Source organism: Stenella coeruleoalba (assembly GCF_951394435.1).
Source record: "Stenella coeruleoalba genome assembly, chromosome: 10".
Lineage (NCBI taxonomy): Eukaryota > Metazoa > Chordata > Mammalia > Artiodactyla > Delphinidae > Stenella > Stenella coeruleoalba.
Genome location: NC_137156.1, coordinates 24463214 through 24599465, shown reverse-complemented (window position 1 = coordinate 24599465; position 136252 = coordinate 24463214).

Below are 136252 nucleotides of genomic sequence, written 5' to 3'. Positions count from 1 at the left end.
GGGGACGGGGAGGGTTTAGGGTCCAGGTGAGGGTACGACAACGCTTTAGGGGGATCGTACGTGTGAGGGGGCGGGTTAGTGTTAGCGTACGGGTTAGGATTAGGGGACGGGTGAGGGTCAGGCTTCGGGGAAGTGTTAGGGTTAGGGTTCGGGCTAGGGTTAGGGTTAGGGGACGGGGACGGTTTAGGGTCCAGGTGACGGTACGACAACGCTTTAGGGGGAGCGTACGTGTGAGGGCGCGGGTTAGTGTTAGCGTACGGGTTAGGATTAGGGGACGGGTGAGGGTCAGGCTTCGGGGAAGGGTTAGGGTTAGGGTTCGGGCTAGGGTTAGGGTTAGGGGACGGGGACGGTTTAGGGTCCAGGTGAGGGTACGACAACGCTTTAGGGGGAGCGTACGTGTGAGGGCGCGGTTTAGTGTTAGCATACGGGTTAGGATTAGGGGACGGGTGAGGGTCAGGCTTCGGGGAAGGGTTAGGGTTAGGGTTCGGGCTAGGGTTAGGGTTAGGGTTCGGGGAGGGTTTAGGGTCCAGGTGAGGGTAAGACAACGCTTTAGGGGGATTGTACGTGTGAGGGCGCGCGTTAGTGTTAGCGTACGGGTTAGGATTAGGAGACGGGTGAGGGTCAGGCTTTGGGGAAGTTTTAGGGTTAGGGTTCGGGCTAGGGTTAGGGTTAGGGGACAGGGAGGGTTTAGGGTCCAGGTGAGGGTACGACAACACTTTAGGGGGAGCGTACGTTTGAGGGCGCAGGTTAGTGTTAGCGTACGGGTTAGGATTAGGGGACGGGTGAGGGTCAGGCTTCTGGGAAGTGTTAGGGTTAGGGTTCGGGCTAAGGTTAGGGTTAGGGGACGGGGACGGTTTAGGGTCCAGGTGAGGGTACGACAACGCTTTAGGGGGAGCGTACGTGTGAGGGCGTGGGTTAGTGTTAGCGTACGGGTTAGGATTAGGGGACGATTGAGGGTCAGGCTTCGGGGAAGGTTTAGGGTTAGGGTTCGGGCTAGGGTTAGGGTTAGGGGACGGGGACGGTTTAGGGTCCAGGTGATGGTATGACAACGCTTTAGGGGGAGCGTACGTGTGAGGGCGTGGGTTAGTGTTAGCGTACGGGTTAGGATTAGGGGACGGGTGAGGGTCAGGCTTCGGGGAAGGGTTAGGGTTAGGGTTCGGGCTAGGGTTAGGGTTAGGGGACGGGGAGGGTTTAGGGTCCAGGTGAGGGTACGACAACGCTTTAGGGGGAGCGTACGTGTGAGGGCGTGGGTTAGTGTTAGCGTACGGGTTAGGATTAGGGGACGGGTGAGGGTCAGGCTTCGGGGAAGGGTTAGGGTTAGGGTTCGGGCTAGGGTTAGGGTTAGGGGACGAGGAGGGTTTAGGGTCCAGGTGAGGGTACGACAACGCTTTAGGGGTAGCGTATGTGTGATGGCGTGGGTTAGTGTTAGCGTACAGGTTAGGATTAGGGGACAGGTGAGGGTCAGGCTTCGGGGAAGGGTTAGGGTTAGGGTTCGGGCTAGGGTTAGGGTTAGGGGACGGGGAGGGTTTAGGGTCCAGGTGAGGGTACGACAACGCTTTAGGGGGAGCTTACGTGTGAGGGCGCGGGTTAGTGTTAGCATACGGGTTAGGATTAGGGGACGGGTGAGGGTCAGGCTTCTGGGAAGTGTTAGGGTTAGGGTTCGGGCTAGGGTTAGGGTTAGGGGACGGGGACGGTTTAGGGTCCAGATGAGGGTACGACAACGCTTTAGGGGGAGCGTACGTGTGAGGGCGTGGGTTAGTGTTAGCGTACGGGTTAGGATTAGGGGACGAGTGAGGGTCAGGCTTCGGGGAAGGGTTAGGGTTAGGGTTCGGGCTAGGGTTAGGGTTAGGGGACGGGGACGGTTTAGGGTCCAGGTGACGGTATGACAACGCTTTAGGGGGAGCGTACGTGTGAGGGCGTGGGTTAGTGTTAGCGCACTGGTTAGGATTAGGGGACGGGTGAGGGTCAGGCTTCGGGGATGGGTTAGGGTTAGGGTTCGGTCTAGGGTTAGGGTTAGGGGACGGGGAGGGTTTAGGGTCCAGGTGAGGGTACGACAACGCTTTAGGTGGAGCGTACGTGTGAGGGCGCAGGTTAGTGTTAGCGTACGGTTCAGGATTAGGGGACGGGTGAGAGTCAGGCTTCGGGGAAGGGTTAGGGTTAGGGTTCGGGCTAGGGTTAGGGTTAGGGGACGGGGACGGTTTAGGGTCCAGGTGAGGGTACGACAACACTTTAGGGGGAGCATACGTGTGACGGCGCAGCTTAGTGTTAGCGTAAGGGTTAGGATTAGGGGACGGGTGAGGGTCAGGCTTCGGGGAAGGGTTAGGGTTACGGTTCGGGCTAGGGTTAGGGTTAGGGGACGGGGAGGGTTTAGGGTCCAGGTGAGGGTACGACAACGCTTTAGGGGGAGCGTACGTGTGAGGGCGTGGGTTAGTGTTAGCGTACGGGTTAGGATTAGGGGACGTGTGAGGGTCAGGCTTCGGGGAAGGGTTAGGGTTAGGGTTCGGGTTAGGGTTAGGGTTAGGGGACGGGGACGGTTTAGGGTCCAGGTGAGGGTACGACAACGCTTTAGGGGGAGCGTACGTGTGAAGGCGCGGGTTAGTGTTAGCGTACGGGTTAGGATTAGGGGACGGGTGAGGGTCAGGCTTCGGGGAAGGGTTAGGGTTAGGGTTCGGGCTAGGGTTAGGGTTAGGGGACGGGGACGGTTTAGGGTCCAGGTGAGGGTACGACAACGCTTTAGGGGGAGCGTACGTGTGAGGGCGCAGGTTAGTGTTAGCGTACGGGTTAGGATTAGGGGACGGGTGAGGGTCAGGCTTCTGGGAAGGGTTAGGGTTAGGGTTCGGGCTAGGGTTAGGGTTAGGGGACGGGGACGGTTTAGGGTCCAGGTGAGGGTACGACAACGCTTTAGGGGGAGCGTACGTGTGAGGGCGCGGGTTAGTGTTAGCGTACGGGTTAGGATTAGGGGACGGGTGAGGGTCAGGCTTCGGGGAAGGGTTAGGGTTAGGGTTCGGGCTAGGGTTAGGGTTAGGGGACGGGGACGGTTTAGGGTCCAGGTGAGGGTACGACAACACTTTAGGGGGAGCGTACGTGTGAGGGCGCAGGTTAGTGTTAGCGTACGGGTTAGGATTAGGGGACGGGTGAGGGTCAGGCTTCTGGGAAGTGTTAGGGTTAGGGTTCGGGCTAAGGTTAGGGTTAGGGGACGGGGACGGTTTAGGGTCCAGGTGAGGGTACGACAACGCTTTAGGGGGAGCGTACGTGTGAGGGCGTGGGTTAGTGTTAGCGTACGGGTTAGGATTAGGGGACGATTGAGGGTCAGGCTTCGGGGAAGGGTTAGGGTTAGGGTTCGGGCTAGGGTTAGGGTTAGGGGATGGGGACGGTTTAGGGTCCAGGTGACGGTATGACAACGCTTTAGGGGGAGCGTACGTGTGAGGGCGTGGGTTAGTGTTAGCGTACTGGTTAGGATTAGGGGACGGGTGAGGGTCAGGCTTCGGGGAAGGGTTAGGGTTAGGGTTCGGGCTAGGGTTAGGGTTAGGGGACGGGGAGGGTTTAGGGTCCAGGTGAGGGTACGACAACGCTTTAGGGGGAGCGTACGTGTGAGGGCGTGGGTTAGTGTTAGCGTACGGGTTAGGATTAGGGGACGGGTGAGGGTCAGGCTTCGGGGAAGGGTTAGGGTTAGGGTTCGGGCTAGGGTTAGGGTTAGGGGATGGGGACGGTTTAGGGTCCAGGTGAGGGTACGACAACGCTTTAGGGGGAGCGTACGTGTGAGGGCGCGGGTGAGTGTTAGCGTACGGTTTAGGATTAGGGGACGGGTGAGGGTCAGGCTTCGGGGAAGGGTTAGGGTTAGGGTTCGGGCTAGGGTTAGGGTTAGGGGACGGGGACGGTTTAGGGTCCAGGTGAGGGTACGACAACGCTTTAGGGGGAGCGTACGTGTGAGGGCGCGGGTTAGTGTTAGCGTACGGGTTAGGATTAGGGGACGGGTGAGGGTCAGGATTCGGGGAAGGGTTAGGGTTAGGGTTCGGGCTATGGTTAGGGTTAGGGATCGGGGAGGGTTTAGGGTCCAGGTGAGGGTAAGACAACGCTTTAGGGGGAGTGTACGTGTGAGGGCGCGGGTTAGTGTTAGCGTACGGGTTAGGATTAGGAGACGGGTGAGGGTCAGGCTTTGGGGAAGTTTTAGGGTTAGGGTTCGGGCTAGGGTTAGGGTTAGGGGAAGGGGACGGTTTAGGGTCCAGGTGAGGGTACGACAACACTTTAGGGGGAGCGTACGTGTGAGGGCGCAGGTTAGTGTTAGCGTACGGGTTAGGATTAGGGGACGGGTGAGGGTCAGGCTTCTGGGAAGTGTTAGGGTTAGGGTTCGGGCTAAGGTTAGGGTTAGGGGACGGGGACGGTTTAGGGTCCAGGTGAGGGTACGACAACGCTTTAGGGGGAGCGTACGTGTGAGGGCGTGGGTTAGTGTTAGCGTACGGGTTAGGATTAGGGGACGATTGAGGGTCAGGCTTCGGGGAAGGGTTAGGGTTAGGGTTCGGGCTAGGGTTAGGGTTAGGGGACGGGGACGGTTTAGGGTCCAGGTGACGGTATGACAACGCTTTAGGGGGAGCGTACGTGTGAGGGCGTGGGTTAGTGTTAGCGTACTGGTTAGGATTAGGGGACGGGTGAGGGTCAGGCTTCGGGGAAGGGTTAGGGTTAGGGTTCGGGCTAGGGTTAGGGTTAGGGGACGGGGAGGGTTTAGGGTCCAGGTGAGGGTACGACAACGCTTTAGGGGGAGCGTACGTGTGAGGGCGTGGGTTAGTGTTAGCGTACGGGTTAGGATTAGGGGACGGGTGAGGGTCAGGCTTCGGGGAAGGGTTAGGGTTAGGGTTCGGGCTAGGGTTAGGGTTAGGGGACAAGGAGGATTTAGGGTCCAGGTGAGGGTACGACAACGCTTTAGGGGTAGCGTATGTGTGAGGGCGTGGGTTAGTGTTAGCGTACGGGTTAGGATTAGGGAACGGGTGAGGGTCAGGCTTCGGGTAAGGGTTAGGGTTAGGGTTCGGGCTAGGGTTAGGGTTAGGGGACGGGGAGGGTTTAGGGTCCAGGTGAGGGTACGATAACGCTTTAGGTGGAGCGTACGTGTGAGGGCGCGGGTTAGTGTTAGCGTACGGTTTAGGATTAGGGGACGGGTGAGGGTCAGGCTTCGGGGAAGGGTTAGGGTTAGGGTTCGGGCTAGGGTTAGGGTTAGGGGACGGGGAGGGTTTAGAGTCCAGGTGAGGGTACGACAATGCTTTAGGTGGAGCGTACGTGTGAGGGCGCGGGTGAGTGTTAGCGTACGGTTTAGGATTAGGGGACGGGTGAGGGTCAGGCTTCGGGGAAGGGTTAGGGTTAGGGTTCGGGCTAGGGTTAGGGTTAGGGGACGGGGACGGTTTAGGGTCCAGGTGAGGGTACGACAACGCTTTAGGGGGAGCATACGTGTGAGGGCGCGGGTTAGTGTTAGCATACGGGTTAGGATTAGGGGACGGTTGAGGGTCAGGCTTCGGGGGAGGGTTAGGGTTAGGGTTCGGGCCAGGGTTAGGGTTAGGGGACGGGAATGGTTTAGGGTCCAGGTGACGGTACAACAACGCTTTAGGGAGAGCGTACGTGTGAGGGCGTGGGATAGTGTTAGCGTACGGGTTAGGATTTGGGGACGGGTGAGGGTCAGGCTTCGGGGAAGGGTTAGGGTTAGGGTTCGGGCTAGGGTTAGGGTTAGGGGACGGGGACGGTTTAGGGTCCAGGTGAGGGTACGACAACGCTTTAGGGGGAGCGTACGTGTGAGGGCGTGGGTTAGTGTTAGCGTACTGGTTAGGATTAGGGGAAGGGTGAGGGTCAGGCTTCGGGGAAGGGTTAGGGTTAGGGTTCGGGCTAGGGTTAGGGTTAGGGGACGGGGAGGGTTTAGGGTCCAGGTGAGGGTACGACAACGCTTTAGGGAGAGCGTACGTGTGAGGGCGTGGGTTAGTGTTAGCGTACGGGTTAGGATTAGGGGACAGGTGAGGGTCAGGCTTCGGGGAAGGGTTAGGGTTAGGGTTCGGGCTAGGGTTAGGGTTAGGGGACAAGGAGGGTTTAGGGTCCAGGTGAGGGTACGACAACGCTTTAGGGGGAGCGTACGTGTGAGGGCGTGGGTTAGTGTTAGCGTACGGGTTAGGATTAGGGGACGGGTGAGGGTCAGGCTTCGGGGAAGGGTTAGGGTTAGGGTTCGGGCTAGGGTTAGGGTTAGGGGACGGGGAGGGTTTAGGGTCCAGGTGAGGGTACGACAACGCTTTAGGGGGAGCGTACGTGTGAGAGCGCGTGTTAGTGTTAGCGTACGGTTTAGGATTAGGGGACGGGTGAGGGTCAGGCTTCGGGGAAGGGTTAGGGTTAGGGTTCGGGCTAGGGTTAGGGTTAGGGGACGGGGAGGGTTTAGGGTCCAGGTGAGGGTACGACAATGCTTTAGGTGGAGCATACGTGTGAGGGCGCAGGTTAGTGTTAGCGTACGGTTTAGGATTAGGGGACGGGTGAGGGTCAGGCTTCGGGGAAGGGTTAGGGTTAGGGTTCGGGCTAGGGTTATGGTTAGGGGATGGGGACGGTTTAGGGTCCAGGTGAGGGTACGACAACGCTTTAGGGGGAGCGTACGTGTGAGGGCGCGGGTGAGTGTTAGCGTACGGTTTAGGATTAGGGGACGGGTGAGGGTCAGGCTTCGGGGAAGGGTTAGGGTTGGGGTTCGGTCTAGGGTTAGGGTTAGGGGACGGTGAGGGTTTAGGGTCCAGGTGAGGGTAAGACAACGCTTTAGGGGGAGCGTCCGTGTGAGGGGGCGGGTTAGTGTTAGCGTACGGGTTAGGATTAGGGGACGGGTGAGGGTCAGGCTTCGGGGAAGGGTTAGGGTTAGGGTTCGGGCTAGGGTTAGGGTTAGGGGACGGGGACGGTTTAGGGTCCAGGTGACGGTATGACAACGCTTTAGGGGGAGCGTACGTGTGAGGGCGTGGGTTAGTGTTAGCGCACTGGTTAGGATTAGGGGACGGGTGAGGGTCAGGCTTCGGGGATGGGTTAGGGTTAGGGTTCGGTCTAGGGTTAGGGTTAGGGGACGGGGAGGGTTTAGGGTCCAGGTGAGGGTACGACAACGCTTTAGGTGGAGCGTACGTGTGAGGGCGCAGGTTAGTGTTAGCGTACGGTTTAGGATTAGGGGACGGGTGAGAGTCAGGCTTCGGGGAAGGGTTAGGGTTAGGGTTCGGGCTAGGGTTAGGGTTAGGGGACGGGGACGGTTTAGGGTCCAGGTGAGGGTACGACAACACTTTAGGGGGAGCGTACGTGTGAGGGCGCAGCTTAGTGTTAGCGTAAGGGTTAGGATTAGGGGACGGGTGAGGGTCAGGCTTCGGGGAAGGGTTAGGGTTACGGTTCGGGCTAGGGTTAGGGTTAGGGGACGGGGAGGGTTTAGGGTCCAGGTGAGGGTACGACAACGCTTTAGGGGGAGCGTACGTGTGAGGGCGTGGGTTAGTGTTAGCGTACGGGTTAGGATTAGGGGACGTGTGAGGGTCAGGCTTCGGGGAAGGGTTAGGGTTAGGGTTCGGGCTAGGGTTAGGGTTAGGGGACGGGGACGGTTTAGGGTCCAGGTGAGGGTACGACAACGCTTTAGGGGGAGCGTACGTGTGAAGGCGCGAGTTAGTGTTAGCGTACGGGTTAGGATTAGGGGACGGGTGAGGGTCAGGCTTCGGGGAAGGGTTAGGGTTAGGGTTCGGGCTAGGGTTAGGGTTAGGGGACGGGGACGGTTTAGGGTCCAGGTGAGGGTACGACAACGCTTTAGGGGGAGCGTACGTGTGAGGGCGCAGGTTAGTGTTAGCGTACGGGTTAGGATTAGGGGACGGGTGAGGGTCAGGCTTCTGGGAAGGGTTAGGGTTAGGGTTCGGGCTAGGGTTAGGGTTAGGGGACGGGGACGGTTTAGGGTCCAGGTGAGGGTACGACAACGCTTTAGGGGGAGCGTACGTGTGAGGGCGCGGGTTACTGTTAGCGTACGGGTTAGGATTAGGGGACGGGTGAGGGTCAGGCTTCGGGGAAGGGTTAGGGTTAGGGTTCGGGCTAGGGTTAGGGTTAGGGGACGGGGACGGTTTAGGGTCCAGGTGAGGGTACGACAACACTTTAGGGGGAGCGTACGTGTGAGGGCGCAGGTTAGTGTTAGCGTACGGGTTAGGATTAGGGGACGGGTGAGGGTCAGGCTTCTGGGAAGTGTTAGGGTTAGGGTTCGGGCTAAGGTTAGGGTTAGGGGACGGGGACGGTTTAGGGTCCAGGTGAGGGTACGACAACGCTTTAGGGGGAGCGTACGTGTGAGGGCGTGGGTTAGTGTTAGCGTACGGGTTAGGATTAGGGGACGATTGAGGGTCAGGCTTCGGGGAAGGGTTAGGGTTAGGGTTCGGGCTAGGGTTAGGGTTAGGGGATGGGGACGGTTTAGGGTCCAGGTGACGGTATGACAACGCTTTAGGGGGAGCGTACGTGTGAGGGCGTGGGTTAGTGTTAGCGTACTGGTTAGGATTAGGGGACGGGTGAGGGTCAGGCTTCGGGGAAGGGTTAGGGTTAGGGTTCGGGCTAGGGTTAGGGTTAGGGGACGGGGAGGGTTTAGGGTCCAGGTGAGGGTACGACAACGCTTTAGGGGGAGCGTACGTGTGAGGGCGTGGGTTAGTGTTAGCGTACGGGTTAGGATTAGGGGACGGGTGAGGGTCAGGCTTCGGGGAAGGGTTAGGGTTAGGGTTCGGGCTAGGGTTAGGGTTAGGGGATGGGGACGGTTTAGGGTCCAGGTGAGGGTACGACAACGCTTTAGGGGGAGCGTACGTGTGAGGGCGCGGGTGAGTGTTAGCGTACGGTTTAGGATTAGGGGACGGGTGAGGGTCAGGCTTCGGGGAAGGGTTAGGGTTAGGGTTCGGGCTAGGGTTAGGGTTAGGGGACGGGGACGGTTTAGGGTCCAGGTGAGGGTACGACAACGCTTTAGGGGGAGCGTACGTGTGAGGGCGCGGGTTAGTGTTAGCGTACGGGTTAGGATTAGGGGACGGGTGAGGGTCAGGATTCGGGGAAGGGTAAGGGTTAGGGTTCGGGCTATGGTTAGGGTTAGGGATCGGGGAGGGTTTAGGGTCCAGGTGAGGGTAAGACAACGCTTTAGGGGGAGTGTACGTGTGAGGGCGCGGGTTAGTGTTAGCGTACGGGTTAGGATTAGGAGACGGGTGAGGGTCAGGCTTTGGGGAAGTTTTAGGGTTAGGGTTCGGGCTAGGGTTAGGGTTAGGGGACGGGGACGGTTTAGGGTCCAGGTGAGGGTACGACAACACTTTAGGGGGAGCGTACGTGTGAGGGCGCAGGTTAGTGTTAGCGTACGGGTTAGGATTAGGGGACGGGTGAGGGTCAGGCTTCTGGGAAGTGTTAGGGTTAGGGTTCGGGCTAAGGTTAGGGTTAGGGGACGGGGACGGTTTAGGGTCCAGGTGAGGGTACGACAACGCTTTAGGGGGAGCGTACGTGTGAGGGCGTGGGTTAGTGTTAGCGTACGGGTTAGGATTAGGGGACGATTGAGGGTCAGGCTTCGGGGAAGGGTTAGGGTTAGGGTTCGGGCTAGGGTTAGGGTTAGGGGACGGGGACGGTTTAGGGTCCAGGTGACGGTATGACAACGCTTTAGGGGGAGCGTACGTGTGAGGGCGTGGGTTAGTGTTAGCGTACTGGTTAGGATTAGGGGACGGGTGAGGGTCAGGCTTCGGGGAAGGGTTAGGGTTAGGGTTCGGGCTAGGGTTAGGGTTAGGGGACGGGGAGGGTTTAGGGTCCAGGTGAGGGTACGACAACGCTTTAGGGGGAGCGTACGTGTGAGGGCGTGGGTTAGTGTTAGCGTACGGGTTAGGATTAGGGGACGGGTGAGGGTCAGGCTTCGGGGAAGGGTTAGGGTTAGGGTTCGGGCTAGGGTTAGGGTTAGGGGACAAGGAGGGTTTAGGGTCCAGGTGAGGGTACGACAACGCTTTAGGGGTAGCGTATGTGTGAGGGCGTGGGTTAGTGTTAGCGTACGGGTTAGGATTAGGGAACGGGTGAGGGTCAGGCTTCGGGTAAGGGTTAGGGTTAGGGTTCGGGCTAGGGTTAGGGTTAGGGGACGGGGAGGGTTTAGGGTCCAGGTGAGGGTACGATAACGCTTTAGGTGGAGCGTACGTGTGAGGGCGCGGGTTAGTGTTAGCGTACGGTTTAGGATTAGGGGACGGGTGAGGGTCAGGCTTCGGGGATGGGTTAGGGTTAGGGTTCGGGCTAGGGTTAGGGTTAGGGGACGGGGAGGGTTTAGAGTCCAGGTGAGGGTACGACAATGCTTTAGGTGGAGCGTACGTGTGAGGGCGCGGGTTAGTGTTAGCGTACGGTTTAGGATTAGGGGACGGGTGAGGGTCAGGCTTCGGGGAAGGGTTAGGGTTAGGGTTCGGGCTAGGGTTAGGGTTAGGGGATGGGGACGGTTTAGGGTCCAGGTGAGGGTACGACAACGCTTTAGGGGGAGCGTACGTGTGAGGGCGCGGGTGAGTGTTAGCGTACGGTTTAGGATTAGGGGACGGGTGAGGGTCAGGCTTCGGGGAAGGGTTAGGGTTAGGGTTCGGGCTAGGGTTAGGGTTAGGGGACGGGGACGGTTTAGGGTCCAGGTGAGGGTACGACAACGCTTTAGGGGGAGCATACGTGTGAGGGCGCGGGTTAGTGTTAGCATACGGGTTAGGATTAGGGGACGGTTGAGGGTCAGGCTTCGGGGGAGGGTTAGGGTTAGGGTTCGGGCCAGGGTTAGGGTTAGGGGACGGGAATGGTTTAGGGTCCAGGTGACGGTACAACAACGCTTTAGGGAGAGCGTATGTGTGAGGGCGTGGGATAGTGTTAGCGTACGGGTTAGGATTTGGGGACGGGTGAGGGTCAGGCTTCGGGGAAGGGTTAGGGTTAGGGTTCGGGCTAGGGTTAGGGTTTGGGGACGGGGACGGTTTAGGGTCCAGGTGAGGGTACGACAACGCTTTAGGGGGAGCGTACGTGTGAGGGCGTGGGTTAGTGTTAGCGTACTGGTTAGGATTAGGGGAAGGGTGAGGGTCAGGCTTCGGGGAAGGGTTAGGGTTAGGGTTCGGGCTAGGGTTAGGGTTAGGGGACGGGGAGGGTTTAGGGTCCAGGTGAGGGTACGACAACGCTTTAGGGAGAGCGTACGTGTGAGGGCGTGGGTTAGTGTTAGCGTACGGGTTAGGATTAGGGGACAGGTGAGGGTCAGGCTTCGGGGAAGGGTTAGGGTTAGGGTTCGGGCTAGGGTTAGGGTTAGGGGACAAGGAGGGTTTAGGGTCCAGGTGAGGGTACGACAACGCTTTAGGGGGAGCGTACGTGTGAGGGCGTGGGTTAGTGTTAGCGTACGGGTTAGGATTAGGGGACGGGTGAGGGTCAGGCTTCGGGGAAGGGTTAGGGTTAGGGTTCGGGCTAGGGTTAGGGTTAGGGGACGGGGAGGGTTTAGGGTCCAGGTGAGGGTACGACAATGCTTTAGGTGGAGCGTACGTGTGAGGGCGCAGGTTAGTGTTAGCGTACGGTTTAGGATTAGGGGACGGGTGAGGGTCAGGCTTCGGGGAAGGGTTAGGGTTAGGGTTCGGGCTAGGGTTATGGTTAGGGGATGGGGACGGTTTAGGGTCCAGGTGAGGGTACGACAACGCTTTAGGGGGAGCGTACGTGTGAGGGCGCGGGTGAGTGTTAGCGTACGGTTTAGGATTAGGGGACGGGTGAGGGTCAGGCTTCGGGGAAGGGTTAGGGTTGGGGTTCGGTCTAGGGTTAGGGTTAGGGGACGGTGAGGGTTTAGGGTCCAGGTGAGGGTAAGACAACGCTTTAGGGGGAGCGTCCGTGTGAGGGCGCGGGTTAGTATTAGCGTACGGGTTAGGATTAGGGGACGGGTGAGGGTCAGGCTTCGGGGAAGGGTTAGGGTTAGGGTTCGGGCTAGGGTTAGGGTTAGGGGATGGGGAGGGTTTCGGGTCCAGGTGAGGGTACGACAACACTTTAGGGGGAGCGTACTTGTGAGGGCGTGGGTTAGTGTTAGCGTACGGGTTAGGATTAGGGGACGGGTGAGGGTCAGGCTTCGGGGAAGGGTTAGGGTTAGGGTTCGGGCTAGGGTTAGGGTTAGGGGACGGGGACGGTTTAGGATCCAGTTAAGGGTACGACAACGCTTTAGGGGGAGCGTACGTGTGAGGGCGCGTGTTAGTGTTAGCGTACGGGTTAGGATTAGGGGACGGGTGAGGGTCAGGCTTCGGGGAAGGGTTAGGGATAGGGTTCGGGCTAGGGTTAGGGTTAGGGGATGGGGACAGTTTAGGGTCCAGGTGAGGGTACGACAACGTTTTAGGGGGAGCGTACGTGTGAGGGCGCGGGTTAGTGTTAGCGTACGGGTTAGGATTAGGGGACGGGTGAGGGTCAGGCTTTGGGGAAGTGCTAGGGTTATGTTTCGGGCTAGGGTTAGGTTTAGGGGACGGGGACGGTTTAGGGTCCAGGTGAGGGTACGACAACACTTTAGGGGGAGCGTACGTGTGAGGGCGCAGGTTAGTGTTAGCGTACGGGTTAGGATTACGGGACGGGTGAGGGTCAGGCTTCGGGGAAGGGTTAGGGTTAGGGTTCGGGCTAGGGTTAGGGTTTGGGGACGGGGAGGGTTTAGGGTCCAGGTGAGGGTACGACAACGCTTTAGCGGGAGCGTACGTGTGAGGGCGCGGGTTAGTGTTAGCGTACGGGTTAGGATTAGGAGACGGGTGAGGGTCAGGCTTTGGGGAAGTTTTAGGGTTAGGGTTCGGGCTAGGGTTAGGGTTAGGGGACGGGGACGGTTTAGGGTCCAGGTGAGGGTACGACAACACTTTAGGGGGAGCGTACGTGTGAGGGCGCAGGTTAGTGGTAGCATAAGGGTTACGATTAGGGGACGGGTGAGGGTCAGGTTTCGGGGAAGGGTTAGGGTTACGGTTCGGGCTAGGGTTAGGGTTAGGGGACGGGGAGGGTTTAGGGTCCAGGTGAGGGTACGACAACGCTTTAGGGGGAGCGTACGTGTGAGGGCGTGGGTTAGTGTTATCGTACGGGTTAGGATTAGGGGACGGGTGAGGGTCAGGCTTCGGGGAAGGGTTAGGGTTAGGGTTCGGGCTAGGGTTAGGGTTAGGGGACGGGGAGGGTTTAGGGTCCAGGTGAGGGTACGACAATGCTTTAGATGGAGCGTACGTGTGAGGGCGCGGGTTAGTGTTAGCGTACGGTTTAGGATTAGGGGACGGGTGAGGGTCAGGCTTCGGGGAAGGGTTAGGGTTAGGGTTCGGGCTAGGGTTAGGGTTAGGGGACGGTGAGGGTTTAGGGTCCAGGTGAGGGTACGACAACGCTTTAGGGGGAGCATACGTGTGAGGGCACGGTTTAGTGTTAGCATACGGGTTAGGATTAGGGGACGGGTGAGGGTCAGGCTTCGGGGAAGGATTAGGGTTAGGGTTCGGGCTAGGGTTAGGGTTAGGGATCGGGGAGGGTTTAGGGTCCAGGTGAGGGTAAGACAACGCTTTAGGGGGAGTGTACGTGTGAGGGCGCGGGTTAGTGTTAGCGTACGGGTTAGGATTAGGAGACGGGTGAGGGTCAGGCTTTGCGGAAGTTTTAGGGTTAGGGTTCGGGCTAGGGTTAGGGTTAGGGGACGGGGACGGTTTAGGGTCCAGGTGAGGGTACGACAACACTTTAGGGGGAGCGTACGTGTGAGGGTGCGGGTTAGTATTAGCGTACGGGTTAGGATTAGGGGACGGGTGAGGGTCAGGCTTCTGGGAAGTGTTAGAGTTAGGGTTCGGGCTAAGGTTAGGGTTAGGGGACGGGGACGGTTTAGGGTCCAGGTGAGGGTACGACAACGCTTTAGGGGGAGCGTACGTGTGAGGGCGTGGGTTAGTGTTAGCGTACGGGTTAGGATTAGGGGACGATTGAGGTTCAAACTTCGGGGAAGGGTTAGGGTTAGGGTTCGGGCTAGGGTTAGGGTTAGGGGATGGGGACGGTGTAGGGTCCAGGTGAGGGTACGACAACGCTTTAGGGGGAGCGTACGTGTGAGGGCGCGGGTGAGTGTTAGCGTACGGTTTAGGATTAGGGGACGGGTGAGGGTCAGGCTTCGGGGAAGGGTTAGGGTTGGGGTTCGGGCTAGGGTTAGGGTTAGGGGACGGTGAGGGTTTAGGGTCCAGGTGAGGGTAAGACAACGCTTTAGGGGGAGCGTACGTGTGAGGGCGCGGGTTAGTGTTAGCGTACGGGTTAGGATTAGGGGACGGGTGAAGGTCAGGCTTCGGGGAAGGGTTAGGGTTAGGGTTCGGGCTAGGGTTAGGGTTAGGGGATGGGGAGGGTTTCGCGTCCAGGTGAGGGTACGACAACACTTTAGGGGGAGCGAACGTGTGAGAGCGTGGGTTAGTGTTAGCGTACGGGTTAGGATTAGGGGACGGGTGAGGGTCAGGCTTCGGGGAAGGGTTAGGGTTAGGGTTCGGGCTAGGGTTAGGGTTAGGGGACGGGGAGGGTTTAGGATCCAGTTAAGGGTACGACAACGCTTTAGGGGGAGCGTACGTGTGAGGGCGCGTGTTAGTGTTAGAGTACGGGTTAGGATTAGGGGACGGGTGAGGGTCAGGCTTCGGGGAAGGGTTAGGGTTAGGGTTCGGGCTAGGGTTAGGGTTAGGGGACGGGGACGGTTTAGGGTCCAGGTGAGGGTACGACAACGCCTTAGGGGGAGCGTACGTGTGAGGGCGTGGGTTAGTGTTAGCGTACGGGTTAGGATTAGGTGACGATTGAGGGTCAGGCTTCGGGGAAGGGTTAGGGTTAGGGTTCGGGCTAGGGTTAGGGTTAGGGGACGGGGACGGTTTAGGGTCCAGGTGACGGTATGACAACGCTTTAGGGGGAACGTACGTGTGAGGGCATGGGTTAGTGTTAGCGTACGGGTTAGGATGAGGGGACGAGTGAGGGTCAGGCTTCGGGGAAGGGTTAGGGTTAGGGTTCGGGCTAGGGTTAGGGTTAGGGGACGAGGAGGGTTTAGGGTCCAGGTGAGGGTACGACAACGCTTTAGGGGGAGCGTATGTGTGAGGGCGTGGGTTAGTGTTAGCGTACGGGTTAGGATTAGGGGACGGGTGAGGGTCAGGCTTCGGGGAAGGGTTAGGGTTAGGGTTCGGGCTAGGGTTAGGGTTAGGGGACGGGGAGGGTTTAGGGTCCAGGTGAGGGTACGATAACGCTTTAGGTGGAGCGTACGTGTGAGGGCGCGGGTTAGTGTTAGCGTACGGTTTAGGATTAGGGGACGGGTGAGGGTCAGGCTTCGGGGAAGGGTTAGGGTTAGGGTTCGGGCTAGGGTTAGGGTTAGGGGACGGGGAGGATTTAGGGTCCAGGTGAGGGTACGACAATGCTTTAGGTGGAGCGTACGTGTGAGGGCACGGGTTAGTGTTAGCGTACGGTTTAGGATTAGGGGACGGGTGAGGGTCAGGCTTCGGGGAAGGGTTAGGGTTAGGGTTCGGGCTAGGGTTAGGGTTAGGGGATGGGGACGGTTTAGGGTCCAGGTGAGGGTACGACAACGCTTTAGGGGGAGCGTACGTGTGAGGGCGCGGGTGAGTGTTAGCGTACGGTTTAGATTTAGGGGACGGGTGAGGGTCAGGCTTCGGGGAAGGGTTAGGGATGGGGTTCGGGCTAGGGTTAGGGTTAGGGGACGGTGAGGGTTTAGGGTCCAGGTGAGGGTAAGACAACGCTTTAGGGGGAGCGTACGTGTGAGGGCGCGGGTTAGTGTTAGCGTACGGGTTAGGATTAGGGGACGGGTGAGGGTCAGGCTTCGGGGAAGTGTTAGGGTTAGGGTTCGGGCTAGGGTTAGGGTTAGGGGATGGGGAGGGTTTCGCGTCCAGGTGAGGGTACGACAACATTTTAGGGGGAGCGTACGTGTGAGGGCGTGGGTTAGTGTCAGCGTACGGGTTAGGATTAGGGGACGGGTGAGGGTCAGGCTTCGGGGAAGGGTTAGGGTTAGGGTTCGGGCTAGGGTTAGGGTTAGGGGACGGGGACGGTTTAGGATCCAGTTAAGGGTACGACAACGCTTTAGGGGGAGCGCACGTGTGAGGGCGCGTGTTAGTGTTAGCCTACGGGTTAGGATTAGGGGACGGGTGAGGGTCAGGCTTCGGGGAAGTGTTAGGGTTAGGGTTCGGGCTAGGGTTAGGGTTAGGGGACGGGGACGGTTTAGGGTCCAGGTGAGGGTACGACAACACTTTAGGGGGAGCGTACGTGTGAGGGCGCGGGTTAGTGTTAGCGTACGGGTTAGGATTAGGGGACGGGTGAGGGTCAGGCTTCGGGGAAGGGTTAGGGTTAGGGTTCGGGCTAGGGTTAGGGTTAGGGGATGGGGACAGGTTACGGTCCAGGTGAGGGTACGACAACGCTTTTGGGGGAGCGTACGTGTGAGGGCGTGGGTTACTGTTAGCGTACGGGTTAGGATTAGGGGACGGGTGAGGGTCAGGCTTTGGGGAAGTGTTAGGGTTATGGTTCGGGCTAGCGTTAGGTTTAGGGGACGGGGACGGTTTAGGGTCCAGGTGAGGGTACGACAACACTTTAGGGGGAGCGTACATGTGAGGGCGCAGGTTAGTGTTAGCGTACGGGTTAGGATTAGGGGACGTGTGAGGGTCAGGCTTCGGGGAAGGGTTAGGGTTAGGGTTCGGGCTATGGTTAGGGTTAGGGGACGGGGAGGGTTTAGGGTCCAGGTGAGGGTACGACAACGCTTAAGGGGGAGCGTATGTGTGAGGGCGCGGGTTAGTGTTAGCGTACGGGTTAGGATTAGGAGACGGGTGAGGGTCAGGCTTTGGGGAAGGGTTAGGGTTAGGGTTCGGGCTAGGGTTAGGGTTAGGGGACGGGGACGGTTTAGGGTCCAGGTGAGGGTACGACAACGCTTTAGGGGGAGCGTACGTGTGAGGGCGCGGGTTAGTGTTAGCGTGCGGGTTAGGATTAGGGGACGGGTGAGGGTCAGGCTTCGGGGAAGGGTTAGGGTTAGGGTTTGGGTTAGGGTTAGGGTTAGGGGATGGGGAGGTTTTCGGGTCCAGGTGACGGTACGACAACGCTTTAGGGAGAGCGTACGTGTGAGGGCGCGGGTTAGTGTTAGCGTACGGGTTTGGATTAGGGTACGGGTGAGGGTCAGGCTTCGGGGAAGGGTTAGGGTTAGGGTTCGGGCTAGGGTTAGGGTTAGGGGACGGGTAGGGTTTAGGGTCCAGGTGAGGGTACGACAACGCTTTAGGGGGAGCGTACATGTGAGGGCGCGGGTTACTGTTAGCGTACGGGTTAGGATTAGGGGACGGGTGAGGGTCAGGCTTCGGGGAAGGGTTAGGGTTAGGGTTCGGGCTAGGGTTAGGGTTAGGGGACGGGGAGGGTTTAGGGTCCAGGTGAGGGTACGACAACGCTTTAGGGGGAGCGTACGTGTGAGGGCGCGGGTTAGTGTTAGCGTACAGGTTAGGATTAGGGGACGGGTGAGGGTCAGGCTTCGGGAAGGGTTAGGGTTAGGGTTCGGGCTAGGGTTAGGGTTAGGGGAAGGGGAGGGTTTAGGGTCCAGTTGAGGGTACGACAACGCTTTAGGGGGAGCGTACGTGTGAGGGTGCGGGTTAGTGTTAGCGTACGGGTTAGGATTAGGGGACGGGTGAGGGTCAGGCTTCGGGGAAGGGTTAGGGTTAGGTTTCGGGCTAGGGTTAGGGTTAGGGGACGGGGAGGGTTGAGGGTCCAGGTGAGGGTACGACAACGCTTTAGGGGGAGCGTACGTGTGAGGGCGCGGGTTAGTGTTAGCATACGGGTTAGGATTAGAGGACGGGTGAGGGTCAGGCTTCGGGGAAGGGTTAGGGTTAGGGTTCGGGCTAGGGTTAGGGGACGGGGAGGGTTTAGGGTCCAGGTGAGGGTATGACAACGCTTTAGGGGGAGCGTACGTGTGAGGGCGCGGGTTAGTGTTAGCGTACGGGTTAGGATTAGAGGACGGGTGAGCGTCAGGATTCGGGTAAGGGTTAGGGTTAGGGTTCGGGCTAGGGTTAGGGTTAGGGGACGGGGAGGTTTTAGGGTCCAGGTGAGGGTACGACAACGCTTTAGGGGGAGCGTACGTGTGAGGGCGCGGGTTAGTGTTAGCGTACGGGTTAGGATTAGGGGACGGGTGAGGGTCAGGCTTCGGAGAAGGGTTAGGTTTAGGGTTCGGGCTAGGGTTAGGGTTAGGGGACGGGGAGGGTTTCGGGTCCAGGTGAGGGTACGACAACGCTTTAGGAGGAGCGTACGTGTGAGGGCATGGGTTAGTGTTAGCGTACGGGTTAGGATTAGGGGACGGGTGAGGGTCAGGCTTCGGGGAAGGGTTAGGGTTAGGGTTCGGTCTAGGGTTAGGGTTAGGCGACTGGGAGGGTTGAGGGTCCAGGTGAGGGTACGACAACGCTTTAGGGGTAGCATAGGTGTGAGGGGGCGGGTTAGTGTTAGCGTACGGGTTAGGATTAGGGGACGGGTGAGGGTCAGGCTTCGGGGAAGGGTTAGGGTTAGGGTTCGGGCTAGGGTTAGGGTTAGGGGACGGGGAGGGTTTAGGGTCTAGGTGAGGGTACGACAATGCTTTAGGGGGAGCGTACGTGTGAGGGCGTGGGTTAGTGTTAGCGTACGGGTTAGGATTAGGGGACGGGTGAGGGTCAGGCTTTGGGGAAGGGTTAGGGTTAGGGTTCAGGCTAGGGTTAGGGGACGGGGACAGTTTAGGGTCCAGGTGAGGGTACGACAACGCTTTAGGAGGAGTGTACGTGTGAGGGCGCCGGTTAGTGTTAGCGTACGGGTTAGGATTAGGGGACGAGTGAGGGTCAGGCTTCGGGGAAGGGTTAGGGTTAGGGTTCGGGCTAGGGTTAGGGTTAGGGGACGGGGATGGTTTAGGGTCCAGGTGAGGGTACGACAACGCTTTAGGTGGAGCGTACGTGTGAGGGCGCGGGTTAGTGTTAGCGTACGGGTTAGGATTAGGGGACGGGTGAGTGTCAGGCTTCGGGGAAGGGTTAGGGTTCAGGCTTTGGTTAGGGTTAGGGGACAGGGACGGTTTAGGGTCCAGGTGAGGGTACGACATAGCTTTAGGTGGAGCGTACGTGTGAGGGCGCGGGTTAGTGTTAGCGTACGAGTTAGGATTAGGGGAAGGGTGAGGGTCAGGCTTCGGGGAAGGGTTAGGGTTAGGGTTCGGGCTAGGGTTAGGGTTAGGGGACGGGGAGGGTTTAGGGTCCAGGTGAGGGTACGACAACGCCTTAGGGGGAGCGTACGTGTGAGGGCGCGGGTGAGTGTTAGCGTACTGGTTAGGATTAGGAAACGGGTGAGGGTCAGGCTTCGGGGAAGGGTTAGGGTTAGGGTTCGGGCTAGGGTTAAGGTTAGGGGATGGGGACGGTTTAGGGTCCAGGTGAGGGTACGACAACGCTTTAGGGGGAGCGTACGTGTGAGGGCGCGGGTTAGTGTTAGCATACTGGTTAGGATTAGGGGACGGGTGAGGGTCAGGCTTCGGGGAAAGGTTAGGGTTAGGGTTCGCGCTAGGGTTAGGGTTAGGCGACGGGAAGGGTTGAGGGTCCAGGTGAGGGTACGACAACGCTTTAGGGGTAGCGTACGTGTGAGGGGGCGGGTTAGTGTTAGCGTACGGGTTAGGATTAGGGGACGGGTGAGGGTCAGGCTTCGGGGAAGGGTTAGGGTTAGGGTTCGGGCTAGGGTTAGGGTTAGGGGATGGGGAGGGTTTAGGGTCTAGGTGAGGGTACGACAACGCTTTAGAGGGAGCGTACGTGTGAGGGCGTGGGTTAGTGTTAGCGTACGGGTTAGGATTAGGGGACGGGTGAGGGTCAGGCTTCGGGGAAGGGTTAGGGTTAGGGTTCGGGCTAGGGTTAGGGTTAGGGGACGGGGAGGGTTTAGGGTCCAGGTGAGGGTACGACAACGCTTTAGGGGGAGCGTACGTGTGAGGGCGCGGGTTAGTGTTAGCGTACGGGTTAGGATTAGGGGCCGTGTGAGGGTCAGGATTCGGGGAAGGGTTAGGGTTAGGGTTCGGGCTAGGGTTAGGTTTAGGGGACGGGGAGGGTTTAGGGTCCAGCTGAGGGTACGACAACGCTTTAGGGGGAGCATACGTGTGAGGGCGCGGTTCAGTGTTAGCGTACGGGTTAGGATTAGGGGACGGGTGAGGGTCAGGCTTCGGGGAAGTGTTCGGGTTAGGGTTCGGGCTAGGGTTAGGGTTAGGGGACGGGGAGGGTTTAGGGTCCAGGTGAGGGTACGACAACGCTTTAGGGGGAGCGTACGTGTGAGGGGGCGGGTTAGTGTTAGCGTACGGGTTAGGATTAGGGGACGGGTGAGGGTCAGGCTTCGGGGAAGGGTTAGGGTTAGGGTTCAGGCTAGGGTTAGGGTTAGGGGACGGGGACGGTTTAGGGTCCAGGTGACGGTACGACAACGCTTTAGGGAGAGCGTACGTGTGAGGGCGTGGGTTAGTGTTAGCGTACGGGTTAGGATTTGGGGACGGGTGAGGGTCAGGCTTCGGGGAAGTGTTAGGGTTAGGGTTCGGGCTAGGGTTAGGGTTAGGGGACGGGGACGGTTTAGGGTCCAGGTGAGGGTACGACAACGCTTTAGGGGAAGCGTAAGTGTGAAGGCGCGGGTTAGTGTTAGCGTACGGGTTAGGATTAGGGGACGGGTGAGGGTCAGGCTTCGGGGAAGGGTTAGGGTTAGGGTTCGGGCTAGGGTTAGGGTTAGGGGACGGGCAGGATTTAGGGTCCAGGTGAGGGTACGACAACGCTTTAGGGGGAGCGTACGTGTGAGGGCGCGGCTTAGTGTTAGCGTACGGATTAGGATTAGTGGACAGGTGAGGGTCAGGCTTCGGGGAAGTGTTAGGGTTAGGGTTCGGGCTAGGATTAGGGATAGGGGATGGGGAGGGTTTCGGGTCCAGGTGAGGGTACGACAACGCTTTAGGGGGAGCGTACGTGTGAGGGCATGGGTTAGTGTTAGCGTACAGGTTAGGATTAGGGGACGGGTGAGGGTCAGGCTTCGGGGAAGGGTTAGGGTTAGGGTTAGGGCTAGGGTTAGGGGACGGGGAGGGTTTAGGGTCCAGGTGAGGGTACGACAACGCTTTAGGGGGAGCGTACGTGTGAGGGTGCGGGTTAGTGTTAGCGTACGGGTTAGGATTAGAGGACGGGTGAGGGTCAGGATTCGGGGAAGGGTTAGGGTTAGGGTTCGGGCTAGGGTTAGGGTTAGGGGACGGGGAGGGTTTAGGGTCCAGGTGATGGTACGACAACGCTTTAGGGGGAGCGTACGTGTGAGGGCGCGGGTTAGTGTTTGCGTACGGGTTAGGATTAGGGGACGGGTGAGGGTCAGGCTTCGGGGAAGGGTTAGGGTTCGGGCTAGGGTTAGGGTTAGGGGACGGGGAGGGTTTCGGGTCCAGGTGAGGGTACGACAACGCTTTAGGGGGAGCGTACGTCTGAGGGCATGGGTTAGTGTTAGCGTACGGGTTAGGATTAGGGGACGGGTGAGGGTCAGGCTTCGGGGAAGGGTTAGGGTTAGGGTTCGGGCTAGGGTTAGGGTTAGGCGACGGGGAGCGTTGAGGATCCAGGTGAGGGTACGACAACGCTTTAGGGGGAGCGTACGTGTGAAGGGACGGGTTAATGTTAGCGTACGGGTTAGGATTAGGGGACGGGTGAGGGTCAGGCTTCGGGGAAGGGTTAGGGTTAGGGTTCGGGCTAGGGTTAGGGTTAGGGGACGGGGAGGGTTTAGGGTCCAGGTGAGGGTACGATAACGCTTTAGGTGGAGCGTACGTGTGAGGGCGCGGGTTAGTGTTAGCGTACGGTTTAGGATTAGGGGACGGGTGAGGGTCAGGCTTCGGGGAAGGGTTAGGGTTAGGGTTCGGGCTAGGGTTAGGGTTAGGGGACGGGGAGGGTTTAGGGTCCAGGTGAGGGTACGACAATGCTTTAGGTGGAGCGTACGTGTGAGGGCACGGGTTAGTGTTAGCGTACGGTTTAGGATTAGGGGACGGGTGAGGGTCAGGCTTCGGGGAAGGGTTAGGGTTAGGGTTCGGGCTAGGGTTAGGGTTAGGGGATGGGGACGGTTTAGGGTCCAGGTGAGGGTACGACAACGCTTTAGGGGGAGCGTACGTGTGAGGGCGCGGGTGAGTGTTAGCGTACGGTTTAGATTTAGGGGACGGGTGAGGGTCAGGCTTCGGGGAAGGGTTAGGGATGGGGTTCGGGCTAGGGTTAGGGTTAGGGGACGGTGAGGGTTTAGGGTCCAGGTGAGGGTAAGACAACGCTTTAGGGGGAGCGTACGTGTGAGGGCGCGGGTTAGTATTAGCGTACGTGTTAGGATTAGGGGACGGGTGAGGGTCAGGCTTCGGGGAAGGGTTAGGGTTAGGGTTCGGGCTAGGGTTAGGGTTAGGGGATGGGGAGGGTTTCGCGTCCAGGTGAGGGTACGACAACATTTTAGGGGGAGCGTACGTGTGAGGGCGTGGGTTAGTGTTAGCGTACGGGTTAGGATTAGGGGACGGGTGAGGGTCAGGCTTCGGGGAAGGGTTAGGTTTAGGGTTCGGGCTAGGGTTAGGGTTAGGGGACGGGGACGGTTTAGGATCCAGTTAAGGGTACGACAACGCTTTAGGGGGAGCGTACGTGTGAGGGCGCGTGTTAGTGTTAGCCTACGGGTTAGGATTAGGGGACGGGTGAGGGTCAGGCTTCGGGGAAGTGTTAGGGTTAGGGTTCGGGCTAGGGTTAGGGTTAGGGGACGGGGACGGTTTAGGGTCCAGGTGAGGGTACGACAACACTTTAGGGGGAGCGTACGTGTGAGGGCGCGGGTTAGTGTTAGCGTACGGGTTAGGATTAGGGGACGGGTGAGGGTCAAGCTTCGGGGAAGGGTTAGGGTTAGGGTTCGGGCTAGGGTTAGGGTTAGGGGACGGGGACAGGTTAGGGTCCAGGTGAGGGTACGACAACGCTTTAGGGGGAGCGTACGTGTGAGGGCGTGGGTTACTGTTAGCGTACGGGTTAGGATTAGGGGACGGGTGAGGGTCAGGCTTTGGGGAAGTGTTAGGGTTATGGTTCGGGCTAGGGTTAGGTTTAGGGGACGGGGACGGTTTAGGGTCCAGGTGAGGGTACGACAACACTTTAGGGGGAGCGTACATGTGAGGGCGCAGGTTAGTGTTAGCGTACGGGTTAGGATTAGGGGACGTGTGAGGGTCAGGCTTCGGGGAAGGGTTAGGGTTAGGGTTCGGGCTATGGTTAGGGTTAGGGGACGGGGAGGGTTTAGGGTCCAGGTGAGGGTACGACAACGCTTTAGGGGGAGCGTATGTGTGAGGGCGCGGGTTAGTGTTAGCGTACGGGTTAGGATTAGGAGACGGGTGAGGGTCAGGCTTTGGGGAAGTTTTAGGGTTAGGGTTCGGGCTAGGGTTAGGGTTAGGGGACGGGGACGGTTTAGGGTCCAGGTGAGGGTACGACAACGCTTTAGGGGGAGCGTACGTGTGAGGGCGCGGGTTAGTGTTAGCGTACGGGTGAGGATTAGGGGACGGGTGAGGGTCAGGCTTCGGGGAAGGTTTAGGGTTAGGGTTAGGGTTAGGGGATGGGGAGGTTTTCGGGTCCAGGTGACGGTACGACAACGCTTTAGGGAGAGCGTACGTGTGAGGGCGTGGGTTAGTGTTAGCGTACGGGTTTGGATTAGGGTACGGGTGAGGGTCAGGCTTCGGGGAAGGGTTAGGGTTAGGGTTCGGGCTAGGGTTAGGGTTAGGGGACGGGTAGGGTTTAGGGTCCAGGTGAGGGTACGACAACGCTTTAGGGGGAGCGTACATGTGAGGGCGCGGGTTACTGTTAGCGTACGGGTTAGGATTAGGGGACGGGTGAGGGTCAGGCTTCGGGGAAGGGTTAGGGTTAGGGTTCGGGCTAGGGTTAGGGTTAGGGGACGGGGAGGGTTTAGGGTCCAGGTGAGGGTACGACAACGCTTTAGGGGGAGCGTACGTGTGAGGGCGCGGGTTAGTGTTAGCGTACAGCTTAGGATTAGGGGACGGGTGAGGGTCAGGCTTCGGGAAGGGTTAGGGTTAGGGTTCGGGCTAGGGTTAGGGTTAGGGGAAGGGGAGGGTTTAGGGTCCAGTTGAGGGTACGACAACGCTTTAGGGGGAGCGTACGTGTGAGGGTGCGGGTTAGTGTTAGCGTACGGGTTAGGATTGGGGACGGGTGAGGGTCAGGCTTCGGGGAAGGGTTAGGGTTAGGTTTCGGGCTAGGGTTAGGGTTAGGGGACGGGGAGGGTTGAGGTTCCAGGTGAGGGTACGACAACGCTTTAGGGGGAGCGTACGTGTGAGGGCGCGGGTTAGTGTTAGCATACGGGTTAGGATTAGAGGACGGGTGAGGGTCAGGCTTCGGGGAAGGGTTAGGGTTAGGGTTCGGGCTAGGGTTAGGGGACGGGGAGGGTTTAGGGTCCAGGTGAGGGTATGACAACGCTTTAGGGGGAGCGTACGTGTGAGGGCGCGGGTTAGTGTTAGCGTACGGGTTAGGATTAGAGGACGGGTGAGCGACAGGATTCGGGGAAGGGTTAGGGTTAGGGTTCGGGCTAGGGTTAGGGTTAGGGGACGGGGAGGTTTTAGGGTCCAGGTGAGGGTACGACAACGCTTTAGGGGGAGCGTACGTGTGAGGGCGCGGGTTAGTGTTAGCGTACGGGTTAGGATTAGGGGACGGGTGAGGGTCAGGCTTCGGGGAATGGTTAGGGTTAGGGTTCGGGCTAGGGTTAGGGTTAGGGGACGGGGAGGGTTTAGGGTCTAGGTGAGGGTACGACAATGCTTTAGGGGGAGCGTACGTGTGAGGGCGTGGGTTAGTGTTAGCGTACGGGTTAGGATTAGGGGACGGGTGAGGGTCAGGCTTTGGGGAAGGGTTAGGGTTAGGGTTCAGGCTATGGTTAGGGGACGGGGACAGTTTAGGGTCCAGGTGAGGGTACGACAACGCTTTAGGGGGAGTGTACGTGTGAGGGCGCGGGTTAGTGTTAGCGTACGGGTTAGGATTAGGGGACGGGTGAGGGTCAGGCTTCGGGGAAGGGTTAGGGTTAGGGTTCGGGCTAGGGTTAGGGTTAGGGGACGGGGAGGGTTTCGGGTCCAGGTGAGGGTACGACAACGCTTTAGGAGGAGCGTACGTGTGAGGGCATGGGTTAGTGTTAGCGTACGGGTTAGGATTAGGGGACGGGTGAGGGTCAGGCTTCGGGGAAGGGTTAGGGTTAGGGTTCGGTCTAGGGTTAGGGTTAGGCGACTGGGAGGGTTGAGGGTCCAGGTGAGGGTACGACAACGCTTTAGGGGTAGCATAGGTGTGAGGGGGCGGGTTAGTGTTAGCGTACGGGTTAGGATTAGGGGACGGGTGAGGGTCAGGCTTCGGGGAAGGGTTAGGGTTAGGGTTCGGGCTAGGGTTAGGGTTAGGGGACGGGGAGGGTTTAGGGTCTAGGTGAGGGTACGACAATGCTTTAGGGGGAGCGTACGTGTGAGGGCGTGGGTTAGTGTTAGCGTACGGGTTAGGATTAGGGGACGGGTGAGGGTCAGGCTTTGGGGAAGGGTTAGGGTTAGGGTTCAGGCTAGGGTTAGGGGACGGGGACAGTTTAGGGTCCAGGTGAGGGTACGACAACGCTTTAGGGGGAGTGTACGTGTGAGGGCGCGGGTTAGTGTTAGCGTACGGGTTAGGATTAGGGGACGGGTGAGGGTCAGGCTTCGGGGAAGGTTTAGGGTTAGGGTTCGAGCTAGGGTTAGGGTTAGGGGACGGGGATAGTTTAGGGTCCAGGTGAGGGTACGACAACGCTTTAGGGGGAGCGTACGTGTGAGGGCGCGGGTTAGTGTTAGCGTACGGGTTAGGATTAGGGGACGGGTGAGGGTCAGGCTTCGGGGAAGGGTTAGGGTTCAGGCTTTGGTTAGGGTTAGGGGACAGGGACGGTTTAGGGTCCAGGTGAGGGTACGACATAGCTTTAGGGGGAGCGTACGTGTGAGGGCGCGGGTTAGTGTTAGCGTACGAGTTAGGATTAGGGGACGGGTGAGGGTCAGGCTTCGGGGAAGGGTTAGTGTTAGGGTTCGGGCTAGGGTTAGGGTTAGGGGACGGGGAGGTTTTAGGGTCCAGGTGAGGGTACGACAACGCTTTAGGGGGAGCGTACGTGTGAGGGCGCGGGTGAGTGTTAGCGTACGGTTTAGGATTAGGAAACGGGTGAGGGTCAGGCTTCGGGGAAGGGTTAGGGTTAGGGTTCGGGCTAGGGTTAAGGTTAGGGGATGGGGACGGTTTAGGGTCCAGGTGAGGGTACGACAACGCTTTAGGGGGAGCGTACGTGTGAGGGCGCGGGTTAGTGTTAGCATACTGGTTAGGATTAGGGGACGGGTGAGGGTCAGGCTTCGGGGAAAGGTTAGGGTTAGGGTTCGCGCTAGGGTTAGGGTTAGGGGACGGGGAGGGTTTAGGGTCCAGGTGAGGGTACGACAACGCTTTAGGGGGAGCGTACGTGTGAGGGCGCGGGTTAGTGTTAGCGTACGGGTTAGGATTAGGGGACGTGTGAGGGTCAGGATTCGGGGAAGGGTTAGGGTTAGGGTTCGGGCTAGGGTTAGGTTTAGGGGACGGGGAGGGTTTAGGGTCCAGCTGAGGGTACGACAACGCTTTAGGGGGAGCATACGTGTGAGGGCGCGGTTCAGTGTTAGCGTACGGGTTAGGATTAGGGGACGGGTGAGGGTCAGGCTTCGGGGAAGGGTTAGGGTTCGGGCTAGGGTTACGGTTAGGGGACGGGGAGGGTTTCGGGTCCAGGTGAGGGTACGACAACGCTTTAGGGGGAGCGTACGTGTGAGGGCATGGGTTAGTGTTAGCGTACGGGTTAGGATTAGGGGACGGGTGAGGGTCAGGCTTCGGGGAAGGGTTAGGGTTAGGGTTCGGGCTAGGGTTAGGGTTAGGGGACGGGGACGGTTTAGGGTCCAGGTGAGGGTACGACAACGCTTTAGGGGGAGCGTACGTGTGAGGGCGCGGGTTAGTGTTAGCGTACGGGTTAGGATTAGGGGACGGGTGAGGGTCAGGCTTCGGGGAAGGGTTAGGGTTAGGGTTCGGGCTAGGGTTAGGGTTAGGGGACGGGGAGGGTTTAGGGTCCAGGTGAGGGTACGACAACGCTTTAGGGGGAGCGTACGTGTGAGGGCGCGGGTGAGTGTTAGCGTACGGGTTAGGATTAGGAAACGGGTGAGGGTCAGGCTTCGGGGAAGGGTTAGGGTTAGGGTTCGGGCTAGGGTTAGGGTTAGGGGATGGGGACGGTTTAGGGTCCAGGTGAGGGTACGACAACGCTTTAGGGGGAGCGTACGTGTGAGGGCGCGGGTTAGTGTTAGCATACTGGTTAGGATTAGGGGACGGGTGAGGGTCAGGCTTCGGGGAAGGGTTAGGGTTAGGGTTCGCGCTAGGGTTAGGGTTAGGCGACGGGGAGGGTTTAGGGTCCAGGTGAGGGTACGACAACGCTTTAGGGAGAGCGTACGTGTGAGGGGGCGGGTTAGTGTTAGCGTACGGGTTAGGATTAGGGGACGGGTGAGGGTCAGGCTTCGGGGAAGGGTTAGGGTTAGGGTTCGGGCTAGGGTTAGGGTTAGGGGACGGGGAGGGTTTAGGGTCTAGGTGAGGGTACGACAACGCTTTAGAGGGAGCGTACGTGTGAGGGCGTTGGTTAGTGTTAGCGTACGGGTTAGGATTAGGGGACCGGTAAGGGTCAGGCTTCGGGGAAGGGTTAGGGTTAGGGTTCGGGCTAGGTTTAGGGTTAGGGGACGGGGACGGTTTTGGGTCCAGGTGAGGGTACGACAACGCTTTACGGGGAGCGTACGTGTGAGGGCGCGGGTTAGTGTTATCGTACGGGTTAGGATTAGGGGACTGGTGAGGGTCAGGCTTTGGGGAAGGGTTAGGGGTAGGGTTCGGGCTAGGGTTAGGGTTCGGGGACGGGGACGGTTTAGGGTCCAGGTGAGGGTACGACAACGCTTTAGGGGGAGTGTACGTGTGAGGGCGTGGGTTAGTGTTAGCATACGGGTTAGGATTAGGGGAAAGGTGAGGGTCAGGCTTCTGGGAAGTGTTAGGGTTAGGGTTCGGGCTAGGGTTAGGGTTAGGGGACGGGGACGGTTTAGGGTCCAGGTGAGGGTACGACAACGCTTTAGGGGGAGCGTACGTGTGAGGGCGTGGGTTAGTGTTAGCGTACGGGTTAGGATTAGGGGACGAGTGAGTGTCAGGCTTCGGGGAAGTGTTAGGGTTAGGGTTCGGGCTAGGGTTAGGGTTAGGGGACGGGGACGGTTTAGGGTCCAGGTGACGGTATGACAACGCTTTAGGGGGAGCGTACGTGTGAGAGCGTGGGTTAGTGTTAGCGTACTGGTTAGGATTAGGGGACGGGTGAGGGTCAGGCTTCGGGGAGGGGTTAGGGTTAGGGTTCGGGCTAGGGTTAGGGTTAGGGGACGGGGAGGGTTTAGGGTCCAGGTGAGGGTACGATAACGCTTTAGGGGGAGCGTACGTGTGAGGGCACGGTTTAGTGTTATCGTTCGAGTTAGGATTAGGGGACAGGTGAGGGTCAGGCTTCGGGGAAGTGTTAGGGTTAGGGTTCGGGCTAGGGTTAGGGTTAGGGGACGAGGAGGGTTTAGGGTCCAGGTGAGGGTACGACAACGCTTTAGGGGGAGCGTACGTGTGAGGGCGTGGGTTAGTGTTAGCGTACGGGTTAGGATTAGGGGACGGGTGAGGGTCAGGCTTCGGGGAAGGGTTAGGGTTAGGGTTCAGGCTAGGGTTAGGGGACGGGGACGGTTTAGGGTCCAGGTGAGGGTACGACAACGCTTTAGGGGGAGTGTACGTGTGAGGGCGCGGGTTAGTGTTAGTGTACGGGTTAGGAATAGGGGACGGGTGAGGGTCAGGCTTCGGGGAAGGGTTAGGGTTAGGGTTCGGACTAGGGTTAGGGTTAGGGGACGGGGAGGGTTTAGGGTCCAGGTGAGGGTACGACAACGCTTTAGGGGGAGCGTACGTGTGAGGGCGCGGGTTAGTGTTAGCATACTGGTTAGGATTAGGGGACGGGTGAGGGTCAGGCTTCGGGGAAGGGTTAGGGTTAGGGTTCGCGCTAGGGTTAGGGTTAGGCGACAGGGAGGGTTTAGGGTCCAGGTGAGGGTACGACAACGCTTTAGGGAGAGCGTACGTGTGAGGGAGCGGGTTAGTGTTAGCGTACGGGTTAGGATTAGGGGACGGGTGAGGGTCAGGCTTCGGGGAAGGGTTAGGGTTAGGGTTCGGGCTAGGGTTAGGGTTAGGGGACGGGGAGGGTTTAGGGTCTAGGTGAGGGTACGACAACGCTTTAGAGGGAGCGTACGTGTGAGGGCGTTGGTTAGTGTTAGCGTACGGGTTAGGATTAGGGGACGGGTGAGGGTCAGGCTTCGGGGAAGGGTTAGGGTTAGGGTTCGGGCTAGGGTTAGGGTTAGGGGACGGGGACGGTTTAGGGTCCAGGTGAGGGTACGACAACGCTTTAGGGGGAGCGTACGTGTGAGGGCGCGGGTTAGTGTTATCGTACGGGTTAGGATTAGGGGACTGGTGAGGGTCAGGCTTTGGGGAAGGGTTAGGGGTAGGGTTCGGGATAGGGTTAGGGTTCGGGGACGGGGACGGTTTAGGGTCCAGGTGAGGGTACGACAACGCTTTAGGGGGAGTGTACGTGTGAGGGCGTGGGTTAGTGTTAGCATACGGGTTAGGATTAGGGGACGGGTGAGGGTCAGGCTTCTGGGAAGTGTTAGGGTTAGGGTTCGGGCTAGGGTTAGGGTTAGGGGACGGGGACGGTTTAGGGTCCAGGTGAGGGTACGACAACGCTTTAGGGGGAGCGTACGTGTGAGGGCGTGGGTTAGTGTTAGCGTACGGGTTAGGATTAGGGGACGAGTGAGTGTCAGGCTTCGGGGAAGTGTTAGGGTTAGGGTTCGGGCTAGGGTTAGGGTTAGGGGACGGGGACGGTTTAGGGTCCAGGTGACGGTATGACAACGCTTTAGGGGGAGCGTACGTGTGAGAGCGTGGGTTAGTGTTAGCGTACTGGTTAGGATTAGGGGACGGGTGAGGGTCAGGCTTCGGGGAAGGGTTAGGGTTAGGGTTCGGGATAGGGTTAGGGTTAGGGGACGGGGAGGGTTTAGGGTCCAGGTGAGGGTACGATAACGCTTTAGGGGGAGCGTACGTGTGAGGGCACGGTTTAGTGTTATCGTTCGAGTTAGGATTAGGGGACAGGTGAGGGTCAGGCTTCGGGGAAGTGTTAGGGTTAGGGTTCGGGCTAGGGTTAGGGTTAGGGGACGAGGAGGGTTTAGGGTCCAGGTGAGGGTACGACAACGCTTTAGGGGGAGCGTACGTGTGAGGGCGTGGGTTAGTGTTAGCGTACGGGTTAGGATTAGGGGACGGGTGAGGGTCAGGCTTCGGGGAAGGGTTAGGGTTAGGGTTCAGGCTAGGGTTAGGGGACGGGGACGGTTTAGGGTCCAGGTGAGGGTACGACAACGCTTTAGGGGGAGTGTACGTGTGAGGGCGCGGGTTAGTGTTAGTGTACGGGTTAGGAATAGGGGACGGGTGAGGGTCAGGCTTCGGGGAAGGGTTAGGGTTAGGGTTCGGACTAGGGTTAGGGTTAGGGGACGGGGAGGGTATAGGGTCCAGGTGAGGGTACGACAACGCTTTAGGGGGAGCGTACGTGTGAGGGCGCGGGTTAGTGTTAGCGTACGGGTTAGGAATAGGGGACGGGTGAGTGTCAGGCTTCGGGGAAGGGTTAGGGTTAGGGTTCGGACTAGGGTTAGGGTTAGGGGACGGGGAGGGTTTAGGGTCCAGGTGAGGGTACGACAACGCTTTAGGGGGAGCGTACGTGTGAGGGCGCGGGTTAGTGTTAGCGTACAGGTTAGGATTAGGGGACGGGTGAGGGTCAGGCTTCGGGGAAGGGTTAGGGTTAGGGTTCGGGCTAGGGTTAGGGTTAGGGGACGGGGACGGTTTAGGGTCCAGGTGAGGGTACGACAACGCTTTAGGGGGAGCGTACGTGTGAGGGCGCGGGTGAGTGTTAGCATACTGGTTAGGATTAGGGGACGGGTGAGGGTCAGGCTTCGGGGAAGGGTTAGGGTTAGGGTTCGCGCTAGGGTTAGGGTTAGGCGACGGGGAGGGTTTAGGGTCCAGGTGAGGGTACGACAACGCTTTAGGGGTAGCGTACGTGTGAGGGGGCGGGTTAGTGTTAGCGTACGGGTTAGGATTAGGGGACGGGTGAGGGTCAGGCTTCGGGGAAGGGTTAGGGATAGGGTTCGGGCTAGGGTTAGGGTTAGGGGACGGGGACGGTTTAGGGTCCAGGTGAGGGTACGACAACGCTTTAGGGGGAGCGTACGTGTGAGGGCGCGGGTTAGTGTTATCGTACGGGTTAGGATTAGGGGACTGGTGAGGGTCAGGCTTTGGGGAAAAGTTAGGGGTAGGGTTCGGGCTAGGGTTAGGGTTAGGGGACGGGGACGGTTTAGGGTCCAGGTGAGGGTACGACAACGCTTTAGGGGGAGTGTACGTGCGAGGGCGTGGGTTAGTGTTAGCGTACGGGTTAGGATTAGGGGACGGGTGAGGGTCAGGCTTCGGGGAAGGGTTAGGGTTAGGGTTCGGGCTAGGGTTAGGGTTAGGGGACGGGGAGGGTTTAGGGTCCAGGTGAGGGTACGACAACGGTTTAGGGGGAGCGTACGTGTGAGGGCGCGGGTTAGTGTTAGCATACGGGTTAGGATTAGGGGACGGGTGAGGGTCAGGCTTCTGGGAAGTGTTAGGGTTAGGGTTCGGGCTAGGGTTAGGGTTAGGGGACGGGGACGGTTTAGGGTCCAGGTGAGGGTACGACAACGCTTTAGGGGGAGCGTACGTGTGAGGGCGTGGGTTAGTGTTAGCGTACGGGTTAGGATTAGGGGACGAGTGAGTGTCAGGCTTCGGGGAAGTGTTAGGGTTAGGGTTCGGGCTAGGGTTAGGGTTAGGGGACGGGGACGGTTTAGGGTCCAGGTGACGGTATGACAACGCTTTAGGGGGAGCGTACGTGTGAGGGCGTGGGTTAGTGTTAGCGTTCTGGTTAGGATTAGGGGACGGGTGAGGGTCAGGCTTCGGGGAAGTGTTAGGGTTAGGGTTCGGGCTAGGGTTAGGGTTAGGGGACGAGGAGGGTTTAGGGTCCAGGTGAGGGTACGACAACGCTTTAGGGGGAGCGTACGTGTGAGGGCGTGGGTTAGTGTTAGCGTACGGGTTAGGATTAGGGGACGGGTGAGGGTCAGGCTTCGGGGAAGGGTTAGGGTTAGGGTTCGGGCTAGGGTTAGGGTTAGGGGACGGGGAGGGTTTAGGGTCCAGGTGAGGGTACGACAACGCTTTAGGTGGAGCGTACGTGTGAGGGCGCAGGTTAGTGTTAGCGTACGGTTTAGGATTAGGGGACGGGTGAGGCTCAGGCTTCGGGGAAGGGTTAGGGTTAGGGTTCGGGCTAGGGTTAGGGTTAGGGGACGGGGACGGTTTAGGGTCCAGGTGAGGGTACGACAACACTTTAGGGGGAGCGTACGTGTGAGGGCGCAGGTTAGTGTTAGCGTACGGGTTAGGATTAGGGGACGGGTGAGGGTCAGGCTTCTGGGAAGTGTTAGGGTTAGGGTTCGGGCTAAGGTTAGGGTTAGGGGACGGGGACGGTTTAGGGTCCAGGTGAGGGTACGACAACGCTTTAGGGGGAGCGTACGTGTGAGGGCGTGGGTTAGTGTTAGCGTACGGGTTAGGATTAGGGGACGAGTGAGGGTCAGGCTTCGGGGAAGGGTTAGGGTTAGGGTTCGGGCTAGGGTTAGGGTTAGGGGACGGGAATGGTTTAGGGTCCAGGTGACGGTACAACAACGCTTTAGGGAGAGCGTACGTGTGAGGGCGTGGGATAGTGTTAGCGTACGGGTTAGGATTTGGGGACGGGTGAGGGTCAGGCTTCGGGGAAGGGTTAGGGTTAGGGTTCGGGCTAGGGTTAGGGTTAGGGGACGGGGACGGTTTAGGGTCCAGGTGAGGGTACGACAACGCTTTAGGGGGAGCGTACGTGTGAGGGCGTGGGTTAGTTTTAGCGTACTGGTTAGGATTAGGGGAAGGGTGAGGGTCAGGCTTCGGGGAAGGGTTAGGGTTAGGGTTCGGGCTAGGGTTAGGGTTAGGGGACGGGGAGGGTTTAGGGTCCAGGTGAGGGTACGACAACGCTTTAGGGAGAGCGTACGTGTGAGGGCGTGGGTTAGTGTTAGCGTACGGGTTAGGATTAGGGGACAGGTGAGGGTCAGGCTTCGGGGAAGGGTTAGGGTTAGGGTTCGGGCTAGGGTTAGGGTTAGGGTACAAGGAGGGTTTTGGGTCCAGGTGAGGGTACGACAACGCTTTAGGGGGAGCGTACGTGTGAGGGCGTGGGTTAGTGTTAGCGTACGGGTTAGGATTAGGGGACGGGTGAGGGTCAGGCTTCGGGGAAGGGTTAGGGTTAGGGTTCGGGCTTGGGTTAGGGTTAGGGTTAGGGGACGGGGAGGGTTTAGGGTCCAGGTGAGGGTACGACAACGCTTTAGGTGGAGCGTACGTGTGAGAGCGCGTGTTAGTGTTAGCGTACGGTTTAGGATTAGGGGACGGGTGAGGGTCAGGCTTCGGGGAAGGGTTAGGGTTAGGGTTCGGGCTAGGGTTAGGGTTAGGGGACGGGGAGGGTTTAGGGTCCAGGTGAGGGTACGACAATGCTTTAGGTGGAGCGTACGTGTGAGGGCGCAGGTTAGTGTTAGCGTACGGTTTAGGATTAGGGGACGGGTGAGGGTCAGGCTTCGGGGAAGGGTTAGGGTTAGGGTTCGGGCTAGGGTTATGGTTAGGGGATGGGGACGGTTTAGGGTCCAGGTGAGGGTACGACAACGCTTTAGGGGGAGCGTACGTGTGAGGGCGCGGGTGAGTGTTAGCGTACGGTTTAGGATTAGGGGACGGGTGAGGGTCAGGCTTCGGGGAAGGGTTAGGGTTGGGGTTCGGTCTAGGGTTAGGGTTAGGGGACGGTGAGGGTTTAGGGTCCAGGTGAGGGTAAGACAACGCTTTAGGGGGAGCGTCCGTGTGAGGGGGCGGGTTAGTGTTAGCGTACGGGTTAGGATTAGGGGACGGGTGAGGGTCAGGCTTCGGGGAAGGGTTAGGGTTAGGGTTCGGGCTAGGGTTAGGGTTAGGGGACGGGGACGGTTTAGGGTCCAGGTGACGGTATGACAACGCTTTAGGGGGAGCGTACGTGTGAGGGCGTGGGTTAGTGTTAGCGCACTGGTTAGGATTAGGGGACGGGTGAGGGTCAGGCTTCGGGGATGGGTTAGGGTTAGGGTTCGGTCTAGGGTTAGGGTTAGGGGACGGGGAGGGTTTAGGGTCCAGGTGAGGGTACGACAACGCTTTAGGTGGAGCGTACGTGTGAGGGCGCAGGTTAGTGTTAGCGTACGGTTTAGGATTAGGGGACGGGTGAGAGTCAGGCTTCGGGGAAGGGTTAGGGTTAGGGTTCGGGCTAGGGTTAGGGTTAGGGGACGGGGACGGTTTAGGGTCCAGGTGAGGGTACGACAACACTTTAGGGGGAGCGTACGTGTGAGGGCGCAGCTTAGTGTTAGCGTAAGGGTTAGGATTAGGGGACGGGTGAGGGTCAGGCTTCGGGGAAGTGTTAGGGTTACGGTTCGGGCTAGGGTTAGGGTTAGGGGACGGGGAGGGTTTAGGGTCCAGGTGAGGGTACGACAACGCTTTAGGGGGAGCGTACGTGTGAGGGCGTGGGTTAGTGTTAGCGTACGGGTTAGGATTAGGGGACGTGTGAGGGTCAGGCTTCGGGGAAGGGTTAGGGTTAGGGTTCGGGCTAGGGTTAGGGTTAGGGGACGGGGACGGTTTAGGGTCCAGGTGAGGGTACGACAACGCTTTAGGGGGAGCGTACGTGTGAAGGCGCGAGTTAGTGTTAGCGTACGGGTTAGGATTAGGGGACGGGTGAGGGTCAGGCTTCGGGGAAGGGTTAGGGTTAGGGTTCGGGCTAGGGTTAGGGTTAGGGGACGGGGACGGTTTAGGGTCCAGGTGAGGGTACGACAACGCTTTAGGGGGAGCGTACGTGTGAGGGCGCAGGTTAGTGTTAGCGTACGGGTTAGGATTAGGGGACGGGTGAGGGTCAGGCTTCTGGGAAGGGTTAGGGTTAGGGTTCGGGCTAGGGTTAGGGTTAGGGGACGGGGACGGTTTAGGGTCCAGGTGAGGGTACGACAACGCTTTAGGGGGAGCGTACGTGTGAGGGCGCGGGTTAGTGTTAACGTACGGGTTAGGATTAGGGGACGGGTGAGGGTCAGGCTTCGGGGAAGGGTTAGGGTTAGGGTTCGGGCTAGGGTTAGGGTTAGGGGACGGGGACGGTTTAGGGTCCAGGTGAGGGTACGACAACACTTTAGGGGGAGCGTACGTGTGAGGGCGCAGGTTAGTGTTAGCGTACGGGTTAGGATTAGGGGACGGGTGAGGGTCAGGCTTCTGGGAAGTGTTAGGGTTAGGGTTCGGGCTAAGGTTAGGGTTAGGGGACGGGGACGGTTTAGGGTCCAGGTGAGGGTACGACAACGCTTTAGGGGGAGCGTACGTGTGAGGGCGTGGGTTAGTGTTAGCGTACGGGTTAGGATTAGGGGACGATTGAGGGTCAGGCTTCGGGGAAGGGTTAGGGTTAGGGTTCGGGCTAGGGTTAGGGTTAGGGGATGGGGACGGTTTAGGGTCCAGGTGACGGTATGACAACGCTTTAGGGGGAGCGTACGTGTGAGGGCGTGGGTTAGTGTTAGCGTACTGGTTAGGATTAGGGGACGGGTGAGGGTCAGGCTTCGGGGAAGGGTTAGGGTTAGGGTTCGGGCTAGGGTTAGGGTTAGGGGACGGGGAGGGTTTAGGGTCCAGGTGAGGGTACGACAACGCTTTAGGGGGAGCGTACGTGTGAGGGCGTGGGTTAGTGTTAGCGTACGGGTTAGGATTAGGGGACGGGTGAGGGTCAGGCTTCGGGGAAGGGTTAGGGTTAGGGTTCGGGCTAGGGTTAGGGTTAGGGGATGGGGACGGTTTAGGGTCCAGGTGAGGGTACGACAACGCTTTAGGGGGAGCGTACGTGTGAGGGCGCGGGTGAGTGTTAGCGTACGGTTTAGGATTAGGGGACGGGTGAGGGTCAGGCTTCGGGGAAGGGTTAGGGTTAGGGTTCGGGCTAGGGTTAGGGTTAGGGGACGGGGACGGTTTAGGGTCCAGGTGAGGGTACGACAACGCTTTAGGGGGAGCGTACGTGTGAGGGCGCGGGTTAGTGTTAGCGTACGGGTTAGGATTAGGGGACGGGTGAGGGTCAGGATTCGGGGAAGGGTTAGGGTTAGGGTTCGGGCTATGGTTAGGGTTAGGGATCGGGGAGGGTTTAGGGTCCAGGTGAGGGTAAGACAACGCTTTAGGGGGAGTGTACGTGTGAGGGCGCGGGTTAGTGTTAGCGTACGGGTTAGGATTAGGAGACGGGTGAGGGTCAGGCTTTGGGGAAGTTTTAGGGTTAGGGTTCGGGCTAGGGTTAGGGTTAGGGGACGGGGACGGTTTAGGGTCCAGGTGAGGGTACGACAACACTTTAGGGGGAGCGTACGTGTGAGGGCGCAGGTTAGTGTTAGCGTACGGGTTAGGATTAGGGGACGGGTGAGGGTCAGGCTTCTGGGAAGTGTTAGGGTTAGGGTTCGGGCTAAGGTTAGGGTTAGGGGACGGGGACGGTTTAGGGTCCAGGTGAGGGTACGACAACGCTTTAGGGGGAGCGTACGTGTGAGGGCGTGGGTTAGTGTTAGCGTACGGGTTAGGATTAGGGGACGATTGAGGGTCAGGCTTCGGGGAAGGGTTAGGGTTAGGGTTCGGGCTAGGGTTAGGGTTAGGGGACGGGGACGGTTTAGGGTCCAGGTGACGGTATGACAACGCTTTAGGGGGAGCGTACGTGTGAGGGCGTGGGTTAGTGTTAGCGTACTGGTTAGGATTAGGGGACGGGTGAGGGTCAGGCTTCGGGGAAGGGTTAGGGTTAGGGTTCGGGCTAGGGTTAGGGTTAGGGGACGGGGAGGGTTTAGGGTCCAGGTGAGGGTACGACAACGCTTTAGGGGGAGCGTACGTGTGAGGGCGTGGGTTAGTGTTAGCGTACGGGTTAGGATTAGGGGACGGGTGAGGGTCAGGCTTCGGGGAAGGGTTAGGGTTAGGGTTCGGGCTAGGGTTAGGGTTAGGGGACAAGGAGGGTTTAGGGTCCAGGTGAGGGTACGACAACGCTTTAGGGGTAGCGTATGTGTGAGGGCGTGGGTTAGTGTTAGCGTACGGGTTAGGATTAGGGAACGGGTGAGGGTCAGGCTTCGGGTAAGGGTTAGGGTTAGGGTTCGGGCTAGGGTTAGGGTTAGGGGACGGGGAGGGTTTAGGGTCCAGGTGAGGGTACGATAACGCTTTAGGTGGAGCGTACGTGTGAGGGCGCGGGTTAGTGTTAGCGTACGGTTTAGGATTAGGGGACGGGTGAGGGTCAGGCTTCGGGGATGGGTTAGGGTTAGGGTTCGGGCTAGGGTTAGGGTTAGGGGACGGGGAGGGTTTAGAGTCCAGGTGAGGGTACGACAATGCTTTAGGTGGAGCGTACGTGTGAGGGCGCGGGTTAGTGTTAGCGTACGGTTTAGGATTAGGGGACGGGTGAGGGTCAGGCTTCGGGGAAGGGTTAGGGTTAGGGTTCGGGCTAGGGTTAGGGTTAGGGGATGGGGACGGTTTAGGGTCCAGGTGAGGGTACGACAACGCTTTAGGGGGAGCGTACGTGTGAGGGCGCGGGTGAGTGTTAGCGTACGGTTTAGGATTAGGGGACGGGTGAGGGTCAGGCTTCGGGGAAGGGTTAGGGTTAGGGTTCGGGCTAGGGTTAGGGTTAGGGGACGGGGACGGTTTAGGGTCCAGGTGAGGGTACGACAACGCTTTAGGGGGAGCATACGTGTGAGGGCGCGGGTTAGTGTTAGCATACGGGTTAGGATTAGGGGACGGTTGAGGGTCAGGCTTCGGGGGAGGGTTAGGGTTAGGGTTCGGGCCAGGGTTAGGGTTAGGGGACGGGAATGGTTTAGGGTCCAGGTGACGGTACAACAACGCTTTAGGGAGAGCGTACGTGTGAGGGCGTGGGATAGTGTTAGCGTACGGGTTAGGATTTGGGGACGGGTGAGGGTCAGGCTTCGGGGAAGGGTTAGGGTTAGGGTTCGGGCTAGGGTTAGGGTTAGGGGACGGGGACGGTTTAGGGTCCAGGTGAGGGTACGACAACGCTTTAGGGGGAGCGTACGTGTGAGGGCGTGGGTTAGTGTTAGCGTACTGGTTAGGATTAGGGGAAGGGTGAGGGTCAGGCTTCGGGGAAGGGTTAGGGTTAGGGTTCGGGCTAGGGTTAGGGTTAGGGGACGGGGAGGGTTTAGGGTCCAGGTGAGGGTACGACAACGCTTTAGGGAGAGCGTACGTGTGAGGGCGTGGGTTAGTGTTAGCGTACGGGTTAGGATTAGGGGACAGGTGAGGGTCAGGCTTCGGGGAAGGGTTAGGGTTAGGGTTCGGGCTAGGGTTAGGGTTAGGGGACAAGGAGGGTTTAGGGTCCAGGTGAGGGTACGACAACGCTTTAGCGGGAGCGTACGTGTGAGGGCGCGGGTTAGTGTTAGCGTACGGGTTAGGATTAGGAGACGGGTGAGGGTCAGGCTTTGGGGAAGTTTTAGGGTTAGGGTTCGGGCTAGGGTTAGGGTTAGGGGACGGGGACGGTTTAGGGTCCAGGTGAGGGTACGACAACACTTTAGGGGGAGCGTACGTGTGAGGGCGCAGGTTAGTGGTAGCATAAGGGTTACGATTAGGGGACGGGTGAGGGTCAGGCTTCGGGGAAGGGTTAGGGTTAGGGTTCGGGCTAGGGTTAGGGTTAGGGGACGGGGAGGGTTTAGGGTCCAGGTGAGGGTACGACAACGCTTTAGGTGGAGCGTACGTGTGAGGGCGCGGGTTAGTGTTAGCGTACGGTTTAGGATTAGGGGACGGGTGAGGGTCAGGCTTCTGGGAAGGGTTAGGGTTAGGGTTCGGGCTAGGGTTAGGGTTAGGGGACGGGGAGGGTTTAGGGTCCAGGTGAGGGTACGACAACGCTTTAGGTGGAGCGTACGTGTGAGGGCGCAGGTTAGTGTTAGCGTACGGTTTAGGATTAGGGGACGGGTGAGGCTCAGGCTTCGGGGAAGGGTTAGGGTTAGGGTTCGGGCTAGGGTTAGGGTTAGGGGACGGGGACGGTTTAGGGTCCAGGTGAGGGTACGACAACACTTTAGGGGGAGCGTACGTGTGAGGGCGCAGGTTAGTGTTAGCGTACGGGTTAGGATTAGGGGACGGGTGAGGGTCAGGCTTCTGGGAAGTGTTAGGGTTAGGGTTCGGGCTAAGGTTAGGGTTAGGGGACGGGGACGGTTTAGGGTCCAGGTGAGGGTACGACAACGCTTTAGGGGGAGCGTACGTGTGAGGGCGTGGGTTAGTGTTAGCGTACGGGTTAGGATTAGGGGACGAGTGAGGGTCAGGCTTCGGGGAAGGGTTAGGGTTAGGGTTCGGGCTAGGGTTAGGGTTAGGGGACGGGAATGGTTTAGGGTCCAGGTGACGGTACAACAACGCTTTAGGGAGAGCGTACGTGTGAGGGCGTGGGATAGTGTTAGCGTACGGGTTAGGATTTGGGGACGGGTGAGGGTCAGGCTTCGGGGAAGGGTTAGGGTTAGGGTTCGGGCTAGGGTTAGGGTTAGGGGACGGGGACGGTTTAGGGTCCAGGTGAGGGTACGACAACGCTTTAGGGGGAGCGTACGTGTGAGGGCGTGGGTTAGTGTTAGCGTACTGGTTAGGATTAGGGGAAGGGTGAGGGTCAGGCTTCGGGGAAGGGTTAGGGTTAGGGTTCGGGCTAGGGTTAGGGTTAGGGGACGGGGAGGGTTTAGGGTCCAGGTGAGGGTACGACAACGCTTTAGGGAGAGCGTACGTGTGAGGGCGTGGGTTAGTGTTAGCGTACGGGTTAGGATTAGGGGACAGGTGAGGGTCAGGCTTCGGGGAAGGGTTAGGGTTAGGGTTCGGGCTAGGGTTAGGGTTAGGGGACAAGGAGGGTTTTGGGTCCAGGTGAGGGTACGACAACGCTTTAGGGGGAGCGTACGTGTGAGGGCGTGGGTTAGTGTTAGCGTACGGGTTAGGATTAGGGGACGGGTGAGGGTCAGGCTTCGGGGAAGGGTTAGGGTTAGGGTTCGGGCTAGGGTTAGGGTTAGGGGACGGGGAGGGTTTAGGGTCCAGGTGAGGGTACGACAACGCTTTAGGTGGAGCGTACGTGTGAGAGCGCGTGTTAGTGTTAGCGTACGGTTTAGGATTAGGGGACGGGTGAGGGTCAGGCTTCGGGGAAGGGTTAGGGTTAGGGTTCGGGCTAGGGTTAGGGTTAGGGGACGGGGAGGGTTTAGGGTCCAGGTGAGGGTACGACAATGCTTTAGGTGGAGCGTACGTGTGAGGGCGCAGGTTAGTGTTAGCGTACGGTTTAGGATTAGGGGACGGGTGAGGGTCAGGCTTCGGGGAAGGGTTAGGGTTAGGGTTCGGGCTAGGGTTATGGTTAGGGGATGGGGACGGTTTAGGGTCCAGGTGAGGGTACGACAACGCTTTAGGGGGAGCGTACGTGTGAGGGCGCGGGTGAGTGTTAGCGTACGGTTTAGGATTAGGGGACGGGTGAGGGTCAGGCTTCGGGGAAGGGTTAGGGTTGGGGTTCGGTCTAGGGTTAGGGTTAGGGGACGGTGAGGGTTTAGGGTCCAGGTGAGGGTAAGACAACGCTTTAGGGGGAGCGTCCGTGTGAGGGGGCGGGTTAGTGTTAGCGTACGGGTTAGGATTAGGGGACGGGTGAGGGTCAGGCTTCGGGGAAGGGTTAGGGTTAGGGTTCGGGCTAGGGTTAGGGTTAGGGGACGGGGACGGTTTAGGGTCCAGGTGACGGTATGACAACGCTTTAGGGGGAGCGTACGTGTGAGGGCGTGGGTTAGTGTTAGCGCACTGGTTAGGATTAGGGGACGGGTGAGGGTCAGGCTTCGGGGATGGGTTAGGGTTAGGGTTCGGTCTAGGGTTAGGGTTAGGGGACGGGGAGGGTTTAGGGTCCAGGTGAGGGTACGACAACGCTTTAGGTGGAGCGTACGTGTGAGGGCGCAGGTTAGTGTTAGCGTACGGTTTAGGATTAGGGGACGGGTGAGAGTCAGGCTTCGGGGAAGGGTTAGGGTTAGGGTTCGGGCTAGGGTTAGGGTTAGGGGACGGGGACGGTTTAGGGTCCAGGTGAGGGTACGACAACACTTTAGGGGGAGCGTACGTGTGAGGGCGCAGCTTAGTGTTAGCGTAAGGGTTAGGATTAGGGGACGGGTGAGGGTCAGGCTTCGGGGAAGGGTTAGGGTTACGGTTCGGGCTAGGGTTAGGGTTAGGGGACGGGGAGGGTTTAGGGTCCAGGTGAGGGTACGACAACGCTTTAGGGGGAGCGTACGTGTGAGGGCGTGGGTTAGTGTTAGCGTACGGGTTAGGATTAGGGGACGTGTGAGGGTCAGGCTTCGGGGAAGGGTTAGGGTTAGGGTTCGGGCTAGGGTTAGGGTTAGGGGACGGGGACGGTTTAGGGTCCAGGTGAGGGTACGACAACGCTTTAGGGGGAGCGTACGTGTGAAGGCGCGAGTTAGTGTTAGCGTACGGGTTAGGATTAGGGGACGGGTGAGGGTCAGGCTTCGGGGAAGGGTTAGGGTTAGGGTTCGGGCTAGGGTTAGGGTTAGGGGACGGGGACGGTTTAGGGTCCAGGTGAGGGTACGACAACGCTTTAGGGGGAGCGTACGTGTGAGGGCGCAGGTTAGTGTTAGCGTACGGGTTAGGATTAGGGGACGGGTGAGGGTCAGGCTTCTGGGAAGGGTTAGGGTTAGGGTTCGGGCTAGGGTTAGGGTTAGGGGACGGGGACGGTTTAGGGTCCAGGTGAGGGTACGACAACGCTTTAGGGGGAGCGTACGTGTGAGGGCGCGGGTTAGTGTTAGCGTACGGGTTAGGATTAGGGGACGGGTGAGGGTCAGGCTTCGGGGAAGGGTTAGGGTTAGGGTTCGGGCTAGGGTTAGGGTTAGGGGACGGGGACGGTTTAGGGTCCAGGTGAGGGTACGACAACACTTTAGGGGGAGCGTACGTGTGAGGGCGCAGGTTAGTGTTAGCGTACGGGTTAGGATTAGGGGACGGGTGAGGGTCAGGCTTCTGGGAAGTGTTAGGGTTAGGGTTCGGGCTAAGGTTAGGGTTAGGGGACGGGGACGGTTTAGGGTCCAGGTGAGGGTACGACAACGCTTTAGGGGGAGCGTACGTGTGAGGGCGTGGGTTAGTGTTAGCGTACGGGTTAGGATTAGGGGACGATTGAGGGTCAGGCTTCGGGGAAGGGTTAGGGTTAGGGTTCGGGCTAGGGTTAGGGTTAGGGGATGGGGACGGTTTAGGGTCCAGGTGACGGTATGACAACGCTTTAGGGGGAGCGTACGTGTGAGGGCGTGGGTTAGTGTTAGCGTACTGGTTAGGATTAGGGGACGGGTGAGGGTCAGGCTTCGGGGAAGGGTTAGGGTTAGGGTTCGGGCTAGGGTTAGGGTTAGGGGACGGGGAGGGTTTAGGGTCCAGGTGAGGGTACGACAACGCTTTAGGGGGAGCGTACGTGTGAGGGCGTGGGTTAGTGTTAGCGTACGGGTTAGGATTAGGGGACGGGTGAGGGTCAGGCTTCGGGGAAGGGTTAGGGTTAGGGTTCGGGCTAGGGTTAGGGTTAGGGGATGGGGACGGTTTAGGGTCCAGGTGAGGGTACGACAACGCTTTAGGGGGAGCGTACGTGTGAGGGCGCGGGTGAGTGTTAGCGTACGGTTTAGGATTAGGGGACGGGTGAGGGTCAGGCTTCGGGGAAGGGTTAGGGTTAGGGTTCGGGCTAGGGTTAGGGTTAGGGGACGGGGACGGTTTAGGGTCCAGGTGAGGGTACGACAACGCTTTAGGGGGAGCGTACGTGTGAGGGCGCGGGTTAGTGTTAGCGTACGGGTTAGGATTAGGGGACGGGTGAGGGTCAGGATTCGGGGAAGGGTTAGGGTTAGGGTTCGGGCTATGGTTAGGGTTAGGGATCGGGGAGGGTTTAGGGTCCAGGTGAGGGTAAGACAACGCTTTAGGGGGAGTGTACGTGTGAGGGCGCGGGTTAGTGTTAGCGTACGGGTTAGGATTAGGAGACGGGTGAGGGTCAGGCTTTGGGGAAGTTTTAGGGTTAGGGTTCGGGCTAGGGTTAGGGTTAGGGGACGGGGACGGTTTAGGGTCCAGGTGAGGGTACGACAACACTTTAGGGGGAGCGTACGTGTGAGGGCGCAGGTTAGTGTTAGCGTACGGGTTAGGATTAGGGGACGGGTGAGGGTCAGGCTTCTGGGAAGTGTTAGGGTTAGGGTTCGGGCTAAGGTTAGGGTTAGGGGACGGGGACGGTTTAGGGTCCAGGTGAGGGTACGACAACGCTTTAGGGGGAGCGTACGTGTGAGGGCGTGGGTTAGTGTTAGCGTACGGGTTAGGATTAGGGGACGATTGAGGGTCAGGCTTCGGGGAAGGGTTAGGGTTAGGGTTCGGGCTAGGGTTAGGGTTAGGGGACGGGGACGGTTTAGGGTCCAGGTGACGGTATGACAACGCTTTAGGGGGAGCGTACGTGTGAGGGCGTGGGTTAGTGTTAGCGTACTGGTTAGGATTAGGGGACGGGTGAGGGTCAGGCTTCGGGGAAGGGTTAGGGTTAGGGTTCGGGCTAGGGTTAGGGTTAGGGGACGGGGAGGGTTTAGGGTCCAGGTGAGGGTACGACAACGCTTTAGGGGGAGCGTACGTGTGAGGGCGTGGGTTAGTGTTAGCGTACGGGTTAGGATTAGGGGACGGGTGAGGGTCAGGCTTCGGGGAAGGGTTAGGGTTAGGGTTCGGGCTAGGGTTAGGGTTAGGGGACAAGGAGGGTTTAGGGTCCAGGTGAGGGTACGACAACGCTTTAGGGGTAGCGTATGTGTGAGGGCGTGGGTTAGTGTTAGCGTACGGGTTAGGATTAGGGAACGGGTGAGGGTCAGGCTTCGGGTAAGGGTTAGGGTTAGGGTTCGGGCTAGGGTTAGGGTTAGGGGACGGGGAGGGTTTAGGGTCCAGGTGAGGGTACGATAACGCTTTAGGTGGAGCGTACGTGTGAGGGCGCGGGTTAGTGTTAGCGTACGGTTTAGGATTAGGGGACGGGTGAGGGTCAGGCTTCGGGGATGGGTTAGGGTTAGGGTTCGGGCTAGGGTTAGGGTTAGGGGACGGGGAGGGTTTAGAGTCCAGGTGAGGGTACGACAATGCTTTAGGTGGAGCGTACGTGTGAGGGCGCGGGTTAGTGTTAGCGTACGGTTTAGGATTAGGGGACGGGTGAGGGTCAGGCTTCGGGGAAGGGTTAGGGTTAGGGTTCGGGCTAGGGTTAGGGTTAGGGGATGGGGACGGTTTAGGGTCCAGGTGAGGGTACGACAACGCTTTAGGGGGAGCGTACGTGTGAGGGCGCGGGTGAGTGTTAGCGTACGGTTTAGGATTAGGGGACGGGTGAGGGTCAGGCTTCGGGGAAGGGTTAGGGTTAGGGTTCGGGCTAGGGTTAGGGTTAGGGGACGGGGACGGTTTAGGGTCCAGGTGAGGGTACGACAACGCTTTAGGGGGAGCATACGTGTGAGGGCGCGGGTTAGTGTTAGCATACGGGTTAGGATTAGGGGACGGTTGAGGGTCAGGCTTCGGGGGAGGGTTAGGGTTAGGGTTCGGGCCAGGGTTAGGGTTAAGGGACGGGAATGGTTTAGGGTCCAGGTGACGGTACAACAACGCTTTAGGGAGAGCGTACGTGTGAGGGCGTGGGATAGTGTTAGCGTACGGGTTAGGATTTGGGGACGGGTGAGGGTCAGGCTTCGGGGAAGGGTTAGGGTTAGGGTTCGGGCTAGGGTTAGGGTTAGGGGACGGGGACGGTTTAGGGTCCAGGTGAGGGTACGACAACGCTTTAGGGAGAGCGTACGTGTGAGGGCGTGGGTTAGTGTTAGCGTACTGGTTAGGATTAGGGGAAGGGTGAGGGTCAGGCTTCGGGGAAGGGTTAGGGTTAGGGTTCGGGCTAGGGTTAGGGTTAGGGGACGGGGAGGGTTTAGGGTCCAGGTGAGGGTACGACAACGCTTTAGGGAGAGCGTACGTGTGAGGGCGTGGGTTAGTGTTAGCGTACGGGTTAGGATTAGGGGACAGGTGAGGGTCAGGCTTCGGGGAAGGGTTAGGGTTAGGGTTCGGGCTAGGGTTAGGGTTAGGGGACAAGGAGGGTTTAGGGTCCAGGTGAGGGTACGACAACGCTTTAGCGGGAGCGTACGTGTGAGGGCGCGGGTTAGTGTTAGCGTACGGGTTAGGATTAGGAGACGGGTGAGGGTCAGGCTTTGGGGAAGTTTTAGGGTTAGGGTTCGGGCTAGGGTTAGGGTTAGGGGACGGGGACGGTTTAGGGTCCAGGTGAGGGTACGACAACACTTTAGGGGGAGCGTACGTGTGAGGGCGCAGGTTAGTGGTAGCATAAGGGTTACGATTAGGGGACGGGTGAGGGTCAGGTTTCGGGGAAGGGTTAGGGTTACGGTTCGGGCTAGGGTTAGGGTTAGGGGACGGGGAGGGTTTAGGGTCCAGGTGAGGGTACGACAACGCATTAGGGGGAGCGTACGTGTGAGGGCGTGGGTTAGTGTTAGCGTACGGGTTAGGATTAGGGGACGGGTGAGGGTCAGGCTTCGGGGAAGGGTTAGGGTTAGGGTTCGGGCTAGGGTTAGGGTTAGGGGACGGGGAGGGTTTAGGGTCCAGGTGAGGGTACGACAATGCTTTAGATGGAGCGTACGTGTGAGGGCGCGGGTTAGTGTTAGCGTACGGTTTAGGATTAGGGGACGGGTGAGGGTCAGGCTTCGGGGAAGGGTTAGGGTTAGGGTTCGGGCTAGGGTTAGGGTTAGGGGACGGTGAGGGTTTAGGGTCCAGGTGAGGGTACGACAACGCTTTAGGGGGAGCGTACGTGTGAGGGCACGGTTTAGTGTTAGCATACGGGTTAGGATTAGGGGACGGGTGAGGGTCAGGCTTCGGGGAAGGGTTAGGGTTAGGGTTCGGGCTAGGGTTAGGGTTAGGGATCGGGGAGGGTTTAGGGTCCAGGTGAGGGTAAGACAACGCTTTAGGGGGAGTGTACGTGTGAGGGCGCGGGTTAGTGTTAGCGTACGGGTTAGGATTAGGAGACGGGTGAGGGTCAGGCTTTGCGGAAGTTTTAGGGTTAGGGTTCGGGCTAGGGTTAGGGTTAGGGGACGGGGACGGTTTAGGGTCCAGGTGAGGGTACGACAACACTTTAGGGGGAGCCTACGTGTGAGGGCGCGGGTTAGTATTAGCGTACGGGTTAGGATTAGGGGACGGGTGAGGGTCAGGCTTCTGGGAAGTGTTAGAGTTAGGGTTCGGGCTAAGGTTAGGGTTAGGGGACGGGGACGGTTTAGGGTCCAGGTGAGGGTACGACAACGCTTTAGGGGGAGCGTACGTGTGAGGGCGTGGGTTAGTGTTAGCGTACGGGTTAGGATTAGGGGACGATTGAGGTTCAGGCTTCGGGGAAGGGTTAGGGTTAGGGTTCGGGCTAGGGTTAGGGTTAGGGGATGGGGACGGTGTAGGGTCCAGGTGAGGGTACGACAACGCTTTAGGGGGAGCGTACGTGTGAGGGCGCGGGTGAGTGTTAGCGTACGGTTTAGGATTAGGGGACGGGTGAGGGTCAGGCTTCGGGGAAGGGTTAGGGTTGGGGTTCGGGCTAGGGTTAGGGTTAGGGGACGGTGAGGGTTTAGGGTCCAGGTGAGGGTAAGACAACGCTTTAGGGGGAGCGTACGTGTGAGGGCGCGGGTTAGTGTTAGCGTACGGGTTAGGATTAGGGGACGGGTGAAGGTCAGGCTTCGGGGAAGGGTTAGGGTTAGGGTTCGGGCTAGGGTTAGGGTTAGGGGATGGGGAGGGTTTCGCGTCCAGGTGAGGGTACGACAACACTTTAGGGGGAGCGAACGTGTCAGGGCGTGGGTTAGTGTTAGCGTACGGGTTAGGATTAGGGGACGGGTGAGGGTCAGGCTTCGGGGAAGGGTTAGGGTTAGGGTTCGGGCTAGGGTTAGGGTTAGGGGACGGGGAGGGTTTAGGATCCAGTTAAGGGTACGACAACGCTTTAGGGGGAGCGTACGTGTGAGGGCGCGTGTTAGTGTTAGAGTACGGGTTAGGATTAGGGGACGGGTGAGGGTCAGGCTTCGGGGAAGGGTTAGGGTTAGGGTTCGGGCTAGGGTTAGGGTTAGGGGACGGGGACGGTTTAGGGTCCAGGTGAGGGTACGACAACGCCTTAGGGGGAGCGTACGTGTGAGGGCGTGGGTTAGTGTTAGCGTACGGGTTAGGATTAGGTGACGATTGAGGGTCAGGCTTCGGGGAAGGGTTAGGGTTAGGGTTCGGGCTAGGGTTAGGGTTAGGGGACGGGGACGGTTTAGGGTCCAGGTGACGGTATGACAACGCTTTAGGGGGAACGTACGTGTGAGGGCATGGGTTAGTGTTAGCGTACGGGTTAGGATGAGGGGACGGGTGAGGGTCAGGCTTCGGGGAAGGGTTAGGGTTAGGGTTCGGGCTAGGGTTAGGGTTAGGGGACGAGGAGGGTTTAGGGTCCAGGTGAGGGTACGACAACGCTTTAGGGGGAGCGTATGTGTGAGGGCGTGGGTTAGTGTTAGCGTACGGGTTAGGATTAGGGGACGGGTGAGGGTCAGGCTTCGGGGAAGGGTTAGGGTTAGGGTTCGGGCTAGGGTTAGGGTTAGAGGACGGGGAGGGTTTAGGGTCCAGGTGAGGGTACGATAACGCTTTAGGTGGAGCGTACGTGTGAGGGCGCGGGTTAGTGTTAGCGTACGGTTTAGGATTAGGGGACGGGTGAGGGTCAGGCTTCGGGGAAGGGTTAGGGTTAGGGTTCGGGCTAGGGTTAGGGTTAGGGGACGGGGAGGATTTAGGGTCCAGGTGAGGGTACGACAATGCTTTAGGTGGAGCGTACGTGTGAGGGCACGGGTTAGTGTTAGCGTACGGTTTAGGATTAGGGGACGGGTGAGGGTCAGGCTTCGGGGAAGGGTTAGGGTTAGGGTTCGGGCTAGGGTTAGGGTTAGGGGATGGGGACGGTTTAGGGTCCAGGTGAGGGTACGACAACGCTTTAGGGGGAGCGTACGTGTGAGGGCGCGGGTGAGTGTTAGCGTACGGTTTAGATTTAGGGGACGGGTGAGGGTCAGGCTTCGGGGAAGGGTTAGGGATGGGGTTCGGGCTAGGGTTAGGGTTAGGGGACGGTGAGGGTTTAGGGTCCAGGTGAGGGTAAGACAACGCTTTAGGGGGAGCGTACGTGTGAGGGCGCGGGTTAGTGTTAGCGTACGGGTTAGGATTAGGGGACGGGTGAGGGTCAGGCTTCGGGGAAGTGTTAGGGTTAGGGTTCGGGCTAGGGTTAGGGTTAGGGGATGGGGAGGGTTTCGCGTCCAGGTGAGGGTACGACAACATTTTAGGGGGAGCGTACGTGTGAGGGCGTGGGTTAGTGTCAGCGTACGGGTTAGGATTAGGGGACGGGTGAGGGTCAGGCTTCGGGGAAGGGTTAGGGTTAGGGTTCGGGCTAGGGTTAGGGTTAGGGGACGGGGACGGTTTAGGATCCAGTTAAGGGTACGACAACGCTTTAGGGGGAGCGCACGTGTGAGGGCGCGTGTTAGTGTTAGCCTACGGGTTAGGATTAGGGGACGGGTGAGGGTCAGGCTTCGGGGAAGTGTTAGGGTTAGGGTTCGGGCTAGGGTTAGGGTTAGGGGACGGGGACGGTTTAGGGTCCAGGTGAGGGTACGACAACACTTTAGGGGGAGCGTACGTGTGAGGGCGCGGGTTAGTGTTAGCGTACGGGTTAGGATTAGGGGACGGGTGAGGGTCAGGCTTCGGGGAAGGGTTAGGGTTAGGGTTCGGGCTAGGGTTAGGGTTAGGGGATGGGGACAGGTTACGGTCCAGGTGAGGGTACGACAACGCTTTTGGGGGAGCGTACGTGTGAGGGCGTGGGTTACTGTTAGCGTACGGGTTAGGATTAGGGGACGGGTGAGGGTCAGGCTTTGGGGAAGTGTTAGGGTTATGGTTCGGGCTAGCGTTAGGTTTAGGGGACGGGGACGGTTTAGGGTCCAGGTGAGGGTACGACAACACTTTAGGGGGAGCGTACATGTGAGGGCGCAGGTTAGTGTTAGCGTACGGGTTAGGCTTAGGGGACGTGTGAGGGTCAGGCTTCGGGGAAGGGTTAGGGTTAGGGTTCGGGCTATGGTTAGGGTTAGGGGACGGGGAGGGTTTAGGGTCCAGGTGAGGGTACGACAACGCTTAAGGGGGAGCGTATGTGTGAGGGCGCGGGTTAGTGTTAGCGTACGGGTTAGGATTAGGAGACGGGTGAGGGTCAGGCTTTGGGGAAGGGTTAGGGTTAGGGTTCGGGCTAGGGTTAGGGTTAGGGGACGGGGACGGTTTAGGGTCCAGGTGAGGGTACGACAACGCTTTAGGGGGAGCGTACGTGTGAGGGCGCGGGTTAGTGTTAGCGTGCGGGTTAGGATTAGGGGATGGGTGAGGGTCAGGCTTCGGGGAAGGGTTAGGGTTAGGGTTTGGGTTAGGGTTAGGGTTAGGGGATGGGGAGGTTTTCGGGTCCAGGTGACAGTACGACAACGCTTTAGGGAGAGCGTACGTGTGAGGGCGCGGGTTAGTGTTAGCGTACGGGTTAGGATTAGGGGACGGGTGAGGGTCAGGCTTCGGAGAAGGGTTAGGTTTAGGGTTCGGGCTAGGGTTAGGGTTAGGGGACGGGGAGGGTTTCGGGTCCAGGTGAGGGTACGACAACGCTTTAGGAGGAGCGTACGTGTGAGGGCATGGGTTAGTGTTAGCGTACGGGTTAGGATTAGGGGACGGGTGAGGGTCAGGCTTCGGGGAAGGGTTAGGGTTAGGGTTCGGTCTAGGGTTAGGGTTAGGCGACTGGGAGGGTTGAGGGTCCAGGTGAGGGTACGACAACGCTTTAGGGGTAGCATAGGTGTGAGGGGGCGGGTTAGTGTTAGCGTACGGGTTAGGATTAGGGGACGGGTGAGGGTCAGGCTTCGGGGAAGGGTTAGGGTTAGGGTTCGGGCTAGGGTTAGGGTTAGGGGACGGGGAGGGTTTAGGGTCTAGGTGAGGGTACGACAATGCTTTAGGGGGAGCGTACGTGTGAGGGCGTTGGTTAGTGTTAGCGTACGGGTTAGGATTAGGGGACGGGTGAGGGTCAGGCTTTGGGGAAGGGTTAGGGTTAGGGTTCAGGCTAGGGTTAGGGGACGGGGACAGTTTAGGGTCCAGGTGAGGGTACGACAACGCTTTAGGAGGAGTGTACGTGTGAGGGCGCCGGTTAGTGTTAGCGTACGGGTTAGGATTAGGGGACGAGTGAGGGTCAGGCTTCGGGGAAGGGTTAGGGTTAGGGTTCGGGCTAGGGTTAGGGTTAGGGGACGGGGATGGTTTAGGGTCCAGGTGAGGGTACGACAACGCTTTAGGTGGAGCGTACGTGTGAGGGCGCGGGTTAGTGTTAGCGTACGGGTTAGGATTAGGGGACGGGTGAGTGTCAGGCTTCGGGGAAGGGTTAGGGTTCAGGCTTTGGTTAGGGTTAGGGGACAGGGACGGTTTAGGGTCCAGGTGAGGGTACGACATAGCTTTAGGTGGAGCGTACGTGTGAGGGCGCGGGTTAGTGTTAGCGTACGAGTTAGGATTAGGGGAAGGGTGAGGGTCAGGCTTCGGGGAAGGGTTAGGGTTAGGGTTCGGGCTAGGGTTAGGGTTAGGGGACGGGGAGGGTTTAGGGTCCAGGTGAGGGTACGACAACGCCTTAGGGGGAGCGTACGTGTGAGGGCGCGGGTGAGTGTTAGCGTACTGGTTAGGATTAGGAAACGGGTGAGGGTCAGGCTTCGGGGAAGGGTTAGGGTTAGGGTTCGGGCTAGGGTTAAGGTTAGGGGATGGGGACGGTTTAGGGTCCAGGTGAGGGTACGACAACGCTTTAGGGGGAGCGTACGTGTGAGGGCGCGGGTTAGTGTTAGCATACTGGTTAGGATTAGGGGACGGGTGAGGGTCAGGCTTCGGGGAAAGGTTAGGGTTAGGGTTCGCGCTAGGGTTAGGGTTAGGCAACGGGAAGGGTTGAGGGTCCAGGTGAGGGTACGACAACGCTTTAGGGGTAGCGTACGTGTGAGGGGGCGGGTTAGTGTTAGCGTACGGGTTAGGATTAGGGGACGGGTGAGGGTCAGGCTTCGGGGAAGGGTTAGGGTTAGGGTTCGGGCTAGGGTTAGGGTTAGGGGATGGGGAGGGTTTAGGGTCTAGGTGAGGGTACGACAACGCTTTAGAGGGAGCGTACGTGTGAGGGCGTGGGTTAGTGTTAGCGTACGGGTTAGGATTAGGGGACGGGTGAGGGTCAGGCTTCGGGGAAGGGTTAGGGTTAGGGTTCGGGCTAGGGTTAGGGTTAGGGGACGGGGAGGGTTTAGGGTCCAGGTGAGGGTACGACAACGCTTTAGGGGGAGCGTACGTGTGAGGGCGCGGGTTAGTGTTAGCGTACGGGTTAGGATTAGGGGACGTGTGAGGGTCAGGATTCGGGGAAGGGTTAGGGTTAGGGTTCGGGCTAGGGTTAGGTTTAGGGGACGGGGAGGGTTTAGGGTCCAGCTGAGGGTACGACAACGCTTTAGGGGGAGCATACGTGTGAGGGCGCGGTTCAGTGTTAGCGTACGGGTTAGGATTAGGGGACGGGTGAGGGTCAGGCTTCGGGGAAGTGTTAGGGTTAGGGTTCGGGCTAGGGTTAGGGTTAGGGGACGGGGAGGGTTTAGGGTCCAGGTGAGGGTACGACAACGCTTTAGGGGGAGCGTACGTGTGAGGGGGCGGGTTAGTGTTAGCGTACGGGTTAGGATTAGGGGACGGGTGAGGGTCAGGCTTCGGGGAAGGGTTAGGGTTAGGGTTCAGGCTAGGGTTAGGGTTAGGGGACGGGGACGGTTTAGGGTCCAGGTGACGGTACGACAACGCTTTAGGGAGAGTGTACGTGTGAGGGCGTGGGTTAGTTTTAGCGTACGGGTTAGGATTTGGGGACGGGTGAGGGTCAGGCTTCGGGGAAGTGTTAGGGTTAGGGTTCGGGCTAGGGTTAGGGTTAGGGGACGGGGACGGTTTAGGGTCCAGGTGAGGGTACGACAACGCTTTAGGGGAAGCGTAAGTGTGAAGGCGCGGGTTAGTGTTAGCGTACGGGTTAGGATTAGGGGACGGGTGAGGGTCAGGCTTCGGGGAAGGGTTAGGGTTAGGGTTCGGGCTAGGGTTAGGGTTAGGGGACGGGCAGGATTTAGGGTCCAGGTGAGGGTACGACAACGCTTTAGGGGGAGCGTACGTGTGAGGGCGCGGCTTAGTGTTAGCGTACGGGTTAGGATTAGTGGACAGGTGAGGGTCAGGCTTCGGGGAAGTGTTAGGGTTAGGGTTCGGGCTAGGATTAGGGATAGGGGATGGGGAGGGTTTCGGGTCCAGGTGAGGGTACGACAACGCTTTAGGGGGAGCGTACGTGTGAGGGCATGGGTTAGTGTTAGCGTACAGGTTAGGATTAGGGGACGGGTGAGGGTCAGGCTTCGGGGAAGGGTTAGGGTTAGGGTTCGGGCTAGGGTTAGGGGACGGGGAGGGTTTAGGGTCCAGGTGAGGGTACGACAACGCTTTAGGGGGAGCGTACGTGTGAGGGTGCGGGTTAGTGTTAGCGTACGGGTTAGGATTAGAGGACGGGTGAGGGTCAGGATTCGGGGAAGGGTTAGGGTTAGGGTTCGGGCTAGGGTTAGGGTTAGGGGACGGGGAGGGTTTAGGGTCCAGGTGATGGTACGACAACGCTTTAGGGGGAGCGTACGTGTGAGGGCGCGGGTTAGTGTTTGCGTACGGGTTAGGATTAGGGGACGGGTGAGGGTCAGGCTTCGGGGAAGGGTTAGGGTTCGGGCTAGGGTTAGGGTTAGGGGACGGGGAGGGTTTCGGGTCCAGGTGAGGGTACGACAACGCTTTAGGGGGAGCGTACGTCTGAGGGCATGGGTTAGTGTTAGCGTACGGGTTAGGATTAGGGGACGGGTGAGGGTCAGGCTTCGGGGAAGGGTTAGGGTTAGGGTTCGGGCTAGGGTTAGGGTTAGGCGACGGGGAGCGTTGAGGATCCAGGTGAGGGTACGACAACGCTTTAGGGGGAGCGTACGTGTGAAGGGACGGGTTAATGTTAGCGTACGGGTTAGGATTAGGGGACGGGTGAGGGTCAGGCTTCGGGGAAGGGTTAGGGTTAGGGTTCGGGCTAGGGTTAGGGTTAGGGGACGGGGAGGGTTTAGGGTCCAGGTGAGGGTACGATAACGCTTTAGGTGGAGCGTACGTGTGAGGGCGCGGGTTAGTGTTAGCGTACGGTTTAGGATTAGGGGACGGGTGAGGGTCAGGCTTCGGGGAAGGGTTAGGGTTAGGGTTCGGGCTAGGGTTAGGGTTAGGGGACGGGGAGGGTTTAGGGTCCAGGTGAGGGTACGACAATGCTTTAGGTGGAGCGTACGTGTGAGGGCACGGGTTAGTGTTAGCGTACGGTTTAGGATTAGGGGACGGGTGAGGGTCAGGCTTCGGGGAAGGGTTAGGGTTAGGGTTCGGGCTAGGGTTAGGGTTAGGGGATGGGGACGGTTTAGGGTCCAGGTGAGGGTACGACAACGCTTTAGGGGGAGCGTACGTGTGAGGGCGCGGGTGAGTGTTAGCGTACGGTTTAGATTTAGGGGACGGGTGAGGGTCAGGCTTCGGGGAAGGGTTAGGGATGGGGTTCGGGCTAGGGTTAGGGTTAGGGGACGGTGAGGGTTTAGGGTCCAGGTGAGGGTAAGACAACGCTTTAGGGGGAGCGTACGTGTGAGGGCGCGGGTTAGTATTAGCGTACGTGTTAGGATTAGGGGACGGGTGAGGGTCAGGCTTCGGGGAAGGGTTAGGGTTAGGGTTCGGGCTAGGGTTAGGGTTAGGGGATGGGGAGGGTTTCGCGTCCAGGTGAGGGTACGACAACATTTTAGGGGGAGCGTACGTGTGAGGGCGTGGGTTAGTGTTAGCGTACGGGTTAGGATTAGGGGACGGGTGAGGGTCAGGCTTCGGGGAAGGGTTAGGGTTAGGGTTCGGGCTAGGGTTAGGGTTAGGGGACGGGGACGGTTTAGGATCCAGTTAAGGGTACGACAACGCTTTAGGGGGAGCGTACGTGTGAGGGCGCGTGTTAGTGTTAGCCTACGGGTTAGGATTAGGGGACGGGTGAGGGTCAGGCTTCGGGGAAGTGTTAGGGTTAGGGTTCGGGCTAGGGTTAGGGTTAGGGGACGGGGACGGTTTAGGGTCCAGGTGAGGGTACGACAACACTTTAGGGGGAGCGTACGTGTGAGGGCGTGGGTTAGTGTTAGCGTACGGGTTAGGATTAGGGGACGGGTGAGGGTCAAGCTTCGGGGAAGGGTTAGGGTTAGGGTTCGGGCTAGGGTTAGGGTTAGGGGACGGGGACAGGTTAGGGTCCAGGTGAGGGTACGACAACGCTTTAGGGGGAGCGTACGTGTGAGGGCGTGGGTTACTGTTAGCGTACGGGTTAGGATTAGGGGACGGGTGAGGGTCAGGCTTTGGGGAAGTGTTAGGGTTATGGTTCGGGCTAGGGTTAGGTTTAGGGGACGGGGACGGTTTAGGGTCCAGGTGAGGGTACGACAACACTTTAGGGGGAGCGTACATGTGAGGGCGCGGGTTAGTGTTAGCGTGCGGGTTAGGATTAGGGGACGGGTGAGGGTCAGGCTTCGGGGAAGGTTTAGGGTTAGGGTTTGGGTTAGGGTTAGGGTTAGGGGATGGGGAGGTTTTCGGGTCCAGGTGACGGTACGACAACGCTTTAGGGAGAGCGTACGTGTGAGGGCGTGGGTTAGTGTTAGCGTACGGGTTAGGATTAGGGGACGGGTGAGGGTCAGGCTTTGGGGAAGGGTTACGGTTAGGGTTCAGGCTAGGGTTAGGGGACGGGGACGGTTTAGGGTCCAGGTGAGGGTACGACAACGCTTTAGGGGGAGCGTACGTGGAGGGCGCGGGTTAGTGTTAGTGTACGGGTTAGGATTAGGGGACGGGTGAGGGTCAGGCTTCGGGGAAGGGTTAGGGTTAGGGTTCGGACTAGGGTTAGGGTTAGGGGACGGGGAGGGTTTAGGGTCCAGGTGAGGGTACGACAATGCTTTAGGGGGAGCGTACGTGTGAGGGCGCGGGTTAGTGTTAGCGTACGGGTTAGGATTAGGGGACGGGTGAGGGTCAGGCTTCGGGGAAGGGTTAGGGTTAGGGTTCGGGCTAGGGTTAGGGTTAGGGGACGGGGACGGTTTAGGGTCCAGGTGAGGGTACGACAACGCTTTAGGGGGAGCGTACGTGTGAGGGCGCGGGTTAGTGTTAGCGTACGGGTTAGGATTAGGGGACGGGTGAGGGTCAGGCTTCGGGGAAGGGTTAGGGTTAGGGTTCGGGCTAGGGTTAGGGTTAGGGGACGGGGAGGGTTTAGGGTCCAGGTGAGGGTACGACAACGCTTTAGGGGGAGCGTACGTGTGAGGGCGCGGGTGAGTGTTAGCGTACGGGTTAGGATTAGGAAACGGGTGAGGGTCAGGCTTCGGGGAAGGGTTAGGGTTAGGGTTCGGGCTAGGGTTAGGGTTAGGGGATGGGGACGGTTTAGGGTCCAGGTGAGGGTACGACAACGCTTTAGGGGGAGCGTACGTGTGAGGGCGCGGGTTAGTGTTAGCATACTGGTTAGGATTAGGGGACGGGTGAGGGTCAGGCTTCGGGGAAGGGTTAGGGTTAGGGTTCGCGCTAGGGTTAGGGTTAGGCGACGGGGAGGGTTTAGGGTCCAGGTGAGGGTACGACAACGCTTTAGGGAGAGCGTACGTGTGAGGGGGCGGGTTAGTGTTAGCGTACGGGTTAGGATTAGGGGACGGGTGAGGGTCAGGCTTCGGGGAAGGGTTAGGGTTAGGGTTCGGGCTAGGGTTAGGGTTAGGGGACGGGGAGGGTTTAGGGTCTAGGTGAGGGTACGACAACGCTTTAGAGGGAGCGTACGTGTGAGGGCGTTGGTTAGTGTTAGCGTACGGGTTAGGATTAGGGGACGGGTAAGGGTCAGGCTTCGGGGAAGGGTTAGGGTTAGGGTTCGGGCTAGGGTTAGGGTTAGGGGACGGGGACGGTTTTGGGTCCAGGTGAGGGTACGACAACGCTTTAGGGGGAGCGTACGTGTGAGGGCGCGGGTTAGTGTTATCGTACGGGTTAGGATTAGGGGACTGGTGAGGGTCAGGCTTTGGGGAAGGGTTAGGGGTAGGGTTCGGGCTAGGGTTAGGGTTCGGGGACGGGGACGGTTTAGGGTCCAGGTGAGGGTACGACAACGCTTTAGGGGGAGTGTACGTGTGAGGGCGTGGGTTAGTGTTAGCATACGGGTTAGGATTAGGGGAAAGGTGAGGGTCAGGCTTCTGGGAAGTGTTAGGGTTAGGGTTCGGGCTAGGGTTAGGGTTAGGGGACGGGGACGGTTTAGGGTCCAGGTGAGGGTACGACAACGCTTTAGGGGGAGCGTACGTGTGAGGGCGTGGGTTAGTGTTAGCGTACGGGTTAGGATTAGGGGACGAGTGAGTGTCAGGCTTCGGGGAAGTGTTAGGGTTAGGGTTCGGGCTAGGGTTAGGGTTAGGGGATGGGGACGGTTTAGGGTCCAGGTGACGGTATGACAACGCTTTAGGGGGAGCGTACGTGTGAGAGCGTGGGTTAGTGTTAGCGTACTGGTTAGGATTAGGGGACAGGTGAGGGTCAGGCTTCGGGGAAGGGTTAGGGTTAGGGTTCGGGCTAGGGTTAGGGTTAGGGGACGGGGAGGGTTTAGGGTCCAGGTGAGGGTACGATAACGCTTTAGGGGGAGCGTACGTGTGAGGGCACGGTTTAGTGTTATCGTTCGAGTTAGGATTAGGGGACAGGTGAGGGTCAGGCTTCGGGGAAGTGTTAGGGTTAGGGTTCGGGCTAGGGTTAGGGTTAGGGCACGAGGAGGGTTTAGGGTCCAGGTGAGGGTACGACAACGCTTTAGGGGGAGCGTACGTGTGAGGGCGTGGGTTAGTGTTAGCGTACGGGTTAGGATTAGGGGACGGGTGAGGGTCAGGCTTCGGGGAAGGGTTAGGGTTAGGGTTCAGGCTAGGGTTAGGGGACGGGGACGGTTTAGGGTCCAGGTGAGGGTACGACAACGCTTTAGGGGGAGTGTACGTGTGAGGGCGCGGGTTAGTGTTAGTGTACGGGTTAGGAATAGGGGACGGGTGAGGGTCAGGCTTCGGGGAAGGGTTAGGGTTAGGGTTCGGACTAGGGTTAGGGTTAGGGGACGGGGAGGGTTTAGGGTCCAGGTGAGGGTACGACAACGCTTTAGGGGGAGCGTACGTGTGAGGGCGCGGGTTAGTGTTAGCGTACGGGTTAGGAATAGGGGACGGGTGAGGGTCAGGCTTCGGGGAAGGGTTAGGGTTAGGGTTCGGGCTAGGGTTAGGGTTAGGGGATGGGGACGGTTTAGGGTCCAGGTGAGGGTACGACAACGCTTTAGGGGGAGCGTACGTGTGAGGGCGCGGGTTAGTGTTAGCATACTGGTTAGGATTAGGGGACGGGTGAGGGTCAGGCTTCGGGGAAGGGTTAGGGTTAGGGTTCGCGCTAGGGTTAGGGTTAGGCGACAGGGAGGGTTTAGGGTCCAGGTGAGGGTACGACAACGCTTTAGGGAGAGCGTACGTGTGAGGGGGCGGGTTAGTGTTAGCGTACGGGTTAGGATTAGGGGACGGGTGAGGGTCAGGCTTCGGGGAAGGGTTAGGGTTAGGGTTCGGGCTAGGGTTAGGGTTAGGGGACGGGGAGGGTTTAGGGTCTAGGTGAGGGTACGACAACGCTTTAGAGGGAGCGTACGTGTGAGGGCGTTGGTTAGTGTTAGCGTACGGGTTAGGATTAGGGGACGGGTGAGGGTCAGGCTTCGGGGAAGGGTTAGGGTTAGGGTTCGGGCTAGGGTTAGGGTTAGGGGACGGGGACGGTTTAGGGTCCAGGTGAGGGTACGACAACGCTTTAGGGGGAGCGTACGTGTGAGGGCGCGGGTTAGTGTTATCGTACGGGTTAGGATTAGGGGACTGGTGAGGGTCAGGCTTTGGGGAAGGGTTAGGGGTAGGGTTCGGGATAGGGTTAGGGTTCGGGAACGGGGACGGTTTAGGGTCCAGGTGAGGGTACGACAACGCTTTAGGGGGAGTGTACGTGTGAGGGCGTGGGTTAGTGTTAGCATACGGGTTAGGATTAGGGGACGGGTGAGGGTCAGGCTTCTGGGAAGTGTTAGGGTTAGGGTTCGGGCTAGGGTTAGGGTTAGGGGACGGGGACGGTTTAGGGTCCAGGTGACGGTATGACAACGCTTTAGGGGGAGCGTACGTGTGAGAGCGTGGGTTAGTGTTAGCGTACTGGTTAGGATTAGGGGACGGGTGAGGGTCAGGCTTCGGGGAAGGGTTAGGGTTAGGGTTCGGGCTAGGGTTAGGGTTAGGGGACGGGGAGGGTTTAGGGTCCAGGTGAGGGTACGATAACGCTTTAGGGGGAGCGTACGTGTGAGGGCACGGTTTAGTGTTATCGTTCGAGTTAGGATTAGGGGACAGGTGAGGGTCAGGCTTCGGGGAAGTGTTAGGGTTAGGGTTCGGGCTAGGGTTAGGGTTAGGGGACGAGGAGGGTTTAGGGTCCAGGTGAGGGTACGACAACGCTTTAGGGGGAGCGTACGTGTGAGGGCGTGGGTTAGTGTTAGCGTACGGGTTAGGATTAGGGGACGGGTGAGGGTCAGGCTTCGGGGAAGGGTTAGGGTTAGGGTTCAGGCTAGGGTTAGGGGACGGGGACGGTTTAGGGTCCAGGTGAGGGTACGACAACGCTTTAGGGGGAGTGTACGTGTGAGGGCGCGGGTTAGTGTTAGTGTACGGGTTAGGAATAGGGGACGGGTGAGGGTCAGGCTTCGGGGAAGGGTTAGGGTTAGGGTTCGGACTAGGGTTAGGGTTAGGGGACGGGGAGGGTTTAGGGTCCAGGTGAGGGTACGACAACGCTTTAGGGTGAGCGTACGTGTGAGGGCGCGGGTTAGTGTTAGCGTACGGGTTAGGAATAGGGGACGGGTGAGTGTCAGGCTTCGGGGAAGGGTTAGGGTTAGGGTTCGGACTAGGGTTAGGGTTAGGGGACGGGGAGGGTTTAGGGTCCAGGTGAGGGTACGACAACGCTTTAGGGGGAGCGTACGTGTGAGGGCGCGGGTTAGTGTTAGCGTACAGGTTAGGATTAGGGGACGGGTGAGGGTCAGGCTTCGGGGAAGGGTTAGGGTTAGGGTTCGGGCTAGGGTTAGGGTTAGGGGACGGGGACGGTTTAGGGTCCAGGTGAGGGTACGACAACGCTTTAGGGGGAGCGTACGTGTGAGGGCGCGGGTGAGTGTTAGCATACTGGTTAGGATTAGGGGACGGGTGAGGGTCAGGCTTCGGGGAAGGGTTAGGGTTAGGGTTCGCGCTAGGGTTAGGGTTAGGCGACGGGGAGGGTTTAGGGTCCAGGTGAGGGTACGACAACGCTTTAGGGGTAGCGTACGTGTGAGGGGGCGGGTTAGTGTTAGCGTACGGGTTAGGATTAGGGGACGAGTGAGGGTCAGGCTTCGGGGAAGGGTTAGGGTTAGGGTTCGGGCTAGGGTTAGGGTTAGGGGACGGGGAGTGTTTAGGGTCTAGGTGAGGGTACGACAACGCTTTAGAGGGAGCGTACGTGTGAGGGCGTTGGTTAGTGTTAGCGTACGGGTTAGGATTAGGGGACGGGTGAGGGTCAGGCTTCGGGGAAGGGTTAGGGTTAGGGTTCGGGCTAGGGTTAGGGTTAGGGGACGGGGACGGTTTAGGGTCCAGGTGAGGGTACGACAACGCTTTAGGGGGAGCGTACGTGTGAGGGCGCGGGTTAGTGTTATCGTACGGGTTAGGATTAGGGGACTGGTGAGGGTCAGGCTTTGGGGAAAAGTTAGGGGTAGGGTTCGGGCTAGGGTTAGGGTTAGGGGACGGGGACGGTTTAGGGTCCAGGTGAGGGTACGACAACGCTTTAGGGGGAGTGTACGTGCGAGGGCGTGGGTTAGTGTTAGCGTACGGGTTAGGATTAGGGGACGGGTGAGGGTCAGGCTTCGGGGAAGGGTTAGGGTTAGGGTTCGGGCTAGGGTTAGGGTTAGGGGACGGGGAGGGTTTAGGGTCCAGGTGAGGGTACGACAACGGTTTAGGGGGAGCGTACGTGTGAGGGCGCGGGTTAGTGTTAGCATACGGGTTAGGATTAGGGGACGGGTGAGGGTCAGGCTTCTGGGAAGTGTTAGGGTTAGGGTTCGGGCTAGGGTTAGGGTTAGGGGACGGGGACGGTTTAGGGTCCAGGTGAGGGTACGACAACGCTTTAGGGGGAGCGTACGTGTGAGGGCGTGGGTTAGTGTTAGCGTACGGGTTAGGATTAGGGGACGAGTGAGTGTCAGGCTTCGGGGAAGTGTTAGGGTTAGGGTTCGGGCTAGGGTTAGGGTTAGGGGACGGGGACGGTTTAGGGTCCAGGTGACGGTATGACAACGCTTTAGGGGGAGCGTACGTGTGAGGGCGTGGGTTAGTGTTAGCGTTCTGGTTAGGATTAGGGGACGGGTGAGGGTCAGGCTTCGGGGAAGTGTTAGGGTTAGGGTTCGGGCTAGGGTTAGGGTTAGGGGACGAGGAGGGTTTAGGGTCCAGGTGAGGGTACGACAACGCTTTAGGGGGAGCGTACGTGTGAGGGCGTGGGTTAGTGTTAGCGTACGGGTTAGGATTAGGGGACGGGTGAGGGTCAGGCTTCGGGGAAGGGTTAGGGTTAGGGTTCGGGCTAGGGTTAGGGTTAGGGGACGGGGAGGGTTTAGGGTCCAGGTGAGGGTACGACAACGCTTTAGGTGGAGCGTACGTGTGAGGGCGTGGGTTAGTGTTAGCGTACGGTTTAGGATTAGGGGACGGGTGAGGGTCAGGCTTCTGGGAAGGGTTAGGGTTAGGGTTCGGGCTAGGGTTAGGGTTAGGGGACGGGGAGGGTTTAGGGTCCAGGTGAGGGTACGACAACGCTTTAGGTGGAGCGTACGTGTGAGGGCGCAGGTTAGTGTTAGCGTACGGTTTAGGATTAGGGGACGGGTGAGGCTCAGGCTTCGGGGAAGGGTTAGGGTTAGGGTTCGGGCTAGGGTTAGGGTTAGGGGACGGGGACGGTTTAGGGTCCAGGTGAGGGTACGACAACACTTTAGGGGGAGCGTACGTGTGAGGGCGCAGGTTAGTGTTAGCGTACGGGTTAGGATTAGGGGACGGGTGAGGGTCAGGCTTCTGGGAAGTGTTAGGGTTAGGGTTCGGGCTAAGGTTAGGGTTAGGGGACGGGGACGGTTTAGGGTCCAGGTGAGGGTACGACAACGCTTTAGGGGGAGCGTACGTGTGAGGGCGTGGGTTAGTGTTAGCGTACGGGTTAGGATTAGGGGACGATTGAGGGTCAGGCTTCGGGGAAGGGTTAGGGTTAGGGTTCGGGCTAGGGTTAGGGTTAGGGGACGGGGAGGTTTTAGGGTCCAGGTGAGGGTACGATAATGCTTTAGGTGGAGCGTACGTGTGAGGGCGCAGGTTAGTGTTAGCGTACGGTTTAGGATTAGGGGACGGGTGAGGGTCAGGCTTCGGGGAAGTGTTAGGGTTAGGGTTCGGGCTAGGGTTAGGGTTAGGGGATGGGGACGGTTTAGGGTCCAGGTGAGGGTACGACAACGCTTTAGGGGGAGCGTACGTGTGAGGGCGCGGGTGAGTGTTAGCGTACGGTTTAGGATTAGGGGACGGGTGAGGGTCAGGCTTCGGGGAAGGGTTAGGGTTGGGGTTCGGGCTAGGGTTAGGGTTAGGGGACGGTGAGGGTTTAGGGTCCAGGTGAGGGTAAGACAACGCTTTAGGGGGAGCGTACGTGTGAGGGCGCGGGTTAGTGTTAGCGTACGGGTTAGGATTAGGGGACGGGTGAGGGTCAGGCTTCGGGGAAGGGTTAGGGTTAGGGTTCGGGCTAGGGTTAGGGTTAGGGGACGGGGACGGTTTAGGGTCCAGGTGAGGGTACGACAACGCTTTAGGGGGAGCATACGTGTGAGGGCGCGGGTTAGTGTTAGCATACGGGTTAGGATTCGGGGACGGTTGAGGGTCAGGCTTCGGGGGAGGGTTAGGGTTAGGGTTCGGGCCAGGGTTAGGGTTAGGGGACGGGGATGGTTTAGGGTCCAGGTGACGGTACGACAACGCTTTAGGGAGAGTGTACGTGTGAGGGCGTGGGATAGTGTTAGCGTACGGGTTAGGATTTGGGGACGGGTGAGGGTCAGGCTTCGGGGAAGGGTTAGGGTTAGGGTTCGGGCTAGGGTTAGGGTTAGGGGACGGGGACGGTTTAGGGCCCAGGTGAGGGTACGACAACGCTTTAGGGGGAGCGTACGTGTGAGGGCGCGGGTGTTAGTGTACGGGTTAGGATTAGGAAACGGGTGAGGGTCAGGCTTCGGGGAAGGGTTAGAGTTAGGGTTCGGGCTAGGGTTAGGGTTAGGGGACGGGGAGGGTTTAGGGTCCAGGTGAGGGTACGACAACGCTTTAGGGGGAGTGTACGTGTGAGGGCGCGGGTTAGTGTTAGCGTACGGGTTAGGATTAGGGGACGGGTGAGGGTCAGGCTTCGGGAAGTGTTAGGGTTCGGGCTAGGGTTAGGGTTAGGGGACGGGGAGGGTTTAGGGTCCAGGTGAGGGTACGACAACGCTTTAGGGGGAGTGTACGTGTGAGGGCGCGGGTTAGTGTTTGCGTACGGGTTAGGATTAGGGGACGGGTGAGGGTCAGGATTCGGGGAAGGGTTAGGGTTAGGGTTCGGGCTAGGGTTAGGGTTAGGGGACGGGGAGAGTTTAGGGTCCAGGTGTGGGTACGACAAAGCTTTAGGGGGAGCGTACGTGTTAGGGCGCGGGTTTGTGTTAGCGTACGGTTTAGGATTATGGGACGGGTGAGGGTCAGGCTTCGGGGAAGGGTTAGGGTTAGGGTTCGGGCTAGGTTTAGTGTTAGGGGATGGGGAGGGTTTAGGGTCCAGGTGAGGGTACGACAACGCTTTAGGGGGAGCGTATGTGTGAGGGGGCGTGTTAGTGTTAGCGTACGGGTTAGGATTAGGGGACGTGTGAGGGTCAGGCTTCGGGGAAGGGTTAGGGTTAGGGTTCGGGCTAGGGTTAGGTTTAGGGGACGGGGAGGGTTTAGTGTCCAGGTGAGGGTACGACAACGCTTTAGGGGGAGCATACGTGTGAGGGCGCGGGTCAGTGTTAGCGTACGGGTTAGGATTAGGGGACGGGTGAGGGTCAGGCTTCGGGGAAGGGTTAGGGTTAGGGTTTGGGTTAGGGTTAGGGTTAGGGGATGGGGAGGGTTTCGGGTCCAGGTGACGGTACGACAACGCTTTAGGGAGAGCGTACGTGTGAGGGCGTGGGTTAGTGTTAGCGTACGGGTTAGGATTAGGGTACGGGTGAGGGTCAGGCTTTGGGGAAGGGTTAGGGTTAGGGTTCCGGCTAGGGTTAGGGTTAGGGGACGGGGAGGGTTTAGGGTCTAGGTGAGGGTACGACAATGCTTTAGGGGGAGCGTACGTGTGAGGGCGTGGGTTAGTGTTAGCGTACGGGTTAGGATTAGGGGACGGGTGAGGGTCAGGCTTTGGGGAAGGGTTAGGGTTAGGGTTCAGGCTAGGGTTAGGGGACGGGGACGGTTTAGGGTCCAGGTGAGGGTACGACAACGCTTTAGGGGGAGTGTACGTGGAGGGCGCGGGTTAGTGTTAGTGTACGGGTTAGGATTAGGGGACGGGTGAGGGTCAGGCTTCGGGGAAGGGTTAGGGTTAGGGTTCGGACTAGGGTTAGGGTTAGGGGACGGGGAGGGTTTAGGGTCCAGTGGGTACGACAATGCTTTAGGGGGAGCGTACGTGTCAGGGCGCGGGTTAGTGTTAGCGTACGGGTTAGGATTAGGGGACGGGTGAGGGTCAGGCTTCGGGGAAGGGTTAGGGTTAGGGTTCGGGCTAGGGTTAGGGTTAGGGGACGGGGACGGTTTAGGGTCCAGGTGAGGGTACGACAACGCTTTAGGGGGAGCGTACGTGTGAGGGCGCGGGTTAGTGTTAGCGTACGGGTTAGGATTAGGGGACGGGTGAGGGTCAGGCTTCGGGGAAGGGTTAGGGTTAGGGTTCGGGCTAGGGTTAGGGTTAGGGGACGGGGAGGGTTTAGGGTCCAGGTGAGGGTACGACAACGCTTTAGGGGGAGCGTACGTGTGAGGGCGCGGGTGAGTGTTAGCGTACGGGTTAGGATTAGGAAACGGGTGAGGGTCAGGCTTCGGGGAAGGGTTAGGGTTAGGGTTCGGGCTAGGGTTAGGGTTAGGGGATGGAGACGGTTTAGGGTCCAGGTGAGGGTACGACAACGCTTTAGGGGGAGCGTACGTGTGAGGGCGCGGGTTAGTGTTAGTATACTGGTTAGGATTAGGGGACGGGTGAGGGTCAGGCTTCGGGGAAGGGTTAGGGTTAGAGTTCGCGCTAGGGTTAGGGTTAGGCGACGGGGAGGGTTTAGGGTCCAGGTGAGGGTACGACAACGCTTTAGGGAGAGCGTACGTGTGAGGGGGCGGGTTAGTGTTAGCGTACGGGTTAGGATTAGGGGACGGGTGAGGGTCAGGCTTCGGGGAAGGGTTAGGGTTAGGGTTCGGGCTAGGGTTAGGGTTAGGGGACGGGGAGGGTTTAGGGTCTAGGTGAGGGTACGACAACGCTTTAGAGGGAGCGTACGTGTGAGGGCGTTGGTTAGTGTTAGCGTACGGGTTAGGATTAGGGGACGGGTGAGGGTCAGCCTTCGGGGAAGGGTTAGGGTTAGGGTTCGGGCTAGGGTTAGGGTTAGGGGACGGGGACGGTTTAGGGTCCAGGTGAGGGTACGACAACGCTTTAGGGGGAGCGTACGTGTGAGGGCGCGGGTTAGTGTTATCGTACGGGTTAGGATTAGGGGACTGGTGAGGGTCAGGCTTTGGGGAAGGGTTAGGGGTAGGGTTCGGGCTAGGGTTAGGGTTAGGGGACGGGGACGGTTTAGGGTCCAGGTGAGGGTACGACAACGCTTTAGGGGGAGTGTACGTGTGAGGGCGTGGGTTAGTGTTAGCGTACGGGTTAGGATTAGGGGACGGGTGAGGGTCAGGCTTCGGGGAAGGGTTAGGGTTAGGGTTCGGGCTAGGGTTAGGATTAGGGGACGGGGAGGGTTTAGGGTCCAGGTGAGGGTACGACAACGCTTTAGGGGGAGCATACGTGTGAGGGCGCGGGTTAGTGTTAGCATACGGGTTAGGATTAGGGGACGGGTGAGGGTCAGGCTTCTGGGAAGTGTTAGGGTTAGGGTTCGGGCTAGGGTTAGGGTTAGGGGACGCGGACGGTTTAGGGTCCAGGTGAGGGTACGACAACGCTTTAGGGGGAGCGTACGTGTGAGGGCGTGGGTTAGTGTTAGCGTACGGGTTAGGATTAGGGGACGAGTGAGTGTCAGGCTTCGGGGAAGTGTTAGGGTTAGGGTTCGGGATAGGGTTAGGGTTAGGGGACGGGGACGGTTTAGGGTCCAGGTGACGGTATGACAACGCTTTAGGGGGAGCGTACGTGTGAGGGCGTGGGTTAGTGTTAGCGTACTGGTTAGGATTAGGGGACGGATGAGGGTCAGGCTTCGGGGAAGGGTTAGGGTTAGGGTTCGGGCTAGGGTTAGGGTTAGGGGACGGGGAGGGTTTAGGGTCCAGGTGAGGGTACGACAACGCTTTAGGGGGAGAGTACGTGTGAGGGCACGGTTTAGTGTTATCGTTCGAGTTAGGATTAGGGGACAGGTGAGGGTCAGGCTTCGGGGAAGTGTTAGGGTTAGGGTTCGGGCTAGGGTTAGGGTTAGGGGACGAGGAGGGTTTAGGGTCCAGGTGAGGGTACGACAACGCTTTAGGGGGAGTGTACGTGTGAGGGCGCGGGTTAGTGTTAGTGTACGGGTTAGGAATAGGGGACGGGTGAGGGTCAGGCTTCGGGGAAGGGTTAGGGTTAGGGTTCGGACTAGGGTTAGGGTTAGGGGACGGGGAGGGTTTAGGGTCCAGGTGAGGGTACGACAACGCTTTAGGGGGAGCGTACGTGTGAGGGCGCGGGTTAGTGTTAGCGTACGGGTTAGGATTAGGGGACGGGTGAAGGTCAGGCTTCGGGGAAGGGTTAGGGTTAGGGTTCGGGCTAGGGTTAGGGTTAGGGGACGGGGACGGTTTAGGGTCCAGGTGAGGGTACGACAACGCTTTAGGGGGAGCGTACGTGTGAGGGCGCGGGTTAGTGTTAGCGTACGGGTTAGGATTAGGGGACGGGTGAGGGTCAGGCTTCGGGGAAGGGTTAGGGTTAGGGTTCGGGCTAGGGTTAGGGTTAGGGGACGGGGAGGGTTTAGGGTCCAGGTGAGGGTACGACAACGCTTTAGGGGGAGCGTATGTGTGAGGGCGCGGGTGAGTGTTAGCGTACGGGTTAGGATTAGGAAACGGGTGAGGGTCAGGCTTCGGGGAAGGGTTAGGGTTAGGGTTCGGGCTAGGGTTAGGGTTAGGGGATGGGGACGGTTTAGGGTCCAGGTGAGGGTACGACAACGCTTTAGGGGGAGCGTACGTGTGAGGGCGCGGGTTAGTGTTAGCATACTGGTTAGGATTAGGGGACGGGTGAGGGTCAGGCTTCGGGGAAGGGTTAGGGTTAGGGTTCGCGCTAGGGTTAGGGTTAGGCGACGGGGAGGGTTTAGGGTCCAGGTGAGGGTACGACAACGCTTTAGGGGTAGCGTACGTGTGAGGGGGCGGGTTAGTGTTAGCGTACGGGTTAGGATTAGGGGACGAGTGAGGGTCAGGCTTCGGGGAAGGGTTAGGGTTAGGGTTCGGGCTAGGGTTAGGGTTAGGGGACGGGGAGTGTTTAGGGTCTAGGTGAGGGTACGACAACGCTTTAGAGGGAGCGTACGTGTGAGGGCGTTGGTTAGTGTTAGCGTACGGGTTAGGATTAGGGGACGGGTGAGGGTCAGGCTTCGGGGAAGGGTTAGGGTTAGGGTTCGGGCTAGGGTTAGGGTTAGGGGACGGGGACGGTTTAGGGTCCAGGTGAGGGTACGACAACGCTTTAGGGGGAGCGTACGTGTGAGGGCGCGGGTTAGTGTTAGCGTACGGGTTAGGATTAGGGGACGGGTGAGGGTCAGGCTTCTGGGAAGTGTTAGGGTTAGGGTTCGGGCTAGGGTTAGGGTTAGGGGACGGGGACGGTTTAGGGTCCAGGTGAGGGTACGACAACGCTTTAGGGGGAGCGTACGTGTGAGGGCGTGGGTTAGTGTTAGCGTACGGGTTAGGATTAGGGGACGAGTGAGTGTCAGGCTTCGGGGAAGTGTTAGGGTTAGGGTTCGGGCTAGGGTTAGGGTTAGGGGACGAGGAGGGTTTAGGGTCCAGGTGAGGGTACGACAACGCTTTAGGGGGAGCGTACGTGTGAGGGCGTGGGTTAGTGTTAGCGTACGGGTTAGGATTAGGGGACGGGTGAGGGTCAGGCTTCGGGGAAGGGTTAGGGTTAGGGTTCGGGCTAGGGTTAGGGTTAGGGGACGGGGAGGGTTTAGGGTCCAGGTGAGGGTACGACAACGCTTTAGGGGGAGCGTACGTGTGAGGGCACGGTTTAGTGTTATAGTTCGAGTTAGGATTAGGGGACAGGTGAGGGTCAGCCTTCGGGGAAGTGTTAGGGTTAGAGTTCGGGCTAGGGTTAGGGTTAGGGGACGAGGAGGGTTTAGGGTCCAGGTGAGGGTACGACAACGCTTTAGGGGGAGCGTACGTGTGAGGGCGTGGGTTAGTGTTAGCGTACGGGTTAGGATTAGGGGACGGGTGAGGGTCAGGCTTCGGGGAAGGGTTAGGGTTAGGGTTCGGGCTAGGGTTAGGGTTAGGGGACGGGGAGGGTTTAGGGTCCAGGTGAGGGTACGACAACGCTTTAGGTGGAGCGTACGTGTGAGGGCGCGGGTTAGTGTTAGCGTACGGTTTAGGATTAGGGGACGGGTGAGGGTCAGGCTTCTGGGAAGGGTTAGGGTTAGGGTTCGGGCTAGGGTTAGGGTTAGGGGACGGGGAGGGTTTAGGGTCCAGGTGAGGGTACGACAACGCTTTAGGTGGAGCGTACGTGTGAGGGCGCAGGTTAGTGTTAGCGTACGGTTTAGGATTAGGGGACGGGTGAGGCTCAGGCTTCGGGGAAGGGTTAGGGTTAGGGTTCGGGCTAGGGTTAGGGTTAGGGGACGGGGAGGGTTTAGGGTCCAGGTGAGGGTACGACAACGCTTTAGGTGGAGCGTACGTGTGAGGGCGCAGGTTAGTGTTAGCGTACGGTTTAGGATTAGGGGACGGGTGAGGCTCAGGCTTCGGGGAAGGGTTAGGGTTAGGGTTCGGGCTAGGGTTAGGGTTAGGGGACGGGGACGGTTTAGGGTCCAGGTGAGGGTACGACAACGCTTTAGGGGGAGCGTACGTGTGAGGGCGTGGGTTAGTGTTAGAGTACGGGTTAGGATTAGGGGACGAGTGAGGGTCAGGCTTCGGGGAAGGGTTAGGGTTAGGGTTCGGGCTAGGGTTAGGGTTAGGGGACGGGGACGGTTTAGGGTCCAGGTGACGGTATGACAACGCTTTAGGGGGAGCGTACGTGTGAGGGCGTGGGTTAGTGTTAGCGTACTGGTTAGGATTAGGGGACGGGTGAGGGTCAGGCTTCGGGGAAGGGTTAGGGTTAGGGTTCGGGCTAGGGTTAGGGTTAGGGGACAGGGAGGTTTTAGGGTCCAGGTGAGTGTACGACAACGCTTTAGGTGGAGCGTACGTGTGAGGGCGCGGGTTAGTGTTAGCGTACGGTTTAGGATTAGGGGACGGGTGAGGGTCAGGCTTCGGGAAAGGGTTAGGGTTAGGGTTCGGGCTAGGGTTAGGGTTAGGGGACGGGGAGGGTTTAGGGTCCAGGTGAGGGTACGACAATGCTTTAGGTGGAGCGTACGTGTGAGGGCGCAGGTTAGTGTTAGCGTACGGTTTAGGATTAGGGGACGGGTGAGGGTCAGGCTTCGGGGAAGGTTTAGGGTTAGGTTTCGGGCTAGGGTTAGGGTTAGGGGACGGGGACGGTTTAGGGTCCAGGTGAGGGTACGACAACACTTTAGGGGGAGCGTACGTGTGAGGGCGCAGGTTAGTGTTAGCGTAAGGGTTAGGATTAGGGGACGGGTGAGGGTCAGGCTTCCGGGAAGGGTTAGGGTTATGGTTCGGGCTAGGGTTAGGGTTAGGGGACGGGGAGGGTTTAGGGTCCAGGTGAGGGTACGACAACGCTTTAGGGGGAGCGTACGTGTGAGGGCGTGGGTTAGTGTTAGCGTACGGGTTAGGATTAGGGGACGGGTGAGGGTCAGGCTTCGGGGAAGGGTTAGGGTTAGGGTTCGGGCTAGGGTTAGTGTTAGGGGACGGGGACGGTTTAGGGTCCAGGTGAGGGTACGACAACGCTTTAGGGGGAGCGTACGTGTGAGGGCGTGGGTTAGTGTTAGCGTACGGGTTAGGATTAGGGGACGATTGAGGGTCAGGCTTCGGGGAAGTGTTAGGGTTAGGGTTCGGGCTAGGGTTAGGGTTAGGGGACGGGGACGGTTTAGGGTCCAGGTGACAGTATGACAACGCTTTAGGGGGAGCGTACGTGTGAGGGCGTGGTTTAGTGTTAGCGTACTGGTTAGGATTAGGGGACGGGTGAGGGTCAGGCTTCGGGGAAGGGTTAGGGTTAGCGTTCGGGCTAGGGTTAGGGTTAGGGGACGGGGAGGGTTTAGGGTCCAGGTGAGGGTATGACAACGCTTTAGGGGGAGCGTACGTGTGAGGGCGTGGGTTAGTGTTAGCGTACGGGTTAGGATTAGGGGACGGGTGAGGGTCAGGCTTCGGGGAAGGGTTAGGGTTAGGGTTCGGGCTAGGGTTAGGGTTAGGGGACGAGGAGGTTTTAGGGTCCAGGTGAGGGTACGACAACGCTTTAGGGGTAGCGTATGTGTGAGGGCGTGGGTTAGTGTTAGCGTACGGGTTAGGATTAGGGGACGGGTGAGGGTCAGGCTTCGGGGAAGGGTTAGGGTTAGGGTTCGGGCTAGGGTTAAGGTTAGGGGACGGGAAGGGTTTAGGGTCCAGGTGAGGGTACGATAACGCTTTAGGTGGAGCGTACGTGTGAGGGCGCGGGTTAGTGTTAGGGTACGGTTTAGGATTAGGGGACGGGTGAGGGTCAGGCTTCGGGGAAGGGTTAGGGTTAGGGTTCGGGCTAGGGTTAGGGTTAGGGGACGGGGAGGGTTTAGGGTCCAGGTGAGAGTACGACAATGCTTTAGGTGGAGCGTACGTGTCAGGGCGCAGGTTAGTGTTAGCGTACGGTTTAGGATTAGGGGACGGGTGAGGGTCAAGCTTCGGGGAAGTGTTAGGGTTAGGGTTCGGGCTAGGGTTAGGGTTAGGGGATGGGGACGGTTTAGGGTCCAGGTGAGGGTACGACAACGCTTTAGGGGGAGCGTACGTGTGAGGGCGCGGGTGAGTGTTAGCGTACGGTTTAGGATTAGGGGACGGGTGAGGGTCAGGCTTCGGGGAAGGGTTAGGGTTGGGGTTCGGGCTAGGGTTAGGGTTAGGGGACGGTGAGGGTTTAGGGTCCAGGTGAGGGTAAGACAACGCTTTAGGGGGAGCGTACGTGTGAGGGCGCGGGTTAGTGTTAGCGTACGGGTTAGGATTAGGGGACGGGTGAGGGTCAGGCTTCGGGGAAGGGTTAGGGTTAGGGTTCGGGCTAGGGTTAGGGTTAGGGGACGGGGATGGTTTAGGGTCCAGGTGAGGGTACGACAACGCTTTAGGGGGAGCATACGTGTGAGGGCGCGGGTTAGTGTTAGCATACGGGTTAGGATTAGGGGACGGTTGAGGGTCAGGCTTCGGGGGAGGGTTAGGGTTAGGGTTCGGGCCAGGGTTAGGGTTAGGGGACGGGGATGGTTTAGGGTCCAGGTGACGGTACGACAACGCTTTAGGGAGAGTGTACGTGTGAGGGCGTGGGATAGTGTTAGCGTACGGGTTAGGATTTGGGTACGGGTGAGGGTCAGGCTTCGGGGAAGGGTTAGGGTTAGGGTTCGGGCTAGGGTTAGGGTTAGGGGACGGGGACGGTTTAGGGTCCAGGTGAGGGTACGACAACGCTTTAGGGGGAGCGTACGTGTGAGGGCGCGGGTGTTAGTGTACGGGTTAGGATTAGGAAACGGGTGAGGGTCAGGCTTCGGGGAAGGGTTAGAGTTAGGGTTCGGGCTAGGGTTAGGGTTAGGGGACGGGGAGGGTTTAGGGTCCAGGTGAGGGTACGACAACGCTTTAGGGGGAGTGTACGTGTGAGGGCGCGGGTTAGTGTTAGCGTACGGGTTAGGATTAGGGGACGGGTGAGGGTCAGGCTTCGGGAAGTGTTAGGGTTAGGGCTCGGGTTAGGGTTAGGGGACGGGGACGGTTTAGGGTCCAGGTGAGGGTACGACAACGCTTTAGGGGGAGCATACGTGTGAGGGCGCGGGTTAGTGTTAGCATACGGGTTAGGATTAGGGGACGGGTGAGGGTCAGGCTTCGGGGGAGGGTTAGGGTTAGGGTTCGGGCCAGGGTTAGGGTTAGGGGACGGGGAGGGTTTAGGGTCCAGGTGAGGGTACCACAACGCTTTAGGGGGAGCGTACGTGTGAGGGCGGGTGTTAGTATTAGCGTATGGGTTAGGATTAGGGGACGGGTGAGGGTCAGGCTTCGGGGAAGGGTTAGGGTTAGGGTTCGGGCTAGGGTTAGGGTTAGGGGACGGGGACGGTTTAGGGTCCAGGTGAGGGTACGACAACGCTTTAGGGGGAGCGTACGTGTGAGGGCGCGGGTTAGTGTTAGCGTACGTGTTAGGATTAGGGTACGGGTGAGGGTCAGGCTTCGGGGAAGTGTTAGGGTTCGGGTTCGGGCTAGGGTTAGGGTTAGGGGACGGGGAGGGTTTAGGGTCCAGGTGAGGGTACGACAACGCTTTAGGGGGAGCGTACGTGTGAGGGCGCGTGTTAGTGTTAGCGTACGGTTTAGGATTAGGGGACGGGTGAGGGTCAGGCTTCGGGGAAGTGTTAGGGTTAGGGTTCGGGCTAGGGTTAGGGTTAGGGGACGGGGAGGGTTTAGGGTCCAGGTGAGGGTACGACAATGCTTTAGGTGGAGCGTACGTGTGAGGGCGCAGGTTAGTGTTAGCGTACGGTTTAGGATTAGGGGACGGGTGAGGGTCAGGCTTCGGGGAAGGGTTAGGGTTAGGGTTCGGGCTAGGGTTAGGGTTAGGGGATGGGGACGGTTTAGGGTCCAGGTGAGGGTACGACAACGCTTTAGGGGGAGCGTACGTGTGAGGGCGCGGGTGAGTGTTAGCGTACGGTTTAGGATTAGGGGACGGGTGAGGGTCAGGCTTTGGGGAAGTGTTAGGGTTATGTTTCGGGCTAGGGTTAGGTTTAGGGGACGGGGACGGTTTAGGGTCCAGGTGTGGGTACGACAACACTTTAGGGGAGCGTACGTGTGAGGGCGCAGGTTAGTGCTAGCGTACGGGTTAGGATTACGGGACGGGTGAGGGTCAGGCTTCGGGGAAGGGTTAGGGTTAGGGTTCGGGCTAGGGTTAGGGTTTGGGGACGGGGAGGGTTTAGGGTCCAGGTGAGGGTACGACAACGCTTTAGGGGGAGCGTACGTGTGAGGGCGCGGGTTAGTGTTAGCGTACGGGTTAGGATTAGGAGACGGGTGAGGGTCAGGCTTTGGGGAAGTTTTAGGGTTAGGGTTCGGGCTAGGGTTAGGGTTAGGGGACGGGGACGGTTTAGGGTCCAGGTGAGGGTACGACAACGCTGTAGGGGGAGCGTACGTGTGAGGGCGTGGGTTAGTGTTAGCGTACGGGTGAGGATTAGGGGACGGGTGAGGGTCAGGCTTCGGGGAAGTGTAAGGGTTAGGGTTCGGACTAGGGTTAGGGTTAGGGGACGGGGAGGGTTTAGGGTCCAGGTGAGGGTACGACAACGCTTTAGGGGGAGCGTACGTGTGAGGGCGCGGGTTAGTGTTAGCGTACGGGTTAGGATTAGGGGACGGGTGAGGGTCAGGCTTCGGGGAATGGTTAGGGTTAGGGTTCGGGCTAGGGTTAGGGTTAGGGGACGGGGAGGGTTTAGGGTCCAGGTGAGGGTACGACAACGCTTTAGGGGGAGTGTACGTGTGAGGGCATGGGTTAGTGTTACCGTACGGGTTAGGATTAGGGGACGGGTGAGGGTCAGGCTTCGGGGAAGGGTTAGGGTTAGGGTTCGGGCTAGGGTTAGGGTTAGGGGACGGGGAGGGTTTAGGGTCCAGGTGAGGGTACGACAACGCTTTAGGGGGAGCGTACGTGTGAAGGCGCGGGTTAGTGTTAGCGTACGGGTTAGGATTAGGGGACGGGTGAGGGTCAGGCTTCGGGGAAGGGTTAGGGTTAGGGTTCGGGCTAGGGTTAGGGTTAGGGGACGGGGACGGTTTAGGGTCCAGGTGAGGGTACGACAACGCTTTAGGGGGAGCGTACGTGTGAGGGCGCGCGTTAGTGTTAGCGTACGGGTTAGGATTAGGGGACGGGTGAGGGTCAGGCTTCGGGGAAGGTTTAGGGTTAGGGTTCGGGCTAGGGTTAGGGTTAGGGGACGGGGACGGTTTAGGGTCCAGGTGAGGGTACGACAACGCTTTAGGGGGAGCGTACGTGTGAGGGCGCGGGTTAGTGTTAGCGTACGGGTTAGGATTAGGGGACGGGTGAGGGTCAGGCTTCGGGGAAGGGTTAGGGTTAGGGTTCGGGCTAGGGTTAGGGTTAGGGGACGGGGACGGTTTAGGGTCCAGGTGAGGGTACGACAACGCTTTAGGGGGAGCGTACGTGTGAGGGCGCGGGTTAGTGTTAGCGTACGGGTTAGGATTAGGGGACGGGTGAGGGTCAGGCTTCGGGGAAGGGTTAGGGTTAGGGTTCGGGCTAGGGTTAGGGTTAGGGGACGGGGACGGTTTAGGGTCCAGGTGAGGGTACGACAACGCTTTAGGGGGAGCGTACGTGTGAGGGCGCGGGTTAGTGTTAGCGTACGGGTTAGGATTAGGGGACGGGTGAGGGTCAGGCTTCGGGGAAGGGTTAGGGTTAGGGTTCGGGCTAGGGTTAGGGTTAGGGGACGGGGACGGTTTAGGGTCCAGGTGAGGGTACGACAACGCTTTAGGGGGAGCGTACGTGTGAGGGCGCGGGTTAGTGTTAGCGTACGGGTTAGGATTAGGGGACGGGTGAGGGTCAGGCTTCGGGGAAGGGTTAGGGTTAGGGTTCGGGCTAGGGTTAGGGTTAGGGGACGGGGAGGGTTTAGGGTCCAGGTGAGGGTACGACAACGCTTTACGGGGAGCGTACGTTTGAGGGCGCGGGTTAGTGTTAGCGTACGGGTTAGGATTAGGAAACGGGTGAGGGTCAGGCTTCGGGGAAGGGTTAGAGTTAGGGTTCGGGCTAGGGTTAGGGTTAGGGGACGGGGAGGGTTTAGGGTCCAGGTGAGGGTACGACAACGCTTTAGGGGGAGCGTACGTGTGAGGGCGCGGGTCAGAGTTAGCGTACGGGTTAGGATTAGGGGACGGGTGAGGGTCAGGCTTCGGGGAAGGGTTAGGGTTAGGGTTCGGGCTAGGGTTAGGTTTAGGGGACGGGGACGGTTTAGGGTCCAGGTGAGGGTACGACAACGCTTTAGGGGGAGCGTACGTGTGAGGGCGCGTGTTAGTGTTAGCGTACGGTTTAGGATTAGGGGACGGGTGAGGGTCAGGCTTCGGGGAAGTGTTAGGGTTAGGGTTCGGGCTAGGGTTAGGGTTAGGGGACGGGGAGGGTTTAGGGTCCAGGTGAGGGTGCGACAATGCTTTAGGTGGAGCGTACGTGTGAGGGCGCAGGTTAGTGTTAGCGTACGGTTTAGGATTAGGGGACGGGTGAGGGTCAGGCTTCGGGGAAGGGTTAGGGTTAGGGTTCGGGCTAGGGTTAGGGTTAGGGGATGGGGACGGTTTAGGGTCCAGGTGAGGGTACGACAACGCTTTAGGGGGAGCGTACGTGTGAGGGCGCGGGTGAGTGTTAGCGTACGGTTTAGGATTAGGGGACGGGTGAGGGTCAGGCTTTGGGGAAGTGTTAGGGTTATGTTTCGGGCTAGGGTTAGGTTTAGGGGACGGGGACGGTTTAGGGTCCAGGTGAGGGTACGACAACGCTTTAGGGGGAGCGTACGTGTGAGGGCGCAGGTTAGTGCTAGCGTACGGGTTAGGATTACGGGACGGGTGAGGGTCAGGCTTCGGGGAAGGGTTAGGGTTAGGGTTCGGGCTAGGGTTAGGGTTTGGGGACGGGGAGGGTTTAGGGTCCAGGTGAGGGTACGACAACGCTTTAGGGGGAGCGTACGTGTGAGGGCGCGGGTTAGTGTTAGCGTACGGGTTAGGATTGGGAGACGGGTGAGGGTCAGGCTTTGGGGAAGTTTTAGGGTTAGGGTTCGGGCTAGGGTTAGGGTTAGGGGACGGGGAGGGTTTAGGGTCCAGGTGAGGGTACGACAATGCTTTAGGTGGAGCGTACGTGTGAGGGTGCAGGTTAGTGTTAGCGTACGGTTTAGGATTAGGGGACGGGTGAGGGTCAGGCTTCGGGGAAGGGTTAGGGTTAGGGTTCGGGCTAGGGTTAGGGTTAGGGGATGGGGACGGTTTAGGGTCCAGGTGAGGGTACAACAACGCTTTAGGGGGAGCGTACGTGTGAGGGCGCGGGTGAGTGTTAGCGTACAGTTTAGGATTAGGGTTCGGGTGAGGGTAAGGCTTTGGGGAAGTGTTAGGGTTATGTTTCGGGCTAGGGTTAGGTTTAGGGGACGGGGACGGTTTAGGGTCCAGGTGAGGGTACGACAACACTTTAGGGGGAGCGTACGTGTGAGGGCGCGGGTTAGTGTTAGCGTACGGGTTAGGATTATGGGACGGGTGAGGGTCAGGCTTCGGGGAAGGGTTAGGGTTAGGGTTCGGGCTAGGGTTAGGGTTAGGGGACGGGGAGGGTTTAGGGTCCAGGTGAGGGTACGACAACGCTTTAGGGGGAGCGTACGTGTGAAGGCGCGGGTTAGTGTTAGCGTACGGGTTAGGATTAGGGGACGGGTGAGGGTCAGGCTTCGGGGAAGGGTTAGGGTTAGGGTTCGGGCTAGGGTTAGGGTTAGGGGACGGGGAGGGTTTAGGGTCCAGGTGAGGGTACGACAACGCTTTAGGGGGAGCGTACGTGTGAGGGCGCGGGTTAGTGTTAGCGTACGGGTTAGGATTAGGAAACGGGTGAGGGTCAGGCTTCGGGGAAGGGTTAGAGTTAGGGTTCGGGCTAGGGTTAGGGTTAGGGGACGGGGAGGGTTTAGGGTCCAGGTGAGGGTACGACAACGCTTTAGGGGGAGCGTACGTGTGAGGGCGCGGGTCAGAGTTAGCGTACGGGTTAGGATTAGGGGACGGGTGAGGGTCAGGCTTCGGGGAAGGGTTAGGGTTAGGGTTCGGGCTAGGGTTAGGGTTAGGGGACGGGGACCGTTTAGGGTCCAGGTGAGGGTACGACAATGCTTTAGGGGGAGCGTACGTGTGAGGGCGCGTGTTAGTGTTAGCGTACGGTTTAGGATTAGGGGACGGGTGAGGGTCAGGCTTCGGGGAAGTGTTAGGGTTAGGGTTCGGGCTAGGGTTAGGGTTAGGGGACGAGGAGGGTTTAGGGTCCAGGTGAGGGTACGACAATGCTTTAGGTGGAGCGTACGTGTGAGGGCGCAGGTTAGTGTTAGCGTACGGTTTAGGATTAGGGGACGGGTGAGGGTCAGGCTTCGGGGAAGGGTTAGGGTTAGGGTTCGGGCTAGGGTTAGGGTTAGGGGATGGGGACGGTTTAGGGTCCAGGTGAGGGTACGACAACGCTTTAGGGGGAGCGTACGTGTGAGGGCGCGGGTGAGTGTTAGCGTACAGTTTAGGATTAGGGTTCGGGTGAGGGTCAGGCTTTGGGGAAGTGTTAGGGTTATGTTTCGGGCTAGGGTTAGGTTTAGGGGACGGGGACGGTTTAGGGTCCAGGTGAGGGTACGACAACACTTTAGGGGGAGCGTACGTGTGAGGGCGCAGGTTAGTGCTAGCGTACGGGTTAGGATTACGGGACGGGTGAGGGTCAGGCTTCGGGGAAGGGTTAGGGTTAGGGTTCGGGCTAGGGTTAGGGTTTGGGGACGGGGAGGGTTTAGGGTCCAGGTGAGGGTACGACAATGCTTTAGGGGGAGCGTACGTGTGAGGGCGCGGGTTAGTGTTAACGTACGGGTTAGGATTAGGAGACGGGTGAGGGTCAGGCTTTGGGGAAGTTTTAGGGTTAGGGTTCGGGCTAGGGTTAGGGTTAGGGGACGGGGACGGTTTAGGGTCCAGGTGAGGGTACGACAACGCTGTAGGGGGAGCGTACGTGTGAGGGCGTGGGTTAGTGTTAGCGTACGGGTGAGGATTAGGGGACGGGTGAGGGTCAGGCTTCAGGGAAGTGTAAGGGTTAGTGTTCGGACTAGGGTTAGGGTTAGGGGACGGGGAGGGTTTAGGGTCCAGGTGAGGGTACGACAACGCTTTAGGGGGAGCGTACGTGTGAGGGCGCGGGTTAGTGTTAGCGTACGGGTTAGGATTAGGGGACGGGTGAGGGTCAGGCTTCGGGGAAGGGTTAGGGTTAGGGTTCGGGCTAGGGTTAGGGTTAGGGGACGGGGAGGGTTTAGGGTCCAGGTGAGGGTACGACAACGCTTTAGGGGGAGTGTACGTGTGAGGGCATGGGTTAGTGTTAGCGTACGGGTTAGGATTAGGGGACGGGTGAGGGTCAGGCTTCGGGGAAGGGTTAGGGTTAGGGTTCGGGCTAGGGTTAGGGTTAGGGGACGGGGAGGGTTTAGGGTCCAGGTGAGGGTACGACAACGCTTTAGGGGGAGCGTACGTGTGAAGGCGCGGGTTAGTGTTAGCGTACGGGTTAGGATTAGGGGACGGGTGAGGGTCAGGCTTCGAGGAAGGGTTAGGGTTAGGGTTCGGGCTAGGGTTAGGGTTAGGGGACGGGGACGGTTTAGGGTCCAGGTGAGGGTACGACAACGCTTTAGGGGGAGCGTACGTGTGAGGGCGCGGGTTAGTGTTAGCGTACGGGTTAGGATTAGGGGACGGGTGAGGGTCAGGCTTCGGGGAAGGTTTAGGGTTAGGGTTCTGGCTAGGGTAAGGGTTAGGGGACGGGGACGGTTTAGGGTCCAGGTGAGGGTACGACAACGCTTTAGGGGGAGCGTACGTGTGAGGGCGCGGGTTAGTGTTAGCGTACGGGTTAGGATTAGGGGACGGGTGAGGGTCAGGCTTCGGGGAAGGGTTAGGGTTAGGGTTCGGGCTAGGGTTAGGGTTAGGGGACGGGGACGGTTTAGGGTCCAGGTGAGGGTACGACAACGCTTCAGGGGGAGCGTACGTGTGAGGGCGCGGGTTAGTGTTAGCGTACGGGTTAGGATTAGGGGACGGGTGAGGGTCAGGCTTCGGGGAAGGGTTAGGGTTAGGGTTCGGGCTAGGGTTAGGGTTAGGGGACGGGGACGGTTTAGGGTCCAGGTGAGGGTACGACAACGCTTTAGGGGGAGCGTACGTGTGAGGGCGCGGGTTAGTGTTAGCGTACGGGTTAGGATTAGGGGACGGGTGAGGGTCAGGCTTCGGGGAAGGGTTAGGGTTAGGGTTCGGGCTAGGGTTAGGGTTAGGGGACGGGGACGGTTTAGGGTCCAGGTGAGGGTACGACAACGCTTTAGGGGGAGCGTACGTGTGAGGGCGCGGGTTAGTGTTAGCGTACGGGTTAGGATTAGGGGACGGGTGAGGGTCAGGCTTCGGGGAAGGGTTAGGGTTAGGGTTCGGGCTAGGGTTAGGGTTAGGGGACGGGGAGGGTTTAGGGTCCAGGTGAGGGTACGACAACGCTTTAGGTGGAGCATACGTTTGAGGGCGCGGGTTAGTGTTAGCGTACGGGTTAGGATTAGGAAACGGGTGAGGGTCAGGCTTCGGGGAAGGGTTAGAGTTAGGGTTCGGGCTAGGGTTAGGGTTAGGGGACGGGGAGGGTTTAGGGTCCAGGTGAGGGTACGACAACGCTTTAGGGGGAGCGTACGTGTGAGGGCGCGGGTCAGAGTTAGCGTACGGGTTAGGATTAGGGGACGGGTGAGGGTCAGGCTTCGGGGAAGGGTTAGGGTTAGGGTTCGGGCTAGGGTTAGGGTTAGGGGACGGGGACGGTTTAGGGTCCAGGTGAGGGTACGACTACGCTTTAGGGGGAGCGTACGTTTGAGGGCGCGGGTTTCTGTTAGCGTACGGGTTAGGATTAGGGGACGGGTGAGGGTCAGGTTTCGGGGAAGTGTTAGGTTTAGGGTTCGGCCTAGGGTTAGGGTTAGGGGACGGGGATGGTTTAGGGTCCAGGTGAGGGTACGACAACGCTTTAGGGGGAGCGTACGTGTGAGGGCGCGGGTTAGTGTTATCGTACGGGTTAGGATTAGGGGACTGGTGAGGGTCAGGCTTTGGGGAAGGGTTAGGGTTAGGGTTCGGGCTAGGGTTAGGGTTAGGGGACGGGGAGGGTTTAGGGTCCAGGTGAGGGTACGACAACGCTTTAGGGAGAGTGTACGTGTGAGGGCGTGGGTTAGTGTTAGCGTACGGGTTAGGATTAGGGGACGGGTGAGGGTCAGGCTTCTGGGAAGTGTTAGGGTTAGGGTTCGGGCTAGGGTTAGGGTTAGGGGACGGGGAGGGTTTAGGGTCCAGGTGAGGGTAAGACAACGCTTTAGGGGGAGCGTACGTGTGAGGGCGTGGGTTACTGTTAGCGTACGGGTTAGGATTAGGGGACGGGTGAGGTTTAGGCTTCGGGGAAGGGTTAGGGTTAGGGTTCGGGCAAGGGTTAGGTTTAGGGGACGGGGACGGTTTAGGGTCCAGGTGACTGTACGACAACGCTTTAGGGAGAGCGTACGTGTTAGGGCGTGGGTTAGTGTTAGCGTACGGGTTAGGATTAGGGGACGGGTGAGGGTCAGGCTTTGGGGAAGGGTTAGTGTTAGGGTTCGGGCTAGGGTTAGGGTTAGGGGACGGGGAGGGTTTAGGGTCCAGGTGAGGTTACGACAACGCTTTAGGGGGAGCGTACGTGTGAGGGCGCGGGTTAGTGTTAGCGTACGGGTTAGGATTAGGGGACGGTTGAGGGTCAGGTTTCGGGGAAGGGTTAGGGTTAGGGTTCGGGCTAGGGTTAGGGTTAGCAGACAGGTAGGGTTTAGGGTCCAGGTGAGGGTACGACAACGCTTTAGGGGGAGCGTACGTGTGAGGGCGCGGGTTAGTGTTAGCGTACGGGTTAGGATTAGGGGACGGCTGAGGGTCAGGCTTCGGGGAAGGGTTAGGGTTAGGGTTCGGGCTAGGGTTAGGGTTAGGGGACGAGGACGGTTTAGGGTCCAGGTGACGGTTCGACAACGCTTTAGGGAGAGCGTACGTGTGAGGGCGTGGGTCAGTGTTAGCGTACGGGTTAGGATTAGGGGACGGGTGAGGGTCAGGCTTCGGGGAAGGGTTAGGGTTAGGGTTCGGGCTAGGGTTAGGGTTAGGGGACGGGGTGGGTTTAGGGTCCAGGTGAGGGTACGACAACGCTTTAGGGGGAGCGTACGTGTGAGGGCGCGGGTTAGTGTTAGCGTACAGGTTAGGATTAGGGGACGGGTGAGGGTCAGGCTTCGGGGAAGGGTTAGGGTTAGGGTTCGGGCTAGGGTTAGGGTTAGGGGACGGGGAGGGTTTAGGGTCCAGTTGAGGGTACGACAACGCTTTAGGGGGAGCGTACGTGTGAGGGCGCGGGTTAGTGTTAGCGTACGGGTTAGGATTAGGGGCCGGGTGAGGGTCAGGCTTCGGGGAAGAGTTAGGGTTAGGGTTCGGGCTAGGGTTAGGGTTAGGGGACGGGGACGGTTTAGGGTCCAGGTGAGGGTACGACAACGCTTTAGGGGGGGCGTACGTGTGAGGGCGCAGGTTAGTGTTAGCGTACGGGTTAGGATTAGGGGAGGGGTGAGGGTCAGGCTTCGGGGAAGGGTTAGGGTTAGGGTTCGGGCTAGGGTTAGGGTTAGGGGACGGGGACGGTTTAGGGTCCAGGTGAGGGTACAACAACGCTTTAGGGGGGGCGTACGTGTGAGGGCGCAGGTTAGTGTTAGCGTACGGGTTAGGATTAGGGGACGGGTGAGGGTCAGGCTGCGGGGAAGGGTTAGGGTTAGTGTTCGGGCTAGGGTTAGGGTTAGGGGACGGGGACGGTTTAGGGTCCAGGTGACGGTACGACAACGCTTTAGGAAAAGCTTACGTGTGAGGGCGTGGGTTAGTGTTAGCGTACGGGTTAGGATTAGGGGACGGGTGAGGGTCAGGCTTCGGGGAAGGGTTAGGGTTCGGGCTAGGGTTAGGGTTAGGGGATGGGGACGGTTTAGGGTCCAGGTGAGGGTACGACAACGCTTTAGGGGGAGCGTACGTGTGAGGGCGCGGGTTAGTGTTAGCGTACGGGTTAGGATTAGGGGACGCGTGAGGGTCAGGCTTCGTGGAAGGGTTAGGGTTAGGGTTCAGGCTAGGGTTAGGGTTAGGGGACGGGGACGGTTTAGGGTCCAGGAGAGGGTATGACAACGCTTTAGGTGGAGCGTACGTGTGAGGGCGCGGGTTAGTGTTAGCGTACGGGTTAGGATTAAGGGACGGGTGAGGGTCAGGCTTCGGGGAAGGTTTAGGGTTAGGGTTCGGGCTAGGGTTAGGGTTAGGGGACGGGGAGGGTTTAGGGTCCAGGTGAGGGTACGACAACGCTTTAGGGGGAGCGTACGTGTGAGGGCACGGGTTAGTGTTAGCGTACAGGTTAGGATTAGGGGACGGGTGAGGGTCAGGCTTCGGGGAAGGGTTAGGGTTAGGGTTCGGGCTAGGGTTAGGGTTAGGGGACGGGGAGGGTTTAGGGTCCAGTTGAGGATACGACAACGCTTTAGGGGGAGCGTACGTGTGAGGGCGCGGGTTAGTGTTAGCGTACGGGTTAGGATTAGGGGACGGCTGAGGGTCAGGCTTCGGGGAAGGGTTACGGTTAGGGTTCGGGCTAGGGTTAGGGTTAGGGGACGGGGACGGTTTAGGGTCAATGTGACGGTACGACAATGCTTTAGTGAGAGCGTACGTGTGAGGGCGTGGGTTAGTGTTAGCGTACGGGTTAGGATTAGGGGACGGGTGAGGGTCAGGCTTCGGGGAAGTGTTAGGGTTAGGGTTCTGGCTAGGGTTAGGGTTAGGGAACGGGGAGGGTTTAGGGTCCAGGTGAGGGTACAACAACGCTTTAGGGGGAGCGTACGTGTGAGGGCGCGGGTTAGTGTTAGCATACGGGTTAGGATTAGGGGACGGGTGAGGGTCAGGCTTCGGGGAAGGGTTAGGGTTAGGGTTCGGGCTAGGGTTAGGGTTAGGGGACGGGGACGGTTTAGGGTCCAGGTGACGGTACGACAACGCTTTAGGGGGAGCGTACGTGTGAGGGTGTGGGTTAGTGTTAGCGTACTGGTTAGGATTAGGGGACGGCTGAGGGTCAGGCTTCGGGGAAGGGTTAGGGTTAGGGTTTGGGCAAGGGTTAGGGTTAGGTGACGGGGAGGGTTTAGGGTCCAGGTGAGGGTACGACAACGCTTTAGGGGGAGCGTACGTGTGAAGGCGCGGGTTAGTGTTAGCGTACGGGTTAGGATTAGGGGACGGTTGAGGGTCAGGCTTCGGGGAAGGGTTAGGGTTAGGGTTCGGGCTAGGGTTAGGGTTAGGGGACGGGGAGGGTTTAGGGTCCAGGTAAGGGTACGACAACGCTTTAGGGGGAGCGTACGTGTGAGGGCGCGGGTTTGTGTTAGCGTACGGGTTAGGATTAGGGGACGGGTGAGGGTCAGGCTTCGGGGAAGGGTTAGGGTTAGGGTTCGGGCTAGGGTTAGGGTTAGGGAACGGGGAGGGTTTAGGGTCCAGGTGAGGGTACGACAACGCTTTAGGGGGAGCGTAAGTGTGAGGGCGCGGGTTAGTGTTAGCGTACGTGTTCGGATTAGGGGACGGGTGAGGGTCAGGCTTCGGGGAAGGGGTAGGGTTAGGGTTCGGGCTAGGGTTAGGGTTAGGGGACGGGGAGGGTTTAGGGTCCAGGTGAGGGTACGACAACGCTTTAGGTGGAGCGTACGTGTGAGGGCGCGGGTTAGTGTTAGCGTACGGTTTAGGATTAGGGGACGGGTGAGGGTCAGGCTTCGGGGAAGGGTTAGAGTTAGGGTTCGGGCTAGGGTTAGGGTTAGGGGATGGGGACGGTTTAGGGTCCAGGTGAGGGTACGACAACGCTTTAGGGGGAGCGTACGTGTGAGGGCGCAGGTTCGTGTTAGCGTACGGGTTAGGATTAGGGGACGGGTGAGTGTCAGGCTTCGGGGAAGGGTTAGGGTTAGGGTTCGGGCTAGGGTTAGGGTTAGGGGACGGGGACAGTTTAGGGTCCATGTGACGGTACGACAATGCTTTAGGGAGAGCGTACGTGTGAGGGCGTGGGTTAGTGTTAGCGTACGGGTTAGGATTATGGACGGGTGAGGGTCAGGCTTCGGGGAAGGGTTAGGGTTAGGGTTCGGGCTAGGGTTAGGGTTAGGTGACGGGGAGGGTTTAGGGTCCGGGTGAGGGTACGACAACGCTTTAGGGGGAGCGTACGTGTGAGGGCGCGGTTGAGTGTTAGCGTACGGTTTAGGATTAGGGGACGGGTGAGGGTCAGACTTCGGGGAAGGGTTAGGGTTGGGGTTCGGGCTAGGGTTAGGGTTAGGGGACGGTGAGGGTTTAGGGTCCAGTTGAGGGTACGACAACGCTTTAGGGGGAGCGTACGTGTGAGGGCGCGGGTTAGTGTTAGCGTACGGGTTAGGATTAGGGGCCGGGTGAGGGTCAGGCTTCGGGGAAGGGTTAGGGTTAGGGTTCGGGCTAGGGTTAGGGTTAGGGGACGGGGACGGTTTAGGGTCCAGGTGAGGGTACGACAACGCTTTAGGGGGGGCGTACGTGTGAGGGCGCAGGTTAGTGTTAGCGTACGGGTTAGGATTAGGGGACGGGTGAGGGTCAGGCTTCGGGGAAGGGTTAGGGTTAGGGTTCGGGCTAGGGTTAGGGTTAGGGGACCGGGAGGGTTTAGGGTCCAGGTGAGGGTACGACAACGCTTTAGGGGGAGCGTACGTGTGAAGGCGCGGGTTAGTGTTAGCGTACGGGTTACGATTAGGGGACGGGTGAGGGTCAGGCTTCGGGGAAGGGTTAGGGTTAGTGTTCGGGCTAGGGTTAGGGTTAGGGGACGGGGAGGGTTTAGGGTCCAGGTGATGGTACGACAACGCTTTAGGGGGAGCGTATGAGTGAGGGCGCGGGTTAGTGTTAGCGTACGGGTTAGGATTAGGGGACGGGTGAGGGTCAGGCTTCGGGGAAGGGTTAGGGTTAGTGTTCGGGCTATGGTTAGGGTTAGGGGACGGGGAGGGTTTAGGGTCCAGGTGAGGGTACGACAACGCTTTAGGGGGAGCGTACGTGTGAGTGCGCGGGTTAGTGTTAGCGTACGGGTTAGGATTAGGGGACGGGTGAGGGTCAGGCTTCGGGGAAGGGTTAGGGTTAGGGTTCGGGCTAGGGTTAGGGTTAGGGGACGGGGAAGGTTTAGGGTCCAGATGAGGGTACGACAACGCTTTAGGGGGAGCGTACGTGTGAGGGCGCGGGTTAGTGTTAGCGTTCGGGTTAGGATTAGGGGACGGGTGAGGGTCAGGCTTCGGGGAAGGGTTAGGGTTAGGGTTCGGGCTAGGGTTAGGGTTAGGGGACGGGGACGGTTTAGGGTCCAGGTGACGGTACGACAACGCTTTAGGAAAAGCTTACGTGTGAGGGCGTGGGTTAGTGTTAGCGTACGGGTTAGGATTAGGGGACGGGTGAGGGTCAGGCTTCGGGGAAGGGTTAGTGTTAGGGTTCGGGCTAGGGTTAGGGTTAGGGGACGGGGAGGGTTTAGGGTCCAGGTGAGGGTACGACAACGCTTTAGGGGGAACGTACGTGTGAGGGCGCGGGTTATTGTTAGCGTACGGGTTAGGATTAGGGGACGGGTGAGGGTCAGGCTTCGGGGAAGGGTTAGGGTTAGGGTTCGGGCTAGGGTTAGGGTTAGGGGACGGGGACGGTTTAGGGTCCAGGTGACGGTACGACAACGCTTTAGGGAGAGCATACGTGTGAGGGCGTGGGTTAGTGTTAGCGTACGGGTTAGGATTAGGGGACGGGTGAGGGTTAGGCTTCGGGGAAGGGTTAGGGTTAGGGTTCGGGCTAGGGTTAGGGTTAGGGGACGGGGAGGGTTTAGGGTCCAGGTGAGGGTACGACAACGCTTTAGGGGGAGCGTACGTGTGAAGGCGCGGGTTAGTGTTAGCGTACGGGTTAGGATTAGGGGACGGGTGAGGGTCAGGCTTCGGGGAAGGGTTAGGGTTAGGGTTCGGGCTAGGGTTAGGGTTAGGGGACGGGGAGGGTTTAGGGTCAAGGTAAGGGTACGACAACGCTTTAGGGGGAGCGTACGTGTGAGGGCGCGGGTTTGTGTTAGCGTACGGGTTAGGATTAGGGGACGGGTGAGGGTCAGGCTTCGGGGAAGGGTTAGGGTTAGGGTTCGGGCTAGGATTAGGGTTAGGGAACGGGGAGGGTTTAGGGTCCAGGTGAGGGTACGACAACGCTTTAGGGGGAGCGTAAGTGTGAGGGCGCGGGTTAGTGTTAGCGTACGTGTTCGGATTAGGGGACGGGTGACGGTCAGGCTTCGGGGAAGGGGTAGGGTTAGGGTTCGGGCTAGGGTTAGGGTTAGGGGACGGGGAGGGTTTAGGGTCCAGGTGAGGGTACGACAACGCTTTAGGTGGAGCGTACGTGTGAGGGCGCGGGTTAGTGTTAGCGTACGGTTTAGGATTAGGGGACGGGTGAGGGTCAGGCTTCGGGGAAGGGTTAGGGTTAGGGTTCGGGCTAGGGTTAGGGTTAGGGGATGGGGACGGTTTAGGGTCCAGGTGAGGGTACGACAACGCTTTAGGGAGAGCGTACGTGTGAGGGCGTGGGTTAGTGTTAGCGTACGGGTTAGGATTATGGACGGGTGAGGGTCAGGCTTCGGGGAAGGGTTAGGGTTAGGGTTCGGGCTAGGGTTAGGGTTAGGTGACGGGGAGGGTTTAGGGTCCGGGTGAGGGTACGACAACGCTTTAGGGGGAGCGTACGTGTGAGGGCGCGGTTGAGTGTTAGCGTACGGTTTAGGATTAGGGGACGGGTGAGGGTCAGGCTTCGGGGAAGGGTTAGGGTTGGGGTTCGGGCTAGGGTTAGGGTTAGGGGACGGTGAGGGTTTAGGGTCCAGGTGAGGGTAAGACAACGCTTTAGGGGGAGCGTACGTGTGAGGGCGCGGGTTAGTGTTAGTGTACGGGTTAGGATTAGTGGACGGGTGAGTGTCAGTCTTTGGGGAAGTGTTAGGGTTATGGTTCGGGCTAGGGTTAGGTTTAGGGGACGGGGACGGTTTAGGGTCCAGGTGAGGGTACGACAACACTTTAGGGGGAGCGTACGTGTGAGGGCGCAGGTTAGTGTTAGCGTACGGGTTAGGAGTAGGGGACGGGTGAGGGTCAGGCTTCGGCGAAGGGTTAGGGTTAGGGTTCGGGCTAGGGTTAGGGTTAGGGGACGGGGAGGGTTTAGGGTCCAGGTGAGGGTACGACAACGCTTTAGGGGGAGCGTACGTGTGAGGGCGCGGGTTAGTGTTAGCATACGGGTTAGGATTAGGGGACGGGTGAGGGTCAGGCTTCGGGGAAGGGTTAGGGTTAGGTTTCGGACTAGGGTTAGGGTTAGGGGACGGGGAGGGTTTAGGGTCCAGGTGAGGGTACGACAACGCTTTAGGGGGAGCGTACGTGTGAGGGCGCGGGTTAGTGTTAGCGTACGGGTTAGGATTAGGGGACGGGTGAGGGTCAGGCTTCGGGGAAGGGTTAGGGTTAGGGTTCGGGCTAGGGTTAGGGTTAGGCGACTGGGAGGGTTGAGGGTCCAGGTGAGGGTACGACAACGCTTTAGGGGTAGCATAGGTGTGAGGGGGCGGGTCAGTGTTAGCGTACGGGTTAGGTTTAGGGGACGGGTGAGGGTCAGGCTTCGGGGAAGGGTTAGGGTTAGGGTTCGGGCTAGGGTTAGGGTTAAGGGACGGGGAGGGTTTAGGGTCCAGGTGAGGGTACGACAACGCTTTAGGGGGAACGTACGTGTGAGGGCGCGGGTTATTGTTAGCGTACGGGTTAGGATTAGGGGACGGGTGAGGGTCAGGCTTCGGGGAAGGGTTAGGGTTAGGGTTCGGGCTAGGGTTAGGGTTAGGGGACGGGGACGGTTTAGGGTCCAGGTTTCGGTACGACAACGCTTTAGGGAGAGCGTACGTGTGAGGGCGTGGGTTAGTGTTAGCGTACGGGTTAGGATTAGGGGACGGGTGAGGGTCAGGCTTCGGGGAAGGGTTAGGGTTAGGGTTCGGGCTAGGGTTAGGGTTAGGGGCCGGGGAGGGTTTAGGGTCCAGGTGAGGGTACGACAACGCTTTAGGGGGAGCGTACGTGTGAAGGCGCGGGTTAGTGTTAGCGTACGGGTTAGGATTAGGGGATGGGTGAGGGTCAGGCTTCGGGGAAGGGTTAGGGTTAGGGTTCGGGCTAGGGTTAGGGTTAGGGGACGGGGAGGGTTTAGGGTCCAGGTAAGGGTACGACAACGCTTTAGGGGGAGCGTACGTGTGAGGGCGCGTGTTTGTGTTAGCGTACGGGTTAGGATTAGGGGACGGGTGAGGGTCAGGCTTCGGGGAAGGGTTAGGGTTAGGGTTCGGGCTAGGGTTAGGGTTAGGGAACGGGGAGGGTTTAGGGTCCAGGTGAGGGTACGACAACGCTTTAGGGGGAGCGTACGTGTGAGGGCGCTGGTTAGTGTTAGCTTACGGGTTAGGATTAGGGGACGGGTGAGGGTCAGGCTTCGGGGAAGGGTTAGGGTTAGGGTTCAGGCTAGGGTTAGGGTTAGGGGACGGGGAGGGTTTAGGGTCCAGGTGAGGGTACGACAACGCTTTAGGGGGAGCATACGTGTTAGGGCGCGGGTCAGTGTTAGCGTACGGGTTAGGATTAGGGGACGGGTGAGGGTCAGGCTTCGGGGAAGGGTTAGGGTTAGGGTTTGGGGTAGGGTTAGGGTTAGGGGACGGGGAGGGTTTAGGGTCCAGGTGAGGGTACGACAACGCTTTAGGGGGAGCATACGTGTGAGGGCTTGGGTTAGTGTTAGCGTACGGGTTAGGCTTAGGGGACGGGTGAGGGTCAGGCTTCGGGGAAGGGTTAGGGTTAGGGTTCGGGCTAGGGTTAGGTTTAGGGGACGGGGAGGGTTTAGGGTCCAGGTGAGGGTACGACAACGCTTTAGGGGGAGCATACGTGTGAGGGCGCGGGTCAGTGTTAGCGTACGGGTTAGGATTAGGGGACGGGTGAGGGTCAGGCTTTGGGGAAGGGTTAGGGTTAGGGTTCGGGGTAGGGTTAGGGTTAGGGGACGGGGAGGGTAGGGTCCAGTTGAGGGTACGACAACGCTTTAGGTGGAGCGTACGTGTGAGGGCGCGGGTTACTGTTAGCGTACGGGTTAGGATTAGGGGACGGGTGAGGGTAAGGCTTCGGGGAAGGGTTAGGGTTCAGGCTAGGGTTAGGTTTAGGGGACGGGGAGGGTTTAGGGTCCAGGTGAGGGTACGACAACGCTTTAGGGGGAGCGTACGTGTGAGGGCGCGGGTTAGTGTTAGCGTACGGGTTAGGATTAGGGGACGGGTGAGGGTCAGGCTACGGGGAAGGGTTAGGGTTAGGGTTCGGGCTAGGGTTAGGGTTAGGGGACGGGGACGGTTTAGGGTCCAGGTGACGGTACGACAACGCTTTAGGGAGAGCTTACGTGTGAGGGCGTGGGTTAGTGTTAGCGTACGGGTTAGGATTAGGGGACGGGTGAGGGTCAGGCTTCGGGGAAGGGTTAGAGTTGGGGTTCGGGCTAGGGTTAGGGTTAGGGGACGGGGAGGGTTTAGGGTCCAGGTGAGGGTACGACAACGCTTTAGGGGGAGCGTACGTGTGAGGGCGCGGGTTAGTGTTAGCGTACGGGTTAGGATTAGGGGACGGGTGAGGGTCAGGCTTCGGGGAAGGGTTAGGGTTAGGGTTCGGGCTAGGGTTAGGGTTAGGGGACGGGGAGGGTTTAGGGTCCAGGTGAGGGTACGACAATGCTTTAGGGGGAGCGTACGTGTGAGGGCGCGAGTTAGTGTTAGCGTACGGGTTAGGATTAGGGGACGGCTGAGGGTCAGGCTTCGGGGAAGGGTTAGGGTTAGGGTTCGGGCTAGGGTTAGGGTTAGGGGATGGGGACGGTTTAGGGTCCAGGTGAGGGTACGACAACGCTTTAGGGGGAGCGTACGTGTGAGGGCGCAGGTTCGTGTTAGCGTACGGGTTAGGATTAGGGGACGGGTGAGTGTCAGGCTTCGGGGAAGGGTTAGGGTTAGGGTTCGGGCTAGGGTTAGGGTTAGGGGACGGGGACGGTTTAGGGTCCATGTGACCGTACGACAATGCTTTAGGGAGAGCGTACGTGTGAGGGCGTGGGTTAGTGTTAGCGTACGGGTTAGGATTATGGACGGGTGAGGGTCAGGCTTCGGGGAAGGGTTAGGGTTAGGGTTCGGGCTAGGGTTAGGGTTAGGGGACGGGGAGGGTTTAGGGTCCGGGTGAGGGTACGACAACGCTTTAGGGGGAGCGTACGTGTGAGGTCGCGGTTGAGTGTTAGCGTACGGTTTAGGATTAGGGGACGGGTGAGGGTCAGGCTTCGGGGAAGGGTTACGGTTGGGGTTCGGGCTAGGGTTAGGGTTAGGGGACGGTGAGGGTTTAGGGTCCAGGTGAGGGTAAGACAACGCTTTAGGGGGAGCGTACGTGTGAGGGCGCGGGTTAGTGTTAGCGTACGGGTTAGGATTAGGGGACGGGTGAGGGTCAGGCTTCGGGGAAGGGTTAGGGTTAGGGTTCTGGCTAGGGTTAGGGTTATGGGATGGGGAGGGTTTCGGGTCCAGGTGAGGGTACGAGAACGCTTTAGGGGGAGCGTACGTGTGAGGGCGTGGGTTAGTGTTAGCGTACGGGTTAGGATTAGGGGACGGGTGAGGGTCAGGCTTCGGGGAAGGGTTAGGGTTAGGGTTCGGGCTAGGGTTAGGGTTAGGGGACGGGGAGGGTTTAGGATCCAGTTAAGGGTACGACAACGCTTTAGGGGGAGCGTACGTGTGAGGGCGCGTGTTAGTGTTAGCGTACGTGTTAGGATTAGGGGACGGGTGAGGGTCAGGCTTCGGGGAAGTGTTAGGGTTAGGGTTCGGGCTAGGGTTAGGGTTAGGGGACGGGGACGGTTTAGGGTCCAGGTGAGGGTACGACAACACTTTAAGGGGAGCGTACGTGTGAGGGCGCGGGTTAGTGTTAGCGTACGGGTTAGGATTAGGGGACGGCTGAGGGTCAGGCTTCGGGGAAGGGTTAGGGTTAGGGTTCGGGCTAGGGTTAGGGTTAGGGGACGGGGACAGTTTAGGGTCCAGGTGAGGGTACGACAACGCTTTAGGGGGAGCGTATGTGTGAGGGCGTGGGTTAGTGTTAGCGTACGGGTTAGGATTAGGGGACGGGTGAGGGTCAGGCTTCGGGGAAGGGTTAGGGTTAGGGTTCGGGCTAGGGTTAGGGTTAGGGGACGGGGAGGGTTTAGGGTCCAGGTGAGGGTACGACAACGCTTTAGGGGGAGCGTACGTGTGAGGGCGCGGGTTAGTGTTAGCGTACGGGTTAGGATTAGGGGACGGCTGAGGGTCAGGCTTCGGGGAAGGGTTAGGGTTAGGGTTCGGGCTAGGGTTAGGGTTAGGGGACGGGGAGGGTTTAGGGTCCAGGTGAGGGTACGACAACGCTTTAGGGGGAGCGTACGTGTGAAGGCGCGGGTTAGTGTTAGCGTACGGGTTAGGATTAGGGGACGGGTGAGGGTCAGGCTTCGGGGAAGGGTTAGGGTTAGGGTTCGGGCTAGGGTTAGGGTTAGGGGACGGGGAGGGTTTAGGGTCCAGGTAAGGGTACGACAACGCTTTAGGGGGAGCGTACGTGTGAGGGCGCGGGTTTGTGTTAGCGTACGGGTTAGGATTAGGGGACGGGTGAGGGTCAGGCTTCGGGGAAGGGTTAGGGTTAGGGTTCGGGCTAGGGTTAGGGTTAGGGAACGGGGAGGGTTTAGGGTCCAGGTGAGGGTACGACAACGCTTTAGGGGGAGCGTAAGTGTGAGGGCGCGGGTTAGTGTTAGCGTACGGGTTAGGATTAGGGTACGGGTGAGGGTCAGGCTTCGGGGAAGGGTTAGGGTTAGGGTTCGGGCTAGGGTTAGGATTAGGGGACGGGAAGGGTTTAGGGTCCAGGTGAGGGTACGACAACGCTTTAGGGGGAGCATACGTGTGAGGGCGCGGGTCAGTGTTAGCGTACAGGTTAGGATTAGGAGACGGGTGAGGGTCAGGCTTCGGGGAAGGGTTAGGGTTAGGGTTTGGGGTAGGGTTAGTGTTAGGGGACGGGGAGGGTTTAGGGTCCAGGTGAGGGTACGACAACGCTTTAGGGGGAGCGTACGTGTGAGGGCTTGGGTTAGTGTTAGCGTACGGGTTAGGATTAGGGGACGGGTGAGGGTCAGGCTTCGGGGAAGGGTTAGGGTTAGGGTTCGGGCTAGGGTTAGGGTTAGGGGACGGGGAGGGTTTAGGGTCCAGGTGAGGGTACGACAATGGTTTAGGGGGAGGGTACGTGTGAGGGCGCGAGTTAGTGTTAGCGTACGGGTTAGGATTAGGGGACGGCTGAGGGTCAGGCTTCGGGGAAGGGTTAGGGTTAGGGTTCGGGCTAGGGTTAGGGTTAGGGGATGGGGACGGTTTAGGGTCCAGGTGAGGGTACGACAACGCTTTAGGGGGAGCGTACGTGTGAGGGCGCAGGTTCGTGTTAGCGTACGGGTTAGGATTAGGGGACGGGTGAGTGTCAGGCTTCGGGGAAGGGTTAGGGTTAGGGTTCGGGCTAGGGTTAGGGTTAGGGGACGGGGACGGTTTAGGGTCCATGTGACCGTACGACAATGCTTTAGGGAGAGCGTACGTGTGAGGGCGTGGGTTAGTGTTAGCGTACGGGTTAGGATTATGGACGGGTGAGGGTCAGGCTTCGGGGAAGGGTTAGGGTTAGGGTTCGGGCTAGGGTTAGGGTTAGGGGACGGGGAGGGTTTAGGGTCCGGGTGAGGGTACGACAACGCTTTAGGGGGAGCGTACGTGTGAGGGCGCGGTTGAGTGTTAGCGCACGGTTTAGGATTAGGGGACGGGTGAGGGTCAGGCTTCGGGGAAGGGTTACGGTTGGGGTTCGGGCTAGGGTTAGGGTTAGGGGACGGTGAGGGTTTAGGGTCCAGGTGAGGGTAAGACAACGCTTTAGGGGGAGCGTACGTGTGAGGGCGCGGGTTAGTGTTAGCGTACGGGTTAGGATTAGGGGACGGGTGAGGGTCAGGCTTCGGGGAAGGGTTAGGGTTAGGGTTCTGGCTAGGGTTAGGGTTATGGGATGGGGAGGGTTTCGGGTCCAGGTGAGGGTACGAGAACGCTTTAGGGGGAGCGTACGTGTGAGGGCGTGGGTTAGTGTTAGCGTACGGGTTAGGATTAGGGGACGGGTGAGGGTCAGGCTTCGGGGAAGGGTTAGGGTTAGGGTTCGGGCTAGGGTTAGGGTTAGGGGACGGGGAGGGTTTAGGATCCAGTTAAGGGTACGACAACGCTTTAGGGGGAGCGTACGTGTGAGGGCGCGTGTTACTGTTAGCGTACGTGTTAGGATTAGGGGACGGGTGAGGGTCAGGCTTCGAGGAAGTGTTAGGGTTAGGGTTCGGGCTAGGGTTAGGGTTAGGGGACGGGGACGGTTTAGGGTCCAGGTGAGGGTACGACAACACTTTAAGGGGAGCGTACGTGTGAGGGCGCGGGGTAGTGTTAGCGTACGGGTTAGGATTAGGGGACGGCTGAGGGTCAGGCTTCGGGGAAGGGTTAGGGTTAGGGTTCGGGCTAGGGTTAGGGTTAGGGGACGGGGACAGTTTAGGGTCCAGGTGAGGGTACGACAACGCTTTAGGGGGAGCGTACGTGTGAGGGCGTGGGTTAGTGTTAGCGTACGGGTTAGGATTAGGGGACGGGTGAGGGTCAGGCTTCGGGGAAGGGTTAGGGTTAGGGTTCGGGCTAGGGTTAGGGTTAGGGGACGGGGAGGGTTTAGGGTCCAGGTGAGGGTACGACAACGCTTTAGGGGGAGCGTACGTGTGAGGGCGCGGGTTAGTGTTAGCGTACGGGTTAGGATTAGGGGACGGCTGAGGGTCAGGCTTCGGGGAAGGGTTAGGGTTAGGGTTCGGGCTAGGGTTAGGGTTAGGGGACGGGGAGGGTTTAGGGTCCAGGTGAGGGTACGACAACGCTTTAGGGGGAGCGTACGTGTGAAGGCGCGGGTTAGTGTTAGCGTACGGGTTAGGATTAGGGGACGGGTGAGGGTCAGGCTTCGGGGAAGGGTTAGGGTTAGGGTTCGGGCTAGGGTTAGGGTTAGGGGACGGGGAGGGTTTAGGGTCCAGGTAAGGGTACGACAACGCTTTAGGGGGAGCGTACGTGTGAGGGCGCGGGTTTGTGTTAGCGTACGGGTTAGGATTAGGGGACGGGTGAGGGTCAGGCTTCGGGGAAGGGTTAGGGTTAGGGTTCGGGCTAGGGTTAGGGTTAGGGAACGGGGAGGGTTTAGGGTCCAGGTGAGGGTACGACAACGCTTTAGGGGGAGCGTAAGTGTGAGGGCGCGGGTTAGTGTTAGCGTACGGGTTAGGATTAGGGTACGGGTGAGGGTCAGGCTTCGGGGAAGGGTTAGGGTTAGGGTTCGGGCTAGGGTTAGGATTAGGGGACGGGAAGGGTTTAGGGTCCAGGTGAGGGTACGACAACGCTTTAGGGGGAGCATACGTGTCAGGGCGCGGGTCAGTGTTAGCGTACAGGTTAGGATTAGGGGACGTGTGAGGGTCAGGCTTCGGGGAAGGGTTAGGGTTAGGGTTTGGGGTAGGGTTAGGGTTAGGGGACGGGGAGGGTTTAGGGTCCAGGTGAGGGTACGACAACGCTTTAGGGGGAGCGTACGTGTGAGGGCTTGGGTTAGTGTTAGCGTACGGGTTAGGATTAGGGGACGGGTGAGGGTCAGGCTTCGGGGAAGGGTTAGGGTTAGGGTTCGGGCTAGGGTTAGGGTTAGGGGACGGGGAGGGTTTAGGGTCCAGGTGAGGGTATGACAACGCTTTAGGGGGAGCATACGTGTGAGGGCGCGGGTTAGTGTTAGCGTACGGGTTAGGATTAGGGGACGTGTGAGGGTCAGGCTTCGGGGAAGTGTTAGGGTTAGGGTTCGAGCTAGGTTTAGGGTTAGGGGACGGGGTGGGTTTAGGGTCCAGGTGAGGGTACGACAACGCTTTAGGGGAAGCGTACGTGTGAGGGCGCGGGTTAGTGTTAGCGTACGGGTTAGGATTAGGGGACGGGTGAGGGTCAGGCTTCGGGGAAGGGTTAGGGTTAGGGTTCGGGCTAGGGTTAGGGTTAGGGGACGGGGAGGGTTTAGGGTCCAGTTGAGGGTACGACAACGCTTTAGGGGGACCGTACGTGTGAGGGCGCGGGTTAGTGTTAGCGTACGGGTTAGGATTAGGGGACTGGTGAGGGTCAGGCTTCGGGGAAGGGTTAGGGTTAGGGTTCGGGCTAGGGTTAGGGTTAGGGCACGGGGACATTTTAGGGTCCAGGTGACGGTACGACAACGCTTTAGGGAGAGCGTACGTGTGAGGGCGTGGGTTAGTGTTAGCGTACGTGTTAGGATTAGGGGACGGGTGAGGGTCAGGCTTCGGGGAAGGGTTAGGGTTAGGGTTCGGGCTAGGGTTAGGGTTAGGGGACGGGGTGGGTTTAGGGTCCAGGTGAGGGTACGACAACTCTTTAGGGGGAGCGTACGTGTGAGGGCGCGGGTTAGTGTTAGCGTACGGGTTAGGATTAGGGGAATGGTGAGGGTCAGGCTTCGGGGAAGGGTTAGGGTTAGGGTTCGGGCTAGGGTTAGGGTTAGGGGACGGGGAGGGTTTAGGGTCCAGTTGAGGGTACGACAACGCTTTAGGGGGAGCGTACGTGTGAGGGCGCGGGTTAGTGTTAGCGTACGGGTTAGGATTAGGGGCCGGGTGAGGGTCAGGCTTCGGGGAAGGGTTAGGGTTAGGGTTCGGGCTAGGGTTAGGGTTAGGGGACGGGGACGGTTTAGGGTCCAGGTGAGGGTACGACAACGCTTTAGGGGGGGTGTACGTGTGAGGGCGCAGGTTAGTGTTAGCGTACGGGTTAGGATTAGGGGACGGGTGAGGGTCAGGCTTCGGGGAAGGGTTAGGGTTAGGGTTCGGGTTAGGGTTAGGGTTAGGGGACGGGGACGGTTTAGGGTCCAGGTGAGGGTACGACAACGCTTTAGGGGGAGCGTACGTGTGAGGGCGCGGGTTAGTGTTAGCGTACGGGTTAGGATTAGGGGACGGCTGAGGGTCAGGCTTCGGGGAAGGGTTAGGGTTAGGGTTTGGGCTAGGGTTAGTGTTAGGGGACGGGGAGGGTTTAGGGTCCAGGTGAGGGTACGACAAAGCTTTAGGGGGAGCGTACGTGTGAGGGCGTGGGTTAGTGTTAGCGTACGGGTTAGGATTAGGGGACGGGTGAGGGTCAGGCTTCGGGGAAGGGTTAGGGTTAGGGTTCGGGCTAGGGTTAGGGTTAGGGGACGGGGACGGTTTAGGGTCCAGGTGACGGTACGACAACGCTTTAGGAAAAGCTTACGTGTGAGGGCGTGGGTTAGTGTTAGCGTACGGGTTAGGATTAGGGGACGGGTGAGGGTCAGGCTTCGGGGAAGGGTTAGTGTTAGAGTTCGGGCTAGGGTTAGGTTTAGGGGACGGGGAGGGTTTAGGGTCCAGGTGAGGGTACGACAACGCTTTAGGGGGAGCGTACGTGTGAAGGCGCGGGTTAGTGTTAGCGTACGGGTTAGGATTAGGGGACGGGTGAGGGTCAGGCTTTGGGGAAGTGTTAGGGTTAGGGTTCGGGCTAGGGTTAGGGTTAGGGGACGGGGAGGGTTTAGGGTCCAGGTAAGGGTACGACCACGCTTTAGGGGGAGCGTACGTGTGAGGGCGCGGGTTTGTGTTAGCGTACGGGTTAGGATTAGGGGACGGGTGAGGGTCAGGCTTCGGGGAAGGGTTAGGGTTAGGGTTCGGGCTAGGGTTAGGGTTAGGGAACGGGGAGGGTTTAGGGTCCAGGTGAGGGTACGACAACGCTTTAGGGGGAGCGTAAGTGTGAGGGCGCGGGTTAGTGTTAGCGTACGGGTTCGGATTAGGGGACGGGTGAGGGTCAGGCTTCGGGGAAGGGGTAGGGTTAGGGTTCGGGCTAGGGTTAGGGTTAGGGGACGGGGAGGGTTTAGGGTCCAGGTGAGGGTACGACAACGCTTTAGGTGGAGCGTACGTGTGAGGGCGCGGGTTAGTGTTAGCGTACGGTTTAGGATTAGGGGACGGGTGAGGGTCAGGCTTCGGGGAAGGGTTAGGGTTAGGGTTCGGGCTAGGGTTAGGGTTAGGGGATGGGGACGGTTTAGGGTCCAGGTGAGGGTACGACAACGCTTTAGGGGGAGCGTACGTGTGAGGGCCCAGGTTCGTGTTAGCGTACGGGTTAGGATTAGGGGACGGGTGAGTGTCAGGCTTCGGGGAAGGGTTAGGGTTAGGGTTCGGGCTAGGGTTAGGGTTAGGGGACGGGGACAGTTTAGGGTCCATGTGACGGTACGACAATGCTTTAGGGAGAGCGTACGTGTGAGGGCGTGGGTTAGTGTTAGGTACGGGTTAGGATTAGGGGACGGGTGAGGGTCAGGCTTCGGGGAAGGGTTAGGGTTAGGGTTCGGGCTAGGGTTAGGGTTAGGTGACGGGGAGGGTTTAGGGTCCGGGTGAGGGTACGACAACGCTTTAGGGGGAGCGTACGTGTGAGGGCGCGGTTGAGTGTTAGCGTACGGTTTAGGATTAGGGGACGGGTGAGGGTCAGGCTTCGGGGAAGGGTTAGGGTTGGGGTTCGGGCTAGGGTTAGGGTTAGGGGACGGTGAGGGTTTAGGGTCCAGTTGAGGGTACGACAACGCTTTAGGGGGAGCGTACGTGTGAGGGCGCGGGTTAGTGTTAGCGTACGGGTTAGGATTAGGGGCCGGGTGAGGGTCAGGCTTCGGGGAAGGGTTAGGGTTAGGGTTCGGGCTAGGGTTAGGGTTAGGGGACGGGGACGGTTTAGGGTCCAGGTGACGGTACGACAACGCTTTAGGGAGAGCTTACGTGTGAGGGCGTGGGTTAGTGTTAGCGTACGGGTTAGGATTAGGGGACGGGTGAGGGTCAGGCTTCGGGGAAGGGTTAGAGTTGGGGTTCGGGCTAGGGTTAGGGTTAGGGGACGGGGAGGGTTTAGGGTCCAGGTGAGGGTACGACAACGCTTTAGGGGGAGCGTACGTGTGAGGGCGCGGGTTAGTGTTAGCGTACGGGTTAGGATTAGGGGACGGGTGAGGGTCAGGCTTCGGGGAAGGGTTAGGGTTAGGGTTCGGGCTAGGGTTAGGGTTAGGGGACGGGGAGGGTTTAGGGTCCAGGTGAGGGTACGACAACGCTTTAGGGGGAGCGTACGTGTGAGGGCGCGAGTTAGTGTTAGCGTACGGGTTAGGATTAGGGGACGGCTGAGGGTCAGGCTTCGGGGAAGGGTTACGGTTAGGGTTCGGGCTAGGGTTAGGGTTAGGGGATGGGGACGGTTTAGGGTCCAGGTGAGGGTACGACAACGCTTTAGGGGGAGCGTACGTGTGAGGGCGCAGGTTCGTGTTAGCGTACGGGTTAGGATTAGGGGACGGGTGAGTGTCAGGCTTCGGGGAAGGGTTAGGGTTAGGGTTCGGGCTAGGGTTAGGGTTAGGGGACGGGGACGGTTTAGGGTCCATGTGACCGTACGACAATGCTTTAGGGAGAGCGTACGTGTGAGGGCGTGGGTTAGTGTTAGCGTACGGGTTAGGATTATGGACGGGTGAGGGTCAGGCTTCGGGGAAGGGTTAGGGTTAGGGTTCGGGCTAGGGTTAGGGTTAGGGGACGGGGAGGGTTTAGGGTCCGGGTGAGGGTACGACAACGCTTTAGGGGGAGCGTACGTGTGAGGGCGCGGTTGAGTGTTAGCGTACGGTTTAGGATTAGGGGACGGGTGAGGGTCAGGCTTCAGGGAAGGGTTACGGTTGGGGTTCGGGCTAGGGTTAGGGTTAGGGGACGGTGAGGGTTTAGGGTCCAGGTGAGGGTAAGACAACGCTTTAGGGGGAGCGTACGTGTGAGGGCGCGGGTTAGTGTTAGCGTACGGGTTAGGATTAGGGGACGGGTGAGGGTCAGGCTTCGGGGAAGGGTTAGGGTTAGGGTTCTGGCTAGGGTTAGGGTTAGGGGATGGGGAGGGTTTCGGGTCCAGGTGAGGGTACGAGAACGCTTTAGGGGGAGCGTACGTGTGAGGGCGTGGGTTAGTGTTAGCGTACGGGTTAGGATTAGGGGACGGGTGAGGGTCAGGCTTCGGGGAAGGGTTAGGGTTAGGGTTCGGGCTAGGGTTAGGGTTAGGGGACGGGGAGGGTTTAGGATCCAGTTAAGGGTACGACAACGCTTTAGGGGGAGCGTACGTGTGAGGGCGCGTGTTAGTGTTAGCGTACGTGTTAGGATTAGGGGACGGGTGAGGGTCAGGCTTCGGGGAAGTGTTAGGGTTAGGGTTCGGGCTAGGGTTAGGGTTAGGGGACGGGGACGGTTTAGGGTCCAGGTGAGGGTACGACAACGCTTTAGGGGGAGCGTACGTGTGAGGGCGCGGGTTAGTGTTAGCGTACGGGTTAGGATTAGGGGACGGGTGAGGGTCAGGCTTCGGGGAAGGGTTAGGGTTAGGGTTCGGGCTAGGGTTAGGGTTAGGGGACGCGGAGGGTTTAGGGTCCAGGTGAGGGTACGACAACGCTTTAGGGGGAGCGTACGTGTGAGGGCGCGGGTTAGTGTTAGCGTACTGGTTAGGATTAGGGGACGGCTGAGGGTCAGGCTTCGGGGAAGGGTTAGGGTTAGGGTTCGGGCTAGGGTTAGGGTTAGGGGACGGGGAGGGTTTAGGGTCCAGGTGAGGGTACGACAACGCTTTAGGGGGAGCGTACGTGTGAAGGCGCGGGTTAGTGTTAGCGTACGGGTTAGGATTAGGGGACGGGTGAGGGTCAGGCTTCGGGGAAGGGTTAGGGTTAGGGTTCGGGCTAGGGTTAGGGTTAGGGGACGGGGAGGGTTTAGGGTCCAGGTAAGGGTACGACAACGCTTTAGGGGGAGCGTACGTGTGAGGGCGCGGGTTTGTGTTAGCGTACGGGTTAGGATTAGGGGACGGGTGAGGGTCAGGCTTCGGGGAAGGGTTAGGGTTAGGGTTCGGGCTAGGGTTAGGGTTAGGGAACGGGGAGGGTTTAGGGTCCAGGTGAGGGTACGACAACGCTTTAGGGGGAGCGTAAGTGTGAGGGCGCGGGTTAGTGTTAGCGTACGGGTTAGGATTAGGGTACGGGTGAGGGTCAGGCTTCGGGGAAGGGTTAGGGTTAGGGTTCGGTCTAGGGTTAGGATTAGGGGACGGGAAGGGTTTAGGGTCCAGGTGAGGGTACGACAACGCTTTAGGGGGAGCATACGTGTGAGGGCGCGGGTCAGTGTTAGCGTACAGGTTAGGATTAGGGGACGGGTGAGGGTCAGGCTTCGTGGAAGGGTTAGGGTTAGGGTTTGGGGTAGGGTTAGGGTTAGGGGACGGGGAGGGTTTAGGGTCCAGGTGAGGGTACGACAACGCTTTAGGGGGAGCGTACGTGTGAGGGCTTGGGTTAGTGTTAGCGTACGGGTTAGGATTAGGGGACGGGTGAGGGTCAGGCTTCGGGGAAGGGTTAGGGTTAGGGTTCGGGCTAGGGTTAGGGTTAGGGGACGGGGAGGGTTTAGGGTCCAGGTGAGGGTATGACAACGCTTTAGGGGGAGCATACGTGTGAGGGCGCGGGTTAGTGTTAGCGTACGGGTTAGGATTAGGGGACGTGTGAGGGTCAGGCTTCGGGGAAGTGTTAGGGTTAGGGTTCGAGCTAGGTTTAGGGTTAGGGGACGGGGTGGGTTTAGGGTCCAGGTGAGGGTACGACAACGCTTTAGGGGAAGCGTACGTGTGAGGGCGCGGGTTAGTGTTAGCGTACGGGTTAGGATTAGGGGACGGGTGAGGGTCAGGCTTCGGGGAAGGGTTAGGGTTAGGGTTCTGGCTAGGGTTAGGTTTAGGGGACGGGGAGGGTTTAGGGTCCAGTTGAGGGTACGACAACGCTTTAGGGGGACCGTACGTGTGAGGGCGCGGGTTAGTGTTAGCGTACGGGTTAGGATTAGGGGACTGGTGAGGGTCAGGCTTCGGGGAAGGGTTAGGGTTAGGGTTCGGGCTAGGGTTAGGGTTAGGGCACGGGGACATTTTAGGGTCCAGGTGACGGTACGACAACGCTTTAGGGAGAGCGTACGTGTGAGGGCGTGGGTTAGTGTTAGCGTACGTGTTAGGATTAGGGGACGGGTGAGGGTCAGGCTTCGGGGAAGGGTTAGGGTTAGGGTTCGGGCTAGGGTTAGGGTTAGGGGACGGGGTGGGTTTAGGGTCCAGGTGAGGGTACGACAACTCTTTAGGGGGAGCGTACGTGTGACGGCGCGGGTTAGTGTTAGCGTACGGGTTAGGATTAGGGGAATGGTGAGGGTCAGGCTTCGGGGAAGGGTTAGGGTTAGGGTTCGGGCTAGGGTTAGGGTTAGGGGACGGGGAGGGTTTAGGGTCCAGTTGAGGGTACGACAACGCTTTAGGGGGAGCGTACGTGTGAGGGCGCGGGTTAGTGTTAGCGTACGGGTTAGGATTAGGGGCCGGGTGAGGGTCAGGCTTCGGGGAAGGGTTAGGGTTAGGGTTCGGGCTAGGGTTAGGGTTAGGGGACGGGGACGGTTTAGGGTCCAGGTGAGGGTACGACAACGCTTTAGGGGGGGCGTACGTGTGAGGGCGCGGGTTAGTGTTAGCGTACGGGTTAGGATTAGGGGACGGGTGAGGGTCAGGCTTCGGGGAAGGGTTAGGGTTAGGGTTCGGGCTAGGGTTAGGGTTAGGGGACGGGGACGGTTTAGGGTCCAGGTGAGGGTACGACAACGCTTTAGGGGGAGCGTACGTGTGAGGGCGCGGGTTAGTGTTAGCGTACGGGTTAGGATTAGGGGACGGCTGAGGGTCAGGCTTCGGGGAAGGGTTAGGGTTAGGGTTTGGGCTAGGGTTAGTGTTAGGGGACGGGGAGGGTTTAGGGTCCAGGTGAGGGTACGACAAAGTTTTAGGGGGAGCGTACGTGTGAGGGCGTGGGTTAGTGTTAGCGTACGGGTTAGGATTAGGGGACGGGTGAGGGTCAGGCTTCGGGGAAGGGTTAGGGTTAGGGTTCGGGCTAGGGTTAGGGTTAGAGGACGGGGACGGTTTAGGGTCCAGGTGACGGTACGACAACGCTTTAGGAAAAGCTTACGTGTGAGGGCGTGGGTTAGTGTTAGCGTACGGGTTAGGATTAGGGGACGGGTGAGGGTCAGGCTTCGGGGAAGGGTTAGTGTTAGGGTTCGGGCTAGGGTTAGGTTTAGGGGACGGGGAGGGTTTAGGGTCCAGGTGAGGGTACGACAACGCTTTAGGGGGAGCGTACGTGTGAAGGCGCGGGTTAGTGTTAGCGTACGGGTTAGGATTAGGGGACGGGTGAGGGTCAGGCTTTGGGGAAGGGTTAGGGTTAGGGTTCGGGCTAGGGTTAGGGTTAGGGGACGGGGAGGGTTTAGGGTCCAGGTAAGGGTACGACCACGCTTTAGGGGGAGCGTACGTGTGAGGGCGCGGGTTTGTGTTAGCGTACGGGTTAGGATTAGGGGACGGGTGAGGGTCAGGCTTCGGGGAAGGGTTAGGGTTAGGGTTCGGGCTAGGGTTAGGGTTAGGGAACGGGGAGGGTTTAGGGTCCAGGTGAGGGTACGACAACGCTTTAGGGGGAGCGTAAGTGTGAGGGCGCGGGTTAGTGTTAGCGTACGTGTTCGGATTAGGGGACGGGTGAGGGTCAGGCTTCGGGGAAGGGGTAGGGTTAGGGTTCGGGCTAGGGTTAGGGTTAGGGGACGGGGAGGGTTTAGGGTCCAGGTGAGGGTACGACAACGCTTTAGGTGGAGCGTACGTGTGAGGGCGCGGGTTAGTGTTAGCGTACGGTTTAGGATTAGGGGACGGGTGAGGGTCAGGCTTCGGGGAAGGGTTAGGGTTAGGGTTCGGGCTAGGGTTAGGGTTAGGGGATGGGGACGGTTTAGGGTCCAGGTGAGGGTACGACAACGCTTTAGGGGGAGCGTACGTGTGAGGGCCCAGGTTCGTGTTAGCGTACGGGTTAGGATTAGGGGACGTGTGAGTGTCAGGCTTCGGGGAAGGGTTAGGGTTAGGGTTCGGGCTAGGGTTAGGGTTAGGGGACGGGGACAGTTTAGGGTCCATGTGACGGTACGACAATGCTTTAGGGAGAGCGTACGTGTGAGGGCGTGGGTTAGTGTTAGCGTACGGGTTAGGATTATGGACGGGTGAGGGTCAGGCTTCGGGGAAGGGTTAGGGTTAGGGTTCGGGCTAGGGTTAGGGTTAGGTGACGGGGAGGGTTTAGGGTCCGGGTGAGGGTACGACAACGCTTTAGGGGGAGCGTACGTGTGAGGGCGCGGTTGAGTGTTAGCGTACGGTTTAGGATTAGGGGACGGGTGAGGGTCAGGCTTCGGGGAAGGGTTAGGGTTGGGGTTCGGGCTAGGGTTAGGGTTAGGGGACGGTGAGGGTTTAGGGTCCAGTTGAGGGTACGACAACGCTTTAGGGGGAGCGTACGTGTGAGGGCGCGGGTTAGTGTTAGCGTACGGGTTAGGATTAGGGGCCGGGTGAGGGTCAGGCTTCGGGGAAGGGTTAGGGTTAGGGTTCGGGCTAGGGTTAGGGTTAGGGGACGGGGACGGTTTAGGGTCCAGGTGAGGGTACGACAACGCTTTAGGGGGGGCGTACGTGTGAGGGCGCAGGTTAGTGTTAGCGTACGGGTTAGGATTAGGGGACGGGTGAGGGTCAGGCTTCGGGGAAGTGTTAGGGTTAGGGTTCGGGCTAGGGTTAGGGTTAGGGGACCGGGAGGGTTTAGGGTCCAGGTGAGGGTACGACAACGCTTTAGGGGGAGCGTACGTGTGAAGGCGCGGGTTAGTGTTAGCGTACGGGTTAGGATTAGGGGACGGGTGAGGGTCAGGCTTCGGGGAAGGGTTAGGGTTAGTGTTCGGGCTAGGGTTAGGGTTAGGGGACGGGGAGGGTTTAGGGTCCAGGTGAGGGTACGACAACGCTTTAGGGGGAGCGTACGAGTGAGGGCGCGGGTTAGTGTTAGCGTACGGGTTAGGATTAGGGGACGGGTGAGGGTCAGGCTTCGGGGAAGGGTTAGGGTTAGTGTTCGGGCTATGGTTAGGGTTAGGGGACGGGGAGGGTTTAGGGTCCAGGTGAGGGTACGACAACGCTTTAGGGGGAGCGTACGTGTGAGGGCGCGGGTTAGTGTTAGCGTACGGGTTAGGATTAGGGGACGGGTGAGGGTCAGGCTTCGGGGAAGGGTTAGGGTTAGGGTTCGGGCTCGGGTTAGGGTTAGGGGACGGGGAAGGTTTAGGGTCCAGATGAGGGTACGACAACGCTTTAGGGGGAGCGTACGTGTGAGGGCGCGGGTTAGTGTTAGCGTTCGGGTTAGGATTAGGGGACGGGTGAGGGTCAGGCTTCGGGGAAGGGTTAGGGTTAGGGTTCGGGCTAGGGTTAGGGTTAGGGGACGGGGACGGTTTAGGGTCCAGGTGACGGTACGACAACGCTTTAGGAAAAGCTTACGTGTGAGGGCGTGGGTTAGTGTTATCGTACGGGTTAGGATTAGGGGACGGGTGAGGGTCAGGCTTCGGGGAAGGGTTAGTGTTAGGGTTCGGGCAAGGGTTAGGGTTAGGGGACGGGGAGGGTTTAGGGTCCAGGTGAGGGTACAACAACGCTTTAGGGGGAACGTACGTGTGATGGCGCGGGTTATTGTTAGCGTACGGGTTAGGATTAGGGGACGGGTGAGGGTCAGGCTTCGGGGAAGGGTTAGGGTTAGGGTTCGGGCTAGGGTTAGGGTTAGGGGACGGGGACGGTTTAGGGTCCAGGTGACGGTACGACAACGCTTTAGGGAGAGCGTACGTGTGTGGGCGTGGGTTAGTGTTAGCGTACGGGTTAGGATTAGGGGACGGGTGAGGGTTAGGCTTCGGGGAAGGGTTAGGGTTAGGGTTCGGGCTAGGGTTAGGGTTAGGGGACGGGGAGGGTTTAGGGTCCAGGTGAGGGTACGACAACGCTTTAGGGGGAGCGTACGTGTGAAGGCGCGGGTTAGTGTTAGCGTACGGGTTAGGATTAGGGGACGGGTGAGGGTCAGGCTTCGGGGAAGGGTTAGGGTTAGGGTTCGGGCTAGGGTTAGGGTTAGGGGACGGGGAGGGTTTAGGGTCAAGGTAAGGGTACGACAACGCTTTAGGGGGAGCGTACGTGTGAGGGCGCGGGTTTGTGTTAGCGTACGGGTTAGGATTAGGGGACGGGTGAGGGTCAGGCTTCGGGGAAGGGTTAGGGTTAGGGTTCGGGCTAGGATTAGGGTTAGGGAACGGGGAGGGTTTAGGGTCCAGGTGAGGGTACGACAACGCTTTAGGGGGAGCGTAAGTGTGAGGGCGCGGGTTAGTGTTAGCGTACGTGTTCGGATTAGGGGACGGGTGAGGGTCAGGCTTCGGGGAAGGGGTAGGGTTAGGGTTCGGGCTAGGGTTAGGGTTAGGGGACGGGGAGGGTTTAGGGTCCAGGTGAGGGTACGACAACGCTTTAGGTGGAGCGTACGTGTGAGGGCGCGGGTTAGTGTTAGCGTACGGTTTAGGATTAGGGGACGGGTGAGGGTCAGGCTTCGGGGTAGGGTTAGGGTTAGGGTTCGGGCTAGGGTTAGGGTTAGGGGATGGGGACTGTTTAGGGTCCAGGTGAGGGAACGACAACGCTTTAGGGAGAGCGTACGTGTGAGGGCGTGGGTTAGTGTTAGCGTACGGGTTAGGATTATGGACGGGTGAGGGTCAGGCTTCGGGGAAGGGTTAGGGTTAGGGTTCGGGCTAGGGTTAGGGTTAGGTGACGGGGAGGGTTTAGGGTCCGGGTGAGGGTACGACAACGCTTTAGGGGGAGCGTACGTGTGAGGGCGCGGTTGAGTGTTAGCGTACGGTTTAGGATTAGGGGACGGGTGAGGGTCAGGCTTCGGGGAAGGGTTAGGGTTGGGGTTCGGACTAGGGTTAGGGTTAGGGGACGGTGAGGGTTTAGGGTCCAGGTGAGGGTAAGACAACGCTTTAGGGGGAGCGTACGTGTGAGGGTGCGGGTTAGTGTTAGTGTACGGGTTAGGATTAGTGGACGGGTGAGTGTCAGTCTTTGGGGAAGTGTTAGGGTTATGGTTCGGGCTAGGGTTAGGTTTAGGGGACGGGGACGGTTTAGGGTCCAGGTGAGGGTACGACAACACTTTAGGGGGAGCGTACGTGTGAGGGCGCAGGTTAGTGTTAGCGTACGGGTTAGGAGTAGGGGACGGGTGAGGGTCAGGCTTCGGCGAAGGGTTAGGGTTAGGGTTCGGGCTAGGGTTAGGGTTAGGGGACGGGGAGAGTTTAGGGTCCAGGTGAGGGTACGACAACGCTTTAGGGGGAGCGTACGTGTGAGGGCGCGGGTTAGTGTTAGCATACGGGTTAGGATTAGGGGACGGGTGAGGGTCAGGCTTCGGGGAAGGGTTAGGGTTAGGGTTCGGACTAGGGTTAGGGTTAGGGGACGGGGAGGGTTTAGGGTCCAGGTGAGGGTATGACAACGCTTTAGGGGGAGCGTACGTGTGAGGGCGCGGGTTAGTGTTAGCGTACGGGTTAGGATTAGGGGACGGGTGAGGGTCAGGCTTCGGGGAAGGGTTAGGGTTAGGGTTCGGGCTAGGGTTAGGGTTAGGCGACTGGGAGGGTTGAGGGTCCAGGTGAGGGTACGACAACGCTTTAGGGGTAGCATAGGTGTGAGGGGGCGGGTTAGTGTTAGCGTACGGGTTAGGATTAGGGGACGGCTGAGGGTCAGGCTTCGGGGAAGGGTTAGGGTTAGGGTTCGGGCTAGGGTTAGGGTTAAGGGACGGAGAGGGTTTAGGGTCCAGGTGAGGGTACGACAACGCTTTAGGGGGAACGTACGTGTGAGGGCGCGGGTTATTGTTAGCGTACGGGTTAGGATTAGGGGACGGGTGAGGGTCAGGCTTCGGGGAAGGGTTAGGGTTAGGGTTCGGGCTAGGGTTAGGGTTAGGGGACGGGGACGGTTTAGGGTCCAGGTGACGGTACGACAACGCTTTAGGGAGAGCGTACGTGTGAGGGCGTGGGTTAGTGTTAGCGTACGGTTTAGGATTAGGGGACGGGTGAGGGTCAGGCTTCGGGGAAGGGTTAGGGTTAGGGTTCGGGCTAGGGTTAGGGTTAGGGAACGGGGAGGGTTTAGGGTCCAGGTGAGGGTACGACAACGCTTTAGGGGGAGCGTACGTGTGAGGGCGCGGGTTTGTGTTAGCGTACGGGTTAGGATTAGGGGACGGGTGAGGGTCAGGCTTCGGGGAAGGGTTAGGGTTAGGGTTCGGGCTACGGTTAGGGTTAGGGAACGGGGAGGGTTTAGGGTCCAGGTGAGGGTACGACAACTCTTTAGGGGGAGCGTACGTGTGAGGGCGCTGGTTAGTGTTAGCTTACGGGTTAGGATTAGGGGACGGGTGAGGGTCAGGCTTCGGGGAAGGGTTAGGGTTAGGGTTCGGGCTAGGGTTAGGGTTAGGGGACGGGGAGGGTTTAGGGTCCAGGTGAGGGTACGACAACGCTTTAGGGGGAGCATACGTGTTAGGGCGCGGGTCAGTGTTAGCGTACGGGTTAGGATTAGGGGACGGGTGAGGGTCAGGCTTCGGGGAAGGGTTAGGGTTAGGGTTTGGGGTAGGGTTAGGGTTAGGGAACGGGGAGGGTTTAGGGTCCACGTGAGGGTACGACAACGCTTTAGGGGGAGCATACGTGTGAGGGCTTGGGTTAGTGTTAGCGTACGGGTTAGGCTTAGGGGACGGGTGAGGGTCAGGCTTCGGGGAAGGGTTAGGGTTAGGGTTCGGGCTAGGGTTAGGGTTAGGGGACGGGGAGGGTTTAGGGTCCAGGTGAGGGTATGACAACGCTTTAGGGGGAGCATACGTGTGAGGGCGCGGGTTAGTGTTAGCGTACGGGTTAGGATTAGGGGACGTGTGAGGGTTAGGATTAGGGGACGTGTGAGGGTCAGGCTTCGGGGAAGGGTTAGGGTTAGGGTTCGGGCTAGGATTAGGTTTAGGGGACGGGGAGGGTTTAGGGTCCAGGTGAGGGTACGACAACGCTTTAGGGGGAGCATACGTGTGAGGGCGCGGGTCAGTGTTAGCGTACGGGTTAGGATTAGGGGACGGGTGAGGGTCAGGCTTTGGGGAAGGGTTAGGGTTAGGGTTCGGGGTAGGGTTAGGGTTAGGGGACGGGGAGGGTAGGGTCCAGTTGAGGGTACGACAACGCTTTAGGTGGAGCGTACGTGTGAGGGCGCGGGTTACTGTTAGCGTACGGGTTAGGATTAGGGGACGGGTGAGGGTAAGGCTTCGGGGAAGGGTTAGGGTTCGGGCTAGGGTTAGGTTTAGGGGACGGGGAGGGTTTAGGGTCCAGGTGAGGGTACGACAACGCTTTAGGGGGAGCGTACGTGTGAGGGCGCGGGTTAGTGTTAGCGTACGGGTTAGGATTAGGGGACGGGTGAGGGTCAGGCTACGGGGAAGGGTTAGGGTTAGGGTTCGGGCTAGGGTTAGGGTTAGGGGACGGGGAAGGTTTAGTGTCCAGGTGACGGTACGACAACGCTTTAGGGAGAGCTTACGTGTGAGGGCGTGGGTTAGTGTTAGCGTACGGGTTAGGATTAGGGGACGGGTGAGGGTCAGGCTTCGGGGAAGGGTTAGGGTTGGGGTTCGGGCTAGGGTTAGGGTTAGGGGACGGGGAGGGTTTAGGGTCCAGGTGAGGGTACGACAACGCTTTAGGGGGAGCGTACGTGTGAGGGCGCGGGTTAGTGTTAGCGTACGGGTTAGGATTAGGGGACGGGTGAGGGTCAGGCTTCGGGGAAGGGTTAGGGTTAGGGTTCGGGCTAGGGTTAGGGTTAGGGGACGGGGAGGGTTTAGGGTCCAGGTGAGGGTACGACAACGCTTTAGGGGGAGCGTACGTGTGAGGGCGCGGGTTAGTGTTAGCGTACGGGTTAGGATTAGGGGACGGCTGAGGGTCAGGCTTCGGGGAAGGGTTAGGGTTAGGGTTCGGGCTAGGGTTAGGGTTAGGGGACGGGGAGGGTTTAGGGTCCAGGTGAGGGTACGACAACGCTTTAGCGGGAGCGTACGTGTGAGGGCGCGGGTTAGTGTTAGCGTACGGGTTAGGATTAGGGGACGGGTGAGGGTCAGGCTTCGGGGAAGGGTTAGGGTTAGGGTTCGGGCTAGGGTTAGGGTTAGGGGACGGGGAGGGTTTAGTGTCCAGGTGAGGGTACGACAACGCTTTAGGTGGAGCGTACGTGTGAGGGCGCGAGTTAGTGTTAGCGTACGGTTTAGGATTAGGGGACGGGTGAGGGTCAGGCTTCGGGGAAGGGTTAGGGTTAGGGTTCGGGCTAGGGTTAGGGTTAGGGGATGGGGACGGTTTAGGGTCCAGGTGAGGGTACGACAACGCTTTAGGGGGAGCGTACGTGTGAGGGCGCAGGTTCGTGTTAGCGTACGGGTTAGGATTAGGGGACGGGTGAGTGTCAGGCTTCGGGGAAGGGTTAGGGTTAGGGTTCAGGCTAGGGTTAGGGTTAGGGGACGGGGACGGTTTAGGGTCCATGTGACCGTACGACAATGCTTTAGGGAGAGCGTACGTGTGAGGGCGTGGGTTAGTGTTAGCGTACGGGTTAGGATTATGGACGGGTGAGGGTCAGGCTTCGGGGAAGGGTTAGGGTTAGAGTTCGGGCTAGGGTTAGGGTTAGGGGACGGGGAGGGTTTAGGGTCCGGGTGAGGGTACGACAACGCTTTAGGGGGAGCGTACGTGTGAGGGCGCGGTTGAGTGTTAGCGTACGGTTTAGGATTAGGGGACGGGTGAGGGTCAGGCTTCGGGGAAGGGTTACGGTTGGGGTTCGGGCTAGGGTTAGGGTTAGGGGACTGTGAAGGTTTAGGGTCCAGGTGAGGGTAAGACAACGCTTTAGGGGGAGCGTACGTGTGAGGGCGCGGGTTAGTGTTAGCATACGGGTTAGGATTAGGGGACGGGTGAGGGTCAGGCTTCGGGGAAGGGTTAGGGTTAGGGTTCGGACTAGGGTTAGGGTTAGGGGATGGGGAGGGTTTAGGGTCCAGGTGAGGGTACGACAACGCTTTAGGGGGAACGTACGTGTGAGGGCGCGGTATAGTGTTAGCATACGGGTTAGGATTAGGGGACGGGTGAGGGTCAGGCTTCGGGGAAGGGTTAGGGTTAGGTTTCGAGCTAGGGTTAGGGTTAGGGGACGGGGAGGGTTTAGGGTCCAGGTGAGGGTAAGACAACGCTTTAGGGTGAGCGTACGTGTGAGGGCGTGGGTTAGTGTTAGCGTACGGGTTAGGATTAGGAGACGGGTGAGGGTCAGGCTTTGGGGAAGTTTTAGGGTTAGGGTTCGGGCTAGGGTAAGGGTTCGGGGATGGGGACGGTTTAGGGTCCAGGTGAGGGTACGACAACACTTTAGGGGGAGCGTACGTGTGAGGGCGCAGGTTAGTGTTAGCGTACGGGTTAGGATTAGGGGACGGGTGAGGGTCAGGCTTCGGGGAAGGGTTAGGGTTACGGTTCGGGCTAGGGTTAGGGTTAGGGGACGGGGAGGGTTTAGGGTCCAGATGAGGGTACGACAACGCTTTAGGGGGAGCGTACGTGTGAGGGCGTGTGTTAGTGTTAGCGTACAGGTTAGGATTAGGGGACGGGTGAGGGTCAGGCTTCTGGGAAGTGTTAGGGTTAGGGTTCAGGCTAGGGTTAGGGTTAGGGGACGGGGACGGTTTAGGGTCCAGGTGAGGATACGACAACGCTTTAGGGGGAGCGTACGTGTGAGGGCGCGGGTTAGTGTTAGCGTACGGGTTAGGATTAGGGGACGAGTGAGGGTCAGGCTTCGGGGAAGTGTTAGGGTTAGGGTTCGGGCTAGGGTTAGGGTTAGGGGACGGGGACGGTTTAGGGTCCAGGTGACGGTATGACAACGCTTTAGGGGGAGCGTACGTGTGAGGGCGTGGGTTAGTGTTAGCGTACTGGTTAGGATTAGGGGACGGGTGAGGGTCAGGCTTCGGGGAAGGTTTAGGGTTAGGGTTCGCGCTAGGGTTAGGGCTATGGGACGGGGAGGGTTTGGGGTCCAGGTGAGGGTACGACAACGCTTTAGGGGGAGCGTACGTGTGAGGGCGTGGGTTAGTGTTAGCGTACGGGTTAGGATTAGGGGACGGGTGAGGGTCAGGGTTCGGGGAAGGGTTAGGGTTAGGGTTTCGACTAGGGTTAGGGTTAGGGGACGGGGAGGGTTTAGGGTACAGGTGAGGGTACGACAACGCTTTAGGGGGAGCGTAAGTGTGAGGGCGTGGGTTAGTGTTAGCGTACGGGTTAGGATTAGGGGACGGGTGAGGGTCAGGCTTCGGGGAAGGGTTAGGGTTAGGGTTCGGGCTAGGGTTAGGGTTAGGGGACGGGGAGGGTTTAGGGTCCAGGTGAGGGAACGACAACGCTTTAGGGGGAGCGTACGTGTGAGGGCGTGGGTTAGTGTTAGCGTTCCGGTTAGGATTAGGGGACGGGTGAGGGTCAGGCTTCGGGGAAGGGTTAAGGTTAGGGTTCGGGCTAGGGTTAGTGTTAGGGGACGGGGAGTGTTTAGGGTCCTGGTGAGTGTACGACAACGCTTTAGGGGGAGCGTACGTGTGAGGGCGCGGGTTAGTGTTAGCGTACGGGTTAGGATTAGGGGACGGGTGAGGGTCAGGCTTCGGGGAAGGGTTAGGGTTAGGGTTCGGGCTAAGGTTAGGGTTAGGGGACGGGTGGGTTTAGGGTCCAGGTGAGGGTACGACAACGCTTTAGGGGTAGGGTCCGTGTGAGGGCGTGGGTTAGTGTTAGCGTTCGGGTTAGGATTAGGGGACGGCTGAGGGTCAGGCTTCGGTGAAGGGTTAGGGTTAGGGTTCGGGCTAGGGTTAGGGTTAGGGGACGGGGACGGTTTAGGGTCCAGGTGACGGTACGACAACACTTTAGGGAGAGCGTACGTGTGACGGCGTGGGTTAGTGTTAGCGTACGGGTTAGGATTAGGGGACGGGTGAGGGTCAGGCTTCGGGGAAGGGTTAGGTTTAGAGTTCTGGCTAGGGTTAGGGTTAGGGGACGGAGAGGGTTTAGGGTCCAGGTGAGGGTACGACAACGCTTTAGGGGGAGCGTACGTGTGAGGGCGCGGGTTAGTGTTAGCGTACGGGTTAGGATTAGGGGACGGGTGAGGGTCAGGCTTCGGGGAAGGGTTAGGGTTAGGGTTCGGGCTAGGGTTAGGGTTAGGGGACGGGGACGGTTTGGGTCCAGGTGAGGGTACGAAAACGCTTTAGGGGGAGCGTACGTGTGAGGGCGCGGGTTAGTGTTAGCGTACGGGTTAGGATTAGGGGACGGGTGAGGGTCAGGTTTCGGGGAAGGGTTAGGGTTCGGGCTAGGGTTAGGGTTAGGGGACGGGGACGGTTTAGGGTCCAGGTGAGGGTACGACAACGCTTTAGGGGGAGCGTACGTGTGAGGGCGCGGGTTAGTGTTAGCGTACGGGTTAGGATTAGGGGACGAGTGAGGGTCAGGCTTCGGGGAAGGGTTAGGGTTAGGGTTCAGGCTAGGGTTAGGGTTAGGGGACGGGGACGGTTTAGGGTCCAGGAGAGGGTACGACAACGCTTTAGGGGGAGCGTACGTGTGAGGGCGCGGGTTAGTGTTAGCGTACGGGTTAGGATTAAGGGACGGGTGAGGGTCAGGCTTCGGGGAAGGGTTAGGGTTAGGGTTCGGGCTAGGGTTAGGGTTAGGGGACGGGGAGGGTTTAGGGTCCAGGTGAGGGTACGACAACGCTTTAGGGGGAGCGTACGTGTGAGGGCGCGGGTTAGTGTTAGCGTACGGGTTAGGATTAGGGGACGGGTGAGGGTCAGGCTTCGGGGAAGTGTTAGGGTTAGGGTTCGGGCTAGGGTTAGGGTTAGGGGACGGGGAGGGTTTAGGTTCCAGTTGAGGATACGACAACGCTTTAGGGGGAGCGTACGTGTGAGGGCGCGGGTTAGTGTTAGCCTACGGGTTAGGATTAGGGGACGGCTGAGGGTCAGGCTTCGGGGAAGTGTTAGGGTTAGGGTTCGGGCTAGGGTTAGGTTTAGGGGACGGGGACGGTTTAGGGTCCATGTGATGGTACGACAACGCTTTAGGGAGAGCGTACGTGTGAGGGCGTGGGTTAGTGTTAGCGTACGGGTTAGGATTAGGGGACGGGTGAGGGTCAGGCTTCGGGGAAGGGTTAGGGTTAGAGTTCTGGCTAGGGTTAGGGTTAGGGGACGGGGAGGGTTTAGGGTCCATGTGAGGGTACAACAACGCTTTAGGGGGAGCGTACGTGTGAGGGCGCGGGTTAGTGTTAGCATACGGGTTAGGATTAGGGGACGGGTGAGGGTCAGGCTTCCGGGAAGGGTTAGGGTTAGGGTTCGGGCTAGGGTTAGGGTTAGGGGACGGGGACGGTTTAGGGTCCAGGTGACGGTACGACAACGCTTTAGGGGGAGCGTACGTGTGAGGGTGTGGGTTAGTGTTAGCGTACTGGTTAGGATTAGGGGACGGCTGAGGGTCAGGCTTCGGGGAAGGGTTAGGGTTAGGGTTCGGGCTAGGGTTAGGGTTAGGGGACGGGGAGAGTTTAGGGTCCAGTTGAGGTTACGACAACGCTTTAGGGGGAGCGTACGTGTGAGGGCGTGGGTTAGTGTTAGCGTACGGGTTAGGATTAGGGGACGGGTGAGGGTCAGGCTTCAGGGAAGGGTTAGGGTTAGGGTTCGGGTTAGGGTTAGGGGACGGGGAGGGTTTAGGGTCCAGGTGAGGGTACGACAACGCTTTAGGGGGAGCGTACGTGTGAGGGCGCGGGTTAGTGTTAGCGTACGGGTTAGGATTAGGGGACGGGTGAGGGTCAGGCTTCGGGGAAGGGTTAGGGTTAGGGTTCGGGCTAGGGTTAGGGTTAGGGGACGGGGACATTTTAGGGTGCAGGTGACGGTACGACAACGCTTTCGGGGGAGCGTACGTGTGAGGGCGTGGGTTAGTGTTAGCGTACGGGTTAGGATTAGGGGACGGGTGAAGGTCAGGCTTCGGGGAAGGGTTAGGGTTAGGGTTCGGGCTAGGGTTAGGGTTAGGGGACGTGCTGGGTTTAGGGTCCAGGTGAGGGTACGACAACGCTTTAGGGGGAGCGTACGTGTGAGGGCGCGGGTTAGTGTTAGCGTACGGGTTAGGATTAGGGGACGGCTGAGGGTCAGGCTTCGGGAAAGGGTTAGGGTTAGGGTTCGGTCTAGGGTTAGCGTTAGGGGACGGGGACGGTTTAGGGTCCATGTGACGGTACGACAACGCTTTAGGGAGAGCGTACGTGTGAGGGCGTGGGTTAGTGTTAGCGTACAGGTTAGGATTAGGGGACGGGTGAGGGTCAGGCTTCGGGGAAGTGTTAGGGTTAGAGTTCTGGCTAGGGTTAGGGTTAGGGGACGGGGAGGGTTTAGGGTCCAGGTGAGGGTACAACAACGCTTTAGGGGGAGCGTACGTGTGAGGGCGTGGGTTAGTGTTAGCGTACGGGTTAGGATTAGGGGACGGGTGAGGGTCAGGCTTTGGGGAAGGATTAGGGTTATGGTTCGGGCTAGGGTTAGGGTTAGGGGACGGGGACGGTTTAGGGTCCAGGTGACGGTACGACAACGCTTTAGGGGGAGCGTACGTGTGAGGGTGTGGGTTAGTGTTAGCGTACTGGTTAGGATTAGGGGACGGCTGAGGGTCAGGCTTCGGGGAAGGGTTAGGGTTAGGGTTTGGGCTAGGGTTAGGGTTAGGGGACGGGGAGGGTTTAGGGTCAAGGTGAGGGTACGACAACGCTTTAGGGGGAGCGTACGTGTGAGGGCGCGGGTTAGTGTTAGCATACGGGTTAGGGTTAGGGGACGGGTGAGTGTCAGGCTTCGGGGAAGGGTTAGGGTTAGGGTTCGGGCTGGGGTTAGGGTTAGGGGACGGGGAGGGTTTAGGGTCCAGGTGAGGGTACGACAACGCTTTAGGGGGAGCGTACGTGTGAGGGCGTGGGTTAGTGTTAGCGTACGGGTTAGGATTAGGGGACGGGTGAGGGTCAGGCTTCGGGGAAAGGTTAGGGTTAGGGTTCGGACTAGGGTTAGGGTTAGGGGACGGGGAGGGTTTAGGGTCCAGGTGAGGGTACGACAACGCTTTAGGGGGAGCGTACGTGTGAGGGCGCGGGTTAGTGTTAGCGTACGGGTTAGGATTAGGGGACGGGTGAGGGTCAGGCTTCGGGGAAGGGTTAGGGTTAGGGTTCGGGCTAGGGTTAGGGTTAGGGGACGGGGACGGTTTAGGGTCCAGGAGAGGGTACGACAACGCTTTCGGGGGAGCGTACGTGTGAGGGCGCGGGTTAGTGTTCGCGTACGGGTTAGGATTAGGGGACGGGTGAGGGTCAGGCTTCGGGGCAGGTTTAGGGTTAGGGTTCGGGCTAGGGTTAGGGTTAGGGGACGGGGACGGTTTAGGGTCCAGGTGACGGTACGACAACGCTTTAGGGAGAGCGTACGTGTTAGGGCGTGGGTTAGTGTTAGCGTACGGGTTAGGATTAGGGGACGGGTGAGGGTCAGGCTTCGGGGAAGGGTTAGGGTTAGGGTTCGGGCTAGGGTTAGGGTTAGGGGACGGGGAGGGTTTAGGGTCCAGGTGAGGGTACGACAACGCTTTAGGGGGAGCGTACGTGTGAGGGCGCGGGTTAGTGTTAGCGTACGGCTTAGGATTAGGGGACGGGTGAGGGTCAGGCTTCGGGGAAGGGTTAGGGTTAGGGTTCGGGCTAGGGTTAGGGTTAGGGGACGGGGACGGTTTAGGGTCCAGGTGAGGGTACGACAACGCTTTAGGGGGAGCGTACGTGTGAGGGCGCGGGTTAGTGTTATTGTACGGGTTAGGATTAGGGGACGGGTGAGGGTCAGGCTTCGGGGAAGGGTTAAGGTTAGGGTTCGGGCTAGGGTTAGGGTTAGGGGACGGGGAGGGTTTAGGGTCCAGGTGAGGGTACGACAACGCTTTAGGGGGAGCGTACGTGTGAGGGCGCGGGTTAGTGTTAGCGTACGGGTTAGGATTAGGGGACGGGTGAGGGTCAGGCTTCGGGGAAGGGTTAGGGTTAGGGTTCGGACTAGGGTTAGGGTTAGGGGACGGGGAGGGTTTAGGGTCCAGGTGAGGGTACGACAACGCTTTAGGGGGAGCGTACGTGTGAGGGCGCGGGTTAGTGTTAGCGTACGGGTTAGGATTAGGGGACGGGTGAGTGTCAGGCTTCGGGGAAGGGTTAGGGTTAGGGTTCGGGCTAGGGTTAGGGTTAGGGGACGGGGACGGTTTAGGGTCCAGGAGAGGGTACGACAACGCTTTAGGGGGAGCGTACGTGTGAGGGCGCGGGTTAGTGTTCGCGTACGGGTTAGGATTAGGGGACGGGTGAGGGTCAGGCTTCGGGGAAGGGTTAGGGTTAGGGTTCGGGCTAGGGTTAGGGTTAGGGGACGGGGACGGTTTAGGGTCCAGGTGACGGTACGAGAACGCTTTAGGGAGAGCGTACGTGTTAGGGCGTGGGTTAGTGTTAGCGTACGGGTTAGGATTAGGGGACGGGTGAGGGTCAGGCTTTGGGGAAGAGTTAGGGTTAGGGTTCGGGCTAGGGTTAGGGTTAGGGGACGGGGAGGGTTTAGGGTCCAGGTGAGGTTACGACAACGCTTTAGGGGGAGCGTACGTGTGAGGGCGCGGGTTAGTGTTAGCGTACGGGTTAGGATTAGGGGACGGGTGAGGGTCAGGCTTTGGGGAAGGGTTAGGGTTAGGGTTCGGGCTAGGGTTAGGGTTAGGGGACGGGGACGGTTTAGGGTCCAGGTGAGGGTACAACAACGCTTTAGGGGGATCGTACGTGTGAGGGCGCGGGTTAGTGTTAGCGTACGGGTTAGGATTAGGGGACGGGTGAGGGTCAGGCTTCGGGGAAGGGTTAGGGTTAGGGTTCGGGCTAGGGTTAGGGTTAGGGGACGGGGACGGTTTAGGGTCCAGGTGACGGTACGACAACGTTTTAGGGAGAGCTTACGTGTGAGGGCGTGGGTTAGTGTTAGCGTACGGGTTAGGATTAGGGGACGGGTGAGGGTCAGGCTTCGGGGAAAGGTTAGTGTTAGGGTTCGGGCTAGGGTTAGGGTTAGGGGATGGGGAGGGTTTAGGGTCCAGGTGAGGGTACGACAACGCTTTAGGGGGAGCGTACGTGTGAGGGCGCGGGTTAGTGTTATTGTACGGGTTAGGATTAGGGGACGGGTGAGGGTCAGGCTTCGGGGAAGGGTTAGGGTTAGGGTTCGGGCTAGGGTTAGGGTTAGGGGACGGGGAGGGTTTAGGGTCCAGGTGAGGGTACGACAACGCTTTAGGGGGAGCGTACGTGTGAGGGCGCGGGTTAGTGTTAGCGTACGGGTTAGGATTAGGGGACGGGTGAGTGTCAGGCTTCGGGGAAGGGTTAGGGTTAGGGTTCGGGCTAGGGTTAGGGTTAGGGGACGGGTACGGTTTAGGGTCCAGGTGACGGTACGACAACGCTATAGGGAGAGCGTACTTGTGAGGGCGTGCGTTAGTGTTAGCGTACGGGTTAGGATTAGGGGACGGGTGAGGGTCAGGCTTCGGGGAAGGGTTAGGTTTAGGGTTCGGGCTAGGGTTAGGGTTAGGGGACCGGGAGGGTTTAGGGTCCAGGTGAGGGTACGACAACGCTTTAGGGGGAGCGTACGTGTGAAGGCATGGGTTAGTGTTAGCGTACGGGTTAGGATTAGGGGACGGGTGAGGGTCAGGCTTCGGGGAAGGGTTAGGGTTAGTGTTCGGGCTAGGGTTAGGGTTAGGGGACGGGGAGGGTTTAGGGTCCAGGTGAGGGTACGACAACGCTTTAGGGGGAGCGTAGGAGTGAGGGCGTGGGTTAGTGTTAGCGTACGGGTTAGGATTAGGGGACGGGTGAGGGTCAGGCTTCGGGGAAGGGTTAGGGTTAGGGTTCGGGCTATGGTTAGGATTAGGGGACGGGGAGGGTTTAGGGTCCAGGTGAGGGTACGACAACGCTTTAGGGGGAGCGTACGTGTGAGGGCGCGGGTTAGTGTTAGCGTACGGGTTAGGATTAGGGGCCGGGTGAGGGTCAGGCTTCGGGGAAGGGTTAGGGTTAGGGTTCGGGCTAGGGTTAGGGTTAGGGGACGGGGACGGTTTAGGGTCCAGGAGAGGGTACGACAACGCTTTAGGGAGAGCGTACGTGTTAGGGCGTGGGTTAGTGTTAGCGTACGGGTTAGGATTAGGGGACGGGTGAGGGTCAGGCTTTGGGGAAGGGTTAGGTTTAGGGTTCGGGCTAGGGTTAGGGTTAGGGGACGGGGAGGGTTTAGGGTCCAGGTGAGGTTACGACAACGCTTTAGGGGGAGCGTACGTGTGAGGGCGCGGGTTAGTGTTAGCGTACGGGTTAGGATTAGGGGACGGGTGAGGGTCAGGCTTCGGGGAAGGGTTAGGGTTAGTGTTCGGGCTAGGGTTAGGGTTAGGGGACGGGGAGGGTTTAGGGTCCAGGTGAGGGTACGACAACGCTTTAGGGGGAGCGTACGAGTGAGGGCGCGGGTTAGTGTTAGCGTACGGGTTAGGATTAGGGGACGGGTGAGGGTCAGGCTTCGGGGAAGTGTTAGGGTTTGGGTTCGGGCTATGGTTAGGGTTAGGGGACGGGGAGGGTTTAGGGTCCAGGTGAGGGTACGACAACGCTTTAGGGGGAGCGTACGTGTCAGGGCGCGGGTTAGTGTTAGCGTACGGGTTAGGATTAGGGGACGGGTGAGGGTCAGGCTTCGGGGAAGGGTTAGGGTTAGGGTTCGGGCTAGGGTTAGGGGACGGGGAGGGTTTAGGGTCCAGGTAAGGGTACGACAACGCTTTAGGGGGAGCGTACGTGTCAGGGCGCGGGTTTGTGTTAGCGTACGGGTTAGGATTAGGGGACGGGTGAGGGTCAGGCTTCGGGGAAGGGTTGGGGTTAGGGTTCGGGCTAGGGTTAGGGTTAGGGGACGGGGAGGGTTTAGGGTCCAGGTGAGGGTACGACAACGCTTTAGGGGGAGCGTACGTGTGAGGGCGCGGGTTAGTGTTAGCGTACGGGTTAGGATTAGGGGACGGGTGAGGGTCAGGCTTCGGGGAAGGGTTAGGGTTAGGGTTCGGGCTAGGGTTAGGGTTAGGGGACGGGGACGGTTTAGGGTCCAGGTGACGGTACGACAACGCTTTAGGGAGAGCTTACGTGTGAGGGCGTGGGTTAGTGTTAGCGTACGGGTTAGGATTAGGGGACGGGTGAGGGTCAGGCTTCGGGGAAGGGTTAGGGTTAGGGTTCGGGCTAGGGTTAGGGTTAGGGGACGGGGAGGGTTTAGGGTCCAGGTGAAGGTACGACAACGCTTTAGGGGGAGCGTACGTGTGAGAGCGCGGGTTAGTGTTAGCGTACGGGTTAGGATTAGGGGACGGGTGAGGGTCGGGCTTCGGGGAAGGGTTAGGGTTAGGGTTCGGGCTAGGGTTAGGGTTAGGGGACGGGGAGGGTTTAGGGTCCAGGTGAGGGTACGACAACACTTTAGGGGGAGCGTACGTGTGAGGGCGCTGGTTAGTGTTAGCTTACGGGTTAGGATTAGGGGACGGGTGAGGGTCAGGCTTCGGGGAAGGGTTAGGGTTAGGGTTCGGGCTAGGGTTAGGGTTAGGGGACGGGGAGGGTTTAGGGTCCAGGTGAGGGTACGACAACGCTTTAGGGGGAACGTACGTGTGAGGGCGCGGGTTATTGTTAGCGTACCGGTTAGGAGTAGGGGACGGGTGAGGGTCAGGCTTCGGGGAAGGGTTAGGGTTAGGGTTCGGGCTAGGGTTAGGGTTAGGGGACGGGGACGGTTTAGGGTCCAGGTGACGGTACGACAACGCTTTAGGGAGAGCGTACGTGTGAGGGCGTGGGTTAGTGTTAGGTACGGGTTAGGATTAGGGGACGGGTGAGGGTCAGGCTTCGGGGAAGGGTTAGGGTTAGGGTTCGGGCTAGGGTTAGGGTTAGGGGACGGGGAGGGTTTAGGGTCCAGGTGAGGGTACGACAACGCTTTAGGGGGAGCGTACGTGTGAAGGCGAGGGTTAGTGTTAGCATACGGGTTAGGATTAGGGGACGGGTGAGGGTCAGGCTTCGGGGAAGGGTTAGGGTTAGGGTTTGGGGTAGGGTTAGGGTTAGGGGACGGGTAGGGTTTAGGGTCCAGGTGAGGGTACGAAACGCTTTAGGGGGAGCGTACGTGTGAGGGCGCTGGTCAGTGTTAGCGTACGGGTTAGGATTAGGGGACGGGTGAGGGTCAGGCTTCGGGGAAGGGTTAGGGTTAGGGTTCGGGGTAGGGTTAGGGTTAGGGGACGGGGAGGGTTTAGGGTCCAGGTGAGGGTACGACAACGCTTTAGGGGGAGCGTACGTGTGAGGGCGTGGGTTAGTGTTAGCGTACGGCTTAGGATTAGGGGACGGGTGAGGGTCAGGCTTCGGGGAAGGGTTTGGGTTAGTGTTCGGGCTAGGGTTAGGGTTAGGAGACGGGGAGGGTTTAGGGTCCAGGTGAGGGTATGACAACGCTTTAGGGGGAGCGTACGTGTGAGGGCTCGGGTTAGTGTTAGCGTACGGGTAAGGATTAGGGGACGGGTGAGGGTCAGGCTTCGGGGAAGGGTTAGGGTTAGGGTTCGGGCTAGGGTTAGGGTTAGGGGACGGGGAGGGTTTAGGGTCCAGGTACGGGTACGACAACGCTTTAGGGGGAGCGTACGTGTGAGGGCGCGGGTTTGTGTTAGCGTACGGGTTAGGATTAGGGGACGGGTGAGGGTCAGGCTTCGGGGAAGGGTTAGGGTTAGGGTTTGGGTTAGGGTTAGGGTTAGGGGATGGGGAGGGTTTCGGGTCCAGGTGACGGTAGGACAACGCTTTAGGGAGAGCGTACGTGTGGGGGCGTGGGTTAGTGTTAGCGTACGGGTTAGGATTAGGGTACGGGTGAGGGTCAGGCTTCGGGGAAGGGTTAGGGTTAGGGTTCGGGCTAGGGTTAGGGTTAGGGGACGGGGAGGATTTAGTGTCCAGGTGAGGGTACGACAACGCTTTAGGGGGAGCGTACGTGTGAGGGCGCGGGTTAGTGTTAGCGTACGGGTTAGGATTAGGGAACGGCTGAGGGTCAGGCTTCGGGGAAGGGTTAGGGTTAGGGTTCGGGCTAGGGTAAGGGTTAGGGGACGGGGAGGGTTTAGGGTCCAGGTGAGGGTACGACAACGCTTTGGGGGGAGCGTACGTGTGAGGGCGCGGGTTAGTGTTAGCGTACGGGTTAGGATTAGGGGACGGGTGAGGGTCAGGCTTCGGGGAAGGGTTAGGGTTAGGGTTCGGGCTAGGGTTAGAGTTAGGGGACGGGGCGGGTTTAGGGTCCAGGTGAGGGTACGACAACGCTTTAGGGGGAGCGTACGTGTGAGGGCGCAGGTTAGTGTTAGCGTACGGGTTAGGATTAGGTGACGGGTGAGGGTCAGGCTTCGGGGAAGAGTTAGGGTTAGGGTTCGGGCTAGGATTAGGGTTAGGGGATGGGGAGGGTTTAGGGTCCAGGTGAGGGTACGACAACGCTTTAGGGGGAGCATACGTGTGAGGGCGCGGGTCAGTGTTAGCGTACGGGTTAGGATTAGGGGACGGGTGAGTGTCAGGCTTCGGGGAAGGGTTAGGGTTAGGGTTTGGGTTAGGGTTAGGGTTAGGGGATGGGGAGGGTTTCGGGTCCAGGTGACGGTAGGACAACGCTTTAGGGAGAGCGTACGTGTGAGGGCGTGGGTTAGTGTTAGCGTACGGGTTAGGATTAGGGTACGGGTGAGGGTCAGGCTTCGGGGAAGGGTTAGGGTTAGGGTTCGGGCTAGGGTTAGGGTTAGGGGACGGGGAGGGTTTAGGGTCCAGGTGAGGGTACGACAACGCTTTAGGGGGAGCGTACGTGTGAGGGCGCGGGTTACTGTTAGCGTACGGGTTAGGATTAGGGGACGGGTGAGGGTCAGGCTTCGGGGAAGGGTTAGGGTTAGGGTTCGGGCTAGGGTTAGGGTTAGGGGACTGGGAGGGTTTAGGGTCCAGGTGAGGGTACGACAACGCTTCAGGGGGAGCGTACGTGTGAGGGCGCGGGTTAGTGTTAGCGTACAGGTTAGGATTAGGGGACGGGTGAGGGTCAGGCTTCGGGGAAGGGTTAGGGTTAGGGTTCGGGCTAGGGTTAGGGGACGGGGAGGGTTTAGGGTCCAGGTGAGGGTATGACAACGCTTTAGGGGGACCGTACGTGTGAGGTCGCGGGTTAGTGTTAGCGTACGGGTTAGGATTAGAGGACGGGTGAGGGTCAGGATTCGGGGAAGGGTTAGGGTTAGGGTTCGGGCTAGGGTTAGGGTTAGGGGACGGGGAGGTTTTAGGGTCCAGGTGAGGGTACGACAACGCTTTAGGGGGAGCGTACGTGTGAGGGCGCGGGTTAGTGTTAGCGTACGGGTTAGGATTAGGGGACGGGTGAGGGTCAGGCTTCGGAGAAGGGTTACGGTTAGGGTTCGGGCTAGGGTAAGGGTTAAGGGACCGGGAGGGTTTAGGGTCCAGGTGAGGGTATGACAACGCTTTAGGTGGAGCGTACGTGTGAGGGCGCGGGTTAGTGTTAGCGTCTGGTTTAGGATTAGGGGACGGGTGAGGGTCAGGCTTCGGGGAAGGGTTAGGGTTAGGGTTCGGGCTAGGGTTAGGATTAGGGGATGGGGACGGTTTAGGGTCCAGGTGAGGGTACGACAACGCTTTACGGGGAGCGTACGTGTGAGGGCGCGGGTTAGTGTTAGCGTACGGGTTAGGATTAGGGGACGGGTGAGGGTCAGGCTTCGGGGAAGTGTTAGGGTTAGGGTTCGGGCTAGGGTTAGGGTTAGGGGACGGGGAGGGTTTCGGGTCCAGGTGAGGGTACGACAACGCTTTAGGGGGAGCGTACGTGTGAGGGCGCAGGTTAGTGTTAGCGTACGGGTTAGGATTAGGGGACGGCTGAGGGTCAGGCTTCGGGGAAGAGTTAGGGTTAGGGTTCGGGCTAGGGTTAGGGTTAGGGGACGGGGAGGGTTTAGGGTCCAGGTGAGGGTACGACAACGCTTTAGGGGGAGCGTACGTGTGAGGGCGCGGGTTAGTGTTAGCGTACGGGTTAGGATTAGGGGACGGGTGAGGGTCAGGCTTCGGGGAAGGGTTAGGGTTAGGGTTCGGGCTAGGGTTAGGTTTAGGGGACGGGGAGGGTTTAGTGTCCAGGTGAGGTTACGACAACGCTTTAGGGGGAGCATACGTGTGAGGGCGCGGGTCAGTGTTAGCGTACGGGTTAGGATTAGGGGACGGGTGAGGGTCAGGCTTCGGGGAAGGGTTAGGGTTAGGGTTTGGGTTAGGGTTAGGGTTAGGGGATGGGGAGGTTTTCGGGTCCAGGTGACGGTACGACAACGCTTTAGGGAGAGCGTACGTGTGAGGGCGTGGGTTAGTGTTAGCGTACGGGTTTGGATTAGGGTACGGGTGAGGGTCAGGCTTCGGGGAAGGGTTAGGGTTAGGGTTCGGGCTAGGGTTAGGGTTAGGGGTCGGGGATGGTTTAGGGTCCAGGTGAGGGTACGACAACGCTTTAGGGGGAGCGTACATGTGAGGGCGCGGGTTACTGTTAGCGTACGGGTTAGGATTAGGGGACGGGTGAGGGTCAGGCTTCGGGGAAGGGTTAGGGTTAGGGTTCGGGCTAGGGTTAGGGTTAGGGGACGGGGAGGGTTTAGGGTCCAGGTGAGGGTACGACAACGCTTTAGGGGGAGCGTACGTGTGAGGGCGCGGGTTAGTGTTAGCGTACAGGTTAGGATTAGGGGACGGGTGAGGGTCAGGCTTCGGGAAGGGTTAGGGTTAGGGTTCGGGCTAGGGTTAGGGTTAGGGGAAGGGGAGGGTTTAGGGTCCAGTTGAGGGTACGACAACGCTTTAGGGGGAGCGTACGTGTGAGGGCGCGGGTTAGTGTTAGCGTACGGGTTAGGATTAGGGGACGGGTGAGGGTCAGGATTCGGGGAAGGGTTAGGGTTAGGGTTCGGGCTAGGGTTAGGGTTAGGGGACGGGGAGGGTTTAGGGTCCAGGTGATGGTACGACAACGCTTTAGGGGGAGCATACGTGTGAGGGCGCCGGTTAGTGTTTGCGTACGGGTTAGGATTAGGGGACGGGTGAGGGTCAGGCTTCGGGGAAGGGTTAGGGTTCGGGCTAGGGTTAGGGTTAGGGGACGGGGAGGGTTTCGGGTCCAGGTGAGGGTACGACAACGCTTTAGGGGGAGCGTACGTGTGAGGGCATGGGTTAGTGTTAGCGTACGGGTTAGGATTAGGGGACGGGTGAGGGTCAGGCTTCGGGGAAGGGTTAGGGTTAGGGTTCGGGCTAGGGTTAGGGTTAGGCGACGGGGAGCTTTGAGGGTCCAGGTGAGGGTACGACAACGCTTTCGGGGGAGAGTACGTGTGAGGGCGCGGGTTAGTGTTCGCGTACGGGTTAGGATTAGGGGACGGGTGAGGGTCAGGCTTCGGGGAAGGTTTAGGTTTAGGGTTCGGGCTAGGGTTAGGGTTAGGGGACGGGGACGGTTTAGGGTCCAGATGACGGTACGACAACGCTTTAGGGAGAGCGTACGTGTTAGGGCGTGGGTTAGTGTTAGCGTACGGGTTAGGATTAGGGGACGGGTGAGGGTCAGGCTTCGGGGAAGGGTTAGGGTTAGGGTTCGGGCTAGGGTTAGGGTTAGGGGACGGGGAGGGTTTAGGGTCCAGGTGAGGGTACGACAACGCTTTAGGGGGAGCGTACGTGTGAGGGCGCGGGTTAGTGTTAGCGTACGGCTTAGGATTAGGGGACGGGTGAGGGTCAGGCTTCGGGGAAGGGTTAGGGTTAGGGTTCGGGCTAGGGTTAGGGTTAGGGGACGGGGAGGGTTTAGGGTCCAGGTGAGGGTACGACAACGCTTTAGGGGGAGCGTACGTGTGAGGGCGCGGGTTAGTGTTATTGTACGGGTTAGGATTAGGGGACGGGTGAGGGTCAGGCTTCGGGGAAGGGTTAAGGTTAGGGTTCGGGCTAGGGTTAGGGTTAGGGGACGGGGAGGGTTTAGGGTCCAGGTGAGGGTACGACAACGCTTTAGGGGGAGCGTACGTGTGAGGGCGCGGGTTAGTGTTAGCGTACGGGTTAGGATTAGGGGACGGGTGAGGGTCAGGCTTCGGGGAAGGGTTAGGGTAAGGGTTCGGACTAGGGTTAGGGGTAGGGGACGGGGAGGGTTTAGGGTCCAGGTGAGGGTACGACAACGCTTTAGGGGGAGCGTACGTGTGAGGGCGCGGGTTAGTGTTAGCGTACGGGTTAGGATTAGGGGACGGGTGAGTGTCAGGCTTCGGGGAAGGGTTAGGGTTAGGGTTCGGGCTAGGGTTAGGGTTAGGGGACGGGGACGGTTTAGGGTCCAGGAGAGGGTACGACAACGCTTTAGGGGGAGCGTACGTGTGAGGGCGCGGGTTAGTGTTCGCGTACGGGTTAGGATTAGGGGACGGGTGAGGGTCAGGCTTCGGGGAAGGGTTAGGGTTAGGGTTCGGGCTAGGGTTAGGGTTAGGGGACGGGGACGGTTTAGGGTCCAGGTGACGGTACGAGAACGCTTTAGGGAGAGCGTACGTGTTAGGGCGTGGGTTAGTGTTAGAGTACGGGTTAGGATTAGGGGACGGGTGAGGGTCAGGCTTTGGGGAAGAGTTAGGGTTAGGGTTCGGGCTAGGGTTAGGGTTAGGGGACGGGGAGGGTTTAGGGTCCAGGTGAGGTTACGACAACGCTTTAGGGGGAGCGTACGTGTGAGGGCGCGGGTTAGTGTTAGCGTACGGGTTAGGATTAGGGGACGGGTGAGGGTCAGGCTTTGGGGAAGGGTTAGGGTTAGGGTTCGGGCTAGGGTTAGGGTTAGGGGACGGGGAGGGTTTAGGGTCCAGGTGAGGGTACAACAACGCTTTAGGGGGATCGTACGTGTGAGGGCGCGGGTTAGTGTTAGCGTACGGGTTAGGATTAGGGTACGGGTGAGGGTCAGGCTTCGGGGAAGGGTAAGGGTTAGGGTTCGGTCTAGGGTTAGGGGACGGGGAGGGTTTAGGGTCCAGGTAAGGGTACGACAACGCTTTAGGGGGAGCGTACGTGTCAGGGCGCGGGTTTGTGTTAGCGTACGGGTTAGGATTAGGGGACGGGTGAGGGTCAGGCTTCGGGGAAGGGTTGGGGTTAGGGTTCGGGCTAGGGTTAGGGTTAGGGGACGGGGAGGGTTTAGGGTCCAGGTGAGGGTACGACAACGCTTTAGGGGGAGCGTACGTGTGAGGGCGCGGGTTAGTGTTAGCGTACGGGTTAGGATTAGGGGACGGGTGAGGGTCAGGCTTCGGGGAAGGGTTAGGGTTAGGGTTCGGGCTAGGGTTAGGGTTAGGGGACGGGGACGGTTTAGGGTCCAGGTGACGGTACGACAACGCTTTAGGGAGAGCTTACGTGTGAGGGCGTGGGTTAGTGTTAGCGTACGGGTTAGGATTAGGGGACGGGTGAGGGTCAGGCTTCGGGGAAGGGTTAGGGTTAGGGTTCGGGCTAGGGTTAGGGTTAGGGGACGGGGAGGGTTTAGGGTCCAGGTGAAGGTACGACAACGCTTTAGGGGGAGCATACGTGTGAGAGCGCGGGTTAGTGTTAGCGTACGGGTTAGGATTAGGGGACGGGTGAGGGTCAGGCTTCGGGGAAGGGTTAGGGTTAGGGTTCGGGCTAGGGTTAGGGTTAGGGGACGGGGAGGGTTTAGGGTCCAGGTGAGGGTATGACAACACTTTAGGGGGAGCGTACGTGTGAGGGCGCTGGTTAGTGTTAGCTTACGGGTTAGGATTAGGGGACGGGTGAGGGTCAGGCTTCGGGGAAGGGTTAGGGTTAGGGTTCGGGCTAGGGTTAGGGTTAGGGGACGGGGAGGGTTTAGGGTCCAGGTGAGGGTACGACAACGCTTTAGGGGGAACGTACGTGTGAGGGCGCGGGTTATTGTTAGCGTACCGGTTAGGATTAGGGGACGGGTGAGGGTCAGGCTTCGGGGAAGGGTTAGGGTTAGGGTTCGGGCTAGGGTTAGGGTTAGGGGACGGGGACGGTTTAGGGTCCAGGTGACGGTACGACAACGCTTTAGGGAGAGCGTACGTGTGAGGGCGTGGGTTAGTGTTAGGTACGGGTTAGGATTAGGGGACGGGTGAGGGTCAGGCTTCGGGGAAGGGTTAGGGTTAGGGTTCGGGCTAGGGTTAGGGTTAGGGGACGGGGAGGGTTTAGGGTCCAGGTGAGGGTACGACAACGCTTTAGGGGGAGCGTACGTGTGAAGGCGAGGGTTAGTGTTAGCATACGGGTTAGGATTAGGGGACGGGTGAGGGTCAGGCTTCGGGGAAGGGTTAGGGTTAGGGTTTGGGGTAGGGTTAGGGTTAGGGGACGGGTAGGGTTTAGGGTCCAGGTGAGGGTACGAAACGCTTTAGGGGGAGCGTACGTGTGAGGGCGCTGGTCAGTGTTAGCGTACGGGTTAGGATTAGGGGACGGGTGAGGGTCAGGCTTCGGGGAAGGGTTAGGGTTAGGGTTCGGGGTAGGGTTAGGGTTAGGGGACGGGGAGGGTTTAGGGTCCAGGTGAGGGTACGACAACGCTTTAGGGGGAGCGTACGTGTGAGGGCGTGGGTTAGTGTTAGCGTACGGCTTAGGATTAGGGGACGGGTGAGGGTCAGGCTTCGGGGAAGGGTTTGGGTTAGTGTTCAGGCTAGGGTTAGGGTTAGGAGACGGGGAGGGTTTAGGGTCCAGGTGAGGGTATGACAACGCTTTAGGGGGAGCGTACGTGTGAGGGCGCGGGTTAGTGTTAGCGTACGGGTAAGGATTAGGGGACGGGTGAGGGTCAGGCTTCGGGGAAGGGTTAGGGTTAGGGTTCGGGCTAGGGTTAGGGTTAGGGGACGGGGAGGGTTTAGGGTCCAGGTACGGGTACGACAACGCTTTAGGGGGAGCGTACGTGTGAGGGCGCGGGTTTGTGTTAGCGTACGGGTTAGGATTAGGGGACGGGTGAGGGTCAGGCTTCGGGGAAGGGTTAGGGTTAGGGTTTGGGTTAGGGTTAGGGTTAGGGGATGGGGAGGGTTTCGGGTCCAGGTGACGGTAGGACAACGCTTTAGGGAGAGCGTACGTGTGAGGGCGTGGGTTAGTGTTAGCGTACGGGTTAGGATTAGGGTACGGGTGAGGGTCAGGCTTCGGGGAAGGGTTAGGGTTAGGGTTCGGGCTAGGGTTAGGGTTAGGGGACGGGGAGGATTTAGTGTCCAGGTGAGGGTACGACAACGCTTTAGGGGGAGCGTACGTGTGAGGGCGCGGGTTAGTGTTAGCGTACGGGTTAGGATTAAGGGACGGGTGAGGGTCAGGCTTCGGGGAAGGGTTAGGGTTAGGGTTCGGGCTAGGGTTAGAGTTAGGGGACGGGGCGGGTTTAGGGTCCAGGTGAGGGTACGACAACGCTTTAGGGGGAGCGTACGTGTGAGGGCGCAGGTTAGTGTTAGCGTACGGGTTAGGATTAGGGGACGTGTGAGGGTCAGGCTTCGGGGAAGGGTTAGGGTTAGGGTTCGGGCTAGGATTAGGGTTAGGGGATGGGGAGGGTTTAGGGTCCAGGTGAGGGTACGACAACGCTTTAGGGGGAGCATACGTGTGAGGGCGCGGGTCAGTGTTAGCGTACGGGTTAGGATTAGGGGACGGGTGAGTGTCAGGCTTCGGGGAAGGGTTAGGGTTAGGGTTTGGGTTAGGGTTAGGGTTAGGGGATGGGGAGGGTTTCGGGTCCAGGTGACGGTAGGACAACGCTTTAGGGAGAGCGTACGTGTGAGGGCGTGGGTTAGTGTTAGCGTACGGGTTAGGATTAGGGTACGTGTGAGGGTCAGGCTTCGGGGAAGGGTTAGGGTTAGGGTTCGGCCTAGGGTTACGGTTAGGGGACGGGGAGGGTTTAGGGTCCAGGTGAGGGTACGACAACGCTTTAGGGGGAGCGTACGTGTGAGGGCGCGGGTTACTGTTAGCGTACGGGTTAGGATTAGGGGACGGGTGAGGGTCAGGCTTCGGGGAAGGGTTAGGGTTAGGGTTCGGGCTAGGGTTAGGGTTAGGGGACGGGGAGGGTTTAGGGTCCAGGTGAGGGTACGACAACGCTTCAGGGGGAGCGTACGTGTGAGGGCGCGGGTTAGTGTTAGCGTACAGGTTAGGATTAGGGGACGGGTGAGGGTCAGGCTTCGGGAAGGGTTAGGGTTAGGGTTCGTGCTAGGGTTAGGGTTAGGGGAAGGGGAGGGTTGAGGGTCCAGGTGAGGGTACGACAACGTTTTAGGGGGAGCGTACGTGTGAGGGCGCGGGTTAGTGTTAGCATACGGGTTAGGATTAGAGGACGGGTGAGGGTCAGGCTTCGGGGAAGGGTTAGGGTTAGGGTTCGGGCTAGGGTTAGGGGACGGGGAGGGTTTAGGGTCCAGGTGAGGGTATGACAACGCTTTAGGGGGACCGTACGTGTGAGGGCGCGGGTTAGTGTTAGCGTACGGGTTAGGATTAGAGGACGGGTGAGGGTCAGGATTCGGGGAAGGGTTAGGGTTAGGGTTCGGGCTAGGGTTAGGGTTAGGGGACGGGGAGGTTTTAGGGTCCAGGTGAGGGTACGACAACGCTTTAGGGGGAGCGTACGTGTGAGGGCGCGGGTTAGTGTTAGCCTACGGGTTAGGATTAGGGGACGGGTGAGGGTCAGGCTTCGGAGAAGGGTTACGGTTAGGGTTCGGGCTAGGGTTAGGGTTAGGGGACGGGGAGGGTTTCGGGTCCAGGTGAGGGTACGACAACGCTTTAGGAGGAGCGTACGTGTGAGGGCGCGGGTTAGTGTTAGCGTACGGGTTAGGACTAGGGGACGGGTGAGGGTCAGGCTTCGGGGAAGGGTTAGGGTTAGGGTTCGGGCTAGGGTTAGGGTTAAGGGACCGGGAGGGTTTAGGGTCCAGGTGAGGGTATGACAACGCTTTAGGTGGAGCGTACGTGTGAGGGCGCGGGTTAGTGTTAGCGTCCGGTTTAGGATTAGGGGACGGGTGAGGGTCAGGCTTCGGGGAAGGGTTAGGGTTAGGGTTCGGGCTAGGGTTAGGATTAGGGGATGGGGACTGTTTAGGGTCCAGGTGAGGGTACGACAACGCTTTACGGGGAGCGTACGTGTGAGGGCGCGGGTTAGTGTTAGCGTACGGGTTAGGATTAGGGGACGGGTGAGGGTCAGGCTTCGGGGAAGTGTTAGGGTTAGGGTTCGGGCTAGGGTTAGGGTTAGGGGACGGGGAGGGTTTCGGGTCCAGGTGAGGGTACGACAACGCTTTAGGGGGAGCGTACGTGTGAGGGCGCAGGTTAGTGTTAGCGTACGGGTTAGGATTAGGGGACGGCTGAGGGTCAGGCTTCGGGGAAGAGTTAGGGTTAGGGTTCGGGCTAGGGTTAGGGTTAGGGGACGGGGAGGGTTTAGGGTCCAGGTGAGGGTACGACAACGCTTTAGGGGGAGCGTACGTGTGAGGGCGCGGGTTAGTGTTAGCGTACGGGTTAGGATTAGGGGACGGGTGAGGGTCAGGCTTCGGGGAAGGGTTAGGGTTAGGGTTCGGGCTAGGGTTAGGGTTAGGGGATGGGGAGGGTTTAGGGTCCAGGTGAGGGTACGACAACGCTTTAGGGGGAGCGTACGTGTGAGGGCGCGGGTTAGTGTTAGCGTACGGATTAGGATTAGGGGACGTGTGAGGGTCAGGCTTCGGGGAAGGGTTAGGGTTAGGGTTCGGGCTAGGGTTAGGTTTAGGGGACGGGGAGGGTTTAGTGTCCAGGTGAGGGTACGACAACGCTTTAGGGGGAGCATACGTGTGAGGGCGCGGGTCAGTGTTAGCGTACGGGTTAGGATTAGGGGACGGGTGAGGGTCAGGCTTCGGGGAAGGGTTAGGGTTAGGGTTTGGGTTAGGGTTAGGGTTAGGGGATGGGGAGGTTTTCGGGTCCAGGTGACGGTACGACAACGCTTTAGGGAGAGCGTACGTGTGAGGGCGTGGGTTAGTGTTAGCGTACGGGTTTGGATTAGGGTACGGGTGAGGGTCAGGCTTCGGGGAAGGTTTAGGGTTAGGGTTTGGGCTAGGGTTAGGGTTAGGGGTCGGGGATGGTTTAGGGTCCAGGTGAGGGTACGACAACGCTTTAGGGGGAGCGTACATGTGAGGGCGCGGGTTACTGTTAGCGTACGGGTTAGGATTAGGGGACGGGTGAGGGTCAGGCTTCGGGGAAGGGTTAGGGTTAGGGTTCGGGCTAGGGTTAGGGTTAGGGGACGGGGAGGGTTTAGGGTCCAGGTGAGGGTACGACAACGCTTTAGGGGGAGCGTACGTGTGAGGGCGCGGGTTAGTGTTAGCGTACAGGTTAGGATTAGGGGACGGGTGAGGGTCAGGCTTCGGGAAGGGTTAGGGTTAGGGTTCGGGCTAGGGTTAGGGTTAGGGGAAGGGGAGGATTTAGGGTCCAGTTGAGGGTACGACAACGCTTTAGGGGGAGCGTACGTGTGAGGGCGCGGGTTAGTGTTAGCGTACGGGTTAGGATTAGGGGACGGGTGAGGGTCAGGATTCGGGGAAGGGTTAGGGTTAGGGTTCGGGCTAGGGTTAGGGTTAGGGGATGGGGAGGGTTTAGGGTCCAGGTGATGGTACGACAACGCTTTAGGGGGAGCATACGTGTGAGGGCGCCGGTTAGTGTTTGCGTACGGGTTAGGATTAGGGGACGGGTGAGGGTCAGGCTTCGGGGAAGGGTTAGGGTTCGGGCTAGGGTTAGGGTTAGGGGACGGGGAGGGTTTCGGGTCCAGGTGAGGGTACGACAACGCTTTAGGGGGAGCGTACGTGTGAGGGCATGGGTTAGTGTTAGCGTACGGGTTAGGATTAGGGGACGGGTGAGGGTCAGGCTTCGGGGAAGGGTTAGGGTTAGGGTTCGGGCTAGGGTTAGGGTTAGGCGACGGGGAGCTTTGAGGGTCCAGGTGAGGGTACGACAACGCTTTAGGGGTAGCGTACGTGTGAAGGGACGGGTTAGTGTTAGCGTACGGGTTAGGATTAGGGGACGGGTGAGGGTCAGGCTTCGGGGAAGGGTTAGGGTTAGGGTTCGGGCTAGGGTTAGGGTTAGGGGACGGGGAGGGTTTAGGGTCCAGGTGAGGGTACGACAACGCTTTAGGGGGAGCGTACGTGTGAGGGCGTGGGTTAGTGTTAGCATACGGGTTAGGATTAGGGGACGGGTGAGGGTCAGGCTTCTGGGAAGTGATAGGGTTAGGGTTCAGGCTAGGGTTAGGGTTAGGGGACGGGGACGGTTTAGGGTCCAGGTGAGGGTACGACAACGCTTTAGGGGGAGCGTACGTGTGAGGGCGTGGGTTAGTGTTAGCGTACGGGTTAGGATTAGGGGACGAGTGAGTGTCAGGCTTCTGGGAAGGGTTAGGGTTAGGGTTCGGGCTAGGGTTAGGGTTAGGGGACGGGGACGGTTTAGGGTCCAGGTGACGGTATGACAACGCTTTAGGGGGAGTGTACGTGTGAGGGCGTGGGTTAGTGTTAGCGTACTGGTTAGGATTAGGGGACGGGTGAGGGTCAGGCTTCGGGGAAGGGTTAGGGTTAGGGTTCGGGCTAGGGTTACGGTTAGGGGACGGGGAGGGTTTAGGGTCCAGGTGAGGGTACGACAACGCTTTAGGGGGAGCGTACGTGTGAGGGCGTGGGTTAGTGTTAGCGTACGGGTTAGGATTAGGGGACAGGTGAGGGTCAGGCTTCGGGGAAGGGTTAGGGTTAGGGTTCGGGCTAGGGATAGGGTTAGGGGACGAGGAGGGTTTAGGGTCCAGGTGAGGGTACGACAACGCTTTAGGGGGAGCGTACGTGTGAGGGAGTGGGTTAGTGTTAGCGTACGGGTTAGGATTAGGGGACGGGTGAGGGTCAGGCTTCGGGGAAGGGTTAGGGTTAGGGTTCGGGCTAGGGTTAGGGTTAGGGGACGGGGAGGGTTTAGGGTCCAGGTGAGGGTACGACAACGCTTTAGGTGGAGCGTACGTGTGAGGGTGCGGGTTAGTGTTAGCGTACGGTTTAGGATTAGGGGACGGGTGAGGGTCAGGCTTCGGGGAAGGGTTAGGGTTAGGGTTCGGGCTAGGGTTAGGGTTAGGGGACGGGGAGGGTTTAGGGTCCTGGTGAGGGTACGACAATGCTTTAGGTGGAGCGTACGTGTGAGGGCGCAGGTTAGTGTTAGCGTACGGTTTAGGATTAGGGGACGGGTGAGGGTCAGGCTTCGGGGAAGGGTTAGGGTTAGGGTTCAGGCTAGGGTTAGGGTTAGGGGACGGGGACGGTTTAGGGTCCAGGTGAGGGTACGACAACACTTTAGGGGGAGCGTACGTGTGAGGGCGCAGGTTAGTGTTAGCGTAAGGGTTAGGATTAGGGCACGGGTGAGGGTCAGGCTTCGGGGAATGGTTAGGGTTACGGTTCGGGCTAGGGTTAGGGTTAGGGGACAGGGACGGTTTAGGGTCCAGGTGAGGGTACGACACCGCTTTAGGAGGAGCGTACGTGTGAGGGCGTGGGTTAGTGTTAGCGTACGGGTTAGGATTAGGGGACGGGTGAGGGTCAGGCTTCGGGGAAGGGTTAGGGTTAGGGTTCGGGCTAGGGTTAGGGTTAGGGGACGGGGAGGGTTTAGGGTCCAGGTGAGGGTACGACAACGCTTTAGGGGGAGCGTACGTGTGAGGGCGTGGGTTAGTGTTAGCGTACGGGTTAGGATTAGGGGACGGGTGAGGGTCAGGCTTCGGGGAAGTGTAAGGGTTAGGGTTCGGACTAGGGTTAGGGTTAGGGGACGGGGAGGGTTTAGGGTCCAGGTGAGGGTACGACAACGCTTTAGGGGGAGCGTACGTGTGAGGGGGCGGGTTAGTGTTAGCGTACGGGTTAGGATTAGGGGACGTGTGAGGGTCAGGCTTCGGGGAAGGGTTAGGGTTAGGGTTCGGGCTAGGGCTAGGGTTAGGGGACGGGGACGGTTTAGGGTCCAGGTGAGGGTACGACAACGCTTTAGGGGGAGCGTACGTGTGAAGGCGCGGGTTAGTGTTAGCGTACGGGTTAGGATTAGGGGACGGGTGAGGGTCAGGCTTCGGGGAAGGGTTAGGGTTAGGGTTCGGGCTAGGGTTAGGGTTAGGGGACGGGGACGGTTTAGGGTCCAGGTGAGGGTACGACAACGCTTTAGGGGGAGCGTACGTGTGAGGGCGTGGGTTAGTGTTAGCGTACGGGTTAGGATTAGGGGACGGGTGAGGGTCAGGCCTCTGGGAAGGGTTAGGGTTAGGGTTCGGGCTAGGGTTAGGGTTAGGGGACGGGGACGGTTTAGGGTCCAGGTGAGGGTACGACATCGCTTTAGGGGGAGCGTACGTGTGAGGGCGCGGGTTAGTGTTAGCGTACGGGTTAGGATTAGGGGACGGGTGAGGGTCAGGCTTCGGGGAAGGGTTAGGGTTAGGGTTCGGGCTAGGGTTAGGGTTAGGGGACGGGGACGGTTTAGGGTCCAGGTGAGGGTACGACAACGCTTTAGGGGGAGCGTACGTGTGAGGGCGCGGTTTAGTGTTAGCATACGGGTTAGGATTAGGGGACGGGTGAGGGTCAGGCTTCGGGGAAGGGTTAGGGTTAGGGTTCGGGCTAGGGTTAGGGTTAGGGATCGGGGAGGGTTTAGGGTCCAGGTGAGGGTAAGACAACGCTTTAGGGGGAGTGTACGTGTGAGGGCGCGCGTTAGTGTTAGCGTACGGGTTAGGATTAGGAGACGGGTGAGGGTCAGGCTTTGGGGAAGTTTTAGGGTTAGGGTTCGGGCTAGGGTTAGGGTTAGGGGACGGGGACGGTTTAGGGTCCAGCTGAGGGTACGACAACACTTTATGGGGAGCGTACGTGTGAGGGCGCAGGTTAGTGTTAGCGTACGGGTTAGGATTAGGGGACGGGTGAGGGTCAGGCTTCTGGGAAGTGTTAGGGTTAGGGTTCGGGCTAAGGTTAGGGTTAGGGGACGGGGACGGTTTAGGGTCCAGGTGAGGGTACGACAACGCTTTAGGGGGAGCGTACGTGTGAGGGCGTGTGTTAGTGTTAGCGTACGGGTTAGGATTAGGGGACGATTGAGGGTCAGGCTTCGGGGAAGGGTTAGGGTTAGGGTTCGGGCTAGGGTTAGGGTTAGGGGACGGGGACGGTTTAGGGTCCAGGTGACGGTATGACAACGCTTTAGGGGGAGCGTACGTGTGAGGGCGCGGGTTAGTGTTAGCGTACAGGTTAGGATTAGGGGACGGGTGAGGGTCAGGCTTCGGGGAAGGGTTAGGGTTAGGGTTCGGGCTAGGGTTAGGGTTAGGGGACGGGGACGGTTTAGGGTCCAGGTGAGGGTACGACAACGCTTTAGGGGGAGCGTACGTGTGAGGGCGCGGGTTAGTGTTAGCGTACGGGTTAGGATTAGGGGACGGGTGAGGGTCAGGCCTCTGGGAAGGGTTAGGGTTAGGGTTCGGGCTAGGGTTAGGGTTAGGGGACGGGGACGGTTTAGGGTCCAGGTGAGGGTACGACAACGCTTTAGGGGGAGCGTACGTGTGAGGGCGCGGGTTAGTGTTAGCGTACGGGTTAGGATTAGGGGACGGGTGAGGGTCAGGCTTCGGGGAAGGGTTAGGGTTAGGGTTCGGGCTAGGGTTAGGGTTAGGGGACGGGGACGGTTTAGGGTCCAGGTGAGGGTACGACAACGCTTTAGGGGGAGCGTACGTGTGAGGGCGCGGTTTAGTGTTAGCATACGGGTTAGGATTAGGGGACGGGTGAGGGTCAGGCTTCGGGGAAGGGTTAGGGTTAGGGTTCGGGCTAGGGTTAGGGTTAGGGATCGGGGAGGGTTTAGGGTCCAGGTGAGGGTAAGACAACGCTTTAGGGGGAGTGTACGTGTGAGGGCGCGCGTTAGTGTTAGCGTACGGGTTAGGATTAGGAGACGGGTGAGGGTCAGGCTTTGGGGAAGTTTTAGGGTTAGGGTTCGGGCTAGGGTTAGGGTTAGGGGACGGGGACGGTTTAGGGTCCAGGTGAGGGTACGACAACATTTTAGGGGGAGCGTACGTGTGAGGGCGCAGGTTAGTGTTAGCGTACGGGTTAGGATTAGGGGACGGGTGAGGGTCAGGCTTCTGGGATGTGTTAGGGTTAGGGTTCGGGCTAAGGTTAGGGTTAGGGGACGGGGACGGTTTAGGGTCCAGGTGAGGGTACGACAACGCTTTAGGGGGAGCGTACGTGTGAGGGCGCGGGTTAGTGTTAGCGTATGGGTTAGGATTAGGGGACGATTGAGGGTCAGGCTTCGGGGAAGGGTTAGGGTTAGGGTTCGGGCTAGGGTTAGGGTTAGGGGACGGGGACGGTTTAGGGTCCAGGTGACGGTATGACAACGCTTTAGGGGGAGCGTACGTGTGAGGGCGTGGGTTAGTGTTAGCGTACGGGTTAGGATTAGGGGACGGGTGAGGGTCAGGCTTCGGGGAAGGGTTAGGGTTAGGGTTCGGGCTAGGGTTAGGGTTAGGGGACGGGGAGGGTTTAGGGTCCAGGTGAGGGTACGACAACGCTTTAGGGGGAGCGTACGTGTGAGGGCGTGGGTTACTGTTAGCGTACGGGTTAGGATTAGGGGACGGGTGAGGGTCAGGCTTCGGGGAAGGGTTAGGGTTAGGGTTCGGGCTAGGGTTAGGGTTAGGGGACGAGGAGGGTTTAGGGTCCAGGTGAGGGTACGACAACGCTTTAGGGGTAGCGTACGTGTGAGGGCGTGGGTTAGTGTTAGCGTACGGGTTAGGATTAGGGGACGGGTGAGGGTCAGGCTTCGGGGAAGGGTTAGGGTTAGGGTTCGGGCTAGGGTTAGGGTTAGGGGACGGGGAGGGTTTAGGGTCCAGGTGAGGGTACGACAACGCTTTAGGGGGAGCGTACGTGTGAGGGCGCGGGTTAGTGTTAGCATACGGGTTAGGATTAGGGGACGGGTGAGGGTCAGGCTTCTGGGAAGTGTTAGGGTTAGGGTTCGGGCTAGGGTTAGGGTTAGGGGACGGGGACGGTTTAGGGTCCAGATGAGGGTACGACAACGCTTTAGGGGGAGCGTACGTGTGAGGGCGTGGGTTAGTGTTAGCGTACGGGTTAGGATTAGGGGACGAGTGAGGGTCAGGCTTCGGGGAAGGGTTAGGGTTAGGGTTCGGGCTAGGGTTAGGGTTAGGGGACGGGGACGGTTTAGGGTCCAGGTGACGGTATGACAACGCTTTAGGGGGAGCGTACGTGTGAGGGCGTGGGTTAGTGTTAGCGTACTGGTTAGGATTAGGGGACGGGTGAGGGTCAGGATTCGGGGAAGGGTTAGGGTTAGGGTTCGGGCTAGGGTTAGGGTTAGGGGACGGGGAGGGTTTAGGGTCCAGGTGAGGGTACGACAACGCTTTAGGGGGAGCG